This window comes from Leptinotarsa decemlineata, unplaced genomic scaffold (assembly GCF_025532065.1).
Source record: "Leptinotarsa decemlineata unplaced genomic scaffold, Ldec_3_MD MMD2_P_RNA_scaffold_9, whole genome shotgun sequence".
Lineage (NCBI taxonomy): Eukaryota > Metazoa > Arthropoda > Insecta > Coleoptera > Chrysomelidae > Leptinotarsa > Leptinotarsa decemlineata.
Genome location: NW_027412536.1, coordinates 8,238,525 through 8,382,703, shown reverse-complemented (window position 1 = coordinate 8,382,703; position 144,179 = coordinate 8,238,525). Strand labels below are relative to the sequence as shown.

The 144,179-nt window shown below is 36.0% G+C and overlaps 1 protein-coding gene across 1 annotated transcript; it reads right to left on the bottom strand.

Annotated features, from left to right (window-relative positions):
• Nucleotides 1–30,745: 30,745 nt before the first annotated feature.
• Nucleotides 30,746–93,148, bottom strand: LOC141480515 (uncharacterized). The gene is made up of 3 exons (XM_074170566.1): nt 92,353–93,148; nt 87,769–88,197; nt 30,746–31,150 (listed from the first exon to the last, which is right to left on the bottom strand). The coding sequence occupies exons 1-3, from the start codon at nt 92,592–92,594 to the stop codon at nt 30,955–30,957; spliced, it is 867 nt and encodes a 288-aa protein (XP_074026667.1). The 5' UTR covers nt 92,595–93,148; the 3' UTR covers nt 30,746–30,954.
• Between the last annotated feature and the right edge of the window lie 51,031 nt (nt 93,149–144,179).

Here is a 144,179-nt window from a genome sequence, read left to right as displayed (position 1 = left end):
GCCTCCTCTTTTCTGTTGTAGTTTTTTGTATGTATATGGATTTCTATAACAGCTATCAGCTTCGGTGTTCCAGGTTATCAAAGTTGCATGTGATGTTCGCGTCTCCAATCAGGCGGATGGCTTTTTTCTGGATGCAATTCAGCAACTTCAGGGTATGTTTAGAGGCAGAGCTCCATACATGAAAACAATACTCCAAAGATGGTCTGATCTGAGCTTTATGAAGCATCAAAAGTTGCTGAAGCATCAAAAGTTTGCTCAGCTGTTGCTGGATTCGCTTATGCAGAATATGGAGCAATTTATTCGAAGTTGTGATAGTCGATACATTGGAAAAATATTGATTGAGAAGTTTACAAAGTGGAAGAAAGTGACGCTGTTCCAACCTGTGGAAGAACTACTAAACAAAATGCAACAACAAAAGCGCACTTTGTGAATGTTACATTTTCTTAGTGAAAATCCTATTCCGCCAATAGTCATTTGAACTATGGATGATCTCATCGACATAAATCCAGATCGTAGGGATTTATACAAGTTGCTGCTAAAAGCAAATCAAGTGCAAACGAAGCAGATACGTGCCGAATTCAAACTAACCATAGACAGCATTACCAAAAAACTCGATCAAGCTGAGCTGGAAATTGATCGTTTGAGAAAAAAATGCTCAGAATTAGAAAAAAAAGTCAAATCTAATAACCCAGTTGTTTTTGTAATTGAAATCTACGTTGATGTAAATTTACTGGAAGCTGATAGTAACGAAGACCATATAAATAATATTTATTAGTTGGAAAAAGGTAAAAACGGACTAGTTAAAATTGATTTTTATTCATACACAAGATTTTATTCAAGATGTATTACAGAAATGAATTTTGCTATTCTTCTGAATCTGCATTAAGAAACTCAAATAATGGACGTTCGTCAACTTTTCTGTCAAAAATTTCTTGTATTTTTCAAAAAAAGAAAAATAATACTGAAGTATCATAAGCATACTCACAATATGAGAAGAAATGATGAACTGTTTTTTCCTCGAAGTGAAAAAACAATTGGCCAAAGAAACACAAATTATGTCGCGCCCAGATTATGGTCGTTGATACCAGAAGACCTTAAAAATATTTCAAGCTTTCATTATCATAAGAGTAAGCTTGAGTTATGGATAATGGAAAATGAACGTACCTTGTTTTATAATTTATTGAAATGAATCAAATCCGAAACTGATAATATACCGAATATGACCCAAACACATGATTGTGACAATATACCGGATATGACAAAATAGTTATACCTAGCAACTATAATGCCAAACACATTATTGTGACAAAGTTTATTTTTAGTAATTTGAATATCACGCACAAATCTGAGGGGACTGAGGGAATCACCCTGAAATACACCCCTTCTAAAAAGGACCCACCCTGTTTGGACTCTTGCTTGACCATATGTTATGGTGAAGTGAGTTCGCCAAAGTGGTATCAGTTGTTCAATGCATCTCACTATGTTATCGGGTACCGCAAGGCATCTGAGCAAATGCAAGATGAGCTCATGCGAAATTGTATCAAATGCCTTACGGTAATCGATCCAGGCCATAGAGAGGTTACGCTTATATTGTATCGAGTCCTGCGTTACACATCTATCGATGAGCAGGTTCTCTTTACATCCAGCGACTCCTCTCTTCGACCCTCTCTGCTCATATATCCGTTCGAACACTCGGTCAACTGCGGTGAGTATTCGTGTGTATAAGGCGCTTGTAAACAACTTATAACACGAATTCAAGCATGTTATCGGTCTGTAATTTTTAGGAATCGACAAATCTCCGATTTTAGGGATAAGAACGGTCCGCCCCTCGACAAACCAATCCGGAATCGGCTGCTCTCCATCCAGCCATGAGTTGAAAACTCTGGCCAGATGAAGGTGGGTACTTGGTAATTTTTTCCACCAAGCCCATCTATGCCTGGAGCAGCAAAGTTCTTGGAACCAACAAGGGCCCTTCGAACGTCATCCGGGGTTATCGGGTTGCGCAGTTCATTGAGCTCAGGCTGTCGGAGCTCTCTGTTGAAAGCCTTCCAGAAGGATTCCACCTGATCATCGGTCGGCGAATTATCCACAACACTCTTGGAATGAGCGAGAAGATTTTTCGCGGAACATAAGGTTTTCCGCGATACTTCCCGCTCGCCTCACTAGTGACTTCTTAGCAGCCACTAGTATTCGTATCCTATCAAGGCAGTGCTGTTTGGTGGTCAGCAGCACGCCTTGGCTTAAAGTGTGATGGATACGTCGTAGATTGACGGCGGCTATTCGCCGCACTGCGGGCGTGAAAGGCCTATTGACCGCCCTGTAATCCATCACACATTGGATACGAGACGCGTATTGTCTCGTCGACGTGATCTTAGCCTCCATCTTGTGTACACGCCGTTCAATCTTCCGAACCGCAAGGCCGGGATATCGTCCTTCCGATTTGGAAAGGGATTGGATGACGTTATACACGGCGGTGTTGATTTGCCAGATGTCAGCCTCTTCTGTTAGAACACTATGAACCTCCGCATCCAAACGAGCCAGTTCTTGTGGCTTCAGGGGCTTAATCCTGTGGAGCTTCCTACGTGTTCTGATTGTCGTCTCCATTGGTGGTATGATGCGAGTCTCCTCTCCAGCCGTGCCAACGGCTGGTAGAACTGTCACTTCTACCACTTCGTTAGCAGGCTGAGAAAGAGGTAAATAGCCCTGCCGCCGAAAATAAGATACATAATCCCTAAGGTATTGGGCAGAAAAGGCGGCATGCTCCGGATGTGTTTCACACCACAGAGCATGCAATCTCGCCATGTACTCTCTTCGCGCGGGCTCACTACTCTCGTAACAATGCATAAGGCTATCTCTTAGCTCATGCGTCCACTCAAACCGTCAGTTGTCATTGCCAGGGTTGACATCGGTAAGCAAATTATCGTTATGGGCCCCACCACCTTGCCTCTACCCCTCCGAGCGGGTTGATTGTGGGGGCCCCTTCCTTGATCACTGGGAACCAAGTGTTGGGTCCACCGGGTGGTTAGCCCTGTGGACCAATGGCCGGTACCGGAGGGAGAATAGAGTTCTCCTTCCCGGGTGCGCCTGGGCTGCCGGTCCGGTTTTGCACCAGTTGGTCGAGTAAGTGGTGTCGCCACTCACCACAGGCCATGGATGTTTAGTGGCAATCCCTGCCATTATTATTATTATTATCATCATGGATTTCTCATGGATTTCTTCGAGCATTAAGGAGGTTCGGAGCTAGAAGAGACCACTCACCTACTGCCTTCAATCGTAGATGGTGTACGCGTTATTTTAACCTAATCAAATAAACTTCATGGAGGTTTATATTCTTCAGAGAAAACTATTGACATTGACATTCCTGAAGACAATTTGTATTTTGTTGCCTCAAATTTAAAGGACGTTCCAACTCTCAGGTAGCTCTAAAAAGTGATATCAGTTTTGCAAAATCAATGCGATTCACTGCAAAATGCAGAGGAACTCTGTTTTCTTGAAATATTGAATTTCGTCATGCCTTCATCAATACTTTGAAATTCTATTGATGAACTGTGCTTCTCCTTCTAGAGTTAATAATGATTTTCAGTGTTACGATCTATTATATAGATACTTTCACGGGCGGTGCTGAAGTGACTTGACACATTTGATTCCACCAAGAGCGGTACTTTTCAGAAAGTCACTACTGACTGTGGCTGCGCATCGTTTTGAGGTTCAACTCAGTACACTTCGAACTTCACTGTTTAATAACTCTTTCATGTGGATAACTGCGTTTATATGGAATAAACTTCCTGAGAAGGTTTTTCCAAATGGATTTGATCTCCAGCGATTCAAATCCAATACGAATCACTACTGAGAGCTCCTTGAGGATTTTTCTGTAGTGCTTGTGTTTTGTCCTTGAAAAAAGTTTATACCATCTATGAATTTTTCAGAGTCTTCGACTCTATCCATGGGTACACGAAATGATGCAGTTTCTGAATTTGATACACCACTATTCTATCAATATGTACATTGTTGTGTAATTGGCCGCGGTGGTAGTGATCTCGCTGTGTCGCGTCCATCAATTATTCAAAACCGTTGTCTCAAAATACTGCTACAAAATTTGGGTGCTAGTGTGACATCAATATGACAGTTCAAAATCATTCTCTTTGCTTTGATGGCAGAATCATTCGGCAACAAAAATTTAGAGTATATCGTCATTGTGATTTTGGAGTGGAGTCTGATAATTCCATAGTCATCATCTTTGAATGACAATAGGAAAACTTTTTTCATCTTCATTTTTACTGAAAGTCTTTCCTTCGACTCATTTGACCACTGTTTTTCTGCTTTCTCAACATCAAATTATTACCACTGATCTGATTCATGATCATTCATGTTCTTGAAATTAGTGTTAAGTTGACAATCAGCAGGATTATGCTCCTCAAATACATGAAACTAGGATAAATTATTTTGAAAAAATACATACCTTTTCGAGTCTGTTCAATAAAAACATTTTTTAATCATAGTTTCTCTCAATTCCCGAAAGTTAACAATTTCTTCAGATTTGCCACCCTTTCCAAGAAGGAATATCCGAAATATATAACCTCGAACGAGCAACATTTATGTAGGTCTCTGAATTTATAAGTTTGACAATACCGGTAATTTCTATAATCTTCAGTATTGAATATTTATAGTTTGGCACCCCTGTTCATTTAATTACCTCCCTATCCAGCTCGCCTGAAAACTCTCCACGTTTTTAGATTTCAAATGAATGAGTTAGTTTTTATACTTCATGATGGAATAAAACCGAAACCGGTCGTGTAAACGAAATAACTAGTGAAAATTAGACAGAAGTGTTTTCATTCATACAATTACACACAATTTTTTGTAGAATTGTGTGGTGAGTTTTTTGGGAAATTCTCATTTACTGTTCATATTGAGGTCTCTGAGAGCTGGCAAAAATTGTAGCTTTGTGATCATCGTAGGTGACGCTTCCATCGAGTTCTGTGGGAAATTCTCAAATATATCTTTCAGCTAGTTCTTTGGGGAGTTCTTGTTGATTGATTTTTTTGCTGCTATAACTGAAACAAATTCTTTACAGTTCATTGTACCATATTTCATTGAATACATGTTTTCAAAAGCATCTTCGACTTTCAATCTGAGTGATAAAGGTTTCATAAGTGCTCATATTTCGATGAAATATGATGCGATGAACTGTTTGTTATGGTTATAGGATTCAGTGAGTTCAACATCTTATCGCTTACCTGTACCAGGTCGAAAATCCCACAGAAAATCCATTATGCAAATCGGTGAATTCGAAATGCCCAGAAGATACAATTCATGTTTATTCATTCAATGATAGCTTGGTACGGTACTTGAAAAGAAACGCGTTTTTTGTGAGATATATCAAAACTTCGTTACGTTACAAAATGATATGCAATGCATTCCAGTAAAAACAAGCCAGCTTGAATGATTTTTTTTCTATTGAGACTTGTAAAAAATGTGGCATGTGACATGTGACTTTTCAATAAGTTACAATTTTTACGTGGAAATCAATTTCTCCATCAGCCACATCTTCCCCATGATAACTCTCAAATCGATTGAAAGCTTTGAATTCTGTATCCTTTCCTATAACATTTTTGACATTACAACAATGATCATTGTCAGAAGGAAAGAAATTATTCCCAAGTTTTCATCCGAATACAAACTGAATACCTCCCTCTTGAAGTTGATGACTTGAACAACGCTGCTAGAAAGTTGAACAATGACTTAGAAACCATATCAAATGTTGCCGAACTGCATTCCCTTGTGCTCAATCCAAAAAAATCAGTAGCACTAGTATTTGGAAGCAATGCTCATGTAGCATCAGTTAAAAATAACTTGAAACTGTATCTGAATAATGAAGTAATTAGATTTGAAAGTAATGCAAAAAATCTTGGTTTATTTTAGATGAGTCTTTAAGATTTAGAGAACATATCAATCGAAATATTCAGAGAGCCTATAGTGCACTACGATTACTATATCCTCACAAAATGTACCTCGATGTACCTATAAAGAAAATGTTATGCGAGTCTCTAGTTTTAGCACAATTCAATTATTGTTTTCCGGTCTATGGACCTTGTCTTGACTACGATACCTGGTCCAGAGTACAACGTGTTCAAAACTCTTGTATTCGTTATATATATATGGAATTAGGAAGTATGAACATGTGTCCCACAAGCTTGCGGAACTGAACTGGTTTAACATGAAAGATAGGTTCAAATTTCATTCATTATGTTTATTTCATAAAATTATATTATACAGAAATCCGCCTTATTTATATCGTAAAATAACATTCAGGACAGACGTACACAACATAAATTTGAGAAACAAAAATGTAATCACATGTCCACAACACAAGACCGCAATTTTCCAGAGAAGTTTTTCGTATTCGATTTTTCATCTTTATAATTCTATTCCCGATTCGCTAAAACACCATAGTAATTTATATAAATTCAAAAAAGAGCTTAAAAGTTTCCTGCAAGATAACACATTCTGATGCAGTTCCGTTTCGTATACCCCTTTTTTTTTCTATAATCTGTGTTTCACAAGTAGTCATTTTTCGTTATCTCTCATACAACATTCTTTTTTCCACTTGGTTATTGGTGGTGAATATTCAGGTGACCCAACAAATGACAAATGTCAAATGCCAAAAAATTGTGAAATAAAAATTTAGGTGAATTTCACTAGTTCGGACTTCCATTGTCTACTATATAAAATGATTTGAAATCCCTGAAACAAGTAAAAAAGAATAATTAACAAAGAATAGTTGAAAATAACAATTATATTAAGCAACAATAAACCTGAAATGAAATGATAGTGAAATAGCCTACAAGTAGAAATATAATAATTGAATAAATAAAAATTAAAGGAATGAAAAAAGAAAATAATAAAAAAATAAAAAAGTGTAGAGATTCCAAGTCACGTTAGTTCACGACGTTTCGATTGTTGGTATCTACAATCGTCTTCGGGTGATGACTGGACTGATTCCTCCGAGAGATGACTGTTTTATAGGTCGTTGAAATACTTTCACTTTCTCTACTTTCCATTTTCCGCTTCACTGATTCCGTGAGAGATGACCGTTTTGGCGGGAGTTGGTCATTTTTTGTTTGATGATGGGTTTCCATATGTTTCGTATATCTACGCTGGCCTGGCTGAATACGTTGTTGGACAACATGTATGCGGCTTCCCTAAATTTTCTCCTGAACCAATGTTCCTCTCTGTGCAAGATCTCAGCTTGGGACCACTCGATGTTGTGTTGATGGGTCCAAACATGGTCTGCTATTCCTGCCAGGAATAGCAGACCATGTTTGGACCCTAAAAAGGGTACTTATCTTCAGAGATGAATCAAAATTGAACCACATATATGGAAACTATAATTTTTCAGAAAAATTCCCTAAGCGGTTCAGATCAGGATGAAACTGAAATGCCGGCATAAAGTTGAATATACTGACATCATATAAGTAATTGGAATAAACAACAAACACTGTCTTCTAGAAATGAGAGAAGGTGGTAAACAAGAAACCAACCTGAATGCTCAGTCTTCATTAAGCAAACAAACCAATGAAAATTCATCAGATAAATACAAATTACACAATGAAACTTGTGCAATACTCTCAACGTGAGTTGAGAGTATTGCACTCATGCATCATGAATACGCAGAAGTGGCGTAAGGCGTGGGCAGTGTGGGCCACCGCCCACGAGTATGGAGAATCCAGTAGTATACGCCATTATTTTTTTTTGTAAACAATTCATTAGAAAATTCTCAACTTGAAGATATTCCACTCCTCGAAGCATTTTTTAAAGTTTTCTTCACGAAATATTACATAATTAACAATTATATGTATTATTTTTTTCATATCTTTGATTTGTTGCGGTAGTATCCACTTTTTTTTATTATATTTTTTTCAAATTAAACATTTACTTAAGTGAAATACTGAAATAGGTAACATACATTTTTATTGGAACGAATGAGTTCACCACTTATAAGTTGATTCTACTTAAGGAAAGAAACGGCTACCTACATATTTTCTTAACATAGTTTTTTTTTCACCGAAGTATGTGCTGGTCCGGCCCTATCCTCCAAAGCCCCAATACATTCTTGAGGGTGCGCCAGCATTATTAACCAACGACCACTACTCACACCGTGGGGTAAGTGATCATTGGGTCCGAGAATCATGTGCCCTGAGGAAGCGCAGTGATCCGAGAATGACAGCCTTCTTCATCTGTCTGACTGAGATTTCTGCTTCAGTGCGGCAAGCCGGTATGATTTTAAGATTCAAGAGGGCATCATTCCACCAAGGACGCCAATAATCAGAACAACCACTTGACAGAGTGATCTGGATAGTGTCTGCAGAGTTCGAAAAAAAATCTCGATATTTCATCCGTTTTTCCCCCTCTTTTCTGACGATACTCGTCTCGCCAGGAGCTGAAAACTCGATGACAAATATCGTTTTGCTCTGGTGGTGGAGAAGGACTACATCATTATTATAATTTACAGGTTACGAATATAATATTGGTGCATTATTCAAAAATTATTAATAATGTCAGACTTAGACACTAAGAGAGATAGAGATAAAGGGAGAAAATTTTTGTTTCTTCAATGGAAGTGAAGTGAGTAAATAGCCATGACTTTGACTGGGGTTTATTAGGGAGATATGATGTTTAATTATTACTTTTTTGATTTTCAATTCTGTTGATTAATGTTCCATAAAAGTAAATAAGTAAATATAAGTATATAAGTGTTTCTTGATAGATGAAAAATGTTTAATTTTTTTTTTATTTTATGAATCCTTTTTTTTGCACCATCAGAGAGCCTCGCGAAATGAACCTTATCCATATTAAATTTAGGTCTTGCGCCGCCACTGTGAATATGGGCTGGTTCACGCTGACTTCTCACTGACTTGTACTGTACAGGCGATTTTAGTTCTAACAGGCACACATCCATTTTTATCTACGGCAAATTGGTGTTATCCAATTATTTTCCGAAGCGAGTTCGATAGGTAAATATATGAAAATACGTTGAATGTAAATGAATTGGAATGTAGAAATTTTATGTATTCGCTTAGTTGAAGTATTCATCAATGAAGTCAATTTCTTTTGAGTTAACACAAATATTCTTGACGCGAGAGGGCGCTGGGGGAGTGAGGTCACCTTCCGTGGTCTTTCGGTGCTTACATATAGTATCAGTTTTTTTATGAAAACAAACTCAGTTCATCATAATTATGTTACATGGAATCAAGAGATCTTCAAGTTTCAATACCAGCAATACTAGGACGGATCGTATTCAGCAATAATGTACCAAGCATAGCAACATAATCAGAGGTAACTTCTTGTGAGTCCTAACAAAAGAGGTTATTGATGTTGAAGATACGAACTTTCATTGTCTGGAAACGTGGAATTTGATTCGATTTGAAAGCTATCAGAAGAGATAATGAATGAATGAAATAAAAACTTATTGGATGAAATATTTAAAAAACTGAGACTACTGGTACTGAAATATTCATCTGCGTTAGTTGAAAAGGGAATGAACAAATAGTTAGATGTCAAAAATTCCAATGACATGTGAACAATAGAAATTGAAATGAAATAATGAAGATAAATGAGGGACAATGCAAAAAAATAATAAGAAAATTGGAAAAATACTTCTAACCAAGCCACATACTTCGAAACGTGTTGGTTGTTAGTATCCACAATCGCTTTCGGGTGATCGCTGGATATTTCATCTTCATAGTTTTTATTTTCACAAATTATTAATTAAGGTCCATCCTACTCATAAATTCATGACGATTTGAAGTTATAATAATTTATTTTCTTTACGAATTGACGTTATCATATATATTTTTATGTCGAACTCATCTTCAGTTTTTCTCAATCTCGTTCCATTTTTCTTTTACCAATTTCATCAGAATATTTCCAGTGATTAGATATTCAATTTATTCATTCTGCAGGTAATTTTTTTACTCATAGATAATGAAAGTATGGACCTTTAACAATTGACTAGAAGCATTTTATCATCCGCATTCTAACTCGAAAGTGACGAATGTTCAACATCTTTTCGAAGTAGCTTTCTCAATAAATGGCAAGATCAGAGTCAACGTGAGTGCGGCTGGGGAACCACAAAAGGCAGTATATATAATTTTCTGTACAAATGGGAAAGTTATGCAAAATTATAATATTATATAATAATGAGACTTCCAAAATACAAATCATGAAATTATAAAACGACAAAAATCAATTGGCGCTCCGGGGCGACTTCATTGATTCCATTGGCGTCCTCTCTTTCATAAAACAAAATGTAGGGTGTCTCCAGAGGCTTCAATAAATTCAACATCGCCAGAACACTTAGTGATATGACTATCGTCAAACCGAATAATGACTGCATGAAGATTATAATAGTGGTCTCCTAGATTGAAGTGTTCATCAATTTTGAACCTTCGTAAGAGTTTGGTACTTTCGTTAGAGAGTGAGTCATGTTTGAAGATCATTAGTGTTATTATTAGATAGACTGGTGCCTTAGCTATACTTGTTTTCTTATAACAGTCAGTTAGTTTGGCACATGTTTGGCAATACAGTCGATCATCACCTGTTAAAAGTTTCATTTTCAGATGACAATAAGCTCTGCACGGACTGATTATTAGTCATATTAGAACACGCTAGTTGAAGTTCCAGAAATGCACATACGTTTTTGTTACCTCTTGAACATTTACTACAAAGTAAAGAAGTGAGGATTTTTCCAGCAGAAGATTTACAAACACAAGTCGAGATAGACCGTATGGAATCATCCAAACCAGGAGTATTGATTCTGCTATTGTTTTGTTCACGAAGAGAATTCAACAGGAATCCCAAGAATTCGGAACAATTCTCTGGTTGATCTAATGAGTATCTACTGGACTTCAAGTACTCCGAGAAATCGGTTGGAGGAAAAGATGATACATTCTTACGAAACTGCAGCTGCATGAACAGGTATTTGAGTTTCGTGAGTGAGTGCAAAATTTGATTTTATGATATATATTTTTTTCCAACTCGTATTGTTTCGAAGTGAAATGTATCTTGCACATCAAGAGTTGGTTTAAATTTGTTATGCAAAATTATGATCAGCCATTTGGCATGCATGAGTTCATCATTTGGACATTTGTGACCGGAGCTTTGTGTATCATTTTCATAGAAAAAACATGTGGAAAACTTCCGAAGGAACGAGAAAAGCCAATATTTTCAAAACAACCTCTTTACAAAGATGTGTAGATTATGCATAGAATATAAACCCCTTCCAGTTTAAACCTGACTCAAATATCAAAACCAGAAAATGGGTTCAAGATTATTTGAACTAGGCAAATATACGCATCCATATATAAAGCACTTTTTACATATCAAATTGTCGTCCTGACCACTCGCCCTTCAGCACCCAATGGCAGCCGTGCCAATGGTCATTCTGGATTGATATCAATGAATTGATAATGAAGTAATATTTGATTATTTGCTCGATCACGGCGATCACCGAGTCCTCCCGATAGTAGTTCGCATTAGATCCCAATAGTTACTTCTCAGAGATATTTTCCAGAATGAAAAAAATCGAAAAATTCCTTGTATCTGAATTCTTCTCTATAAAATTTTTTCTCACCGATAATAATGTGCAGTCCCTTTATAATGATAACTTTATAATAATATTCAATCTATTGTCTTGTTTCCACCTTCCAGTGAATTGAAAATCATATTCTTCCTTTTCTGGTAGTTGAATCCAATCTAGAATTGATAATCCGATTGTACTGTGTTTGGTAGTTGATGTTTCTAGAGTATGAAATGTTTTTGAATTATGAGTAACTAGCGCCCGCTCCGGCTCCGCACGTGTACAATGCCGATACTGAATATAAATTCACCTAACAGAAATTCAAGGACATGAAGAAACAGTGATGAAAAACGAATTTGTTTTAATGACGCCTTTTTCTCCCGCGGCTTGCGCCCCAGTTGGAATATTTGAAAATACTGTCTTATTGCACAACTACAATTGCACACCTACAACATAAAACGAACCTACATACAAAATTTCAACTTCAGAAAATATAGCAGTACGGAGCAACAGTAATGAAAAAGTAATTTCCATATGTAAACGCTCCCCTTTTATCCCTAGTGGGGGCGCCCCAGTTGGAATTTACAAAAATTCTTTCTTATTGCATATCTAGAACATTTAACGAATCTATTAAGATTTCAGTTTCCGAAACTGTAGAGGTACGGAGAAACAGTGATGAAAAGGTAATTTTTTCATGAACGCGCCTTTTCCCTAGCGGTTGCCGCCCGTGTTGAGATATTAAAAATCATCTCTCAATGCACATCTACAACATAAAACGAACCTGAGTAAAAAATTTGAACTAACTTAAATATAACGGTACAGAGAAACAATGATGAAAAGGTAATTTTCAATAATAAACACCTCCCTTTCACCAGCGCCGCATTTGGAATATTTGAAAATCCACGGCTCTCCTCTCATTTTCCATAGGTCGGGAGCTCGAGATCGTCTACATGCAACGTGGATTGGACGACCTCGAGCACTGGTACCTCGAATAGAAGATCCGAGTGAACCCTGACAAGGCTCAGACGATAAGCAAGGGAAGAACGATATCTTCTCTGGCCAGGAAAGTGAGAATCTCTGAAAGGGAGATCGACTGACAAGCGCGGGTAAAGTACCTCGGTCCTCTATTAGATCGTAGGCTCACCTGGAACCCGCACATCACAACCGTGAAGGCAAAAATCGAGGGTCGGATCAAAATTCTGTACCCTCTGATCAACAGACGTTCTAAACTGAATCCTGGAAATAAGCTTACGATCTACAAGACGATGTTCAAGCCTGTCATAATGTATGCTTCAAGCGTCTGGGGACAAGCGGTTCCGTCTAACATCTCCATTCTGGAGAGAGTACAAAATAAGCTAATACGGATGATTGTGAATGATCCGTGGTTCGTGCGGAATGTTAGGTTAGGGAAGCTATAGATTATGCTGTAGACGACCCCTCCCGATATAGAAGGCCCCGACACTCTGTTGAAAGAGGCCCTCATGTCCCCTGTCAATGGATGAACAATTTCCTCATCCATTCCACTCCAACCCGGTAGGGGTACACCGTGAAGGGTGGTTCTGATGTCTGAGGACTTTCATACCGGCATCATCTCTTAGTCATGAACCTATTTTTCCTTCTGACAAGGGTAAGGGAGCTAGGCTCCAAACTGATTTAACTGAAGATGGCTGTCGGTAAGACCTGAGAAGCACCTATATACCAAATTTCAGTTACGTAGAACTTACCAGTACGGAGAAACAGAGATGAATGAATGAGTGAGTGTTGCGTGAGTGACTTTTGCATTTATATGTATAGATTATTATACATTTTTCAGGATGCTTGAATTCTTTAGCAAATAATACGTGTTACCGTTTTGTGAATCTTTCATTGTTGGCATATTACAGTAAACTGCATTTGTTACGAAAAATGAGTATTGAAAGTTTCTATGTTTTTTTTAATAATAATATGTTCATTCTCAACAAGTTTACACCCATATGTTTTTATACCACTAACGTTACTGCAGTTTGAAAATGTCTTTGTAGGACATTTATTGTATTTGTTGCTTTCCATGTGGATTTTCATCAGGTATCAGCCAATTCCATCCGATAATTGAATTCATTTTATGGTTATGTATAACTTTGCACTACTTCAGACAAGCCTAGAAAAGCTACTCTATAGCTATTCACGTATTACAAATTTTTCAACTTTCAAATTTTTATAACAATCTCACTGCAAAAATATTTCTCTTCAATACGTCAATTGAACTAACACATCTTCCTAAATATTCTAAAGAGAAAAGATTGCTTGTAATATAAATTGAGTCATAAACCATCTTAATGATATTACAAATATTTTCATTCATAGTATGGAACAACTTCAAAAAGTTATGTGTATTCCAAAGGAATAATTCAACTCTAGGTACCAGAAATGTGCCTAAAAAAGTCAATTATTTGGCATATGCGCCGGGAAAGTCATACTGTGAAAATTAAAAACGAAATTGCGGATTGGTTGGATATCATTGAAAAATCATAATACTTTGAAATGAAGGATTTCATATAAACGATGCAACTTTCTGCTGAACCTATTTTCTTTCCCACGTTCTCCACTTACCAATCGATAATATCACTGTTTCATTTTCAACAACCCAATGGAAAGTTCACTTTTGGTATAGGGTGTGGAAAAGAAAATAAAAGTATCACAAGAATACAAAATTCTAGCTGCAAGCTAACCATTCGATTTAAACATCAAATTCAGCACAAACTAATCCACCGATTCATTGAAATCCCATGTTCCGAATGAAGAGAACATAATATATTTCAAAAGTAATTTCGCCGACTCAGTTCGGTAACCACTCCAAAGCTTTTCTTTCATTATCGCCGACAAAGCCCTTAACTCAATATCGGAGATGGATGTGGGGCATTCTGTAAGCGTCATTTCCGTCAGGTGGAGGACTGGCACTCAATCGATAATTCCAAAATTGTCTCTTACATAAAGAACATTCAATTGAAGTTTTTAATAACTTGAATATAAGACTTATAGTCAAATTGAAGAACTACTCAAATAATGGGCGCTCGTTTATATTGGCAAGTAGTGACAGCCAATTTTGATTTTCAAATTATTTTTCCCAATAACATGAGAACTCTTTCTGAATAATTCACCTCTGGGAATAAAGTAAATTGAGTAAGCCAAAACCTATATGGAATTTTTAGAATCGCAAATTAATTATTTCACAATAATGTTTCAGCCATTTTGAATCGCAAGTCAGCCTTGAAAATTCTCCTAATCCAGAATATATTCTCAAACATGTAACCTGAACATTGAACACAGTTCAAATCGAAATATATAGTTTCTAAAGAGAATCAAGAATATCAATGTCGACTCGGAAAATGAAAACGACTCGAAACTATACGATATTTGAGATGTGGTGAAAAAATTTATATTTTTCTATTCATCTCTGATTTCATGTTGCCCTAATCTTCATATAGCATATAAAACTATAAGAAATATAAAACAGCATTTTATCAAAATCAATTCTCGGATCTGAGAAGAACTGTCGAAACTAAAATAAAAGTAGCATATAGTTAATTTACAAACTTAGCTGAAAATAATATTATATCTGACAGCTCGACTTTCTGGTCCTTTATACACAATAAAAAATGTCATTCGCGTATACCGGGTATAATTAAACTTGATAATGAGGTATTTGATAAGCCTGGGGATATTGTCAATGGATTCGTCAAGTACTTCAGAAGTGTATACTTGGTTTCGGACGAGAATATGCTTCGTGAAAATTATTAAACATTCCTGCCTTATTCAAAGTCGATATTATTACTGCTTCAACTCACCGCAGGCGTTTACAATGTTGCTAGTCTTGTGATAAAGGACTGTATCGACGTTCTCTACATACCTCTGATAGGAATATTCAACTTAATTTTATCAATTGTGCCTTCCCTGAGCAGTGGAAAACGGCTCGAATTTGTCCGATATTGAAAAAAGGCGGCTCTAGCGATATCACAAACTACAGGGCAATTTTAGTTTTGCGTAACTTTTCTAAACTCTTCCAAATATGTGTGAAAAATGTTATGTACTCTCATATTCAAAAAGTTATTTCTCCCACTAATCATGGTTTCGTACAACAAAGATTTCGTATGACAAATCTTGCATGTTTGAGTCAATATCTTTGTACGTACCTGGACAAGCAAAAACGAGCCGATGTTATTTATTTACAATTTCAAAAAGCCTTCGATGAAATAGACCATTATGTTCTTCTCAGCAAATTGACAAAATTGGAACTCTCTAACCAACTGCTTACTCTAATTGAATCATACCTTGTTAACAGAAAACAATTCGTCGAATATGAATCTTTCAAATCGGCCCAGTACTTAGTTAAATCTGGGGTACCACAAGGTTTCAATCTTGGACCTGTTTCATTTTTAATTTTTATAAATGACTTGGCAACCTCTTTGAATATTTCTAGCCTACAATTTGCAGACGACCTGAAACTATATTATAAAATCCACGACATTACTGACTGCCAACGTGTACAACATGAATTAGATATAATCAAACTTTGGTGTAATAATAATCGTCTACAACTGAACGTATCCAAATGTAAAATAATATAATTTACAACAGAAAATCGAACTTTAATGTACGATTATGAGATACATGAGATAAAAGATCTTTGTATAACATACGACAGTGAATTAACATTTACAATACATATAAGGAATATGACTGCTAATGCAAATAGGATTCTTGGATTCATTTACATAAATGGAAAAAACTTCAGAAGTATTGCCCCCTTAAAATTGATATATTTTACGTATGCCAGATCTAAGTTAGAATATGGTTCTGAGTTATGGAATCCAGTTTTCGACTTCCAAAAAACATCAATTGAGAGCGTGCAATAGATGTTCCTAATATGATCATGTCTAAAAGTTGATGGTCAATACTCCACGAGAGGCATCGATCATAACATTTTGTTGATATGATTTGATATGACATCTTTGGAAATTAGGAGAGTTATCCTTGTTATAAAATTCCTGCATAAATTACTAAACAACAATATTGACAGCATGGTTCTTTTACCCGAGATCAATTTCTTAGTAGCAAGAAGTGAAGGTCGACACAATCTGAAATTCTTTTGCGTAGCAAGAAGTGAAGGTCGACACAATCTGAAATTCTATTGCGAAGCATGACCCACAACGGTTATGCTACGATCACCATTGAATTTTATGTGCAGTAGCTTCAATAAAATCTGTGAACACTGCGATATTCATTTTGACTCTCTGAACGCCTTGGTATCTTGTATCCACAATCACTTTTAAACTTTTTGTGTTATACAGTGTCACCATTAAAGTGCGCACCATATGGGAAACTTTTTTTTCCAAAAGTTTCAATGAAGTGTAACTTCGGCACTTGTTTGTGCTTTAAATTTAACTTAAAATGATGCGGCCAACTGCGACCCACTGACGTTCAGTGTTTGTCAAATTCAACTTTTTTTTTTGAAAAAAATTGAAAAAGTGCATTTCTGGATCGAATTTAACAAAAAATTACTTGAAAAAGTTGTGTCTATGGCAATTTCATATTCATATGCCAAATTTTATGCAACTAGGATGAAGTTGACGTTATGCTTATTTTTGACAGATATCCCCTTTATTTTGAAAAACAAGTTCGGTTAATTGTCATCAATTCATGTATACATAACAAACTCATCATGGAGTTTAACTTTCCTGATGAATTTTCACTTATACGGACATTTTTAGAGAGAAATTAAAAATGTGCCATAAAAATTTTAACATGTCTGGTGCAAAGTTTCAATAACTTGGCTATTTTTTTAAACAAACGTCAGTACCTTCAATTTTGAAAAAGCAGACACTACTCAAAAACTGCAATAAGTATTAATAAAATTACTAGAGTTGAAATTACATTAAAATTTCAATATTCAGTATTTACAGATTATTTATAAACACTAACTAGGGCGGTAAGCATGCTCAATCACGTTGAATAAAATTTTTAGGTAGGTCTTGACAAACAAAATGCATGCTATGGTAGTGTCAAGTTGTTGATTCACTTGTACAATTTTTGACAGTTATTGTTGCAATAATGTTGTCTCTTCAGGAAAGAACAGAAATAGTTTTATTATGTGGTGAGAATACACCATACCGGCAAGTAGCTAACGTTTTTAATGAACGGCATCCAGGAAAAAATGTTCAACATACTACTCTGTCAAGGATAATGTCGAAATTCAGAGAAACAGGATCCGTAGCAAATCAATTTGAGAAAAAGCACACTTCAAGTAAATATGATGAGGGGGCCCAACTTAACATTTGTTCAAAAGTTATTGAACACGGGCAAACGAGCATAACCGATATTATAAAAAATACCGATTAAAAGAGAGAAAGTGTTACAAAAATTTTATTAAGGAATAAATTATGGCCTTACAAGCCAAAATTTATTAATATATTAAAAGAACGAGATTTTGATGTCCGTTTGGGGTTTTCATTCTGGTTTCAAGGAGAGAGAGAAGAAAATGTAAAGTTTCCGTATAACATTTTATGGACAGATGAGGCAACGTTCTCTTCAAATGGAACGGTAAGTTCTCAAAATTGCCGATGGTGGGCCCAAGAAAATCCCAATTTCACAGTTGAATGTGGTGTTCAGTATTCCTTTAAAACTAATGTATGGTGTGGGATACTTAACGACCAAATAATTGGGCCATTTTTCTTTAGGGAAAATTTATCATCTGTCGGTTATCTCAACCTTTCAAATAATGAGGTTAGTGAAGTTTTAGATTATATGCCCTCAAATATTAAACGACCTATGGTATCCGCTTGATGTTCAGAGGCAAAGTTATTGGACGTAAATGGGAACATTATTGGCCACCTAGATCACCTGACTTGACGCCTTTAGACTTTTTCTTGTGAGGTTGCCTGAAACAAAAAGTGTACCGAAGTAGATCATTCACTGACATACAACATCTGGAAAATATCATTCGCGAGTGCTGTGCAATTATAAATCCCCGATTTATTAAAAATGCAGTAACATATTATTATGTCAGTGAAAGGACCATAATTTGTATTGAACATGAAGGACGACATAATGAAATGTAGGCTATAAGTGTTTGACAACCTCATTTAGATCAATAAATAATTTTTTGTACCATTTGTATTCTCTATAATATTATTGTTGTTTAAAATTTATAATAATAATAATAGTTCTATCGAAATTATTTGCAATTTTTACAGTTGCCTCTGTTTTTCGAAATCAAAGGTTTGTTTAAGAAAATAGCCAAGTGATTGAAACTTTGCACCGGTCATGTTGAAATTTTCATAGCAAATTTTTTATTTCTTTCTAAAAATGTCCGTATAAGTAAAAATGTATCAGAAAAGTTGAACTCTATGATGAGTTTTTTATGTATACATGAATTGATGACAATTAACCGAACTTGTTTTTTAAAATAAAGGGGATATCTGTCAAAAATAAGCAAAACGTTAACTTCATTCTAGTTGCATAAAATTTGACATATGGATATAAAATTGCCGTAGACACAACTTTTTCAAGTAACTTTTTGTTAAATTCCATCTAGAAATGCACTTTTTCAATTTTTTTCAAAAAAAAAGTTGAATTTGACAAACACTGAACATCAGTGGGTCGCAGTTGGCCGCATCATTTTAAGTTGAATTCAAAGCACAAACAAGTGCCGAAGTTAAACTTCATTGAAACTTTTCGAAAAAAAAGTTTCACATATGGTACGCACTTTAATGGTGACACTGTATACTCAATTTTTCATTCCTCTTTTGAAATTCTACTTATAAGAATATTTTATATATACTTTGTTTCAGCATTTACTTTCATACATTTCTATATTCCATTATTTTTAATATTTATTTCATATATACTCTGTAATGATAGCATTTCCTGTTACTGGGAAATAAATCGCTTTTTTTCCATAAATAGTAAACCTAGTTGGTATTCTGATTTGAATCTTACAGACGGTAGACTTTCTCAAAAAAATTTTCTACAACCTAATTTTTGAACTATTTCAAATAAGGTGAAATAACAAGAATGGAGAGGTTTTTTTTGAATGATTTCATAGGTTGTCTCCTGATGAAATGATATTACTGCTCGGAATATTCGTCTCAAGTAAATCTTATTTTGAAATATTCCTGTTGTAAGTCATAGAAGAAGTATAGTATTCTACTTGCAAGAAATGTTTCCACTCGCTCAAATGGTATAAAACAAACTTCATTCCTAGGTTTAATGAACACATTTCTCGCTCATTGAAATATATTCCTGTGCTTATTGTTGAATCAGAGTTTGAATAAAATAAGTAAAGAAAAGTAAGTAAAACGGTAATGATAAAAAATGTTATAAATAATGTACTAGGAACTATAAAATGATTCGGAAGGTCCTAGATAGCAGTCACCACACCACTCTCCTCAGCAATCTATCGTATCGGCCAGATAAAAAAATAATAGAATCGTTGGGCGGAGCCTAACCTCAGTGAATATGTGAATACTACGCCCAACAATTTTATTATTTTTCCATCTTATCAATAGCGTAGATTGCTAAAAAGAGTGGTGTGATAACTGCTACCTAGGACCTGCCGAATTATTTTTTAGTTTTTAGAACATTACCAACATTTTTTTCCCAATAAAACCATTCAACATATTTTTTTCACTAATTTTATTTTCAAGCTTTCAGTTAATGATTCTTATTTATCCTAATGTCACATAGTTCTCGGCACGTTTTAACCTTTTACCACAACATGGGTAGTGTATCTCTGACAACTTATCATTTTTAGCCACGATACAAAATCTTGATTCAGGTGTGATAACCATGCATGTATCCCGATTCTGAGTTGACAAAGTTCTTTGTATAAATTATATTGTATTTGCATCTTTTTCATAGTGTACTACTATAGTACTAGTCCAGCCCTGTCATTTGATACCCATTTTGCAGTAGTTGTAAAATTATATGTTATCCGTCATTTTCTAGCTTCGGCCATGATCTAGGATTTACAATAATATGAAATTCATTAAATTGTTGTGTCATCAAAACTAAATGTATGTATCAAATATAAGATCAATCTGTATACAGGAAGGGGGTCAAACTTCAATTGGTTTTGACTCGAACAAACAAACAGGGCAAGCTAAATAAAACCGTTAAAAAAAAGTTTTTCTATCAACTGCACAATGAGAAAATGGTACTGATTTCAAATTCATAGGATTCATCATATATCCCAATTTTGATTGAAAATGATTTGATATAATGAGAAAACATTTGCAAATTCTGAAATAAAAAAAAATGGAATTGTTTGAGCACCTGATTGGGAAAAATATGGAATTCTGAGTTAGTAATTAACTGTTCGGGATACCTTCCATCGTACTGAATATTTGAAAACTGTAGTTTAACGCTGAGAAAAAATTATCATCTTGTAAGTTTTTTAAAAGTTTTGTTTTGTTCATTTTTCATTTTCAGAATTCATCTAAAAAAAAGACTGCTAAATGGATTCGAATTTGAATTTCACGTAGAAAATTCTTTACTGGTTATCATTTGTTTTCCTATTATTCACAATTGGAACAAGAAGAATATCAATTATTTTGTTTATTTCAATTTGAAACATCTGACTTTTTCAAATAGTTATCTGACTGCATAACTGTAGGTGACTTTATTTCTTCAATGGTATTAGTTCCATTATAACGATTTCAAAGGTACAAAAATTTCATAAGGGGGTAAATGATCTCAAACAAAATTGTTGAACATGGTTATTGATGGACAATATTTCAGTAGAGAGGAAATTCAAAGAAGCCCCATATTCAGCCAAGCCAGCGTAGAGATACGCAACATATAAAAATCCATAATCACGCGGAAAATGGCCAATGACCTATGAATAGTCATCTCTCGGAGAAATAGTCCAGTTATCACCCCAAGATGATTATGAATACTGACAATCGAAACCGCGTGAAGTAACTTGGCTTGAAATATTTTCAATTGTTAAATTTTTTGCTTGATTTTTATTTCATTGTTATTTTATTTCAGGGTATTTTTATTGATATAATTGTGTTTTCAGCTATACATTCCAATTTTCAATTTAATTTGTTTTTTTCAGGGATTTCAAAACATTTTATATCGTGTATTAGAAAACGGAAGTCTGAACTGATGAAATTTATACCCAAGAAGAGTTATTGCATTTTACTGAAATTTCAACGCAGCTTCTGACAACGGTTGTTGTCTATGATTTTCTGATAGAATTCACGTAAAATGGACTTCAGTAGGTTTAAGTTCATATCTGTTCGTTCTGAGTATGACGTTTGATTTGATACTTGAAAACTCAATACCAAAATGACTCTGCACATGCTTTGATGATTTCAACTCAAAACGAGCAGCTTCTGTGCCGCAATCAAGATGTTGAAATATCTGCCGCGAATAAGTTAACAGGCAGTGCTCAAGTACCCTAATAATCACACATGAGCACCTCCTAACTTCCACACAAGTTGTTTGTTGGGTTGTTAATGTCTACGCGGAGCAATTCCAGTCCGTGCAGTTGTGATGCATGAATGTGTTTAATTACGTCAGGCGGCGTGTTCTCTTGTGGTTGTCAAAAACGCTCTTTAAAGGGCTATTCATTTAACTGCTAATTTCTAGTATATAGCGCGGTATCCTCGTTTAACCAATGTTCATATGATGTGCGTCAGCTTTTAACTTCATGTTAGTTTTTAAAGGCCACATAACGAAACAATTATTGCTGTGTTTTACCCTTACATACGATCTTTTTTCATTTCAGTACATTCTCCTTCATCTATTTATATGTTAAGAGTGAGTTGAAAGTAACGACCATCTACATGAATTCCAATTTTAAAATGATAGAAATTCAACTGAAAAGTTTTAATGACGAAATTTTCCGTATTGTTCTATTATATCAGTGTATTCAAGTTTTGCCGCATCATTCCTACCCGTTCAATTTTTTCAACAATACTCGTTGTTCGATTTCAATAGTTATATCCTCGTATATTTTGTATAATACCAGACGCTATTTGGTTTTCTCAGATCCTAACGATTTATAAAATGAAAGGCTGACAACTAATGACATATCTTCTTGATGCAGAAGATAGTTGAGAATTCAGTCCTATTAAGGACATCCTCAAACCATTTTTAAACTTTCGAATTCTTGAATCACCTCACTTTTCTGATACTTTCAGATAAAAATTCAATCGTGGGTGGCTAGTTAATCCCTTGAAAGATGGTAGATATTTCATATCATATAGGCTCTCTAACTTTTCACCATATCTATAATTTTACTTTATAGCCTCTCGATATATCATGAATTCCCCTATTCAGCAGTTTTTTGAACAATTTAGACATCTCTGTACAATATTTTCCTCTTATCTCTTTTCTTAACCAGTCAGGCCTTGAAATGGAGAAAATGAAGTTTTTAGAAGTAAAGTAATGAGAGAACTCTTGAGAAATAATAGAGAACTCAAATGTTTTGTAGTATCACGAAAACGTTTGTAATTATTCCAAAAATATCAGAAAATAAATCTCGTATAAGAAACTGCACATAGTGATTTTTTATAAATATTGTCATAGTAGGGTATACCTTACTCGAAACTACTGGCACTATCAAGAACAGGTGTGAAACAATTTGTTTAATTTCTTCATCTCAATGGCAGAGCACAATTCGTGATAACTGTTATACCTAGGATGAAGAATTTCGAGATGAGTTATTGGTATTGCTGACCCTACAAATTATGTAGTTTCATTAACAAACGTTAATTTATTTCAATTTTCCTTTTTTTCTTTAAATTTTGATAAACTAATTCACCTGTTTGTGGCTAACTGTGATATGATTCAATCGTGAATGGTCGAGTCACATGAGTCAGGAGTTAATTGAAATTAGAAACTGTTCTGGACAATCAAACCTATTAAATTCGGAAAATTCATCAACATGTGTCAGCTTCTGTAATACCCATAGATATATCCTGATATTGAACTACTGTAGCGTTTTAACCAGTAATCTAAAACAATAATTTATTAAATCTTTTAAAGTCCAAAAAAATCTAATGATGATAATTACAACTTTCTAAAATATAAATTTCATTTCCAATACACATTTTACTCCATAGTAGCTTCCTGGAGCGGTCCAAATGAGGAAGCTACATGTAGTAAAACACGTTTTGGAAACAAAGTCTATGCTCATTTATAATAATTATTATGAGTAGTGTTATTGATTTTCACCTAATATTAGGTTAATGTATTGAAAAATCCTAATGAGTTTTTCATATTTCCAATAATTTGGGAAATCTATCAAGTTATGATGATGAAATTTAAAAAATGCAGAAAATTATATAATATCAAAAAATCTTGCATAACTTCTCCCAAAAAACTTGTTACTTTTAACAATGAGTGTTCTACAAAGCATTTTTTATATATTTCAAGGAAATATTTTGAGAGAAATATAAGTACCTCTGCAGTTGTTTAACAGGTGCCCAGGACAGAACAGGATTTTTGACAACCATGGTTTCACTCGGTAGGACGGTAGCATGGTGGATTGACGTGAGTAGTTTGTTTCAGTCACTCATTCAACCACTGTGAGAACCGATGGTTCAAACCGCAAGGCCGAATAATCGATTTTCACTTCCTATCTTCCAATCCGTGTTAGGAGTCACACGTTGAAAGGTAAAACCTCGTTAAACGTTAGGTCGCACAAGTTTCAACTTTTGTGAGTTGTCGTTCGTAGGGGGGTGACAGCTGATTATTGAAAAAACAGGTTTTAACAGATTTTCTTCACCTTCTCAAATGGAACCCCACTTGTCACATGGGAAAACAAGCAATCATATCATGTTCATGATATTGATGTGTAGCTGTTGAAAACATGCCCAAATTTTGCAATGTTGTCAATGTTGGAATGCAATAATTTTTGGAACACTTCGTGGGTGTGGTAGACTTGATGTAGCAGAATATCGATTTAATTTTTCGATTTTATTGATTACACTATAAAGTAAAGATTCGTCAGGTATAAAATATCACCATAATATTATTAGACAAACTCAAAAATTGTAAATAATGAATGAAAATTCCTAACCTTGGTATATTTTCATTTCCTTGATTTGCACTGTATGAATATCAATTGAGCAGATCAAATTATCAAAATAACAACACTTCCAAAATACAAATTATGAAATTATAAAACAACAAAAAAAATTAATGGGCGCTCCGAGGCGACTTCATTGATTCCAGTGACGCATTTGCTTTTACAACTGCAGGTAAACCCGGAAAAACCTGCAACACCACATCATCTGAAGATTTTGATCAGCCAATATCCTGTCTCTCATAAAACAAAATGTAAAGTGTCACCAGTGGCTCCAATAAATTGAGTACATCGCCAGATTATAATAGTGATCATCTATTTCTAACCTTCGTAAGAGTTTGGTGCTTCCGTCAGAGATTGAATCATGTTTGAAAATCATCAGTGTTATTATTGGATTCAATGGTGCCACAATTATACTTGTTTTTTTATAACAGCCTGTTAGTTTAGCGCATGTTTGGCAATACAGTCGATCATCACCTGTCAAAAGTTCCATTTTCAGGTGATTTAACAATAAGCTTTTCACGGACTGGTTATCTCTTGAACATTTACTACAGTGAGAAGTGAGGACTTTCCAGCAAAAGATTTACAAACACAAGATGAGATAGACTGTACGGAATCATTCAATCCGGAGCGGTCAGGAGATATGATTCTGCTAGTGTTTTGCTCACGAAGAGTATTCAACAAGAACCCCAAGAATTCGGAACAATTCTCTAGTTGCCCTAACGAGTATCTAGTGGACTTCAAAGACTCCAGGAAATCGGTTGGAGGGAAAGATGATACATTCTTACGAAACTGCAGCTGCAGTTTCGTAAGAATAAGTAGGAAACATTCTTGTTTTCGTTCATCGTTAAAACCTCGTTCTTGAAATTCTTCGTCATGAACAACACTTGTAAAATGTTTCAAGTGTTTCCTAAATTATCTAATCCAATTTTTTTCTTCAGGACAACTCTTTACCGATTCGTAAGATGGAACATGTTTCACATAATCCGCATAAGAACTATTTCTCAAGCTGCAATCGATCCTTCCGAGTGATGAAGAGTTTCGTAGAGGGATCGATTCGGCTCTTGCTTCAAAAAGTTCTTTCACTTAAAGGAAACCAGAACCACGAGAACTGCAACTCATAATGGTGCAAAATATTCATCGTGACTACTTGTAGTATGAGTGAGTGTTTTTTTATATAATTGTATGTTTTTGTTTAGGAAGTATATTTTCTTTCGTATTTCAATATTTTCATGTATGTATTTTTTTTGAGAAGGCTTTTACTTCCAATTCGTGTCTGGAAGTTACTTCTTTGCAGGATCTATACATCTATTCAAATTGTTTATTTTGGTATCGATTGCTTTCTCCAGTTCTGCGAAAGATTTTAATTTTCTTTTTGCATAAAGATGGAGAAGTAGAAGCAAAAACCTTTCTTTTCCAAAAAAGTATTCTCTGCTGAAAATATACCCCTTTCAATTTTAAGAAGGCTCCTATGGCTGGGAATAAATCAAATTAGCGAATGAATATCATTATGTACTATGCTGATTGTAATAACCAGTAAAGACTACGTATCCTAGTTTTTTTTTTCAAGAGTAGAAAAATTCATTTTACTTCAGAAATTCAAAAGATGAGCTCGCGCCTCGTGAGATTTAATGACGTCAGAGAAACATAACATAAGTGTTTCTAGGTAACTTGGGTCTGCTGAATCCAAAAATGCCACCAGATTTGCTCCATCAGATCGTTTTCAGAAAATACAACAACAAATCACATATCTAACATATAGGGTAATTTAACGCAGCACTACCTACATATATGTAGTGCTGCTACCCATCAAATAAATGAAACACGAATAAAAAGTAAGATATTCAATGTACAACAATATACTTACAAAAATCATTACACATATCTGCCAAAAAACTTAGCTTTTCATGTAACCTAACCAGCATCGAAGTACAAATCTGTTATTCGGCGTCACCTAAAAACTTTCTTTTATATAATTTTCTTGCAAAAGATTTAAAAGGACGGTCCCTTTGAAGACTCCAGCAGTAATCCGCCATCATGTGAGCGTCCCATCTCTCCTGATACCTTTCTTCCATCGTTTTGATATCTTGGTGGAAGCGTTCCCTTTGTTTCTCACTAAGGTCACCAAAATTTTCTAGGAAACGGTCTTAGTGGCTGTGGAGGTAATTAATTTTAATACTCATATGACAACTGTGTTTGTTGAAATTGTTGAGCATTTCTTCCACTAAATTCCGTTAATTTTCCGATTTATTGTTTCCAAGAAAATTTTTCACAACTTTCACAAAAGAGCACCCTGCATTTCAGTCATTGATTCTGTGAAATGCGAATTTTTTATAAGTTGTCATATCTGAGGCCCATCAAATATTCTGGCTTTCAACTTTTCTTTACTAAGTGCAGGGAATTTGCCGGAAAAGTTTTCAAAACAAAGACGTTTCTGGTCTAGGGCCTTTACAAATTGTTTCATCAGCCCTAGTTCAATATGTAACGGAGGTAATATTATTTTCTCTTGGTCGACTAATGCTTCGTTAACTACGTTAGTTTCTCCTTGAACTAAAGCATCTCTAGAACTCCACTTTCCTCTACTCCGGTGTTGGTCCTTAGCCCTGCTATTTCAAAGACTCAGAAAACAAGGATATTTTGTATAGTCACCTTGTTGTTCCAGGAGAAAGTTCACCATCTTAAAACCTACGCCCACTGATGTTGGTCATACTTGATGTTTTTAGCATCAGTGATATTGTTTCATATTCTTCTTTCAGTTTTGTAGAATGCCCAATTGGTATACTTCTTTTGTTACCATTATGTAGAAGGACACACTTCAAACCTCGTTTGGAACTGTCGATAAAAAGACGCCAGTGATCTGGTGTATACTTCGATACACCCATCTTTTCTAACATTCCTTTAATATTGTAACAAAAAACCATATCATCTTGCTGAGAAAAAAAAGATATTTTTCTCCATTCGGATAGTATGTAATTTTGGTGTCTGGGTGAAGAAGTTTCTTTTTCTTTAGTCTGGAGGCAAGCAACTCGAAAGAATCCCTTTGAAGGTTCAAATCTCTAATAAAATCGCTTAGCTCTTCCTAAATAAAGAGCTCAGGACGTCTTGAATCCCTTCAAAATCACTGTAGTCTTTCTCAAATCTATTAGTCTGTAGTTCGTCAGATGATGTTTTGACATTATCCTCAGGTAACGTAGGTAGGCTGCTAAATATTGAAATGGGTATCTGCTCAAGCTGATGTGGAATTGGAATCCTACAGGATAATCTGTAGGATTACCTAGACGAGCTGGGCAGCGCCGAAACTGGATTAGTCAGAACGATCTAGAAAGGTGGCAATTAGACAACTGTACATGTGTTATAATCGCTATTTTAATTTGTGAGTTAATTTAGAAAAAATCAGTGTACAGATCAATCTAATAATTGAGTCATCGTTCGGTAGCAGTCTGGAGGTGGCGACCTAACTGCGTATTACAGTCACTCTCGTATACGGTAGGAATTACGTCGAAGGCACACAATTTGATTGTTTTTTCGATAAGTTAGTAGTAGGATGCGAAGAACTATAAATTTCAATCAAAGTAATACGTATAATTGATATAGTATATCGTCTCGTTCCATTGGTTTATTTTTTTTGTTTCTGCTTTTTTCGTGTCATTTTACTATTGTTGAATGAAGTAGTATCAGTTTGAAAGCCGCATTTTATTCCAGTAACTAGGATAGTAACCTTTCAGAAAGTATTATTGAGTTTATCCTCAGCTGCAACTAAAGACCTCCTCTTCGTGCAGGAGGCCTAATTTAAGCTTCTTCTGGAATTTCCTTGACATCCAAAATTTTATGTGAAGAAATCCACCTCTAGTTATAGGAGCCAAATTGAAATATCAAAATAATACGCTAAAGCCTATGTTTCAAATGATGACGTAAGGTGAGATTGTAAGCTATTTTGTGTGTTGTTGGTGGGGAGAACACATTCCGATGTATAGAAGCAGAAATCTTGGAAGTTTCCAACCTCTATAATATAACATAGTATAGTCTCTAAAAAATTATCGAAATTTACATTGTTCATTTTGAAAATTACTTCGGTTATATTGGAGAAATACTATCTGTAATGAATTATTCGCATTCGCAATGTACTTTTCATCAAGAATTGAATATTCATTTGATATATGTTTGAACTCATAACGTTTCATATCATGGAAAAAGAATTCAACTGGATGATATATACTCCAGTCAAGCGGCATTGGAAGCTATTGGCTCCTACCGAGCACTATCTCGGTAGCAAACTGCTTAAAACGACTCTCCTCGATAGGAAAACTTAACAGATTGTCTCTGGTCTGGATTCTTGGACATACTGGCTTGGAAGGCAATGAAGCTGCTGACTCTCTTGCAAAAAAGGGTGCTGCAACCAGCTTCATCGGACCAGAACCTGTCATTGGCATCGCTTTGGGCTTTGCCAAACAAACACTCAACACCTGGAAGACAAGAAGATTTATGGACTTCTGGCAGAATCTTTCAGGATTGGCTCACTCTAAGGCGTTTATTCACCCTTCGAAGCTTGATACCAAATAGTTGTTGAACTACAGTAGAGATGAACTAGATGTCTAGCAGGCCTTCTTACAGGTCCCTGTCATTTGAATCATCATATGCAGAGACTCGGACTGTCGGAAGACAGTGTGTGTCGCCTCTGTCTGTAAAATAATGAAACAGCAGAGCATATACTTTGTGCCTGTCTCGCTGGGGACCGAATCAGGCAGATCCGTACTCTCATCATCTGACCTGAAAGATCACTCACCATACAAACTATTCGGCTTCGTTAAGAAGCTGGGTTGCGGTGGAGAGTCGACCTACTTTAGACCTACCTACCTACCTAGATACATACTCCCGGCGTGGTGACAGAAATGTAAATTTTTGCCATGCGTTGATCGAAAGTACAATTTCGCTTGTATTTGTGGGCGACCTTTCTTCTGTTCGTTCTTGTATAGAGACGAGCAGTTGAATGTTTGACGTATGTATTAAGATATTTCTGGGTGTTTGTGTGGAATGAGTGAAGAAAATGTGTACAATAAATTGTGTAATTACAATAGTGAGTTGACAAAGGTCGATTCAATTCATCGACTAATATTATTATTAAGTGTAGACTGTTTTTCTAATATACGTCACGATACGAATTATCTTATCTGTATCGTATAATCGGTATATAACATCTAGTTGATTTTTGAATAATTAGAGAAGGAATTGTTGAATTCCGTTGTGATGATATTTGAATAAGGATATTCATATAGTTTCAAAATATTTGGGAAACAATTCCAAGTATATATAGTTGTAGGCAGTGTGCAAGGTATAGAAAGTATATATTTGTGTATATACGTCTTTGAAATATGATATTCCGGTTGCTCCGTAAATTGAAATTGTAGTTGTGATCATTTTCTATCTTCTGGCGAAATGAATTTCTCTCTCTCCGCACTAGAATTTTCAATGTTTTTTTGAATGTGCTTATCCAGAGGACCCTTATTTATCATCTACCAACAAGGTGATACAATAAAATGCGAAGGCTCTTCTGAATTCCTCATCATTTCTCTGACTTTATTCGTTTGGATTTGGACATTTCGAAAGAAGCTGCATCGCCGCATGGTTTTGCTCATTTGAACATCTCACAATCTGTTGATTTTCGGTTATTGCATCATATCATGTATGAAAAATAACTAGTTCAGTTTGAATGACATGGATTGTCATTCAATGATATGCACTGTCATTCAAACTGATCGTGTATGCAAAAGTTCAGCTCAATCTATTGAGAATAACTAGTACACCAAAATACAGTTGCATCCTCAACATATACATATATCATTTCTACTATTTTTGTCGTATGTAAAAGAAATTTTAGGAAATTAATGAATTATAATTTTGTTCAATACCCTGCTAACATTTCAAAAGTGATTGATGCACAATGTAATAATCGTAATATGAATATTACTGGAGTTTTATCCCGTTATTTTCAACACATCGACACGTGTTTCAATCACCAAGTGATTATCTTCGAGAGCAAGTTCAATCTTCCTGTGAAAGAAGATCACTTTATATTTGAAACACGTGTCGAGGTGTTGAAAATAACTGTTTGGTGTTGGGACGGAACTCCAGTAATATTCATTACTACACCAAAGGTTTCAAACAATGCATCACAAGTATTCGTAATATATTTTATCCTGCTTTCAATGTTCATTTGAGCTCTTCAGGATGTATAACGAAAACCGATTTTAGCTCACGAAACTCTCTTGTAGATTCCAGATAACCTCGCAAATTCTCACATGCATTAACAAACCGCTATACTGACCTGCAAACAAGTGGTGTAGGATGTTGGGCTGTAAACAACGTGATCGCAGGGACACTGGCATTCCCCCAAATGGCCGCCCGATGTCATTTCGAACACGAGCTCTGGATCGTCTATTTCGGCGTCCATACCATCACCGGCTGGCCGACGTTTCAGATGTCCAGGCATAACGGTGGATCTATAAAAGATTACACAGTGTCAGGTGGAATTGCTTTTACACAAACAAGCTGGTCATGAGGGAGAATTGTACTAAGCCAATCGGGTGGCAACCATAACTACTGGGGGCAGGCGGTGACTATGGGTGATCAAAGTCATGATTGTTCAAATATATTGAACAATAGAAATGTGTTAATTGAAATAGCATTTTTCAGTTCAACAATAAGTAATGATATTGCTTTTCAGTTTCATTTAAGACAATGTTCAGATTGCTCAGTTTTTTTCAGTCAGTGGGGCCTGGCAATATAAATTCAAAAATGATTTTCTGTTATCCTTTGTATATATTATTTATATCAACTATGTGATGAATGAGTGTTTGAATCATTGTTATTTCCCAAGAGATGGTTTTATACTGAAATTAGCAAAACCGCAAGGACTTGGCCACATAAGACTATCAACCCTGTTGAAGGTACTGAAAAACATTTTAGAATTTTAACAATATAATATCTGCTTAGATTCAGACCAGACTACAGTTGTTTATCGGCATCATTTGCTCTTTATCTCACGTTTTCGAATTTTCAACAATTGCTTGTTCACTCTTTGAATCCCATTTATCTAGTGGATTTCAACAGGTTAAATTTGAGAATAATATTTTGGGTTCCATAGTAACGAGTCGAGGTGTTGCCCAAGAAAGTCTTCTGAGACCATTAATATTCACTAACTGTAAATACTATTTCCAAGTGAATTATGCACAAGTGTACTTGCTGTATTGGCCTGATGAAAGTAGCTAAAAATTGTGAAAATCTTGAAGTGACTTAGGATAAGCTGCAAATTCGAATTTCTGTCACCGAAAATGTGTATATTTCATTGAAAGGTATCTTCAACCGAAAACATTTCCACAATTATAATCAAGTAATAGAGATGTGTGATAGCCTCTCAGATTCCAATCATTGAAGTTCGTTCTTTGAAACCCAATCTATATATCCTTATGTGACTCATCCAGTAATATCGGATGTCCACCAGTGAGAATGACAGTGTTTTATGTAAGTGAAATTTCACCTCTTTCATTTACTATTTTCTGTAGCAATCCCGTGACTGATATCTGATTCAATTCCATAATGTATGTTTGAAATACGAACTGAATAGAGAAAAGTGTGTAGCAATCTGTAGCAATCCCGTGACTGATATCTGATTCAATTCCATAATGTATGTTTGAAATACGAACTGAATAGAGAAAAGTGTTTATAGTTTATTGTGTGTTGTTTCGGAAGTATTTTTTATCATCTAATTCAATGTTTATAGGAGAGTTGTTGTTTAGAGAGGGCTTTTTCTTCCAGTTTGTGTCGGAAAGTTCCTGCTTTGCATGATCTACATATTTTCGTATATAAATCTAAAGAAATGAACTTTAAATGTTCAAGATCGTCTCGGATATACCTACACAGTAGATTGAATGGACTGACGCCTATCAGAAAACAACTACTCCACTGGCTAATACCACGAACGGCGTTGGAGTATATCCGACAGGCGTCAGTGCAGAAATCTTCACAGAAAATTTCCTCCATATGCAATTGGCAATACAACTGAAAGAGTCGACCTTCAATTTTGGAAAGGGAGTGACACGGGAGTGCTATTTTTGATGCACGCTTCAACTTAAAACGAGGAATGAAACACTCTGAAAGACTTTAGGTCGATGATGGTTACTATCTTGCACTGACGAGTGGCTAAGGAGCCCGAAACCGGTCTGCAAGTGTGCCCGTTCCAAATGCAAAAAACGTGTTCATTTATGACAATTACAACAAATCCCTGAAATTATCAGTGTTTTTCCACTATATTATGCATGTTATATACATAAAAACCTTTCATTTGAATCACTCTATGTATTAAAAACCCGCATCAAAATCCTTTGCTTATAGTTTTGAAAATCTAAACATACAGACAGCGGGAAACGACTTTGTTTAATTATATGTGAAGATCGTGCAATACAATCAATAAACAATCTTACAAAAATTGTACTACAGATAAAGTCTGTCAAATAAAACTCATTTTTTTAAAATGGTCATACCAACTGAAACTTCAAATTTCTCAACATATCTCTACCGAATGTACTGAAATCAACAAACATACTGAATTCTAACATTCCAGAATGGAATCAGTACATGCTGAAATGTATGTACTGAATACGTACTCATACATACTGACTGAAATGTTATCACTCAGCATATCCATGATTAGTACGTCGTAAGATATATGCAATCAATATTACAAAAATGGCAACGATATTTTTTCGGAAATCAAAAATAATATTAATTTAAATCTGGATAGTTGTACATCCAGAAACTCTTATAACTTTATAAATCCCAAATTTTACTTTTCTTGTTATATATATTGCCTATCTGGAAATGTGATGACTTCTATCGAAACAGCTATTCAACTATTCACCAGATTATAGTAAAAAAAATACTTATCCTTTTTCATATAATTATCCAGAAACTTTCCTCAAATTTAATTTTGACAATACTCACGTTCTCGTCATGAAAATTATAATCATGAAAAAGTTTTGTTCAAAAGTGAACTCAACCCCATAATTGAAAATAGGCATTGATGTGAATCCATTACGCTAATGCAACAAATTTTCTTTAGGGGATATGAATCACATCCTATTCACATGTATCAGCTTCGAACTGTACCGGATGGTAATAGTCATCTGGTTATTTATACTATTTAATATTGTAACGAATTAATGAATTAACTGTCTTAAACAAATTTATTTTAACAATACTTCACTATCACAACTAATTTATTTACACCACTCAGTAACTAACGCTTAATTTATCTTCACCGTTTGTTAACCGCTCGAATCGCTTTCTTGGTACAGACTACTCTTCGGGACGAATAGCGACGTTTTTGTATCGTCAACGAACGTTCCGGATCCCTCTGCGGATTTCGGGACCCATCCGGAGTTTTCGCGGTATGCGTCATGCGTTGGCTGACTAGGAACCAGTCAGGGCCGGCTTCAGATTCATTACATTGCCCCCTCCTTAAAGACGTTTCGCCCCGAAATGTCATCCTTGGCGTGTGTCGATACCTGCAGAACTCTCCATATTTGCACTGTGAAGTTCGATGGAAGTAACACTCCACAGTCTTTATGCTCGGTCGTGGAAGATGGATACCACACACCAAAATTTGGATGCTGCTGGATCTGAAGATCGTTTCCAACATGCTTCTCACAATTCTCTAGTCCAGCCTGTCGAGCCCAGAGGCTAATTTCGGGATCGCCAACTCCACGAGATTCTGGTCGAGCATCGTCTCCTTCAGTCTAGTAAGACTCCTCCAGACATCTTCATAGGACGGTTTGTCTCGAGAATGCTTTTTGGTCACCAAGTAGAAGATGTTTCTCTGACCCTTCTTCAACTGTAGCACTCCTCCGACTTCTGGATTCTGTTCTCGTAATGTTTGAAGTCTCGTGGCTCTTCTCGAGTTACCCCATGTACGACCTTCTGTTCGTTCGAGTATAAGGACATGAATTGCTGGAACGTCATTTCATCCTCTGGTGGTCTGAGGGCGCGAAATTGGTCGTGATTTCCAGCATAAGGAGCCAGTCTATTGAAATGGACGACCCTAGGCTTTCCTCGAGGTGGCTTATGGATTCGGTAGGCAAGGTCATTAATCTTTTTCATGATTTTGTACGGACCTTCCCACGAGTTCCGCAACTTCGGTGATAAACCACGGCGGCGCTTAGGATTGTACAGCCAAACTAGGTCGCTGATTTCGAATCCTCCAGCATTCGCCTTGATGTCATAGGCCTCCTTCATCTTATCGCTGGCACTCCGGATGTTCAGACGGACTCGTTCATGAATGTCGTCCATTCTCCGCCGAAGCTTGCTGACATAGTCTTCCCCCGCAGTGTCTTGTTCTGGAGGCATCCCAAATTTTAGGTCGCAAGGAAGCCGCAGCTCTCGTCCCATTATAATATCGGCAGGGGTTTGGCCGGTTGACTCGTGCACTGCCGAACGATAAGCCAGCAGGAACAGGTGAAGGTATTGGTCCCAGTCTCTTTGATGGTCAGAGACTACCTTGGACAAGTGGCGGTTTATAGTCCTATTCATTCGTTCCACCATTCCATCGGACTGTGGATGTGAGGCTGTGAGTAGTTGTTTACAGCTGATTCTCGGCCTCCCCCCATTTTACAGCTGATTCTCGGCCTCCCCCCAGTTTACAGCTGATTCTCGGCCTCCCTCCACCACTATGACGTCACGTGGGGTGGATGACCTAGACCGACTCATGTGACCCTGAGAAATATGTCTGGTGCATGCCACCTTGAAAAATATGTATGGTGCATATGACTTTGAAAAATATGTCTGGTGCATAGGTGGTATGTGTACATCACAGATTACAGCCGGTTCTGGGCCTCCCCCCACCACTATGACGTATTAATTGCTTTTTTTTGTTGTTATTTAGTAACATCAAGGCGATGTGACCTTAAAGGGTCTGGTGCATGGATCGTTCAGAATTTTTTTCATATGAGATTTTGTGTGTGTGTGTGTGTGTGTGTGACATAGTGACGTAATTACATTTGATTGGTGTGTGTGTGAGAATGCACGGTACAGGGTTTCATCATGTGCTTGTCTATGTACAAACATACGTCTGCATACTTCGAAGATCCTTCAAGTAATAAATGTTCCATCGATGTGAGCCCGCCAAGTTAGTAGTGGTGTGACGTCACAGCATCAACCGTTCAACGGTAAGAGAGCGAGATGTTCACTCCACGACGTGCGGCTGAGTAATGCGTATTCATCGGTGTGCCCTCACCGGTGTGCAGTGAAAGCTGTGACGTAACGCATCGCTCTAGCCTCGCTATCGATGGTGACACGCAGATGACCGAGGACTGTGCTAACGTCTGCCCTCTCCGAGAGCGCAACGATCACTGCCTGTTGTTGGTATCGACATTCAGTTGGGAGGTGGGCTTGGCTGTGACGTCAGGCATCTCTAGTGGGTAGCGAAGTAGGGTGAACTGAAGAGAGTTAAATAACGTGCATTTGTATAGATAATATTGTAGAATCTCGTGAAGTAATAATCTGAAACTTATCAACTTGAGCTGTGCCAAGGTATGGTTAGGGCGAATTGGATACATATAACAATTGACAGAAATTCTCTCTATTATAGCAAAATTTGATCTCACATTTTCGCTTTGAAACCTCATTGAACTATTGAGGCCCGCGTCGGACTGCAAAGTTAAAGGTTATGAAATAATTGGAGATAAGTAATGAGAAGAGTTCATTGCATGTATTCAAATGATTCAACATGAAACAAACCAATGAAGCACAAGTGATAAGAAATGAGAGTTCAGAGAGTGGATTCTTGTTGCTTGTAACTATCCAATGGAATTTAAGATCTGAATCTTGTGCAATGTTATATTTATGATGACGAATGAAAGAACAGTTATTATTTAGGTCTATTTTATGTTTCTTCGATTGACGACTTGTTTATTTTGTGGAAATTCATGTTCACTGAGGATACACTACAAAAACACACTTTTGTCTATTTTCCACTATATTACATTTAAATGTAACCAGTTAGTTTTGAAAATGGTATAATAGCCGAAACCGGTCAACAATAAAGAAATATAGTGGAAAATTGACAAAAGTATGTTTTTGTAGTGTATCCTCTATTTTATGTACGGAAAACACTGAAGAGAGTGAAATTGAATTACAGAATATATATTCGGAAGAGAAATAAATATAGTAGGATTTGGAAAAATCTTGAGGTTTGGTTAGAATTTAAAAATTGTCGAAAGAGACAACTGCTTTGATGAGCCGATTTTCTATAGTTTGTGCCTGTATTTCTTGGTCCCGTATGACAAAAACTTGTCGATTTTGATATTGCACGTAGCTTCTGCATTCCGTTTCGACCTTCACAGCATATGACATCAGCGTAACTATAACTGAAAAGTAGGATGTGCCATCACTTTGATCGAAAATAAATTCATTCACCTGTCATTGCCAGATTTACCCGGCAAGTTTGATTTGACTTTGAAATAAATGCAAGGTTATTATCTGCCCCAAAACAGATGCGTAGACTCAAAACATAACATTTTACAGGAGAACAGACTGACATTTCCCACGCATATGCATGTCTAACATGAACTAGGTACCGCATACTTGATGATGATTCAAAATGCTACACTATATTTTTTCTTGAAATATGATTACATTACAATTTGAACCAACATAGTGGATAATATTGACGTAACTTCAACTGAAACGTGGGTACCGCCTCACTTTGGTCTCTTTTTTTCCACACATTGGCAAATCTGATGGTGAAGTTTGGTTTAACCTTGAAACTAAATACTAGGATTTTCTCGAGGGTCGAGTTTTCATGTATGCCGATGACATAGCATTGTGACGTCCACAGATCTGAATGAAATTGAAAATGAAACGAAACTAGTAATCAATGAATTCGAATGTTGGTGTAGAAACAATCATTTAATAAATAATGGAAATAAAACAACATTTATCCAGTTCTCAAGTAAGTATCAGCGCCCTTTCCAAATAAATCTAAGTTTCGAAACTGAATTGTCTTTCAATAATCACATCGAATACTTGTGCACTTCTCTGAAAAACGTATTTTGCCTTCCTAACAATGAAATTAAATTTTTTGAGACATAATCTCTTGGATATATACTATGGTCTAGTGTATTCTAAGCTTAATATAAATATTACCATTTGGGGACACTCATAAGAAATAAATAGAATCTTTATAAGGCAAAAACGCTTCATTAGAATAATTTTTGATCTCAAATACAGAGAATCTTGTAAGAAAACATTCCAAGACACAAATTTTTTTCACATTACCATGCATTTATCGTTACAAAATATTAAGCTACGTTCATGTACATTCCCATTTGCTAACAAGAAATGAGGAAATTCACTGTCATTAAACGAGACGGAGAAACGATTTCCATCAGGAAAAAATTAACCATAAGGAAAGAAATTTTCTCATATTCAAGAAAAAAGTCAAAGACTTTTTGGTAACAAGTTGTTTTTACTTCCTGATAGAGTATGAAAATAATATTTTTGTGTAACATGTGCTGTTATTGATATAAGTGCTATAAGATAAAATATCTTTTGTAAAATGTGACGTGTCATATATACATTCATGTATCAAAAATGATGACTAAAATTTGACTTTGACTTCTCCGTCAATGTCATGCTAGACGGAGATTTGTAGACATGTAGTGTCGACACTTGACATTTTACAGAAGAACAGACTGATATTTCTCACACATATGCATGCCTACATGAACTTCCGCATGCTTAAAAATGATGTATTAATTTAAAATGTCACACTACGTTTTTCTTTTCGAAACATGATTGATTACAAATCTGAAGCCATACAGTAAATGATTATGATATGATTTCCACTGAAAAGCAGGTTTGTTCTCACTTTGGTCTGTTTTTCCCCCACCATGTCAAGATCTGACAGAGCAGTTTAATTCACTGTCTTTAAACGAGACGGAGACACGATTTCCATCAGGAAAAAATAAACCATAATGAAAGAAATGTTCTCATATTCAAGAAAAAAGTCAAAGACTTTTTAGTGACAAGTTGTTTTTACTTCCTGATAGAGTATGAAAATAATATTTTTGTGTAATATGTGCTGTTATTGATATAAGTGCTATAAGATAAAATATCTTTTGTAAAATGTGACGTGTCATATATACATTCATGTATCAAAAATGATGACTAAAATTTGACTTTGACTTCTCCGTCAATGTCATGCTAGACGGAGATTTGTAGACATGTAGTGTCAACACTTGACATTTTACAGGAGAACAGACTGATATTTCTCACATATATGCATGCCCTACATGAACTTCCGCATACTTAAAAATGATGTAATAATTTAAAATGTCATACTACGTTTTTCTTTTCGAAACATGACTGATTACAAATCTGAAGCCATACAGTAGATGATTTTGATATGATTTCCACTGAAAAACAGGTTTATTCTCACTTTGGTCTGTTTCTTCCCCACCATGTCAAGATCTTTCAGAGCAGTTTGGTTTGAGCTTGAAACTGAACGCCCAGGTTATGCTAGACGGAGATTTGCGGAGTTTCTAAAAGAGATGCGTAGGGGCATGCCATTTTGCAATAGAATAGATTGATATTTCTCACACATGCATATGCTCGCCTAACAAGAACTTTCACGTATTGCAGTACAATCTAATCATTTGAAATTCAACACTATATTGCAGTATCTGACGGTGGAGTGTGGTTTGACTGTGAAAATGAATACAAAATTCATTCTTAACGAAAATCATGCTAAACAGGGTTTGGAAGTTCTTCAAAACAATGTATACAGTCACAACACACCATTTTGCAGCGAAAAAGACATATTTTTCCCACCTGAATATATTCTCGACATGAACTTTTACATGTCGCATTACACATGTTTCAATTTGAAATGTATTACTATCTTCTTCTTAAAACCCAATATTATCCAAGATTCAAGCCAATATACCATATGACGTAGGCGTGTATTCAACTGAAAAGGAGGTATTTCCACACTTCAACCTGACAACTGATTCCTCCCCTCCACCATTTCATGATCTGACCTTGAAGTTGAGTTTGATCATCAACTTGACTACGTGGTCATTTTCTGTCGATGTCCTGCTATACTGGTTTGTGAGTCCCCAAATATTACATAATGCACACATTTTTCGTACATACACACGCATGCTTCACACCATGCATGCTTATGTTTATGTTGTAGTATATTTCTCGAGAGAATTTATATGGTTGAAGCTGCGATGATTCTGCAACCGTGTTAGGAATCACACGTTAAAAGGTAAGACCTCGTTATTCCTTAGCTCGCAACTTCTCAACTTCTGAGAGTTGTCGTTCGTATGGGGGCGACAGCTGATTAACGGAAAAACAGACTTTAAACAGAAACAGAACATTTACTTGCAACGTGTCGCTATCGAATTGGGTACTGTAATAGCGTGATCAACATTTTTGTCAACATTTTTACTGTTGTTCCTGTGAATATAGTGTTTCAGACTAACATATCATCATAGAAATTCAGTTTTCTGATATACTATGATTGAGACATGTGTCTCAATAGCAGATTTTATTCATATTCATATTTGGTCACATTACTTCTAACGCAAAGTTTTCCCCGCTAGGTAGTGCTGTTTCTAATTTACTGTTCGAGGAATATTTTCTGGCTCTCCATTTCGGTCAATCAGTTATTGTTGAACCTGCTTCTGCAATTTTGAAAAATGTTTGCTGATTTGATGAAATATATCGCATCTATCTTGAGCCTCATAATAGATGAATACAAGGAGAAAACGGTGAAGGATAGACTTGAAGAGTGTTATAAGGCTTCTAAACGAATAAAAAAAGATCTGAAAAATACTACTACTATGGGTGGGAAACAAAATCTACTAGCATTCTTAATCAGATGAATTTTTAGATGAAGAAAGGAGCAGGCCTGATTAGCCGGAAAGAGACATCCTCTAATCGAGTACATCGGCTCTTAATTCGCGTACTAAAGTGATTAGTAATCCCAAGCATAAGAACCCTACCTCATTTTTGATCGACTATAAGACCCTTTTTGTGAGTATAATTCAAAATGCATTGGAAAATGATGCATTTTTAAAGGTTAATATGGTGGAGAATTTGAGGTTGTCAAAGGCGATCGAATCGATTCAAGACATGTATTACGATGAAAGATGTAAGGATTCAATAAATGTCTATGATGTTACCTCACCAACCAGAAAACACTTTGTTTGAATAAAAGATCTATCTAGTTTGGTGAGTAATCAACTCGACAACCATAATATAAACAAATATTTTTGCCATAGGTGTTTTCACTGTTTTTCCACGCAAGCAATGTTAGATAAACACCTTGAAGACTGCTCGAAGACACATTTTGTTATAGAAAATATTGCATTGGATCTCAATGGAAGTGTCGCCGTTAGGCTGATAACAAAGGAAAAGTATATCTCCTTCATTAAAAATATTTCTGGTAGCAAGAGCCACTTCAGATTTTTTAACTCATTCAGATTCATGAGTTTTTCGCTGGATACGTTAGTATCATATCTATCAGATTTCCAAATCTCATATCACAGTTCTCCAACCGCTCGAATGATGAAGAGTAGATTTTGACAAAAAAGGGTGTGATGCGGTATGACTATATCGATTCTTTCAAAAAATTCAATGAAGATTGTTTACTCCCTATCGAAACCTTTTTCAACATATTGGAGGAAAAACCGTGTCCTAGGAGATCTTACTTACGTGCCAAGCTGATATGGGCTACTTTTAATATAAACACATCGGGAAAATATACGAATCTGTATTTGAAAACGGATGTTATGCTTCTGGCTATGTCTTCGAGCAGTTCCGCTCAAGTTGTCATAAAACTTACGGTTTGGATCCTGCCCATTATTTCATTCTGCCTGGCTATACATGGAATGCTATGTTATTCAAAACGAAACAGCAACTTGAACTTCTCACCGATGTAGATCAGTTGATGTTTTTCGAAAAGGGAACAAGAGGTGGACTGAGTCAAGTTTGCTCCAAGCGAAGAGTCACAGCTAATAACAAATACATGGGTGATATCTTATGATAAAGCCAAAGCTGACTCATTCCTAATGTATTTCGATGTTAATAATCAATATGGTTGAGCAATGTCTCAATATCTACCATACGGCTGGTTTGAGTAGATGGACACCAACATTGATATCACAACTGTACCTGATGATGCCTCGGAAGGTTATATACTAGAAGTTGATATGGAGTATCCAAACAACCTTCACGATATGCATAAGGATTTACCGTTTTGCCCCGATCATGTGGATCCTAAGACAAAAAAATCTCGAATCGAAAGTACATCGGATGTGAAACAATTTAAATTGATGGCTACTCTACAGTCGAAGAAATAGTATGTGAATCATTACAGAAATCTCAAGCAGGCCTTAGAAAATGGTCTCATTTTGAACAAGATTCATCGTGTTCTAAAGTTCAAGCAGTCCACATGGTTGAAGCCCCACAAAGGCTTGAACACACGTTTGCGAACTACTGCCTTGAATGATATTGAAAAGAACCTATTCAAACCAATGCCGTATTTGATATGTACTGCTATCTTCAAAACTCAATTTATTTCCCATATATATAAATATTTGTTTCAGGGAAAACTATGGAAAATCTGAGAAAGCACTCTGATGTTCGCCTTGTAACGAGTTGGGATGGGCGATATGGTGCCGAAGCCAGAATCTCCAATCCTCGGTTCAAGAGTTTGACTGTCTTCGATGAAAACTTGACTGCCATTGAATTGGGAAAATCCAAAATATTCTTCAACAAACCTATATATGTTGGAATGGTAATACTGGATTTGGCAAAGTTGACCACATATAATTTCCATTATGAATACATGGCTCCTAGGTATAGAGAAATTTTTTGCGCAGTTTATACTGACACGGACAGTTTGATTTATGAAATTATAAATTATGATCCATATGAGATGATAAAAAAATGATTGTCATCAGTATTTCGATACTAGCGATTATCAATCAGATATCATTTATAATATTCCCCGAGAGAATAAGAAAGTGATTGGATTGATGAAGGATGAGAACAACAGAAAGCTTATGCTCGACTTTATTGGACTCAGTTCTAAATTATACTCAACTAAAACTGCAACGTCAGAAGATCAAATCACTGATCTGAAAAAGAGATTGAAGCAGGAGAATTATGAAAATGATGAAATGAAACAAATTGTGGCCAATTTCGGAGTATCCAAGAAAGCGAAGGGCGTTAAACATAATGTTGTCAAAAAAAATCGCTTTCGAAGATTACGTGGCCTGTTTGGAAAATTATACCGAAAAAGCAATCACAAAAAAAAATTAATAAAATCCTATAAGCCTAGGGTGTATTCAACAGAACAAACGAAGATTGCTCTGAATCCTAACGATGATAAACGCTATCTAATTCCTGAAACCTACCATACTCTTCCATGGGAACATTACTCAATTCAAAATCTATGAATATTGATTAATAACAATATCAACTACAAATTATTCTCGTCTCACATGAACGGTTCTATGTACGAGTGAAAATCACATATCACATTGAAAGTTTTTGTTAACATATTATCTTGTTGCTGATATACAGGTGTATTTTTGTGAGTCAAAGCAGAACTACTGGAAAAATGAACCCTAATGTCATTTATTTCGAATTGAACTACACACCTATTTTCTTTCGAGAGAGGTTTATATAGGGCTATTGGCATAAAAATTCAGTTTTGACCAAATTGCAGTATATTTCATAGCAAAGCACTTCATTAATTATGAATCTCGATATTATAGAAAATGCCAAGTCGAACAAACATGTTATTATCAGCATATACCCTTTTCAATATTAGTCCTTATTGAGATTAAAATCTTTCATAATTACCAATCAACCACATCTATCCTTCCACTATTCTAGACAAATATCTGCAATTTCATCAAAAGTCAAATATGGAGCTACATAATCGAAAATTGGTATGATGGATATTGCGATCATACTGTTGGAATGGAACAATCACATTACAATTGTAGCGAATCAATTGTTTTGCTAATCGTCTGTAGTTTTGATCTAAATACATAACATCGATATCTTTATGGCTACACATTGAAAACATTTTCTCAAATTTGTACCAATATATTTCAAATACGCACTTGGTGTTATGAGAGTTTACTTGATTTTGAGATTTACTGGTGTGTAATTTTTCTGCGTATCAGTAGAATGGCTTCAGTTTTATAGGGAGACCAGATCAAGTTTATTTTTTTCGACCATTCTTAGCTGGAAATAAAGCCCAAACATAACGCATTTATGATTCAATACCGGACAGCCCTGTTTCGACCCGCCATAGCTCTCATCAGTGGTGTTACGCTGAATCACAAATTAATTGCTAGAATCAACTGTAATTGAAGAACAAGCTATAGTAAAGAAGCGGGTTTACATCTCTGCCCATGGCGGGGGTGGAGTTTGCAGACCGGTTTCGAGTCTATAATGAACGTAAAGTCGAGTGGCCAAACTGCCCGAAATCAACCGGTTTCGGGCAGTTTGGCCACTTCGATTCGATCGCCTTTGACAACCTCAAATTCTCCACCATATTAACCTTTAAAAATGCATCATTTTCCAATGCATTTTGAATTATACTCACAAAAAGGGTCTTATAGTCGATCAAAAATGAGGTAGGGTTCTTATGCTTGGGATTACTAATCACTTTAGTACGCGAATTAAAAGCCGATGTACTCGATTAGAGGATGTCTCTTTCCGGCTAATCAGGCCTGCTCCTTTCTTCATCTAAAAATTCATCTGATTAAGAATGCTAGTAGATTTTGTTTCCCACCCATAGTAGTAGTATTTTTCAGATCTTTTTTTATTCGTTTAGAAGCCTTATAACACTCTTCAAGTCTATCCTTCACCGTTTTCTCCTTGTATTCATCTATTATGAGGCTCAAGATAGATGCGATATATTTCATCAAATCAGCAAACATTTTTCAAAATTGCAGAAGCAGGTTCAACAATAACTGATTGACCGAAATGGAGAGCCAGAAAATATTCCTCGAACAGTAAATTAGAAACAGCACTACCTAGCGGGGAAAACTTTGCGTTAGAAGTAATGTGACCAAATATGAATATGAATAAAATCTGCTATTGAGACACATGTCTCAATCATAGTATATCAGAAAACTGAATTTCTATGATGATATGTTAGTCTGAAACACTATATTCACAGGAACAACAGTAAAAATGTTGACAAAAATGTTGATCACGCTATTACAGTACCCAATTCGATAGCGACACGTTGCAAGTAAATGTTCTGTTTCTGTTTAAAGTCTGTTTTTCCGTTAATCAGCTGTCGCCCCCATACGAACGACAACTCTCAGAAGTTGAGAAGTTGCGAGCTAAGGAATAACGAGGTCTTACCTTTTAACGTGTGATTCCTAACACGGTTGCAGAATCATCGCAGCTTCAACCATATAAATTCTCTCGAGAAATATACTACAACATAAACATAAGCATGCATGGTGTGAAGCATGCGTGTGTATGTACGAAAAATGTGTGCATTATGTAATATTTGGGGACTCACAAACCAGTATAGCAGGACATCGACAGAAAATGACCACGTAGTCAAGTTGATGATCAAACTCAACTTCAAGGTCAGATCATGAAATGGTGGAGGGGAGGAATCAGTTGTCAGGTTGAAGTGTGGAAATACCTCCTTTTCAGTTGAATACACGCCTACGTCATATGGTATATTGGCTTGAATCTTGGATAATATTGGGTTTTAAGAAGAAGATAGTAATACATTTCAAATTGAAACATGTGTAATGCGACATGTAAAAGTTCATGTCGAGAATATATTCAGGTGGGAAAAATATGTCTTTTTCGCTGCAAAATGGTGTGTTGTGACTGTATACATTGTTTTGAAGAACTTCCAAATCCTGTTTAGCATGATTTTCGTTAAGAATGAACTTTGTATTCATTTTCACAGTCAAACCACACTCCACCGTCAGATACTGCAATATAGTGTTGAATTTCAAATGATTAGATTGTACTGCAATACGTGAAAGTTCTTGTTAGGCGAGCATATGCATGTGTGAGAAATATCAATCTATTCTATTGCAAAATGGCATGCCCCTACGCATCTCTTTTAGAAACTCCGCAAATCTCCGTCTAGCATAACCTGGGCGTTCAGTTTCAAGCTCAAACCAAACTGCTCTGAAAGATCTTGACATGGTGGGGAAGAAACAGACCAAAGTGAGAATAAACCTGTTTTTCAGTGGAAATCATATCAAAATCATCTACTGTATGGCTTCAGATTTGTAATCAGTCATGTTTCGAAAAGAAAAACGTAGTATGACATTTTAAATTATTACATCATTTTTAAGTATGCGGAAGTTCATGTAGGGCATGCATATATGTGAGAAATATCAGTCTGTTCTCCTGTAAAATGTCAAGTGTTGACACTACATGTCTACAAATCTCCGTCTAGCATGACATTGACGGAGAAGTCAAAGTCAAATTTTAGTCATCATTTTTGATACATGAATGTATATATGACACGTCACATTTTACAAAAGATATTTTATCTTATAGCACTTATATCAATAACAGCACATATTACACAAAAATATTATTTTCATACTCTATCAGGAAGTAAAAACAACTTGTCACTAAAAAGTCTTTGACTTTTTTCTTGAATATGAGAACATTTCTTTCATTATGGTTTATTTTTTCCTGATGGAAATCGTGTCTCCGTCTCGTTTAAAGACAGTGAATTAAACTGCTCTGTCAGATCTTGACATGGTGGGGGAAAAACAGACCAAAGTGAGAACAAACCTGCTTTTCAGTGGAAATCATATCATAATCATTTACTGTATGGCTTCAGATTTGTAATCAATCATGTTTCGAAAAGAAAAACGTAGTGTGACATTTTAAATTAATACATCATTTTTAAGCATGCGGAAGTTCATGTAGGCATGCATATGTGTGAGAAATATCAGTCTGTTCTTCTGTAAAATGTCAAGTGTCGACACTACATGTCTACAAATCTCCGTCTAGCATGACATTGACGGAGAAGTCAAAGTCAAATTTTAGTCATCATTTTTGATACATGAATGTATATATGACACGTCACATTTTACAAAAGATATTTTATCTTATAGCACTTATATCAATAACAGCACATGTTACACAAAAATATTATTTTCATACTCTATCAGGAAGTAAAAACAACTTGTTACCAAAAAGTCTTTGACTTTTTTCTTGAATATGAGAAAATTTCTTTCATTATGGTTAATTTTTTCCTGATGGAAATCGTTTCTCCGTCTCGTTTAATGACAGTGAATTTCCTCATTTCTTGTTAGCAAATGGGAATGTACATGAACGTAGCTTAATATTTTGTAACGATAAATGCATGGTAATGTGAAAAAAATTTGTGTCTTGGAATGTTTTCTTACAAGATTCTCTGTATTTGAGATCAAAAATTATTCTAATGAAGCGTTTTTGCCTTATAAAGATTCTATTTATTTCTTATGAGTGTCCCCAAATGGTAATATTTATATTAAGCTTAGAATACACTAGACCATAGTATATATCCAAGAGATTATGTCTCAAAAAATTTAATTTCATTGTTAGGAAGGCAAAATACGTTTTTCAGAGAAGTGCACAAGTATTCGATGTGATTATTGAAAGACAATTCAGTTTCGAAACTTAGATTTATTTGGAAAGGGCGCTGATACTTACTTGAGAACTGGATAAATGTTGTTTTATTTCCATTATTTATTAAATGATTGTTTCTACACCAACATTCGAATTCATTGATTACTAGTTTCGTTTCATTTTCAATTTCATTCAGATCTGTGGACGTCACAATGTTATGTCATCGGCATACATGAAAACTCGACCCTCGAGAAAATCCTAGTATTTAGTTTCAAGGTTAAACCAAACTTCACCATCAGATTTGCCAATGTGTGGAAAAAAAGAGACCAAAGTGAGGCGGTACCCACGTTTCAGTTGAAGTTACGTCAATATTATCCACTATGTTGGTTCAAATTGTAATGTAATCATATTTCAAGAAAAAATATAGTGTAGCATTTTGAATCATCATCAAGTATGCGGTACCTAGTTCATGTTAGACATGCATATGCGTGGGAAATGTCAGTCTGTTCTCCTGTAAAATGTTATGTTTTGAGTCTACGCATCTGTTTTGGGGCAGATAATAACCTTGCATTTATTTCAAAGTCAAATCAAACTTGCCGGGTAAATCTGGCAATGACAGGTGAATGAATTTATTTTCGATCAAAGTGATGGCACATCCTACTTTTCAGTTATAGTTACGCTGATGTCATATGCTGTGAAGGTCGAAACGGAATGCAGAAGCTACGTGCAATATCAAAATCGACAAGTTTTTGTCATACGGGACCAAGAAATACAGGCACAAACTATAGAAAATCGGCTCATCAAAGCAGTTGTCTCTTTCGACAATTTTTAAATTCTAACCAAACCTCAAGATTTTTCCAAATCCTACTATATTTATTTCTCTTCCGAATATGTATTCTGTAATTCAATTTCACTCTCTTCAGTGTTTTCCGTACATAAAATAGAGGATACACTACAAAAACATACTTTTGTCAATTTTCCACTATATTTCTTTATTGTTGACCGGTTTCGGCTATTATACCATTTTCAAAACTAACTGGTTACATTTAAATGTAATATAGTGGAAAATAGACAAAAGTGTGTTTTTGTAGTGTATCCTCAGTGAACATGAATTTCCACAAAATAAACAAGTCGTCAATCGAAGAAACATAAAATAGACCTAAATAATAACTGTTCTTTCATTCGTCATCATAAATATAACATTGCACAAGATTCAGATCTTAAATTCCATTGGATAGTTACAAGCAACAAGAATCCACTCTCTGAACTCTCATTTCTTATCACTTGTGCTTCATTGGTTTGTTTCATGTTGAATCATTTGAATACATGCAATGAACTCTTCTCATTACTTATCTCCAATTATTTCATAACCTTTAACTTTGCAGTCCGACGCGGGCCTCAATAGTTCAATGAGGTTTCAAAGCGAAAATGTGAGATCAAATTTTGCTATAATAGAGAGAATTTCTGTCAATTGTTATATGTATCCAATTCGCCCTAACCATACCTTGGCACAGCTCAAGTTGATAATTTTCAGATTATTACTTCACGAGATTCTACAATATTATCTATACAAATGCACGTTATTTAACTCTCTTCAGTTCACCCTACTTCGCTACCCACTAGAGATGCCTGACGTCACAGCCAAGCCCACCTCCCAACTGAATGTCGATACCAACAACAGGCAGTGATCGTTGCGCTCTCGGAGAGGGCAGACGTTAGCACAGTCCTCGGTCGTCTGCGTGTCACCATCGATAGCGAGGCTAGAGCGATGCGTTACGTCACAGCTTTCACTGCACACCGGTGAGGGCACACCGATGAATACGCATTACTCAGCCGCACGTCGTGGAGTGAACATCTCGCTCTCTTACCGTTGAACGGTTGATGCTGTGACGTCACACCACTACTAACTTGGCGGGCTCACATCGATGGAACATTTATTACTTGAAGGATCTTCGAAGTATGCAGACGTATGTTTGTACATAGACAAGCACATGATGAAACCCTGTACCGTGCATTCTCACACACACACCAATCAAATGTAATTACGTCACTATGTCACACACACACACACACACACACAAAATCTCATATGAAAAAAATTCTGAACGATCCATGCACCAGACCCTTCAAGGTCACATCGCCTTGATGTTACTAAATAACAACAAAAAAAGCAATTAATACGTCATAGTGGTGGGGGGAGGCCCAGAACCGGCTGTAATCTGTGATGTACACATACCACCTATGCACCAGACATATTTTTCAAAGTCATATGCACCATACATATTTTTCAAGGTGGCATGCACCAGACATATTTCTCAGGGTCACATGAGTCGGTCTAGGTCATCCACCCCACGTGACGTCATAGTGGTGGAGGAAGGCCGAGAATCAGCTGTAAACTGGGGGGAGGCCGAGAATCAGCTGTAAAATGGGGGGAGGCCGAGAATCAGCTGTAAACAACTACTGCTGTGGTTCTGGTCTTTCGAATGTCCAACAGCATCTGCGTTTTTATGGCTAGTCCCAGCTCGATGTTCTATTTCGAAGTCAAATTCTTGTAATCTCTCAATCCAGCGCGCTACTTGGCCCTCGGGATTTTTGAACTGCAGAAGCCATTTGAGAGCTGCATGGTCCGTTCTCAACAGAACTCGTCTTCCATACACGTATTTGTAGAAATGCTCTACACCTTTGACTACGGCCAACAGCTCTCGCCTGGTGACACAGTAATTACGCTCTGGTTTACTGAGCGTTTTGCTGAAGTAGCCAATAACTTTCTCCTGTCCATCCTGGATTTGAGAAAGGACTGCTCCAAGTCCCAAGTTGCTGGCGTCCGTATCCAAAATGAACTTTCCGTCAGGTAAGGGATAGCTCAAAACGGGAGCGTTGATCAAAGCTCTTTTCAGCTTCTTGAATGAGTCTTGGCATTCGTCAGACCACTGGAACTGGATCTGCCTTTCTGTGAGGCGAGTCAATGGTTTGGCGATGTTGGCAAACCCCAGCACATATCGGCGGTAGTAGGTGCATAAACCAAGGAAGCTCCGAAGCTGATGTATATCTTTTGGAATGGGCCAGTCCTTAACTGCTTTGATCTTTTGTTCGTCTACCGCCACTCCTTCCCCAGAGACAACGTGGCCAAGGAAACGGACTTCTTTCTGGAACAGATGGCATTTCTTGGGACTCAGTTTTAATCCAGAACTCCTCAGACGCATGAACACCTCCTCCAGATTTTTCAAATGATCGTCGAACGATTTTCCGACCACGATTATATCGTCGAGATACACTAGACACGTCTTCCATGAGAGACCTTTGAGAACCGTCTCCATCAATCTCTCGAAGGTCGCTGGAGCATTACAAAGTCCGAATGGCATAACCGTGAACTGCCACAATTCTGAGCCGATGGTGAAAGCTGTCTTTTCTCGATCTTCTGGGGCCAATTCAACTTGCCAATATCCACTCTTCAAATCCAAGGTCGAGAAAATTGTGGAGCCGGCTAGCGTGTCTAGGGTGTCGTCGATTCTTGGAAGAGGGTAGCTGTCTTTCTTCGTCACGTGATTTAGTTGGCGATAATCCACGCAGAACCTTGTCGAGCCGTCCTTCTTCTTCACTAACACGACTGGGGAAGACCAGGGGCTGTCAGAAGGTTCGATGACTCCTTCTTTTCCCATATCGCTGACTATCTTGTCTGCCTCTTCTCTCTTAGCAAAAGGGAGTCTTCTAGCCGATTGCCGTATTGGTCGGGCATTCCCAGTGTCGATTCTATGCTGAACCACATTCGTTCTGCCGCCTTTTCCTTCTCCAATATCGAAGATTTCCTGGTACCTCTTAACTAACTTCCTCAATTTAGATCGGTGAGTTGATGGTATGTCTTTGGAGAAAATGTCAATTAACTTCTCCAACTCTTTAGGCAAGTTGTTGGCTTGGCTAACTGAACTGCGTACACTCCGTATGACAGAGGAAATGGACGAACAGTGCCCCAGCATTGTTCCCTTCTTCAAGGTCACGGGAAAGTAGTTGACATTCATGAACCTGACCGGCACAACTTCATCAACACGCAACAGGGTCTTCCCCAGTGCGATTCCTCGTCCAATTTTCTCGTCATGTATCTTGGGCTCGAACATTACCACATTCCCGCTGCTCGCACCACCGTCCAAGCGAGCTTCTAGTATGGTTTCAGCCCTCTCAGGTACGCACACGTCTTCGGCCAACAGGACTCTAATCATCTCTTCGCTTCTTCCATGAAGCACCAGCTCTTCTCCGCCGACACGTAAGACGCCGTCTTGAAAATTCAGCTCGAACCCTCTGGAATTCATTATGTCCATTCCAATGATCGCATCGTCCTCGATGTACGCCACCAATGTATGATGTTTCAATTTTGTGCTGCCCAACACCAATTCAATTGGTATTTCTCCAAGTACATTGGCTGGCTCCCCTGTTGCAGTGCGTAACGGTTCAATTCTTGCCGGTGTTTTGGCAAAGGTTGGCCCAAGAATGGTTCTCGTCGCACCTGTATCTAGCAGCATGGTGCAAGGCTCGTTGTTGATGAGGCCGTCTACGAAAACACCTTTGTCTTGTCGTTGGAGAACGGCAACATATGCGTTTTTTACGGGGGCTTGCTGGGTACAGGTCGACGATTGCCCCTTTTCATCGACCCCCTCTAGTTTTCCTGATTTGGTGTCGATTCTTTGAAAGCTGGACATTTGCTACGCACATGTCCAATTTTCCCACAGTTCCAGCATCTTATATTTTTCCTCTCAGGCAAAACTTCTTTCATTACTTTTCTGATGGTGGCCTCAATATCTGCAGGCACTTGTCCATCCTCCTGGATAGCTCGAACTTTGCTCTGGCTCTTGCAGGATTGTTTTGCAGCCTCAAACTCCAGAGCGCTTGTCAGTGCATCCACGAGATGTTTGGGATGAGCTAGCGTTAAGGCCTGTCTCGTTTCTTGGTCGCAAAGTCCATCCAAGAATGCTTGAACTGCTAACCGCTCCATTACATTTTCGGGTGTAGCAGGATACGCCAGACGGACCAATCGAGCTATGTCGGCTTCAAACTCCTGTAGGGATTCTCCTGATTTCTGGAAGCGGTTCTTGAGCTGTGAACGGTAAACGTGCTCTAGGTGGGCCTGTCCATACCGCAGTTCAAGATGCTTTACAAGTTGGTCATAGTCTTCCTGTTCCTGGGCCGTGAGGGTTTGCAGGATATTCGTTGCTTCTCCACGCAACGCCAATGTTAATGCTACCGCCTTTTCTCCTGCATTCCATTCATTTGCTCTGGCCGCAGCTTCAAATTGTCGGCGGTAATTTGCCCAAGGAGTTTTTCCGTCGAACTGGGGCGGCTTCATGGAGAGCTTTCCTGGTTCAGAACTGAGTTTGACATCTTTCAGTTCCGGAATTGAGTTTTCAGTAACCGTTTCTGTGGGGTGGGCAGAATTAACAATTTTGTTTTGCAACCTGCTAATTATTTTCTTTATCTCGCTGATATCTGCCTGAACTCCGCCTTTGATTTCTTCTACTTCTGTGTTCATTTCCTTCCTGATTTTATCTATCTCTGTCTCAATGGTTCCTATTCTTTCTTCGAGTAGGCTCGCCACACTACAAAGCTCTTTCTTCAAGCCTTCTGCATTCTCAAGAAGTTCTTCCTTCAAGCTATTCGAATTCTCTAGAAATTTATCTTACAAACTTTTAGAATTTTCCAGAAGCTTCTCCTCCAGGCACTTCAAATTTTGTTGAAATTCATCTTTTAAACTCATCGAATTTTCCAGAAGCTTCTCCTCCAGGCACTTCGAATTTTCCAGAAGCTTCTCCTCCAGACTTATCGAATTTTGTTGAAGTCCATCGAGTTTGCTCATTATTGAACTCCAATCACCCCCAGAAACTTCGAATAAATATGTTTCGGGATCTTCTGATTCAATCAAGTTGTCCCATAGTCTCTTCTGGAGTACTGATTTTTTTCCGGAAGAATCTAGTTCCCTCTCCTCCAATTCTTGCTTCAATTCGGCGACTTTCAAGTCTACTAGGCGCACTTTTCTTGAACACATTTTATCTCTTACTGTCTATTTTACTCAAAACTGAATATGTCCACTTATTTAATGGAGTCCGAATGGAGAAAGATCTATCAGTTTATATTTCCGTCGTCCGGTACTGTCCGCTTCGCGAAACACAATGAATCACCAGTCTATCTGCGCGAAAGTGCGAAAGTTTTATAGTCAATTTCACCGTAATACAAAAATTGTCCACCAAGCGCTCACAAATTTATTTGGAAAATCCACTTCTGATCACCAATTGTAACGAATTAAAGAATTAACTGTCTTAAACAAATTTATTTTAACAATACTTCACTATCACAACTAATTTATTTACACCACTCAGTAACTAACGCTTAATTTATCTTCACCGTTTGTTAACCGCTCGAATCGCTTTCTTGGTACAGACTACTCTTCGGGACGAATAGCGACGTTTTTATATCGTCAACGAACGTTCCGGATCCCTCTGCGGATTTCGGGACCCATCCGGAGTTTTCGCGGTATGCGTCATGCGTTGGCTGACTGGGAACCGGTCAGGGCCGGCTTCAGATTCATTACAATATATACCTGCAAAATTATGCATCATGGTCTTTTGACGTCAATTTTAAACTTTCCTGTTCAACTTGACAACGGCGATAACACACTGTTTTACTATATAATTTTCTCTGAGAAGAGAGCAAAACAGTACGTGTATAGGATTTCTACAATTTAGCCAGCTTTCAGCAATTTAATTGAAAGTATTGAGTATTGAGTATTGAAAGTGGTCTTGAAATCAAACTAGTCTCGTTTGGATGCCATCTAGAGTCGAATACAAAAATATTGTAATTTCTTTTCAATACACGTCATTGTAGATTAACTCATTTGCACTTACACGGAATACAATATAACAGTTCGATAAAACAACAAATGAGGTTTCCCTGTTTATTTCAATAGTTGAAAAATAGCATTCCATATCGACCATAAATTTGATTCCGCCATGATGTTTTGTGAATTTGCCTGGATTTACATGAATTCGCCTGAATTTGCTTCGTAGAAGTTTAGAATTGAAAAAAAACTGTTGCAAGCATCCTGAGGACTCAATTACTAGTAGAAATTAACTCATACATACATAAATACATTAATTTGCGTAATTTACATCTATATTAACATTTATATGGTACCTTCAGAATTAATATACTTTCTGCTTGGTGATTATTAAAGTTTCTGATAAGATTACTACTACGTATTCTTCATATGAAGCCAGGCTCTACACACAGAATTGGTATTTTATTCAGAACCCCGGCATCGGGTCCCACCGATTCTAAGTATGGGATCCTCGCAAACGTAAATAGACGTATCTTCATTTATATCACACTTCTTTCTCCATGATAATCACTATGTCCGAATAAAAGAAGAAGAATTCTTGAAAATACTATGTCTAAATAACCGTAAAATGAATAATATATACAAAATAAGCAATTAATATGGAATAGCTATCAAAGTTTTTGTTATGAGTACTTCGGCAGACTGCTTCGAGGAATCCTAGATATATGAAACTAGGAAAGAAAAATTAATAATTGGTATGTTACAATCTACAAGTTGAATGCGACAAAAAGAAATATCTTTGTGTTCAGATTGCCTCAAAAACAGGGGTAAAAATGAAATATTACAGCATTATAGACCTGGATTGTACTTTTTCGACCCTAAAGGGCAAAGTCATATAACTCAGCAGGCTGTTGTTGAATTTCATCTGGGGAAGAGTCATCCGTCTGATGCTAATTCATTTCATTCTTTTCTTTGTCGAATCATATTATTTGTTTCATTTCAGTAGACTATATATTTGACCACTCGCGTGTTCGAGCCTAATCGACCATTTTCAGATGTCTTTTAGACACTGCTGCTCAATGTGAACTATGAATACTGGCGCTACAATTCTGGGAGATAAAATTTTTTTTGCTTTTCATTACTTCGGACTTCCATTGTCTAATCTAATATATAAAAATGGATGTTTGTTGATTGATTGGTTGGTAGGTTGGTTGGTTGGTAAGTGATAAACTCCTACATCGCTCAACCGATCGCAATGAAACTTGACATGTATAAGAAATTTTTCATAGAGAAGGTTTTAAGGCTATCAATTTTTCTGTAACTCGCCACTAGATGGCGCTGTAGAACAATTTTTTTCAAAGCACTGTTCTATGACGCTACGCACACCTAAGTTCGGTAATTCTGATTCTGTCAAAACATTTAAACAGCTATATAGAACAACGGCAAATTTTCTATTTGGACGAAACTTGGTATGACATTCACGACACAGTTACGAAAGCGTGGACTCCATTCCAAGTTACTTCACGACGTTTCGATTGTTAGTAACCACAATCGTCTTCAGGTGATAACTGGACTTATTTTTCCGAGATCTGAATATTTATAGGTCATTCAACTGCTTTCACCTATCCCCCCTTCCCTCTCTCCGCTTCATTGGTTTTAGCGGAAGATGATGTTTGGCGGGAGTTGGTCGTGTTCCGATTAATCAGAGGTTTCCATATGTTACGTATCTCTACGCTAGCTTGACTAAATGCGTTGTTGGACAACAAGTCAGATCTCGGAGGAATAAGTCCAGTTATCACCCGAAGACGATTGTTGATACTAACAATCGAAATGTCGTGAAGAAACTTGGTTTAGAATCTTTTAATTTTCATTTCTCGTTAATTGTTTTTAATTTTCACCTCGTGTTAATATTTCAATTTTCATTCTATTTTCTGGTTGTTGCTTGTAATTTAAGTTTTTTGCTTGATGAAATTGTTATTTTTCAGCTAATCTTTTTTATTTTCTACCGATTCTTTCAGGAATTTCAAACCAATTTATATCATATTAGATAATGGAAGTCCAAACTAATGAAATTCACCACGAAACATTGTCAACCACCTACAAACAACAATTTCTGTATCAGATTTTCTGTTCATTAAGGATTGTTTTAATTCGAATATCTATGACAGTTCTGGAGTTACTTGTGAAAACGAATATTTTTTTTAACTGAATTGTTCATAACTATTTTTTAACGCAACTTGTCTCAAATCGTGAATTACTCTGTCTGGAATTATTCAGCTGCATGCTGAATTTCATCTGAGAAAGTGTCATACACCGAATGTAAAGTGATTCCATTAATTTTTGTGTTAAATCATATTATTTATTTCACATTCATTGAATTTCAATAATCTAAATGTTTCAATTATTATGTTCCAATTACTTCTACCATATCTGATTCATATTCCTTCTGTTCACTACTTGACATATTCATTGACTGAATAGATCAATTTGGAATATTTTCAAAAATGCGAAAGGGAGTTTAATAAATCTATTGATTTCATTGAACTACTTGGATCATCAATGAAAAAATTACAATTGAATACAAATACTACCAAAATATTTATATACATAAAAATGATTGATCTTGTCCTTAAGTTTCCACGATTACTGGTATATTGAACAGTATAATGTATGTTGTATATCCTCGATTACGCAACACCCATGTATTTCAAAAGCAAACACGAGAGGCACACAAAAGAAAATTTACCGAGGAAAATATATTTAGAATTTCCTTTCAATACCGCTCAGATAATGGAACATGCAAATCAATTCGCGGTAGATACGCGATTTCCAAAAGATGTTTTTAAAATGAGACATAAATTTTCAGCATCATTACCATGGAAGAGAGCAAGCCATGTGTTGTAGTTCCACCACGGTTTTTATATACAGCGTTTTTATTCTGTCTTGTTGGGATATTGAAATGCATTTTATTCGGTTTGAAAGCAATTTTCTCGGATCAAGCGCTCATCAGAATGTCGAACGAGGTGATTTGAACTGTACGTATTGGTCTGGTATGAACTTCGACTCCGAATTATTCTCTTTCACTTTGAAATCGAGTTTCACTGGCAGAGATAACAAGGGATTTTCTCTCTTCTGTGTGTCGCTACGGAATTCCATTCACAACCTCATATTTTCCCTATCTCATTTATATTCGATTTGCTGAAGTGAAACATAAAAATTTACTTTGTTGAAGTGGTTTGTGATAACTTTGGGAAATGGCTTGAAAAATAATTTTAGAATATATTCATATATCATCATCGAAAGTGTTGAAAAGTGTTAACCTGTCAACTTCATTTATAGGTCAAAATACGATTATTACGTGGTTGACATTTTAAATTTCTCATGATTTTGTGTCAATAATTCCTGCTACCTTCCTTTACTTCAAATTCATCCTGAAATAACAGTTCATGTTGTTTAGGTTGTAGTGCAACACGTGACTGTTCACTCTACATGCTACGAAGCCTGTCAACAGCCAAACATGGGATATGAGGGTAGGGCTCTTTCGGAATCGGTATATGAATTACACTTAGGAGAGGAGGAAAACCTAGGTTAGAAAAAGGCGAAGACAAGAGCCAGCAAAGCTCCAATGCTATTACAGGCATGCAAGGGAAACACAACAATAATAATTCACACTGACGTTTGCTCCTACCAAAACCGTAGTGTTGTGTTGACAAACCCATTATTGAATTTGGTTGTTCTAGAAGGTATCACAATTGAGCAAAAATATGTAAAAGTGGCATACATTCAAGTAGAGGTTAATAGTATGCACTTCACGATTGAAAAATATTTTAAAAGCGCAAAGATACCCAAAACTATATGTGGTGACTCATGGACTATACTTAAAAAATTGTGACGTTATGGTTCACAAAAGTATCCGTCTAGTATGTATTCTATGGTAACAAACATTCGCTTTTAGAAAAAAGCTGGTGGCGATATATTCTACAAAAAACGATTAAGTAATGCTTGGTCCCTATTACTTCAAAGAATTACGAACGCGGTTAATACACGAAGGAAGGAATTGCAGCGCCTACATGAAGATGGGCTTTCCAACAAATCATCAAAATACGAAGATCCATAACATATTAAACGCACTTTACTAAAAGATCATCGGTTATTTCATGACAACCAACTGTTGAAATAAACGATCATTTCAACACTTCGCATGTACCCGTAATTTTTATACTTGAAGTTCTGATACTCCTATATTTCTATATAAAAACAATCATTTTGTAAATGTGACTTTGCATTCAATAAAACTGCTAAAAATTTGATTTCAATGAAAAGCTGTCAACTCTTTGGAATGGGGAGCTATCACACTTTTTTTTGGTAGCGCTAACCTGCTCATAATTATTAGTGTAAAAACGAGTTATTTTGTAAGCGAATGACTAAGTAAATGACTTGAATTTATAAGGATTTGTTGAAATCTCAAAACCATTGGTATTTCAAAAATCCAAGAAATTTCGATTGATTGAGATTGATATGTATGAGGGGTATATGTTGAGATGAATTCCAAAAAAGGAAACGATAATATAGTATCTTTACTCATTTCTATCAGTTGAACAGGTCTGGTGCATTGAATCGCTTCAAAACGCTATAGATACAGCTCAGTCCTTTAGTATTCTGGAGCGTTCGTTGACGATATAAAAAGGCCGCTTTCCATCCCGAGCAGCAGTCAGTCAGTAAGTGAGTCTGTATCTAGAAAGCGAATCGAGCGGTTAACAAGCACTGAAGATAAATTAGCGTTGGTTGCTAAGTGGTGTACATAAATTAGTTGTGATAGTGAAGTATTAAAAGATTTCAAATCAATTCAATTTTCAAAAATTATTGCATTACCGAGTCAATGGAGAACTGTTGAAAACAATTAATGAATAGATTGCTTTTCAGTACCAGAAGAGATACATTGGAAAGATCACCAATATAACACAAAATGCTGAATTTCAATATGTATATCTATACTAATATTATAAAAGTGAAAGTTTGTGAGGATGAATGAATGTATGTATATATGTATGTTTGTGGCTCTTTCACTCCTAAAACACTGAACGGATTTAGATAAAACTTTAGATAAATACAGCTTATAAATCAGAATAACGTATAGGCTACAATTTACAACAGTTTTGTGTTATTTTTGTCATAATATAACGATAAGTATTAAGTAAGTCAAAAAAAAATCTTGCTCTCTGAAAGCTTGGCGTGTGCTGCCTATACCGTTGGAGTTACATGGAGATAACATACTGTAAGATTGTTTATCTTGAATAGTTCTAAATAAAAGTCCGTAATATAATGTATCTACCTCTTACGGTAGTTACTATATGCAAAATATATTGGACACTTTTTCACAATGCTTATTTTAGAATATCTGTCAAATTCTTTTGAAAATTTATGAAATTTTCGTTTTTAGTATTTAATAAAGATGAACTTTGTCTTTTACACTGAATAAATTGGACGAATCATTCGAAAGTTATCAGGATAAAATTAACTTGACGCAATGTAGTAAGCCATCACGCGTCGCGACTATTGTAAGACGACATAGGACGATGTGAGGGGGTGAAGGAGCGGTCTTAGCAATTACGCGCCATCTCCGAGAACGCGTAGCAAACGCGGGCAGACGCGAGTTAAGTAACTTTGAAGTCGAAAACCGTTTTTAAAAACAATTTATTTTATTCAAAATTACAATATAAAATTTCTAGAGAACTTCTCACATCGAGATCTGCAAAAAGAATGAGTAAAAAGTTACGATGATAATCGTTTCTGGATCCGGGGTGGGAATCTGCAAGCACTGCATTTCCTTGAATAGTCTGCAAAATCTCTTCACATAACTCCTCCCTCCTCAGGAGAAAACAATACGGATAAAGGGTTGTTTTCTTTAGGGTCCTTCTGTCGGTTGGTATTGTGATGGCCATTTTTATTTTTCATCCAAAACCAAAGTATGGCGAATCCGGTAAGGAGTAGAACGCATATAGTTACACCGGGTATATTCCAAATTGCTGGGTGTATTAATTGGTTATGGTATGGCGTTTGGAGTAGCTTGGCTTCTGTTTGAAGTTCTCTTATGGATTGGAAATTGGTTGACTTCAGTATCAATGGCTTATTTTCGTGTTGGTCACTATTAGATTTGGAAGCCATATTCCATCTCAGTTTGGGAAGAATAAGTGGGTTTCCCAAAATAGTTTCTTCTTCGTTTTTATAGGTGAAGTTTTTCACAACAACACTGCAGCCTCCTGGAATTTTCAGAAGAGTATTTGTTTCGATTCTGTGTACACTTCTTTTCTCGCAATCCGCTTGGGCTATAACGGATTCACTGGATGTCAGGATTAGGAGAAATCGGTCATTGATTTCTTCTATTATGGGGTGATTCAGAATGGCTTCATTCGTCGGGCAATTGGGTTTTTTGTCCTTCATCAGAGCAATAATACAGGTGTCGATTATAGTTTCGTCATGATGTTGGCACACGAACACACCATCTATTTGAGGGCATGGTTTATCTTCAAACTGGTGATATTCGGTACCGTGTATGAGAAAAGGTTTATAGGGGGTGATGATTGTATTTTGGTATGGTAAACTAATAAGATCATAGGTTCGGAAATCGTCTTCTAGGCAAACTGGTATATGTATTGCAAAAATAATTTTGTATTTCTCAATTTTTACTTGAGTTCCTGCCAGCTGGTAATAAAGGTATGCATTTTGAGTTTTGAGGATCTTTTTATGACCATAGATATTGGCCATGTGTTCGATAGCACTTACTAAATCGTTAAGTGGAATTACTGAAGGATGGAGATAACCTAAGTTGGCAAACATGATTGCATTTTCTAAATTGTCAAGAAATGTTATCAAACTTTGGCAAATTTCTATTATTTGGCTAAAGGCCCCCAAGAATGCAAAATAAGAATATAGATTATCAGTTCGGTTATTGAGCTCTTCTCTCAGTTGGTTGAGTTCATCTCTCAATAAGATTTGATTATCGTGAAGTTCGGTTATGGTTTCATTGTAGTTTTTGATCAGGAGAAGTCTGTAGTTTAATTTGATGATTGAGAGAATTTTGATTTTCAAATAGTGTTTCAATTTGTGAATCGTATTTAATTTCGTCATCATGATCTAACGTTCCAAAAAGCCATTTACTGGTTATGCCTAGACCATTAATTAGTCCGCGTTTTTTGCGATTACTTGAAATTATAATACTCAATTTAGTTTTTGTAGTGGTTAGGAAATATTTAGCTTGATTAAACGAATCATTCAGAATGATCTGGTCCTTTTCCAATTCAGTTTTATTATTGATCGATATTATTAGTCTCTCGTGTAAAAATTCAATATTTCTGTGTTGCATTTCTAAGAGAGGGGTTTCAATATAATGTAAAAATGTATGTTTTGTTTGAATGATTCCTGATTTTCCGAGTTCTAATGGTAAGAGTGGAGTGTCGAGTTGTTGGATTTCAATTTCTTGGCTGGTTATTACCTGGGTCATCATGAGAAGTCGAAGGGATACTATTAGGATCGGTGTGGTCCGTTCTGTCATCCTGTAAAGAACGTCGAGAGTGAATAGGTGGTTTTCTTATTTTTGATTTATGAATTATTGCTCCTGTTGTTGTTTTAATTTTGAGTCCTAGGTCTTTCGAAACTCGTTTTTTAATGTGTCTAGGTTTGGCTTTGTTACGAGCAGCTTCGCGATTTTGCACAAATACATCTTGATTTTCTGTGAACTCTACAGGGTCTTCGCGAGTCTCGTTTCTTTTATTGATGACACGTTCTTTATTATTTTGACAACGTTTCTGGATGTTCTCGTAAAGGGTAACCAACCTACTTTTTCTGTCATTTATGAAGTTATTGATTATGTGTTCGTCCGTTAAGTCAAAAGGGTCTAGTGCTTTTGTATTACCCAAGACTACATCGTAAGGGGAGTATTTTGTCACGGAATGGATTGACGAATTGTACCCTATAATCGCTAGTTGGACTAGTTGTTTTATGGGTGTGTTGGGATGTTGTAGTTTCAGGACGCGGGTATTTTCAAGAAGAGATAGGTGAAATCTTTCAACGGGGCTATTACTGTTTGAATTGCGTGGGGTAGTAACATGAAGTTGAATTTTGTGAAGTTTGCAAAATTCCATAAAGAGTTCTGATTTGAATTCGGTTCCACTATCACAAGTAATGGAACATGGTACGCCAAAATGAGTGATGAAAAGGTATAGTTCTTCTATTACGTTCACGGTGTTGACGCTATTTAAGATGTATGCTTGTCCGTACTTAGAGAAGGAATCGAAGATTGTTAGACAGTTCGTCTGTAGAATCTGAAATACATTAATATGTATCATTTCGAAGGGTTTAGTGGGTGTGAGAGTGATGGAGTATTTTATTTTCGGATGGTGTCTATCATATTTGGCTTGTTGGCAGATATCACAAGCATTTATATACCGGATGATATCCGTTTTCATATTCGGCCAATAATATTTATTTCTTAATGCTTGGAATGTTTCGTTTATGCCGCGGTGACAAGATTTACTCTCATGGTGGTATTTCAAATTTCTTTTTATCTCATCTGAGTTTGTTAGGTCTTTGACGAATTTCTTTGAATGGAATAAAATGTTCGATTGATTCTTTGACATAAATACAGAATAATTTTTTCGGGTCAATATAATTTTTGAAGGTGTCAATAATTTTTTTCTCGAGGTTTTTGGTGGAGTTTAATGTCAATCAAGATTTTGAAATGAAAGGTTTGCTTTTTATCATATAGAAAGCTTCAGAATCGATCTTTCTTATTATTATTTGGTTATTATATGAATTTGTGACACTTTCAGTATACGGTATTTCAAGAACAGGATTCTCTGCATTTGAATGGACCGTTTCGTCAGTGGTAACCTCCTGCTCAACGGGGTTTTCGGGGATCTCTTGTATTTCTTCGTTGTTGGGTCTCTCGTCTAAGGGTTGACTATTAGTATTGTTCTCGATTGGTGGTGGAATTTCATTCGGGTCTATTCCTAATAAAGCATCCCGTATATAATTTTCAATTTCTTCATCGATGTCACCTGGATTGCAAATAATGGATTCGTTCTCAATAGCATTTATTTCAACACGTGAAAGAGCATCAGCATTTGTATTTTGTTTGCCACTTTTATAATGGATGTCATAATCGTACTCTTCCAACTTGAGCCTCCAGCGAATAAGTTTTGAATTGGGATCTTTAAGACTAAACAACCATTTGAGTGGTTTATGGTCGCTTATAATATTGAATTTCCTTCCAAATAGGTATAGGCGGAAGTATTTGGCAGCCCAAACAATAGCTAAAAGTTCCTTTTCAATTGTGCTGTAATTTATCTCAGATGGGTTGAGTGTTCTTGAGGCGTAAGCTATTGGTAGGACGTTTCCGATTTTTCCTTGGCTTTAGACTGCTCCAATTGCGAAGTTTGATGCGTCGGTCGTAAGATTAAATGGTTTGAAAAAATCTGGGTACTGAAGTATTGGGTCATTAGTCAAGATATTTTTGCAAAGTTCGAAGGTTTCCAAAAATGCAGGATTGTGTTCGATTTTTTCACCTTTTTTCAAACATTTTGTGAATGGTTAAGTGATTTTGGCAAAGTGTTTGATAAATCTCCTGTAGTAGCCTAAAAGTCCGAGAAAGGATTTAATTTCTTTTGCAGTTTTTGGCAAGGGGAATTTTTTTATGGCTTCGGATTCGGTTTTATTCCATTTGGAGTGATTACATGTCCAAGGAATTCCACATCCTTGCAGAGAAATTCAGATTTATCGAGCTGAATCTTCAGTTTGGTTTCTCTGAGACGTTGGAACACTAGTTTGAGGTTTGCGATATGTTCTTCGAGGCTGGAACTGAAAATAATAATGTCGTCCATGTAAACTAAGCAGACTTTTCCTTGAAGATTTCTTAGGACGTCATCCATCACACGTTGAAATGTAGATGGGGCGTTCCTCAAACCAAAAGGCATACGCAGATACTCGTAGTGACCTTGCTCAACGCTGAAAGCAGTTTTCGAAACTGAGTTGGGGTCCATTTCAATCTGGTGGAAGCCAGATGCCAAATCTAGTGTGGAAAAATATTGGCAACGTCCAAGTTTGTCCAGAATGTCATTAATGTTAGGTAAGGGATACCGGTCTTCAATAGTTTTTTCATTCACTTTCCTGTAGTCTACCACAATTCGCCACTTTTGTTTACCACTTGCGTCTGTCTTCTTCGGGACTACCCAAATTGGACTACTCCATGGGCTCTGACTGGGTCGTATTATTCCGTCTTCCAGCATTCTTGAAATTGGCTTCTGCACCTCTTCTTCATGAAAAAAGGGGTACCGATATGATTTCGAATGGACCGGGACTTCGTCCGTTGTTTTAATTTCATGTTTGACTTGATTTGTAAAGGAAAGTTTCTCATTGCTTTTATGAAAAATATCAGTGTATTCTTTACATAGCCTAATAATTGCTTGTTTTTCTTCTGAATTCAAGTGATCGACCCTAATTAGATGTTCTATATTTTGTTTTAAAGTGATTTTTGAATTTTCAGGCCAAAAATTTTCAGCGTGAAAAAATTCAAATTTTTCTTTGAGACACCCTGTTAAAGGAATTACTTCAAGAGTGTCAAGTTTCATCTCGGGTATAATGACATCGCCCTCATAGAAATTAACAGGAATTTTAATAGCCGCGATTTCATGTGAATCCACTGAGATTGTGAAATGTTGTCTATTCAACTTATAAAAAATTGGAATGCATAGATTTTCATTAACAAGTAGGTTTCTTTTTAAAATCAATAGAAAATTTTAAATTTCGAATATCGTTAAGGCCAAGTAACCCATCAAATTGATTATGAAATTGAAATAATATGAAATTTATTTTATCGGAAGATTTAAATTCAGGAAAGGCCGGTATTTCGGCTCTAAATAAGGATTCTTTCTCACCGATAGCTGTTTTGATTTTCGTTGGATTTTTAGTATATAAATTCTGGAAAATATTTTTCTGCAATGGCTGGATTTAATATGGAGTTCATACTACCGGTGTCTATTAGTAATTTGATAGGCGGATTTTTAATTTCAATGAACGGTAGGTCGGTTGAGTGGGCATCCGAGAAAATCTCGTTTATACAGGGGGATCGGTTTGAGAGGCTGACCAAAAATTTTCATCCAGGTTCGGTTGAGAGGGTTCAGTATCTTTTTCTTCGATATTATCGTAGTGTGTTGGATATTCGTAATCATAGCCTTCGGTATTACCGAAGTATATATTTTCGTTTTGGGCAATTTGATTAGTTTCGTCAAAATAGTCATCATTTTCGGGTGAGGTTTCTTTACTGTCAATTTGGTAAAGTTCTTCAGATTGGAAATTTTGAGGACCCGTGGGTCTAAATTGATTAAATTTTGGAATGTTGGAAGTTTTATATGTATTCCTTGAAGTTGTTGACATTGGTTCTGGCTTATAATTCGGAACGTGTCCGGTGGGCTTAAATACATTTCTAGGGGGACCGAATACTTGTCTATTTGTCGGATACTTTGTGACAGTGGGTCTAGGTTGGATCGGTATGGGTTTACTAGGAAATCTGTTTGGATTATTTTGAAAATTCTGAAAACTAGGTGGAATTTGGTGGTTAGGGACTGTCTGCGTGTATCGCTGTATTGGGGGGTTTGATTGATTCGATTGGAATGTTCGAGAATATTGCTGTGTATTGGAAATGGGGTTTTGCAAATAGGTTGTTTGCTGTTTAGGACGATCTGGGGTATTTTTCGGTAAATTGTTTTGGTTACTGAGTTGTCTAAAATTATTTTGTGCATAGAAAAAGTTTTCTTCTTCTATCATATAACTAATAGCAGTTTCAATACTGTCCGGATTTTTAAATCTAACTGTTTGTTGTAAAGGTGCCGGGAGATTTCTTATAAGAGTTCTCAATGACATAACTTGATATTGTCGCCTATAAATAATTTTTGTTGCTTCATCCATTTCTTGAATGCTATAAGAATTTATTCTTTGAATCAAATGACTACGAAGAACTTGTAGTCTTTTTGCAAAATCTAAAGGTTGTTCGTTTTTGAAAGGTCTGGCTACAAGAAGGTCTTGTTCTAGACACTCCAAACTTCTCTTATCTCCAAAACATTGAATGAGCGTTATTTAACTACTTCCTACTAAGAGATTGGCTCTACCAATTAATTTTGATTGAATGACCTTCAGTAAATATTGCTTGAAAATAGGATCTGTTGAATTTGAATAAGTAGAATTTAGAAAATCACAATTTGAAATGAACTGACTTAATCCGTTTTGATTGCCATCGTATGGCGTAATCATATCTACATATAATCTAAGCATACTAACGTTAATTTGTTCTTGGTTTCCGTTAGGCATTGTTTCTTCTAAAACCACAGTAGTATTAAAGTTATTTATTAAATTTTCAATTTCTGAATCAAGATTCATCAAAATTTTACTTTATTATTCAATGTAATATCCTATTCAGGATTGGATTTGAGAATCGAGAAAGAATACTTATATATGTTTGCCTAAATCTAATGTTTTCCTATTCAGGGAAATGGGTAAAAAGGAACTCGGTACTTACTTGTACTTCAGAGCTGCTTTTTTGATGTGATTCTTCTGCTTCCTCGTGTGAACTCCAGAGGTCGGTAGTAAACGCCAAAGAGTTGAAACTCACGTTCAATTTCCGGAATCGGACCCGATGCCGTGAACTTCGCGAAAACGAACTGCGAAATAATCCTACAGCGACTGCGCCAGTTAAGTAACTTTGAAGTCGAAAACCGTTTTGAAAAACAATTCATTTTATTCAAAATTACAATATAAAATTTCTAGAGAACTTCTCACATCGAGATCTGCAAAAAGAATGAGTAAAAAGTTACGATGAAAATCGTTTCTGGATCCGGGGTGGGAATCTGCAAGCACTGCATTTCCTTGGATAGTCGGCAAAATCTCTTCACATAACTCGCGTGAGGGTAGACGTCGTTGACGGTTGTGTTCATTTTACGAAATTTCTTTATAGGTAATATAATTCAATTATCGAAGCTATTCATTACTTAGTGCAGTTGGCATATTTTTTTCAGTTACTGTATTTTTGAAGAGAAAATATAAATTATTACCTATTGCATGCGGCTTCGCCCGCGTAGAATTATTTGTCACATTAAGTTTCGTGACAAAGCATATTTACAATATCTTTTTATCAACCCAAGACTCAAAGTTTCCAATTTCTAAACTGATGAAATTCAATAAAATCTTTGATGCTCATTCACGCTTTACAAAGAACCTAACTGCATATTTTAATATTATATGTTCAGTAGCTTCGACTGTACGTTAATATAAGATTGTCAGTCAACCCACTTATATAATTTAGCATTCCCAAAAAAAAATTGAAAGGATCAGAATGAATTACATTAGTGATCCTACTAATCCTTACCTTACTGATATTATAAATGCGTGAAGTTTGTGAGGATGGATAAATATAATGTATGTATTTACGTTTATTATTTTTTCACGGCTAAACAGCGCGTATAACAGCAGGGAATAGGTAGTATTGTATAGCCGAAGCTACTGAATCTAGAATCTTCAAATATGTAGGCAGGTTCTTTGTATAGCGTAAATGAGCATCAAGAAAGGAAATCAGGAATTTCCACCTCCAAGGGGTAAAAATGAGGGTGTGAAGATTGAATTGAATATCGTCAGTTTGAAGTTGAAAACCTGAAGTTTTAAGTTGATAATAAAAATATTGTAACTTTTTGTTTGAAATGATCTATCACGAAACTCAATGTGAAAAACCAAATTCTACGCCGACGAAGCCGTAGGCCACAGCTAGTCCTAAATATTAATATGTCAAAGAATTGATACTAGAATTAATGAATGTTCAAAATCAACTTATGTAAAAATTTTCCATTGGAATATAAACACTTCCAGTGAACTCCATTTCACATAGAAAACACTACTCAAAATTAGAATGTGTATGAAATATGTTGCAGAAAATGGAAAAAGGTATATATTGGTCAGGCTTCAAGACATTTGGAAGACAGATTTACATAACATGAATGTGACTGTGAAAGAAATATTTTATCTTGCGGTCTGTCAGAACATGTCGATAAATTATATCATATCATAACGAAAAACATATTTTAACAGATAACAAAATCCTACAGATTTTTCCCCAACAGATATAATGAATTATGGAAGTACCATTATTCTCACAAAGGAACACTTATCGAAGTATGCGCTGGTCAGGCCCTATCGTCCGAAGCCCCGATATATTCGAGAGGGCGCGCCAGCATTATCAACCTTCAACCACTCTCCACACCATGGGGTAAGTGATCATTGGGTCATTGCCCTGAGCAAGCGCAGTGAGCCAAGAATGACAGCCTTCTGCATCTGTCCGGCTAAGATTTCTGCCTTAATGTGGCAGGCCGGTATGGTTTTAAGATTCGAGAGTAGGAGGATGGGCATCATTCCACCAAGGACTTCAATAATCAAAACAACCATCTTGATAGAGTGGTCTGGATAGAGTCTGTAAAATTCGAAGAGAAAGTCTCGATATTTTATCCATTTTTCCTCCTTTTTTCAGACGATATTCGTCTCGCCAGGAGCTGCAAACTCCACACAAATATCGTCGTACTCTGGTGTTTGAGAAGGACTACATTAGACTAATTAGCGTATGTGAGCCTGAGGGTGGGGAACGAATAGCTCCAATAAATACGGCACTTCTCGTTCCCCACAACGGATTCAATATCCCCCAAAGAGTAGGGAAACACCGGTGTCTCGTCAATACCGTAAGAGTACCTTAGATGGTAATATAGCAACTTTTAGGGCCGCGTTATGTCGATGGATATAGGCCAGACCGCATATGCTGGACATGCTCATAGCAAGTGCATTAGAGTCTCGGGCGCCTCACGGCATGCCTTGCACCTGGTGTCAGAAACCTCTATAGCCATCACGCGACTGCGGTAGACTAAGGTGTCGAAAACACCATCCTGGCAAGCCATAATGAACCCCTCAATTTCTGACTTCAGTCCACTCGACCTAAGGAAAGCGAAAGTCAGGCGCTTTGGTAAGCCAAGGTCTCCAAAGTTATTGAATAAGACCCCATGCATTGGCTCATCCTTGTGTTTCCGCAGAAGTGAGGTGATCTCTGCGGCTTTTATATGAGGTTTTTCCTCAACGGGTTTCAACTCGGTGACAGAGTGGTCACCTCGTTCAGTGTTGAAAACTGAACCGAGCTGCTCGGGCAGCTGCCCTAAAGAGAAATGCTCCAATTCCTGCTCTTTCATGATCACGGACCATGCAAAAAAAAGGATCCGAACTCCTCATGATTTTACAGGCTATATCCAGTACCATTCTGTCATGTAGGCATTCAAAACTCAAAAGTCCAGGGTCTCCCTGTTGTCGGGGAAAGTACAACCGTGGAACGGACGATTTGGGATAAAAATTCCTATAGAGATGCATGATTTTTTGGGTCTTCACGTCGAGTTGATAAAGCTCCTTCCGAATCCACTTCACTACTCCAAACGAGTAGAGTAAGATTGGAACGGCAAACATATTTGTTGCAGCAATTTTATTGTTCCCCGACAGTTCCGATGATCAGATCTGTTGAAGTTTGTGCTGATACTTGCCGTGGAGAGAGTTCTTCACCGCTGTTACCTTTTGTGAGTGGCCTTGTTTGACCACGAGGTAAGTATACGTTTCTCCGCCATCCAAATGGTGTAGGATGCTTCCATCTACAAGCTGCACATCCTCTCCGTAGTCCACGCATCGTCCTCATTTGAGATGGACCATTACACATTTGTCTATCCCGAATTTCATACCGGTAGCATGCGTGTACTCTTCTACCACCCTCAAGGACTGATGGAGATCCTTCTCTCCAGAGGCATGAAGGTTGATATTATCCATATAAAACAAATGGGTGACCTTAAGTCTCCGGTTTCCAGGGGTGGCACAGTTATACCCTCGAGTATTTCTGAGCGCAACGGATATTGACGCTTATATTATATCGAGTCCTGCATTACACATCTATCGATGAGCTGGTTCTCTTCACATCCATTCGGCCCTCTCTGCTCATATATCCGTTCGAACACTCGGTCAACTGCGGTGAGTATTCGTGTGTATAAGTTGCTTGTGAACAACTTATAAGACGAATTAGAGCATGTCATCGCTCTGTAATTCTTAGGAATCGACATATCTCTGCTTTTGGGAATGAGAACCGTCCGCCCCTCGACAAACCAATCCGGAAAAGGCTGCTCTCCGTCCAGCTATGAATTAAAAACTCTGGCCAGATGGCGGTGGGTGCTTGTTAGTGTTTTCCACCAATAGGTGTTCAGCCCATCTGGGCCTAGAGCAGCAAAGTTCTTTGAACTCACAAGGGCTCTTCGAACGTCATCCGGGGTTATCGGGTTGCGCCATTCATTGAGCTCAGGCTGTCGAAGCTCTGTTGAATGCTTCGCTAGGGTTGGAGTGTATAAGTTGAGTGGCTGCGGGTGTTCATAGATAGCCTTCCAGAAGGATTTCACCTGATCAGTGGTCGGCGGATTATCCACAATACGTCGAGGCTCTTAAAATAAGCGAGAATGTTTCTCGCGGAACCTAGGTTTTTCCGCGATACTTCTCGCCCGCCTCACCAGTGACTTCTCAGCAGCCACTAGCATTCGTATCCTATCAAGGCAGTGCTGTTTGGCGGTCAGCAGCACGCTTCGATTTGAAGTGTGATGGATACGTCGTAGTTTGGCGGCTATTCGTCGCACTGCGGGCGTGAAAGACCTGTTGGCTGCCCTGTAATCCATCACACATTGGATACGAGACGCGTGTTGTCTCGCCGACGTGATCTTAACCTCCATCTCGTGTACACGCCGTTCAATCTTCCGATTCGCATGGTCGAGATTTCGTCCTTCCGATTCGAAAAGCGATTGGACGACGCTATATATGGCGGTGCTGATTTTCCAGAAGTCAGCCTCTTCTGTTGCTTCAGGGGCCTAATTCTGTGGAGCGCCCTGCGTGTTCTGATTGACTCCATTGGTGGCATGATGCGAGTCTCCTCTCCAGCCGTGCCAACGCGTGGTAGAACTGTCACTTCTACCACTTCGTTAGCAGGCTGACAAGGAGCTATATAGCCCTGCTGCCGGAGATAAAATACGTAATCCCAAAGATTTTGGGCGGAAAAGGCGGCATGCTCCGCCTTTTATTTTTTTTACAAGTATTATTATTTTTATTATCAAATATCACATTTTAAAACTAATATAAAAAAATTGGTAGTTATGCTGATTGGCCCAGTATTATATGAGACTTCGTTTTGTTGATTTCTGTCATATCATGTATCGTTTTTTCTTCATTTTGCTAATTCCAAAATCGATCTCATGTTGAGTAAATTGGGGATATCTTGCTTGTTAGATATCATCCTTCCTGTAAGAACATTATGAAATCCCTGCATCAAGTCATGTCAGTTGTTGTGTCTTCAGAAGCTTGATCTTGTGTATCTCCCTGTATTCCAGTTGATTCAGTTGACCAAGTCAATTTATGATCATATAGGACAAACGTAAACTTTCATAATTTTGTGAGGTATTACTGAGTATTACTGTTCATTACTCATTGGATTCATTTATGAGTTACGGTTAAACAACCGTTACTTCAATGAGTTCATAAAATCTCTGAGAACTATAGAACACTGATGAGAAATAATATTCACTGCCAACAAATCTTTTCCATTTAATGATGAAAGGAATCTCATTGAGAGGTCGGGGCGGAATTTGCATATTGCTTATATTTAAAAGTTTGTTAGACGGCTAAGTAGAGAGTTGAAAGAAAAAAAGTCTTCGAGGAAAAAGCGGCCCTCTTTTATAGTCTCTTGAAGTGGGAACGGAAGCGCGTGATAACTGGAACATGGCGAATGCAGTTCATCGCAAGTCATCTCTATGATGGTGCCTTTTTCTCATTTTGTGAAGAGCATGAGATTAACAATGGTGTGAATGGTTCATTAAGGATGTCACATTAAACACGATTTCATCGAGTTTCATTGAAGAGAGGAATGAGTGATACTTCAGTATTCTCAAATTCAGATATGTTATTTGAATATATGTTTGAAATATATTTTTTCCGTTAACCAGCTATCGCACTCCTACCGACAACCCTAAGGAGTCGAAACTTGTGCGAACTAAGGACTAACGAGGTCTTACCCTTTAACGTGGATTCCCAATACGGGTTGGACGATAGCAAGTGAAAATCGAATGATCAGCCTGCGGCTTAAACCATCGACTCACACATCCGACTCACACATAAATCCATGTGATCCATCGAAAAAGTACAAGGTAACCCAACATGGGAAAGAGCTTATGACAAAAATTCAAAAACAAGTCTGATCCGTTCATAAGGGAGAAAGTTCTGACATTGCAAACTGACCAATAAAATCGTCCAAGCGAAGTGTCATCTCCCAATTATTTACGAATAGGAAGGGAATAGGGTGATAATTATTTAAAATAACTTCCTATCGAGAGCTGTTTTGCTTTCAAAAATGGGTACAATCTGAATGATATAATATAAATAAATATAGTTTGAAAAAATTAAAAAACACGCTTTTGAAGAACATCGAACTAAAAAGTTTGAAAATTTTTTTTTTGAATAAGCTCAAAACTTGTATTTTTTGTTCGTTATTGTTTTGAGCTTATTTAAAAAAAAATAACTTTTCACTTCGATATTCGTTAAAAGCGTGTTTTTTAGTTTTTTGATCTATATTTATTTTAAATTTTTTAGTTCCGTATGCTATAAAAGTGTGTCTTTTAGCTTTTTCAAACTATATTTATTTTATCTGTTCAAAATGCGATTATAAATAGTAATTTTCTGTTCAATTTATATATATATATATATATATATATATATATATATATATATATATATATATATATATATATATATATATATATATATATATCTGAATGTTATCGATACAGCTTCTCGAATAGTATCTTAATGAAACTAGTTTCAGAAAGAATTTATCAGTTTTCATCTTCTTAAGTCGTTAGAATAAACATGTAAATTCAATTTGTGAGTTTCTTTCAAATGGAATCATTCCAAAAGGTCCTTTTAAGTATATGAATTAACATATTTCTGGCGCACTTCAGAGTAGGATTCATTCCAAAGTTTTATCAACCAAAATCGCTTCATTTCAGTACTTATTTACAGTTCATTGACAAGAAACAAAAGATGTGGTTTGGAAAAAACTTTGAGAGTACCTGGAGCCGATTACAAGTATCACCGTATTTCCGAAACCCCAACGGAGAACCACATCGGCGAAACCAGATTAGGATAGGAAGTTCAAGAATGAAGGATTGTATCGCTTATATACCACTAACAGTAAAATAAAGACAAAGAAACATAGAAACCAAAGATGAAATGAAAATACATCTACGGATAATACAGTTGAAAATTTGCTTTCTTTCATTTCACATTTTCAATTTACATAATTTCGTTGTTGTATATTTTGCAATATATTCCATATGTTCAAACAATTTCAATTTGATTTGATTTGATTTTGAAGTAAAATGATTTCAAAATTTTCGACATTTCAAAATGGGATGAAAATAAAATGAACTTCTAATGAGTGAGACTAGTGATACTCAATGAAAACAATGAATGACAAAAATCTCATGTCAATTTGCAGTTACTATATTTTACAATATATTTTTCAGATCTCTCTGGCAAATACAGGGAATGTGTGGAAATTTCGCAGTGGAAAAATTATGAATACAGAATAATGAAGCTGTTTACATTGCAGAGTATTTTTGATGTAAATCCCAGTTCAATTTTATTATCAGCTATCATTGCTTATCACCTGATCAGAACTCCATATTCCTTGAAATTAACGGCAGGAAAACTAAAAAAATCATTTAATGTAGGTAATTGTTAGTATGGACAGTCAACAGTACGGAAGAGTTGAAAATATTCATGAATGAATCAAAATATCTTATGTTATTCTGTAGTATTTCACGATTTTCTTATGGATTTTCTGAACGTAGAACGATGACAGAGTGTATCTCACATACCTTTTGTGATGCAAACAAGAGTGCAGTTGCAAATGATTTGCAGTTTTGACGTGAATAAAAGCCAAAGAGAACTGTAAATCTTTCGAAGGTAAACATGTAGAAATAATACTACAATTTAATGAAGGTAATAATTGGTATCAAATTCAGCAGATTTATTGTCAAGAGAATGCAACAGTTAGATTTTGTTGCAATCACAATGATTAGAGGGTCAAATGAAATTGTATGTCCTGATTATGTCAAAGTGAATGAAGAAGCAAAGGAAAATATAAGTTCTATTTCACTTTGTAATAGTGATCGACTGAGAATTTTCAATATTTTTCAAATTATTCAAAATAGTATATATACTATACAGTGCATTTGTTTAATGTCCCATCGCCTTTCATTTTTTGAACAGGTCAACTGAAAATATTGAAATTTGGGATGATGGAATTAATGCATGAATAATTCATTCTGAAGTGAAATTGATAGATGGCGCCATCTGGGAAAAAAATGAAATGGATAGGGGGGTCTTATGACAAATTTTTTTGAAGCTCCTGACAAATGCTCCACAACCCTAGAATATAATGTCAATATCTTCAACTACTACAAAATGGCGAAACTTTGAATAATTGCCTGAATACATTGACATTTAACTACATAATATGAGGTAATAAGCTTGAGGTCAGTTCAGAAGATGATCGAAATGGTTGCATTGAAATTCTTGACATATGAACAGCCTATCCCATATTTCACGCCAAACATTTTCGAATATAGTAACGTCAATATTCATGAAAATATTCAATATTGAAGCAGGTTCAGTTTTGTACACATTTTGCTTCAAATAGCTTCATAAAAAAAGTCCATAGGCTGGCCATTCTGTAGGATCTCGACAGCCAATCCAACGACAGGGAAAAATAGTATCTGAATGGTTTCTTACTTGTCTGGAGTAATGTGGTGGTGCTCCATCTTGTTCGAATACAATATCCGTATCGTATTCATTAGGATTCGCGCCGGCGATTTCAGTGATGAGAGGTTCGACAGTAGTTTCCAGCATATTCAAATACAGGGTGTTCCTTAAACACAAGCTAATATTCAAGGAGGTAATTCTTAGACCCATTTTAAGAGAAAAACGTCCTATGGACGTATGTCCTAAACGCCTCAACTTTGGAGATACAGGGTGGCAAAGTTTTCAAAAATAATTAGTTTTTTAATAATAACTGAGATAATTTCGTAGACATCTTTGGCATATTTGGTACATATGTTCCATGCTTAAGGCGCATTTTCTGATGTACACAAATTTGTATTTTTTCAAACAGTGGCATCCCTACGGGTTTCGCATTGAATATTTTTGGGGAAAAAGTACTACGCCAATGCTTTCTTTCCAAAATAAAATCATTTTTAAAATCCTCATTTATTTTTGAGAAAATTTGATCTCCTGGTATTTCTTTGTCCGACGCATGATTTTCACTCAAAAAAATAAAAATCGACAGAAAGCAAATTAAGAAATTAGATCAATTCTAAAATGAATGAGAATCTGAAAATTGCTTCATAACGCATTACCAATTCCCTAATAATATTTGAAAACATAATCTGCAAAAAAATAAATTTTTCACAAAAACGAGTTTTATTTTATTTCGTGACAGTAAGTCTAAACGAATAGCACAAATTTGTTAATTAGTAATAATACCAAAACTGATTATAAAAATTGTGTGGCCACCTGCACTTAGTATGCATGCTTCCGCCCTTCTACGCATGGAATTACGCACCCGTTCAAATATTCCCGGCGTATTTCGTATAGTTTCACACGAGGCAACTATTCGCTCTCTTAAATCTTCTAAAGTATTAACGGGAGTTTTATACACAAGAGTTTTAACATGACCCCATAAAAAATCTAAACTGTTGAGATCGGGGGATCTTGCTGGCCATTGCTGAGGTCGTCCGTGACCTATCCAACGATTAGGATAAACTGTATTTAAATGGTTTCGGACAATTACACTGGAATGAGCAGAGGCGCCATCGTGCATGTACCATATTCGATTCCTTAACGCAAGTGGCACATCTTCCAATAACCCAGGTAAGTCTTCTTCGAGAAAGTGTAAATAAGAACGACCATCAAGGCGTCGTGGTAGAAAAAATAGGCCTATTAGATGATCACCTATAATTCCTGCCCATACATTAACCGAAAATTGGTGTTGGAAATGGGTTTCGGTTATTGCATGGGGATTTTCTTCAGCCCACACATGATTGTTATGGAAATTTTGAATGGCATTCCGAGAAAAATTTGCTTCGTCTGTGAACAAAATTTGAGTCTCAAACTGCGGATTTAGTGCAATACTTTGTAGATAGGTTGTAGGTTCGGCTATCTGGTAAGGCACGATTAGGATATCTTTCCTGATGAATGCGCCTAGCTTCTGTTGCTATACCATCGGCAAGGCCATATACGTAATGCATTTGCGCCATTTCCGCATTCGTATAATTTACCATATTTACTGATATTCAGAAAAAGAGCGGACTACCAAAATAACTTCAATAACACTTCAAAATCAATCAAAACGCGCTGTGACAGTTTTTAACACCAACACCTTACTTTAAACCAACATCAATATTAGCTACTGACGTTTGTACATACAGAGAATTCGTTTTTTATTGCTATGGTGGGTAAGCTGTTTTTTCTGCTTTTAATCTTTAAAAGAAATCACATATCGACAAACTCCATATTTCCAAGAGGTGCAGTAAATAAATTCTGCTACACGTCATTTATTCCAGGATAACTATATTTATGTTTTCAAAAATTATTAAGCGATGCTGCGTTATGACGTAATTTTAATTGAGAACAGTGCATCTGACAACAAACAAATACCTTTTAGATCCTCAATTATTTTGCAACAAATCTGATCTCTTAGTTTGCTTTCAGTTGATGAACGATACCGCATCAGATTTTTAAGGAATTTATCCTTAAGTAAAGCGATTTTTAATTTTTTGAGCGAAAACCATGCGTCGGACAAAGAAAACCCAGCAGATCAAATGTGCTCAAAAATGTATGGAGATTCTAAAAATAATTTTTTAATCAAGATAAAGCAGTGGCGTAGTATTTTTTTTCGCCAAAAATATACATTTCAAAACTCGTACGTACGCCACTGGCAGAGAAAATTAAGAAAATTGTACATCAGAAAATGCGCCTTGAGGCATGGAACATATGTACCAAATATGCCAGAGATGTCTACAAAATTATCTCAGTTATTACTAAAAAACTGATTATTTTTGAAAATTGTGTATCTCAAAAGTTAAGGCGTTTAGGACATACGTCCATAGTACGTTTTTTCCTTGAAATGGGTCTAAGAATTACCTCCTTGAATATCAGCATGTGTTTAAGGAACACCCTGTATAGTTCCCCTGTCAAATTTTGATCAATAAATAGAGGTCTGAAATATGGCTTCCCAATATTCCTGCGCAAATGTTAAATTTTTCTGTATATTGGGTATGTGTTTCCCGGAATACGTGAGGGTTGGTGTCACTCCAATAATGGCAATTTAGTCTTTGAACATAACCGTTTAGAAAAAAATGTACATTCGTCACACAAAACAAAACAAATATTGTGAAGATAGGTAGGATGCCTTGCAATGGTTTCCGTCATGATTTCGCAGAATTGTGATTGTCGATCAGGGTCATCTTCAGTTGGTGTACCAACTGCATGGATGATACCTATTCCTCTTCAAAAGTCATCACACAGTAGAAGGAGACAGCTCACAAACATTCGCGACGGAATAAGTAGACTGTTCAGGATTTACTACCATCTCACCAATTATTTGTACTTGCTGTTCTTCCGGAATGGACGGATGACCTGGGGACTTTTTGTTATGTACAATACCGGTAGTTGTGAGTTTCCTCAAATATTTTCTACAGATAGGAAAATTCAGAAAACGTTCAATGAAAATCCTTTCGATCTCGTGAAATATATACGTCGCACCGTAAATGAAAATCGCTTAAATTTTTTTTTCCAATGGACGAGAATTAACCATTTTAGAGATTGTTGACGTGGTACCTTCCTGATAGTAAAACCGAAAACTGAATGAGAATTTAGTTTTCTGGACAATGATGTTCATTGTCGTACTGACATTTTTTGTCGTTTTTATAAACAAAAAATAACTTATCGGGCTGTTGGAATTGCCATATGGAAGATAAAAAGAAATATCTCTAGAAATATCGATATTAATGTGTTTGTCTTCAGGAATTTATTGAATGTTTCGCCATTTTGTGGTAGGTGAGGGAATTGACATCATATTCTAGGGTTGTGATGAATTTGTCAGGAGCTTCAAAATGATGTGTCACAAGACCCCCTTTCCATTTTTTCCCGGATGGCGCCCAGTCGCCATCTTGATAGTTTCATCTGTCAATTCCACTTCAAAATAAAGTATTCATACATTTATTTAATTATCCCGAATTTCAATTTTTTTAGTCGACCCCCTGCAAAAAATAAAAATCGGGGAAGACATTATTGAAGAAATGCACTGTATAGCTTGTCGAAATGATATTTCATCATCAGACTTACCTGATTGTTACATGAGGCAATATTGTAAAATTTATTCAAGACAGTTGAGACGCAGATACTTAGCAAAGGTATCCAGGGTTTAAATAAGGAAAATGCTGTATCTAATTTAGCCAAGCTAGCGTAGAGATACATCATATATGGAAACCTCTAATCAAACGGAAAACGACCAACTTCCGCCAAACGGCCATCTCCTGCTAAAACCAATGAAGCGGATAGAGGGACGAGGGGATAGGTGAAAGCACTCGAATGACCTATAAATAGTCAGATCTTGGAGAAATAAGTTCAGTTATTACCCGAAGACGATTGTGGATGCTAACAATCGAAACGTCGTGACGTAACTTGGTTTGGAATCTTTTAATTGTCATTTCTTGTTAATAATATTTTTGATTTTCAGCTTGTATTAATATTTCAATTTCTTTATTTTTTGGTTGTTGCGTGTATGTTATTTCTTTGTAATTTCAGTTTTTTGTTCAATATAATTGATATTTTTTCGGTTAATTTTTTTAAATTTTTTACAGATTCTTTCAGGGATTTCAAATCAATTTATATTATATTAGACAATGGAAGACCGAACTGATGAAATACACCACGAAACATTGTCAACCACCTTCAAACAAATGATCAGAAGTCAGTTGGGCAAACGTTGCTGTGTATGTAAAAAAGGTGAACTTTACCTTTGTTGAACGTCACCGTTGAGCAAATGCTGCTCTGTAAGTAGGGAAGGTAAACTTCACTTTCGGTGATCGTCACCATTGAGCAATTGAGCAAACATTGCTTTGTGAGTAGAAAACGTGAACGTAACGTTTGGTGAACGTTACCATTGAACACATGTTGCTCTGGTCCAGTGTATCATTTTCTGATATATTCTTTTTTCTCAGGTCAATATAAGGTCTAGGATGGACCTTCTGCAGGATGGCCGAATGTAGATGACTATTGTTCAGATGACGAATAACCCTGGATCGGTTAAATAATAGTAGTGAGATTTATGCACCATAGAAGTGGACACGTATTATTGTCAATGAATGTTTGTTTGTGAAGTAAAAATGAATATTGTGTTCTGGGATCAAGTGATTGCGTTATCTGATATATTATGTTGCAATAATTTGAAAAAAGATCAGTTTGCAAATTCAAATTTAGAATGTCAGATTTAAAATCATATATTATTTCATCAGTCATCCGCTGTAGGTATATTTCTAAGAAATACGTCAACGAAGTGTAACTATAGTATTTATCACTTTCAAAGTTCCTCTACGACAAAATTCAGTATTGCTAGAAGTTTCACGAACAGGCACAAACGGTAGATATATTGATGAATTAACTCATCACTTGATTAAGCATTATTTATCATTCAATATTTTTCGATTATTCAAAGGCCTATAAGGTATTTATATATGTTGAATTTAGAGCGAGTCATATAAAAACTCGCTTTTCCAGCAAATTATACGACTCCGGCACTTCGTCAAATAACAATTTGGTAGTTGTTTTGTACTGATATCCTTCCTTTCAAAAGGGTTTATCCAATGGAAAATCACCAATTATCAACTTATCCGAAACAGAGAATATACCACAGAATATTATTCTGTGGTATATTCACTATTCGTGTTTTCTGACAATCAGTCCTCTTAGGGGTATTATCTGATATTTCCTACTCTCGCGTTTAAATTGGATTAAGTTCGATTCGATTTTCCCTCAAAGTGAGCTTCGGCATTTAAAGCCCGAAAACATTACGTTACAATGGCATTATATATATATATATAATACGAAGCTTTTGAATTCTATTGTTTAGTTTGGTTAGCTCGGCTGAAACATCACAGAAATTACGGCTTATTCAATTAATTTGAATTATTGAATTTTCATTGGAAATCTTTCCATATATATTTTGAGAAATGCTACTAGGAATTATTATGAGTACGTTGGGTTATCCGAGTCATCAACCGTTGTTATCTTGAATTGAGAATATAATATGAATTAATTTGGAAAGATTATATTTTTGGGAGTGAAAAATTTTTTGGGAAAGAAAGTTCTTGGCTTTCTACTACTCCATTTTGATACAGAAAAATATGGGAGTCTTCCAAAGAAAGGAAGGAAGTGATCAATTTTGAAAGGAGCAACTTCATACATAGATGTGTAGATCATGCAAAGAAGTAACTTTCAGACACAAATTGGAAGAAAAAAACATTCCTGAAACAATTACTTTCATATAAACATTGAATTTCACGAAAGAAAAAATATTTCGAAACAAATACTTTTATATGACCACTGAATTATACAGTTATATACAATTATATATATTATATCATTATACAATTATACTAATCAGTTTGTATTCCAAACATTCATTATAGAATTAAATCAGATATCTTATTTAATTCTATAACGGATGTTTCGAATACAAACTGAGTGTATATTGTGTAGAAATCCTGTGAATGATATCTGACATAATTCTATAACGAATGTTTAGAATACAAACTGAGTGGAGAAAAGTGTTTTCTGTATAATTCAGTCTTCATATAAAAGTATTTGTTTCGAAAGAATTTTTTCTTTTGTGTAATTCAATGGTATATGAAGGTAGATTTTCTTTTCCAATTTGTATCTGAAAGTTACTTCTTTGCCTGATCTACACATCTATGTATAAAGTTACTTCTTTCAAAATTGATTACTTCTTTTTTTTCTTTGGAGGATTTCCACATTTTTCTGTATCAAGTTGGAGTAGTAGAAAGTCAAAATCCTTTTATTCCATAATATACATAATAATAAAATTTTCCTTCCGAGTCTTTGGCCTTAAGGTAACAAAAATCTGCCTGGCCATGAAAACTGGATTTTTCAGCTGATAGCAGCGAAGAGTAGCACAGCTCTTCATATTTTGAATGTGGGTTAAACTTAGAGCTTTGGGAACCATAGTTAAAAAATATTTCGAACATCTGAAGACAATGAGGAACATCTTTCACCCCAAATTTCAAAATTCATCATTTTTTTATTCCACATGTAGGATAATTTTGTGAAAAAATACAATGATATTCACCTATTCACACAAGAGATGCATTGTTGAATAGAATAACATTACATTGTAAAGCCATACGAAACGACCCTGGAATGCTATTTCAAGTACAGAGAGGGTGTCTTCGCAGACTAAGAAAATGTATAGAGAGAGAAGGTGGTCATATCGAGCAGTTTCTGTAGCGGATTTTTCATTTCTGTTTGCTCTTGAGGCTCTTGAGTTTCGTTAGTTAAACGTGTTTGCATTATAAAAATTCGTTATGAATATTTTACCTATCATTTCCATTTTCCTTAAAAACTAATATTTTCGAATAATTGTAGACATCTCAGGATAAATGTTGTTGGATTAACGTTATCATTATTATTTCTGCTTTGATAATTATTCATTTCAAACAATGGTGGACGAGCGGGTTTGATGTCGTCGAGTGAAACTACATTTTTATCAAGACTCGTTGCTCCGATCGACTTTCCACACGAGTACTTTTATTCATAAAATTGTCCAAGTAACCTTAATTTGTTGAAAAGTATTGAAAAATATCTGTCATTTCAAAGTTTTGGGGTGTGGACCATCGGAGGTAGTCCGTTCCTGACTTTGTAGCAAAACAACTGACTCCTGCATGAAAGCTCATCGAAGGAATTCATTTGTTTAGTCAATTAACAAAATTTGGATGATTTTGAATATTCACTTGAAAAGTTATCAAAGAAAAACATTTTTCATTTTGTAACTTCGAGGGCCCGTTACTTGGTAACGAAGGATTTTAGGAAAAAAAGTTATATGAAGTACTGGTGATATTTTGACCCCATCTATACATTCCCGAGAGGAAAAGAGAAAGTCCAGGGACACCCTGTATACTAGGAGAAGGGCTGTCTGTAATTAATGAGTGCTCGAATCCAACTTTTGTCACTAGTAATAGGCAAGAGGTATTAGATTTAACCTCAGCTCACATTCTTTGAGCAATAAGATACACCATTGGTCTGAACTGAACCTTCTTGTTCAGACCATAGATATATTCTTTTCAATATTGAAATAGGTCTGAGACCAGTAGTTGAAAATCGTGACTCAAAATCTACTGACTGGAGGGGGTATAAAACTCCCTTCAATCGTACTTTGAGGACGGATTCAGTACTATTCACAGTTGTAATGATATGGATACAGTAGCGACGCAATTTCGCGAAGCAATGATCTCATCCTATCATGAGAACTGTCTACTGAGGGTCAAAAGAGATAACCGCAACTCTTCGTGGTGGAACAAAAGCCTTGAAAGTAAAAAAAGGAGTTCGACGACTATTCAATCGAGCTGAAGAGTCAAGTAACTGGGAGCTTTATAAAATCACTCTAACGACATACAACAAGAAAATTAGAAAGGCAAAACGGGAGTCTTGGAGAAATTTCTGTAAGCGCAAGAATCCACAAGATTCTCCCTAAAAAGCCGACTGTTGAAATTGGGTCGTTTAAACGACCCGATGGAACAATTACGACCTCTAGTAAAAAACCGTTAGAGCTTTTGATAAAAAACCACTTTTCTGGAAATGTGACTCTTGATAACAACAGACCGCCCATCTTCGAGGGCGCTAAACGCCCAAAAAAGAACGACTGGAACATCGCAAAAAAGGTTATCACAGCATCGGCAGTTGAATAGGCTATCAAGTCTTTTCAACCCTTCAAATCTCCCGGAGAGGATGGTATATTTCCAGCTCTTCTTCAAAACGGACTGGAAATGATTTCACCTATTCTTACAAAATTGTATAGAGCTAGTCTGGCGTGGAACTATATACCACCCAGTTAGTTGGCAGCAAGGGTGGTATATATATACCTACGACCAATCAGCCTTACATCCTTCCTGCTGAAAGGACTTGGGAGGATACTGGACGGACATATCAGGAGGGTAGCATTATATGCATCCCCACTGAATAACCACCGGTATGCTTATCAAACCGGCAAATCGACAGATTCAGCATTAAACAACCTCGTTGAGAAAATCTCCAATCCCTTGACAACAAGGAGATTGCGGTTGCTGTATTTCTTGATATTGAAGGAGCATTTGACAATGCACTATCTGAATCTATAGGATTGTCTCTGGCTAGAAAAGGTATAGAATCGACCATAACTGGCTGGATCTATGCCATGCTAGTGAACAGAACTGCAACTACGACTATTCAAGGCGAGGCTGTCAGGTTCAGGGTCACCAGGGGCTGTCCTCAAGATGGGGTACTATCTTCCCTTCTGTGGTCGCTCCTGGTGGATAATCTGCTTGATGCCTTTGACAGAAGGGACGTTGATCTGCAAGCTTATGCAGATGACCTTGTCATCCTGGCAAGGTCCACACGTCGGGAAGGGTAGCTTGTAATATCCTCCAAAGCGCGTTGGACGTTGTTCAGAGTTGGTGCCTGAGGGAGCAGATGTCTGTCAACCCCAGCAAAACTGTGTTGATCCCCTTCACCAAGAGAAGGAAATTGGACGATCTGACGACACTTTCCCTCAATGGTATGGTCATTCCATTTGGAACGAAGATGAAATATCTTGGCATCGTCCTTGATAAAAGACTCACCTGGAACGCTCACTTGGAAAAAGTTTTACACAAAGCCAGACTGTCTCTATGGACATGTCGAAGGATTTGTGGTAAAACTTGGGGTTTAGGTCCCAAACAGATCCATTGGATTCATGAGATGATTGTCAGACCAATGATAACTTATGGTGCAATTGCTTGGTGGCCGGAGGCTTTACAGAAAACGACCCAAGCAAAGCTCTCTGGCTTACAGAGACAGCCTTGTCTGGCTATCAGTGGTACCATCAGTACCACACCATCAGCGGCCATGGAGATACTTCTAGATCTTCCTCCTCTCCACATTTTTCTGGAAAGAGAGGCTAGATGGACTGCATACAGACTTGTGCACATTGCCAATTGAACAAATCAATTCAATGCAGAGTGCAACAGACTGTTGGTTGACATTGGAAGTCACAGCATTCTGGAAATGACCTCTGACTTCATGCCTCCATCTGTCAACTACGAACTGCCTTATAAAGTACTATTCCCGAGTAGAGAGGACTGGACCCTGCGGGAGAAGGAAATATTGAGAGCAGATATTTGTTGGTTCACAGATGGATCAAAACACCTTTCGGTTCTGGTGCAGGTGTTTTCAGTCCCAGATCCAGGACAGAGTTATCTACGTGCCTGGGAACTTATGCGACTATATTTCAAGCGGAAATTTACGCTATTGAATTGTGTGCGGAGATATTGGATGAATCCAACCTCTCACAAGTCAATAAAAATATTCTCGGACAGTCTTGGCTCCTACCGAGCAACATCTAAATTGGTAGCAAACTGCCAAAAAAGACTCTTCTCGATAGGAAGACTGAACATATTGTCTCTGGTCTGGATTCCTGGACATTCTGGCCTGGAGGGCAATGAAGCTGCTAATTCTCTTGCAAAGAAGGGTGCTGCAAGCGGCTTAATTTTACCAGAAGCTGTCATTGGCAGTATTGTTATTCTCCTTCCGTTGTTGATCGAGCACGATTATTTGGAACCATCAATACGAACACAATTTTCAGGTTTTTTTTCATTGATGATGATGTTAATATAGTTCATTCATTTTTTTTTCTGAAAACGTATCGAAAGTGAAAGATAAGCTTGCAGAAATGGAATTATTGGTAACTTCTTCCGATCATCCTTCAAGTAGTGGTCTACTTGCTAAACTGCAAAAAAAGTTGGGGAATATCTCAAATAGACTGCAACATAGCAATGAAGAATCATCGGAAAGGCTTGCGAAACCCTTCACTCTTGCTGAGGACGTACTAGCAGTGAAAGATAAGCTTGCGGATATGGAACTAATGATGACTTCATTCAATGATTTTTCGAGTGATGATCCATTTGCTAACTTACAAACGAAGTTTGGGCTCATCTCCAATAGAGTTCCAGCCTGAGGTGCTAGCTTCACAGTGAAGCAGATAATTTGAAGAAGTGATTGATACACCGGCTCATCACAGCTTTCTTGGCCAAAATGTTGGAACTCCAACACCAACTGCTCGAAGTATAGCAGGTTGAGTGCATTTTTGGAAAGGGCCAAAGAATTGTGGATAACTCGACATGTTCCCAAAGAAACGTTGCTCACTTCTAATATCATTGTTAGAGTTTATCAATTTCACGTTGCTTATCGTAGGGAGGTTAATACATGGTACGAGTTCGTAACAATGTTGCAGAAGGAGTATTCGTCTCCGAATTATGATGAGGAATTGTTCGAGAAAATAGGCAGACGTACTGAATGAATCGATTGATCCCTACTTGCGGTAATAGCAGGTTATTTTAAAAAGCTTACTTGACCCGTTTCTGAAGTTACCAAACTGGAAATTATCATGAGGAAAAATACTATCTACTTTAAGACTGAGTAAGCTCCAGTTGAAATGAAATCGGTTACTCAATTGAGGGAACTAGGTAGGCAGCTTGTAGTTCGTAAGGAATGTATAGAAAATTCCATTGTACTTTCACGAAAGAACCTTTCTCTTCAACCTAATTTTGCCCATGTTAAAGCTGGAAGGAATGAGATAGCCTTTTCGTCTTGTAACGGTGAAGACAGGCTTAAACTGCTCGAAGCAGGTAAACGCCTACCGGCACTCCTAAGTGATCGAAGTAGGAGTACTGTCTCTGAAAACTGGTTTCATCTTATACTACGTTTAAAATCACACTTCTGGTGATGAACTTTCATACTTGAGTGTAGAAATCTCAGGTTAATCTTCTTTCATATTACTGGATTCTGGAGACTCGCGAACTGTTCGGGGAGCCAGAGGGATTGTGCTCATACAGGAGTTAGGTATTCCGGTTGACCAAAGTAGGTCGTCTATACGCACTATCGCTATTGATAACCGTTGTCTGTCGTTAGCAGAAAAAGTGGACAAAAAATACTAGAACAGAACTAAAAACTGCTAATGGAATGTATAGACCTAGAGAGAAGCTTATATGAAGTTTCCATTAAAAATTATGAAAAATTTTGGAAAAAATAAAAATTAGCAATGAGATTATGAATATATTTGAAAATATATAGTAACGAAGGATATTGAAAGTCTTGATCCAAAAATCAAGTGATAATTGTATCGGAAATAACACTTTTAAAAAGGCAAACCATAGGCACGTGTTTCAGGTTTTTGGTTGTGTAATATTGAACTCATATGTGATATAAAGTCGTAATTTAATGAATGTATCGAGTGCTTCATTTTATAATGTAATCCAGACTGATCCGGAGAGGCGATAAAGACAGTGTATCAGTTTAAAATGTCGGATGTCCGCTTTTGGGGATGGCTATTTCATACACTATACGAATGATATCTGATTCAATTTCATAACGAATGTTTGGAGTACACACTGAATAGAAAAAAGTGTGCTTTGTATAATTCAATCTTCATATAAAAGTAGTTGTTTCGATAGTACTTTTTCTTCCGTAATATTCAATGTTTATATGAAAGTGATCATTTAGAGACGCTCTTTTCTTCTAGTAACTTTTTTCCATGCTCTACACAGCTTTGTCGATAGTTTATTTTGAAATTCATTGCTTTCCTTCTTTCTTCGAAAGATTTTCACATTTTCTGTTAAAAGATGGAGAGGTAGCCAAAACCTTCATTCCTCCTTTCAATTCAATTCATTTTAATTGAAATGAGACAATCAGCTTGGTGGAGACAGAAACTGAATAACACAAGGCTGACTTAACAGATATATTGAACAAAAACACAAAAAATGAGAAAAAGGAAAAGACCAGTGATGAGTATCGGAGTCATAGATGCAATTATCAAAGACATGATTCACATAGATATAAAATAAAAATGAAGGTGTCAATGAAGTATGATTAACTCCATTGTACCTACAGTTATTCAACAGCTCATTCTGAGATTCAAACATAGAAGTGATTGAATATTCTTAGAATACTTCCATGACTTTTAACACAGAGTGTGACAAAAATTCCTCAATAAATAGCTGAACTCCAAGTTACCCAAGTGGGATCTCTCTGACTTATTACAATTTTCCACAAACAGGACAAACAATTGTATCAAATGAACATTCATAATCTCACCTAGTCCCAGCAGTCCTGGCGCTTTGTCCCCTCCGGAACTCGTGGTCCTTACACTTAAATCCCGCCACTTCACAATTCTCGCCAATGTGTCCCTCGTAAAAGGGTCCCCTGTGTATATTTATTATCTCCGGACTCTGGATTCTCCGCAAGGTAGCGTCTTTGTCCATTTCCCTCAGTATTCTGCGATTCTGCTCGCACACATAGCTGTGCTTCAGCCTGTACTTCCCACTCTTTCGGTCCAGGCTGACCTGACTCAAATTAGTGTTTTCCAGTTTCGGTAACGAGGCGAACGACCGATTTAACACCAACGTTTGCTCACTGCACTGGTCCACGAATCGCGTTTTCGGGGGGTAGATCGGAGCTATACAATTACACAATTCAATCTCGTTGGGTTGCTGGTACCGGTTGGCGTTCCTTTCGGGACTGAATCTGGAAGGAAATGTTTATAAGAGATAATGTTGGTTAATTGAAGCGGGTGTGAATGAGTTCCGGTTACCGGAAAATGGACACTTCCTGTTTGGGGATATCGTGTTGGAAATCTCCGGGTGAAGGGTTAACAAAATTATGACTTGCTTTCATTTCAGCGAATTAGGTGGCTGAGGAATAAATTATATCAGTTTCGAGATGTCTTAACATTCCTATCAACACAGTATCTCTACTTCCAAAGTTTTATAATTTAGGAATGGAAATCTATAATGACTCCATTGGCTGCCATGCGATAATATCAAGAAGATCCACAAGGTGAAAGACTCTACTGTTCCTTCTGAGAGGTTGAATTCAAAAACAGTTATATACTGCTACCAAAGGTAAAAACATTATGTGCTTCATAAGGCTGAATGTTAAAATCCACCGTGGTCATAATAACATATTCGATGATTGAAATATCCTTCTTGGAGAAAACAGAAAAAATTATTGAAATTACACTGTTATTTTCGTACATAATCAACGTTCGCAATATTTATGATTTTTTCTCAGACATTTATGAAATTGAACTATAGTAGTGGTTTTGTATTGCATTAGAACTCACAAAAGCTGACACTTCCAATCGATTCGTTACCTGCCTGAATCGACATTTTTTTTTCAAACAAATAAAATCAAAATTCCAGACCGAATGAAAAAAATATTATTTTGAATAATTATCGAAAATCAGAGATTTTCGGATCCAATTATTACTCATGTGGTCATAAGGTGTGTGGTCAACGGTTGATGACGGTGTCGAGACCACCTAAATGTATAGAAGCATTGTAGAAGACAGGGCTTGGAGAGTCCAGTATTCAGAAAATTATATTAATCATAGAATGTTGTTTTGCCTCAAACCATAAGATACAAACTCGAATTCTAGGAGTTCATGAATCCATACTAAGAAATACTATAATCCAATCCAATTATAAACCACCACGAAAAATACATACAAATCGATACAATCTACTTCATAATCAACTTGACCTTATCCAACTTGATAGGCTCTAAATTATAAATGTTGGCAAAATCATAAGATGACTATGAATTTGTTAACAAAATTTCACTTCACTATAAAATCATCGCGATTTTTAGACAACATGTTTTTGTATGTGAGACAAAAAATTATCAAAACACCTTTTTTACATCCAACCAACCTATTTCAGAAAATGCAGAGAAAATGTGGCTTCACCGACGAAGCTTATACCTCGATCATATCTTATCAAAACCATCGAAATACAAAATGGAAAACCAATGAGACTGAGATGAGTCAGTCAGAAAAATATTGTATCCAATCAATATATTACTATTTCTGAGGTAATATAAGTATGAAGAGTTCTATATTATAAAATTCTGCTCCTTTCAAAATATATGAATAATATTTTCAAGTACAAGATGTGTTATGAATGACACGTTGAAAGGTAAGACCTCGTTAATCCTTAGCTAGCACAAGTTTCGAGTACAAGTACAAAATGTGTTATGAATGACACGTTGAAAGGTAAGACCTCGTTAATCCTTAGCTAGCACAAGTTTCGACTTCTGAGGGTTGTCGTTCGTAAGGGTGCGACAGCTGGTTAACGAAAAAACAGATATTTTTTCAAACAGATGTTATAATAATAATAATAATATTATTATTATTATTGCTATTATCCGTTGCGCTCAGAAATACTCGAGGGTATAACTGTGGCACCCCCGGAAACCGGAGGTACAAGGTCACCCATCTGTTTTATATGGATGATCTTAAACTTTATGCCTCTGGAGAGAAGGATCTCCATCAGTCCTTGAGGGTGGTGGAAGAGTACACGCATGCTATCGGTATGAAATTCGGAATAGACAAATGTGCAATGGTTCATCTCAAAAGTGGACGATGCGGGTACTACAGAGAGGATGTGCAGCTCGTAGATGGAAGCATCCTACATCATCTGGATGCCAGAGAGACGTATACTTACCTCGGGGTGGAACAACGCCACTCACAAGAGGTAACTGCAGTGAAAAACTCTCTCCGCGGCAAGTATCAGCACAAACTTCGATAGATCTGGTCATCGGAACTGTCGGGGAAGAACAAAGTAGCTGCAACAAATATGCTTGCCGTTCCAATCTTACTCTACTCGTTTGGAGTAGTGAAGTGGACTCGGGAGGAGCTGTATCAACTCGACGTAAGGACCCGAAAAATGATGCATCTCTGTAGGAGTTTGCATCCCAAATCGTCCGTTCCACGGTTGTACTTCCCCCGACAACAGGGAGGCCGTGGACTTTTGAGTTTGGAGTGTCTACATGACAGAATGGTACTGGATACAGCCTGTAAAGTCGTCAGGAGTTCGGATCCCCTTCTCTGCATGGTCCGTGACCATGAGAGAGCAGGAATTGGAGCATTTCTCCTTAGGGCAGCTGCTCGAGCAGCTGATGAACTCGGTATAGTTTTCGACTCTGAACGAGGTGACTACAACTCTGTCACCGAGTTGGAACCCGTTCAGCAAAAAGCTCAGATAAAAGCCGCACCTTACTTCTGCGGAGACACAGGGATAAGCCGATGCATGGGGTCTTCTTCATTAACATTGAAGACCTTGGCTTATCAAAGCGCCTGACGTTCGCTTTTCTCAGGTCGAGTGGGCTGAAGTCGGAAACTGAGGGGTTCATCATGGCTTGCCAGGATGGTGTCTTCAACACCTTAGTCTACCGCAGTCGCGTGATGGGTATAGAGGTTCCTGACACAAGGTGCAGGGCCTGCCGCTAGGTGCTCGAGACCCTAATGCACTTGCTATCAGCATGTCCAGCATATGCGGTCTCGGCCTATATACATCGACATAACGCGGCCCTAAGAGTGCTATATTACCATCTACGGCACTCTTACGGTATTGACGAGACACCGGTGTTGCCCTACGCTCCGGGGGATATTGAATCCGTTGTAGGGAACGAGAAGTGCTGAATTTATTGGAACTATTCGTTCCCCACTCTCAGGCTCATACAAGCTAATAAGCCTGATGTAGTCCTTCTCGACCACCAGACCAAAACGATATTTGTCGTGGAGTTTTCAGCTCCTGGCGAGACGAATATCGTCAGAAAAGAGGAGGAAAAACGGATAAAATATCGAGATTTTTTTTTCGAACTCCGCAGACTCTATCCAGATCACTCTGTCAAGATGGTTGTTCTGATTATTGGAGTCCTTGGTGGAATGATGTCTTCTCTACTCTCGAATCTCAAAATCATACCGGCTTGCCGCACTAAGGCAGAAATCTCAGCCGCACAGATGCAGAAGGCTGTCATTCTTGGCTCACTGCGTTTGCTCAGGGCACATGATTCTCGGACCCAATGATCACTTACCCCACGGTGTGGGGAGTGGTCATTGGTTGATAATGCTGGCGCGCCCTCCCGAATGTATCGGGGCTTCGGGGGATAGGGCCTGACCAGCGCACACTACGGGGAAAAAATAAAATAAATGTGTTTATTACCAATTTATAAAAAATAAATCAGATTTTCTTTATGCAGTTAGGGCAAGATTCAGTTTGTATGTGATAATGAGTATTGTACAATATGAAATATAATTCAACAGTTGAACATCTGCTCTTCCATCTAACCTAAAAAAGAAGAAACAAAGACAGCAAATAGAATGATATATCAATGAATTAATGAAAGCGATAGAGAGAAAATGAAAAATTGTTGAAGATAGTTGAAGTTGATTAGTTGGAGATAGGGAAGATATTTCAATCCGAATAATGTATCATTGTCGAGAATAATAATAGTCAAAAAGAACTCGCTTGAATTTATGTGGTGATGAGTAACTGAAATCGTGAGGTAAGTGATTGAAATGGTTAACAATGCAATAAGAAAACGATCGTTTGAAAAACTCACTATGATGGCGAGGTATAGTAAGAGCATTTCTATGTCTCATGTTAATGTACATCAGTTCTGTATTTTATTTATTGATACAAATATGGTGGAGAGTTTTCCTTCAGTAGTTCAACATAAAACATGGTAGAATGCATTTCTACGATTTTTAATTTGTAACCATTTAATCATTTCGACGTGACTGATATGCTCAAATTTACGAATACCAAAAATAAGTCGTAGGCATGAATTTTGCAAAGTTTTGTATTCTATTTATATCATCTTATACCTAATGATTACCTTTGTATATCGCTGAGTGTCCCCTTAACCTTATGATTACTCTTTAGGAGCAATTCAGAACTCTTGTTGATATTAGGAAAATGTCCTTCTGGTGAAATAATCCTATCCATGTTTTGATTTCCTTCATCACTAGGAGAAGTGGATATAACAGTCAATCCTAGATTTTGATAATCTCTATATTCGTTATCGTTTGGAGTAGCTTGGGTGAACTTCGATGTCTTCGTAACTTTCTGCGACTTCATTTCTGTAACAAGATGATATATGCTTTTGTATCTAACTAAGTCATAATATCAGACATAAGACTGGAATTACGTCAATTCTAAAATTTGTGCATCCAAGTTATTGAAATGCGAATAATAAATAATGTGACATGCGACGACTATAAATGCCTGATGGAATGCGAGAGTACCGATCTTTTAACCAATCAGAGTTATTTCGCATGAAACTACAGTAAAACGAACCCAAACAGATGGATCATGATTGTGAATGAAATATACCTCTGTAGTGGCAGATTATAATAAATTTATGGGGGGGAGACATCGAGCGGATCAAATGAGAGGAACATATGGGACGATTCGAAGATCGAGAAAATGGTGGCACCATTCATTTAGGGGATTCCTAGATTATAGCGTTCATCAATTCCGAAATTATATATATTATACTTTTTGAAAAACGAGGTACATTTCAGTTCAGAAGATCCATTGCTCTTGGAATCATGTCACGTTAATCAAAAGAAAAAAGAATTCCTGCATCACAAATACATAAACGTCGAAAATATAATTATAGTGTTTCTGATGATATTCGCCAAAAATGAAAGAAGATGCAAGATGGGCAGCAGTAAATGCATTCAGTCCAGACTTCATAGTAAATGTTCCAACTACACAAAAAATATTGTTTCCTCGAATACCGTGAAATATTATTTCTGACGGTGACTTTTTGCCCAAATTTTTGAAAAAAATTAATAGTAGAAATTTTCAAAAAATTCGAATAGCTTGATACATAATTATTGAATGTAAAAATACAGTGCTTTTCTTTAATGTCCCATCCCCTTTTATTTTTTGAACGGGTCAACCCAAAAAATTGGAATTTGGGATAATGAAATTAATGCACGAATACTTTATTTTGAAGTGAAATTGACAGATGAAACTTTCAAGATGGCGACTGGGCGCCTTCTGGGGAAAAAAATTAAATAGAAAGGGGGGTCTTGTGACAAATTATTTTGAAGCTCCTGACGAATACTTCACATCCCTAGAATATAAAGTCAATATCTTCACCTACTACAAAATGGCGAAACATGTGATAATTACCTGAAAACAAACACATTTATATCGATATTTTAGAAATATTCCTGTTTATCTGCCATATGGCAATTCCAACAATCCGATAAGGTTAAGTTATTTTTTGTTTATAAAAACGCCAAAAAATGTCAGTACGACAAAAAAATCATTGTTCAGTTAGAATATTCTCATTTAATTTTCGGTTTTACTAGTAGAAAGGTATGTACCATGTCAACAATCTCTTAAATGGTCAATAATTATCTTCCATTGGAAGAAAAAATCGAGGCGATTTTCAATGAACGTTTTCCAAATCGTCCTGTTTGTAGAAAATATTTGAGGGAACTTCTATCCAAATTCATAACTACCGGTAGTGTACATAACGAAGAGCATTCAGGTCATCCGTCCATTCCGGAAGGACAGCAAGTGCAAATAACTGGTGAGATAGTAGTATATCCTGAACAGTCTACTTATTCCGTCGCGAATGTTTGAGGTGTCTCCTTCTACTGTGTGGAGACTTTTCAAGAGGATAGGTATCATCCATACAAAATTAAAATGGTATACCAGAACTGAAGATGTCCCTGATCGAAGAATAGAATTATACGAAATCATAACGGAAACCTTAGCAAGGCATCCTACCTATCTCCACAATATTTGTTTTAGTGATGAATGTACTTTTTTTTTCGAACGGTACTGTTCACAGACAAAATTGCCACTATTGGAGTGACGTCAACCTTCACGTTTTCCATGAAACACATACCCAATACCCAGAAAAAATTAACGTTTGGGCAGGAATATTGGAAAACCATATTCTAGGACCTCTATTTATTGATCAAAATTCAACACCGGAACTGTATTTGAATATGCTGAAAACTACTGTTGACCCTCTCATCACTGAAATCTTCGAAGCGATTCCTTATAAATTCGATATGGATATTGTATTCCAACCAGATGGAGCACCACCACATCACTCCAAACAGGTAAGAAACTATTTGGATACCACTTTTCCCGGGCGTTGGATTGGCCGTCAAGGTCCTACAGAATGGCCAGCCCGCTCGCCAGATTTGACACCTTTTGACTTTTTTATGAAGCGATTTGAAGCAAAAAGTGTTCGAAACTGAACCTGCTTCAATACCTGCTTCTGAACTGAACTCAAGCTTATTACCTCATATTATGTTGTTAAATGTCATTTAAAGTTGCGCCATTTTGTAGTAGTTGAAGATTTCGACTTTATATTTCAGGGTTGTGAAAAATTTGTCAGAAGCTTCGAAAAAATATGTCACCAGACCCCCCCTTCCATTTCAATTTTTTTCCCTGATATCGCCCAGTCGCCATCTTGAAAGTTTTAACTGTCAATTTCACTTCAAAATGAAGTATTCATGCATTAATTTCATTATGCCAAATTTCAATTTTTTGAGTTCACCCGTTCAAAAAATAAAAAAGGGGACATTAAAGAAATGCTCTGTTTAAAAAAGTATTTATTTTTATTTAATTTTCAATGTTTGGGCCCTAAGGGGTTGATGGAATGAAACAAATTGCTTTTAACAAAGGTTATAAGGTGGATATCATCGACTCAATTTCAAGAACAAATATTCCACAACAAATATTTCAGAACAAATATCAGGCCAAACTCTGCTTCCATCTTCAGAAATGAACAAAAAAGTTCTAATGCTCTGTATGGAAAAGTATTTAATTTTTGTTTAATTTTCAATGTTTGGACCCTAAACGGTTGATGTAATGAAACAAATTGCTTTCAACAATGGTTATATGGTAGTTATCATCGACTTAATTTTAAGAACAAATATTTCAGAACGAATATTCCAGAACAAATATCAGTGTGCATAAATCGACTCGTGAATCAGAACGTTAAACAGGATGTTCCATCTCAGACGAGCCACCCCGTATATTCCTTATCCCATAGTGAGTGGAAGAATTTTCCGAAATACATCGAATGCTTTTGTTTAGGGAACATCTTTTGACGTATATTTTAATCTTAAACGAGCAACCCCCTAATAGGGGGCTCTTCAATCCCTCAAACTTGAAGAAGGGAGAGGGGTTGAGTGATACTTTATTTGAAAGGTCTTGAGAGCCTTTTCAAAACGGTGTATGACAAACGTAAATTTGATGAACCGTTTTCGCCGAAAATCAATTTTGCAGCTCAAATGAGCCACCTTGAATTATTTGGTTATTTTTACATGTACAAGCTCATTTTTATTAGGCTTTTTTTACAAACTCAAACAAATTACATTCTTGAAATATTCAATTGTGTTATAATCATGCTTACAATGAAAAAAAATCAAATCTGCGTGTTTAAATCCAATGTTCAAATTGTCCTCCATGGCTCATTCGAACTGCAAAATAGATTTTTGGCGAAAACGGTTGATTAAATTTACGTTTTTCATACTCCGTTGTTGAGAGGCTTCCAAGACCTTTCAAATGCAGTATCATTCAACCCCTCTCCCTTATTTAAGTTTGAGGGTTTGAAGAGCCCCCTATTAGGGGGTTGCTTGTTCAAGCCTAAAATATACGTCAAAAGATGTCCCCCAAACAAAATCATTCGACTTGTTTCGGGAAATTTTTCCACTCACTATGGGATAAGGAATATACGGAGTGGCTCGTCTGAGATGGAACGCCCTGTATATGCTGAACAGAGAAAACCCACCAAAAAATAAAAGAGGTTAGTTGTAGTTTCCTGAATGGAAATACCAATTCCACATTCGCAAAGTATCGTTTGGCAAAGGGGCATAAGTTCATTCACGATTATGGCATTTTATAGTTGAAAGAGAAAAGTTGAAAACAAAAGAATTCAGTAATTTCAAACAATTACTGAATGTTCAAATAGAGTTGAATGGTTTTTTCTAATTGTATAGTGAAACAGAGGTTGCAGTTATGTGAATTGTTAAGTGAAATTCTCAAAATAAGGTGTCATTCGAATACGTCTCAGATTCGTCCACATTCTTTCATAATATTCATTCGTTGTCAATTGAATTTTTCTAACACTGCTAATACAACTGATTGATTTTGGGATGATGGCAATATTGGTACGTTTTTTTTTCAATAACATTCAAGCAAACGTTCAATTGAGTATTTCCACAGTCCAGAAACATTCATTCATTCTTTTTAACTTTCTACGGAATCATTATGCCGAAACACCGTTCCATAAGGAACCCGTTCTCCAAATGGAACATTTTGCAAAGTATATAGTTTGAGGTATATTAAGATCGACCTCGATTGGTAGCTATAGGTTGTTTTGTAATTTAGCAAATTTGTAATTTAGTCCGTTTGGGTTGGGTAACTAAAATAATCCCCATGAAAGTTTTTATAGAATAAAAATGAATCCTGATCTTCCTTCGATGTTTCAAACTATCAAATGGTCGAAATGGATAGACTCTAACAATCTCTGATTATGATCTCAAATTTCTTCATATCATTCAATACAATGTATATAGATTATTGGGTAAAAGGGGTTTTGGATTTTTAATTTCCCATCTCCGTACAAAAACTGTGAACTGAATGCCCCGTTTTGGAATTCAAATTTTTTATTATTAGTTCCATATCACAGAAATATCACTGTGAAATCCATCAATCCTATCGAGAATTTTCACCATTCACATTCTGTAGAAAATATGAATTATAATGGAGAACTTCGAACAGTAGGAACTTCCATTTCACCCTGAATTTTGAAAAACAATGAATTGGCAATCCAACGAAAGTCATTTTCTTTTGAGAAAAATCAGTTTTTCATCGAACTTTTTTGGGTATTTTCTACCTTTCACAATCTGAAAAATATGAAAAAAAATATAATGGAGAAAGGGCAAACTTTTTAGTTTACCCCGATAAGTTACTGAGGAAAAGTATTTTTCACAAAAAAAAGTTCTATTTATCAGTAGCTTGTCGTATTTAATAATTTCACCTTTCAAAAAAATTGCTAAGAAATAATACAATACTTATCTTTACGTTTCCGATGCCAAAATCTGCCTCCATCTTCAGAAATGGACAAAAAAATTCTAAGATAATTGCAGTTATTCCTTTTGATTATTTATTTCCCAACTTCTTTGACAGCTATCAAAGGAGTTTTGAAATATGAAATTATGTCATTGTTGTTGATTGACAACTGAAACATTCGATGTAATACACGGTGCTCTCTGATATCAGTCTGTTGCCATTTCGCCACTATCTTAATTTTTCTTCAAGATGGGTAGCCAAGTACGGTCTATTTCTAAGGAGCTGCTTGAAATACTACAACTCTCTCCAGATATGAGAATATACGCTGATTCTTTTAACTTACGTCTCCTGGAGTGAGGCTCATTGGTAATCATTCTTGTCTTGCTCCATTCCACTCGATGTTCACCGTCTGATTTAAAAATGTGTTCTGACAATTTAGATCCTGTCAATTGTCAATTTTTTATGTAATCTCGATGTTCATTCTCACGCACTTTTAATGGTCTCGAGGTTTCACCTATATAACTTTTCGGTGTAAACTAAAAAGTTTGCCCTTTCCACACTTATATAAAGTTCTCCATAATTTTTTTTTTATATTTTTCAGATAATGGAAGGTAAAAAATACCCAAAAAAGGTCGATGAAAAAATGAATTAGCGTAGTAAGTTACTATACCATTACGAAAGTTCATAAGCATCCTACTTTCTTATTATTTGATTCTTTTAGTAAATTCAGAAGGTAATTTCTCAGTGAATATTGCAATGGAACAATACTTCAAAAAGAAATTCATGAAGCCAATCAATGAGTATCTCTCTGAGAATCTTTTCAAGCACTGAAAACGTGAAATGACGTTCAGTTGGTGGCACATTACAGTCCTGCACGGCATCGTTTCCTGGTGGTTTGATAAGGGAAGATTGCCTTGGTAACGGACTCCCCTCGACGAGAGACTTCCAGCATGAAGTAGGAATTTCGTGTATTATAATATTCGGGGCCACTGTTTATGCGCTAAGGGGGTTGTTTTCATTACAAAACCATGAAGAATAAACTTTGTCAAATGATCATTTAACTGATCACAAGTTTGATAGAATATTTTGAAAACAAGAATCAGTAGACATAGTTCTGTGGTCATCAAAAATATCACAGACTTTTTATCAGTCGCGTCAACATAAAATAATTCCATCCAATAATTCATTCATTCGTTTATTTTCTATTACAAAATTCCATGATAATTCGGCAATTTGGGCTTTGATAATCAGTTATTCACCTCTGAACCGCATTTTCACTACGAATGAAGTATCTTTTTGTATTTACCAAAAATAAACTTTCAGTTAGGTAAAATGATAATATTCAAAATATAACAAAGTAATTTTTTTGCTCCCCAATCAAAACAAGTGAATACATTTCAATACCAACGTTTCACTCGCACACACAGCGAGGAGAAACCAGCAAATCAGGAATAGCAGACCATGTTTGGACCCATCAACACAACATCGAGTGATCCCAAGCTGAGATCTTGCACAGAGAGGAACATTGGTTTAGGAGAAAATTTAAGGAAGCCGCATACATGTTGTCCAACAACGTATTCAGCCAGGCCAGCGTATAAATACGAAACATATGGAAACCCATCATCAAACGAAAAATGGCCAACTCCCGCCAAAACGGTCATCTCTCACGGAATCAGTGAAGCGGAAAATAGAAAGCAGAGAAAGTGAAAGTATTTCAACGACCTATAAAATAGTCATCTCTCGGAGGAATCAGTCCAGTCATCACCCGAAGACGATTGTAGATACCAACAATCGAAACGTCGTGAACTAACGTGACTTGGAATCTCTACACTTTTTTATTTTTATTATTTTCTTTTTTCATTCCTTTAATTTTTATTTATTCAATTATTATATTTTTACTTGTAGGTTATTTCACTTTCATTTCAGGTTTATTGTTGCTTAATATAATTGTTATTTTCAGCTATTCTTTTTTAATTATTCTTTTTTACTTGTTTCAGGGATTTCAAATCATTTTATATAATAGACAATGGAAGTCCGAACTAGTGAAATTCATCACGAAACATTGTCAATCACCTTCAAACAAATAGTTTTCAGTATGTTATTCACTACAAAAAATGCTACTGTAATAGCAGAACATGTCGAAATATTTCTGAAAATGAAGTGTGTGAAGATCAAATCGTTTCTGGTGTAGTTTCTGAAATTATTATGGATCTTCATGAAGTAAAGGCCGGGTTAATCAAAAAACTCTAACGTGTTCTTCAAACTTTACTCGATGCTAAACAAGTATTCCTACATAAACATTTATTAGTTTACAGCCGAAAAACCAATTTTCTAATCTTATCAACTATTTCGATTATTTTCCACACTATCTGTTAATTTGAATGGGATTTTTGACACATCCTTTCAATACTCCACTTCATGTTTTTATTCGAGACACAGTTATTGATGCCTGAATTGTTCTGACAGTTTTTTTCCTCTCTTAGATTCTGGAGTTGAATTTTCCTTGGAACGACAACAGCTAACCATATTGAAACAGCACTCAGAAAGAAGCAAACTACTTGATTCAGACTAATTGACCCCCATCACAATAAGTGTGATCAGGTGCAAATATGGGCAAAAATAGTTTGCAAAAAAAAGAACAAATTGACGGAGTAATAATAGTAGCTAGCCACACATTCTTGTTTTGTTAAAAAATCTTCACAATAAGGTGTTTACAATAATACTAACACTGCCTTATGATGTACTGTTTGGAACCTTTGATGTAGTAATAAATCTTACTCTAGAGTTTTTCCCCAACACCAAATCGTTATTTTTAACACCTCGATACATGTGTGTGATCATCTTCAAAGAGGAAGATTAACAATAGAAACTAACGCGAAGCTAACGCTATTCATGCTATATAGATATCCCATACAGGTAAACCATCCGGGTGTACCACCCATACAGGTATACCAACCTAAATTAATTTTACAATTTTTCCTTATCTATTATTTTACAATATATGTTCAACTGTTATAGCTGTATATAAAACAATTTTCAGCTATATAAAAATTAATTTCACAATATTGCCTATCTAAATTTATTTTTGTAATGTGTCCTTGTGTAAACCCAACAATATTATTTTAACAAGCTATATAGTATGCTTTTTGGTATAGGTCCGTCATCGTTATTCATAATATTATTGTGTTTACTCTACACTCTCATAGGCATCTAGTTGCCTGTTGTTGTTAACTTGTCTAACTAATCTTAATGAACTGAAGTCTATGGAATGGTTTTGTTGCAAAATATGATGGGCGACTGCTGATTTTTCAGGTCTTCCATATTTTAAGTGTGCTATGTGTTCCTTATATCTTACTTCAATAGATCTTTTCGTCTGTCCATAATATTTTGCATCCTAGTCCTTACATTCAATGTCGTAAATTCCAGACTTTTCCGAATTCACGACTTTGTCTTTTGGACCGTTGTTCAACAACGGTTTGAAATTTGGCATCTTTGCTAGTGTTGAAAGTGCGATTCAATATATGCCCGATTCCTCGAAGGGAAGTTCGAGAAAAGGTCAGGTATCAAATCTCCAAGAACAAGATAACAGATGAATGGAAGCATTCAATAAACAACAATAAGAAGCAGAGACAAGGACGTTTTTTATTTGGAAGCCGACAAAGGTAACAAAGTAGCAATTCTGGTTAAATCGGACTACTACGAAAGGGCCAATACTCTCATTACTAACGGACCGTATGCGAAATTGTCCAGGAACCCGTTACCAAAGATGATTGCCGAAGTAAAAGACGTCCTCAAGAAATGCGACATACTTCCCCCTCAACAGAAACAGAAGTTACAAGTTTCCAACCCAACGGTTTCGAAACTATATTGCCTCCCAAAAATCCACAAATCGGGAAAATCAATGCGTCCCATCGTGTCAGCTATTGGAGCTCCTACCTACCAAATAGCAAAGTGGCTCACTAAGGAATTTGATATCTTGTCTATTACGGAACCAAGTTTCAGTATAAAAAACTCTTTATAGTTCATACAACATACAAAAAACGTGGTTCTGCAAGAAGGTGAGATTTTGGTTTCTTTTGATGTAAGTTCCTTATTTCCTAGCGTCCCAATTCCACAGCTCTGCAATACCTCAGGGAATTACTAGAGGAAAATAATTACTCTTACTAATTTGTGTATGAAACAAAATCGGTTTCAGGTAGAAGGTGGCTTTTATGAACAACAGGAAGAAACGGCCATGGGAAACCCCTTGTCCCCCTACCTGGCGGACCTGTTCATGAGCAGATTCGAAATGGAAACCAAAGAAAAGTCGAAGTATTTTTCTTGGATTTGGCTAAGGTATGTGGATGCTATTTTCGCAATATTCGATACCAAAGAATCGAATATTGAGGACTTTGTTTCCATTTTAAATAATAGATGTCCATCAATAAAATTCACGTATGAGTTAGAAAATAAGGGACAACTACCATTTCTTGACGTTTTGGTAATGAGGAGCCAATATGGAGGATCAGAATACGATATATTTAGAAAAGAAACAAGTACGTACAGGTATATTCCTGACAGTTCACATCACTGTGGACAGCACAAACGTGCTGGGTTGAATTTTTTAGTGCATCGCCTTTTGACTTTCCCTCTTTTCGACTTTTCCTCTTTTTGACTTTTCCTCTTTTTGACTTTCCCTCTTTTTGACTTTCCCTCTAACACACATAGGTTCACAAAAGAAAGGCGTACAATACAGGAAAAAACAGCCACTAACGGTTTCTCGAGGGGTATTGTAGATGACATAATAAGGAAGAAGAAGTTTAGGTTGAGAATGAACGAAATCTCGACTTTCAGAAAGGACAAAAACCAAGATAAATACATCTCAGTTCCATAACACCAATATACGAGGAAATTCGGAAAGATTTTCGAGGAACTAGGTATGAAGGTGGTTTTTAAAACAAGTCATACACTACAGAGCCTTTTGGAAAGTCCAAAAAAAGAAGTCGAGAATTCGGAAAAGTCTGTAATTCAAGAAATTGAATGTGAGGACTGCGATGCAAAATATTATGCACAGACAAAAAGATCTATTAAAGTAAGATATAAGGAACACATAGCACACTTAAGATATGGAAGACCTGAAAAATCAGCAGTCGCCCATCATATTTTGCAACAAAACCATTCCATAGACTTCATTCACGTATAGTCAGTGGGCATACTTGACGACTGGCTATAAATCAAATCATCTAAGAGAACAATTCGTTCAAGCCAGTCTCAACACCCTACACAGTAGGTTAATGGACTGACACCTATCAGAAAACAACTACTCCCCTGGCTAATACCACGAAGGGCGTTGGATTATATCCGACAGGTGTCAGTGCAGGATTCTTCACAGAAGGTATTCCTGCATATGCTGTTGGCGATATAACTGCCGCAATAGATTTTCAATTATTGGAACACACTTGCAGACCGGTTTCGGGCTGTTTGGCCACTCGTCAGTGCAAGGTAGTGTAAATCGAATTCCGTCAGAGTATCATTCCTCGAACTGAGCTGAAGACTACAACAAACAACAGGTTTGTCGTCGCCCCATCTTCCATAGACCATAGACTTCAGTTCATTAAGATAAATTAGACAAGTTAACAACAACAGGCAACTATTTGTTTGAAGGTGATTGACAATGTTTCGTGATGAATTTCACTAGTTCGGACTTCCTTTTTTAATCATTCTTTTTTACTTGTTTCAGGGATTTCAAATCATTTTATATAATAGACAATGGAAGTCCGAACTAGTGAAATTCATCACGAAACATTGTCAATCACCTTCAAACAAACGTTGAATACCCGGTACGGACCCGGAACCAGCGACTTATTCCGAGGATATGAGAAGACTATGGTCAAGCTTACAAAGGAAGAAACTCACCTCAGTTTTCTGTGCAGAGCCAGAGACAATAACATCATCCCCAAAGGTTTTCTACTGAAATCGCCAATCCCAGGAGAGAGAGCTAAACGCATATTGGAACGCGCCAGCCGAGCACTGATAAGGACTCAAATCAATTATCACCGTTGGAAGAGGTCAACTTTGCTGCAGGATGCCACAGAACGATTCGAAGAAATGAGAAGAGAGACATTGGAAGATGATCATGGACCAATCTTTGCCAAGATTGAAAGGACGTGCTTGAAGATCCGCCAAGACATGGAGAATATCCACAACAGAAAGTGGGGGAAGTTAGTGAGGAAACAATGCCCAAATACAGTTCGAAAACAGGACAACTATGAAGCCACCAACGTCATCAACATGGGTTCCCGCCCGCTCACGGAAATAGAGGAATCCTTGTTGAGGAAAGGCCTGAATTTTGCCATTACGCCAACATCTGTGCCCACTTTGGAGATAATTACTGCAGTGGAATCCACCTGTTCCCTCATTGACCAGACCGAGGCAGAAGAGTTCAGATGGAAAATTAGAGAACAGTTGGATCGAGAACCAGTTCCAACATCTAACATCAGCAAGGAAGAACGTAGAGCTCTGAACGGCCTACGTAGAGACAACACCATTAAGATCCTACCTGCAGATAAAGGAAACGCTACTGTGGTAATGGATACCGTTCTCTACGAACAGAAGATCGAAGAGGTTCTGCAGAAGGGACGATACACAAAGATCGTACGGGACCCAACTGCATCAATCGAAAGAAAGTTGTACCAGATTTTGAAAAAACACCAAGTCTATTTTTCGGACAAGGAAAGATCATGCCTAACACCGCACCACAGTAAGCCCCCTCACTTGTATGGTCTACCCAAAATCCACAAGAAGGACGTTCCGCTTAGACCGATCACTAGCTCCAGAGATTCGGCTACTCAAAACTTGTCTAGATTTTTACTTCCCTTAATACAACCATTACAAGGGAAAACATCGTCTTTTGTGAAGAATTCAAGACATTTTGTCGAACTACTAGGGTCAATTGAAGTCACACAGGAAGATCAACTAATTAGTTTCGACGTGGAAAGCCTTTACACCAACGTTCCGGTCGAAGAAGCACTCCAAATCATACAGAGAAAGCTATCCGAAGACGGGAACCTGAAAGAGAGAACGAATCTACCTATAGAAGTAATTATGGAATTACTAGGATGCTGTGTACGAAACTGTTATTTCCAACTGAAGGACGAATTCTTTACACAAGATGAGGGACTGCCAATGGGATCGCCACTTTCACCAGTCATAACCAACATATATATGGAGTGGTTTGAAACTCGGGCCATTGAAGAAGCCCACAAGAAACCTCGAGTCTGGTTGAGATATGTTGACGACACCTTCATAATATGGAACCATGGGAATACTGAACTAGACGCCTTTCTGTAACACATCAACAGCGTGAGACCTTCCATCACTTTCACAATGGAGAAGGAAATCCACAATGAATTGCCATTCTTAGACGTTTTGGTGAAGAGGACCGACACTAAGTGGGAAACATCTGTATACCGAAAACCCACTCATACGGGACAGTATCTGAACCACGAATCCAACCACCATCAATCGACAAAAAGAGGAATCATCAAGACTCTATTAGACCGTGCTTTTGGGCTCTGTAATACAAAGGAAGGTCTCGAGAAGGAACTAGACATCATCAAAAATGATCTTCAGCGGAATGGATACTCCAAAGCGATGGTAGAAAAGACTTTGGCTAAAAGACAGCAGGAGCCTCGCAAGGAAGAGAAGCCGTCACAACCAGTGCTTACACTTCCCTACATCAGAGGATTATCGGAGAGGATAAGAAGAATTGGTTCCAAGTACAACATTAGAACCTGTTTCAGATCCGGTAACACTATCCGTAGCAGCCTCACGAAAACCAGGCCCCCAAACGCGGACTGCGATTCCAAGAATTGCATTTACCGGATACCCTGTGAGTGCGGAAAATCCTATATTGGTGAAACTAAGAGGCCATTGAATATTCGCATTGCCGAGCACAAGAAGCACACACAGCGAGGAGAAACCAGCAAATCAGGAATAGCAGACCATGTTTGGACCCATCAACACAACATCGAGTGGTCCCAAGCTGAGATCTTGCACAGAGAGGAACATTGGTTCAGGAGAAAATTCAAGGAAGCCGCATACATGTTGTCCAACAACGTATTCAGCCAGGCCAGCGTAGATATACGAAACATATGGAAACCCATCATCAAACGAAAAATGACCAACTCCCGCCAAATCGGTCATCTCTCACGTAATCAGTGAAGCGGAAAATGGAAAGTAGAGAAAGTGAAAGTATTTCAACGACCTATAAAATAGTCATCTCTCGGAGGAATCAGTCCAGTCATCACCCGAAGACGATTGTAGATACCAACAATCGAAACGTCGTGAACTAACGTGACTTGGAATCTCTACACTTTTTTATTTTTTATTATTTTCTTTTTTGCATCCCTTTAATTTTTATTTTTTTTTTATTTATTCAATTATTATATTTTTACTTGTAGGTTATTTCACTATCATTTCATTTCAGGTTTATTGTTGCTTAATATAATTGTTATTTTCAACTATCCTTTTTTAATCATTCTTTTTTACTTGTTTCAGGGATTTCAAATAATTTTATATAATAGACAATGGAAGTCCGAACTAGTGAAATTCAACAGGCAACTAGATGCCTATGAGAGTGTAGAAATAAGTAAATACAATAATATTATGAATAACGATGACGGACCTATACCAAAAAGCATACTATATAGCTTGTTAAAATAATATTGTTGGGTTTACTGATTACTACGTAAGGTCACATAACAAAAATTAATTTTTATACATACATATAGCTGAAAATTGGAAAAATTGTAAAATCAATTTAGGTTGGTATACCTGTATGGGTGGTACACCTAGATGGTTTACCTGTATGGGATATCTATATAGCATAAATAGCGTTAGCTTCTCGTTAGTTTCTAGTTTTAATCTTCCTCTTTGAAGATGATCACTTGGTGATCGAAAAACGTGTCGAGGTGTTGAAAATAACGATTTGGTGTTGGGAAAAAACTCTAGTAAGATTCACTAATACTGCCAATAGAGAAAATTCAAAATAACAGTATACTCTCTATATGAAAACTGAACAGAGATGTTCTCCTGAAGAATTGTTCTCAAGTGTTTAGGTTAGGAACATTCTGAGTGATATTGATAATTCCTACTTCAAATGTTTATAAAATAGATAATAATTTTCAATATCAACTAAAAGTTATTGATGATAGATATGAAATGGAGTTTTCCTGATTGACATTTTTTCCAGAGTCCATATTTTTTTACTGTTTTGCAAAACACTAAACCCGTCTTTCCTGGAATTTTCAATAATGACATTAATATAATATGACGATAACTTTATTCATACCCCATTCATTTACGATATTGCAAAAATAGTATACGAAAAACGTAATGAAAAGTTATTCTGAGTGAGTTCAGAGAATATACACATACACATATATGGATATAATATCCGTTCATATACTCATGTAGTAAATGCTTGCCTATTTCAGATAAAGATAGAGAGGTAAAAGAATGGTTGACTATTTTGAAAGTACTACTGAATGATACCAAAAATTCACTCGAAGATATACAGAGAAACCGGAAATTACATACATTTTTCGTTCACAAAGATAAAGAAGATCGAATTATTTCAATGAGCTTTCAGAATATATTCATAGTTTTTTTAGCAGAGTGTTACTCATTTTAGACCAACTCCAACTTTCAAATACAAAACTCGTGGCAGGGTTCTGTTGATATAATATCAACAGAACCCTGCCAATAATTCAGTCATGTTATTCATTCAAAAAACACTGTCTAGATAAAATTCATGTGACGATTTGAAAATTTCTCAGAAACTCTTGAAACTGATTGAATCATACGAGCAATCGAAGCCTTTAGTGATTATTGTATATACGTTACTTAAAAAGGGACAGGAATCAGCTGTGGTAGGTACATGAAGAAATATATTTTTTCCATCCGTACGATTATTAGAGCCTCAATAAGAAATTAACAATCTATTTGATGATTTCCAAATATTCGAATAGAAGAGAACATTGTTTTCATATCATATGTATATTAGTCGATCGCAAAATTGCTATAAAAATACTAGCCTCTATATGACAGCACCCTGTATAACGATTCATTGAGACTATTCTGAGAGCTAATTAAATGTTCGTGCTTCAGCCTTTGCCAAGCAAAGATTGAACACGTGGATGGCAAGAGGATTTATGAACTTTTGGCAGAATCTTCGAAGCTTGATACCAAACATTTGTTGGAACACAATAGGGATGAACTACGATATCTAACAGGCCTTCTTACAGGTCACTGTCATTTGAATCATCATATGCAGAGGCTCGGACTGTCGGAAGATAGAGTGTGTCACCTTTATTTGGAAAATGATGAAATAACAGAGCACATACTTTGTACCTGTCTCGCTGGGGACCGAATCAGGTTTTTAGAGTTCAACAGAGCCGTATATATTCTTATCATCTGACCTGAATACCACTCACCATACAAACTAATCGGCATCGTTAAGAAGCTGGGTTTATTTGGTAGAGTATGACTAGGTGTGAGCCTATTCATACTGATCTTGAGAATCTTCAGGACCATTACCTTTTTCGTCTCCAGTATTATTTTCAATCTGCATTGGTTCTTCATCTACGATTTCATCTGAATCATTAACTTCCTCGTAGGTTTTTCCTTCTATATTGAAGCAATTTTCAGAACCTTCACAATCTGAGCATGAATTTGTGCATTTTGAACCATGTTTTCGACAGCCATATCTTAAAATGTTACATCCAGTTTCACAGGTGCAGCAAATAGTTTCGAACAATACTTCCGGAATCAATTTCTTTTCTATAAATTTGTGCATGATGTCACGTTGATGTTGCTTCCAGCCCCAATCTATTGCATCAGCTTCAAACCAAGTTTGAAGCTGATGATATGCCCTGTATTAATGTTGTTCTACTGCTCCCTCCGTAGATTGGAGGTTTGCCAAAATGAAAGATGATTTAATTTTTGCCAATTGATATTTTTGAAATCTCAATTGTTTCAGTGTTATTTTTTCATATTTATATAATCACAAAGAGATTTGATTAACTGTAATCCTTTTCTATTGTATCTTCTTCACGTGCATCGTTCTTATAAAAGACATTGGCAAAATTTGACAAATTTTCATCATCTAATAATGAATTTACGATACTTTCCTTTTCCGGCAAATCCAGATGTTGTATCGCAACCGAAAAAACAATGCAGAAATACAAAAATATGTTTGAAGGATTCATGTTTGAAACTATTAGACGTGAAAAATAGATCATTGACATACCAGAACCTGGTTTGCGAAAATGAATGTCATGATTATTCAAATTTTATTGATTTAAAAGAACCAACAGATCAATATCTTGACCCACAACAATGACAGTTTTATTAGTATCTCTAGAAATTTCTATCGAGGTCTTAACTATGTCAGCATCAGTCTTCTTGTTCACAGAAAAAACCCTTGTGACTGTAATCTTTTCATTTAAGTTTTTATCATCTTTTCCTTATTTTTTCTGCACTAAGGTATATGAATTATTTTGAAATAGTAATGAATATGCATCTACAAATAATATTATTAACAGAAGATTCTACAACCTTCTCGAAATATTGTAGATGTCTTATTAAACATTAACTTTATCAACTCATTTGTTTGGTGTCTCTACTAGTATATGTCGATTTGCAATTGTTTCGTTCACCAATGTTATATGAAATCTTACGTTTTTTGAGTAATTGTAGTGTGAATTTTAATAATTAGCTCAAAATTGTACATAATGATTATGAAAAAATTTTGAATTTGAGTTCTTTCGATTTTTTTTGCAGTTTCTGAGAACATTTACTACAGTAATGTATATTTTTTCACACCATTAGAAAGTGAAGATTTCAACGAACAAAGCACACTGAGTTATTGAAGAAAGCTGATATTTTGACGCGAAAATTTTCGATTGAAAATCATGGTGCTTTTTAGATATTGAGTCAAAATGAGGTGAAAAAATAAATATTGTTAATCAAATAAATTACACTGTATTTAGGACATAGAAAGGTAAATTTTCAAGAAATTTCAAAAAAAAATCTTGAAAAAGATAAAAATAAATTGGTTATTTGAATTTTCACATAAAAAAGTTGTGAATCTTTTTATTACTTACAACTTTGCCATTTGACTTTTTTCTATAGGAATTGTAGTTTTGCCGGAAATCGAAATTAACCATTTTTACCCTTAAAAACTCACTACCTCACACTTCCCGAACTCAGATCGCCCGTAATTTATTTTTCCTTTCATTTTCATCATTCGACTATTTCCATTTTTGAAGGCATCAGCCCTGGTCTATGTGGATTATTTCAACTTTGAACCATTTCATCTTCCATGATTACTTCAATTTAAATTATTATCTTTCATTTTTGAATGAAATATGCATAGTTGAACACATCAATCACAATTCGTTCATTTTTTGACAAATATTTGAAAAAATTGATTTTTTTTTAATATCAAATAGGTGGTGGCATCAATAATTCTGCATTGGCCTATACCAAATACCAAATTTTTCATTGTGACGAAAGAGTGAAGAGCACAGTTACTTTCCATTTTTTTTTTTAGAAAAAAGTCTTCATTATAGCAGAAATACTACTGTTATCTAACATTTGAAAAAACTAACTTTGATGTCCCTGCTTGTTGAATTTCTAGAAAATACAAAAAATTGAATAGGTTTCATGTTCTTGTCAATGATTTCCAAGAATATACGCAGTGTTATTTGAATATCTTGGCTCAGGTCCACTTTTAGTTGAACAAAAAAAATTTAGTTTTTTTATTGTCGGAAGTGTGAAGAAACTAGGGCTCCATTTCAAGTATTGAAATTTTCAATGATGACGATGATCACCATTTTCCCATCTGAGGTATTTCAGTCAGAAATATTATTCTGCGAAGATCCTAGAGACTATTTCAGAGCAGTTCATCAAGCTTCGAAATAACAATTCAGAAAAAGTTTTGCAACCCTGAAACATCTCAATAATAATACATTTCCATTATCCCATATTGGAAAAGTTTTGACAGAACCACCAAGCTACGTTGAAAAACTCCTCTAGTGGGCCAACCCCTTATGATCCACAATCCTGATATAAATTTTTAATGTGATCTGAGGGATGACATTCGGAATACGATGAAATATGAATCGAATAATATGACAATCATAATAAATCTTTCAAATAAATCAGAACTCGGCAAAAAAGTTTGTAATTTCGCAAACATAATGATGATAAATGTACTGAAATACGATTCAACAGGAACATAGAAATAGGGAGAATGAAGGGAGGCTGGAACAGCTATGAATGTTTATCACGGAGAAACGCAACAACGGATATTTGAGAGATATATTTCGCATAATTAATCACCGAACAAATCAACTTATTGTAATGAGAAATGATTATGCAAACTGAGGTTTTTTTTTAACTTAGCGGACAATCAGACAAAACTTTCGATGTTGTAGAAGTTTTGTTTTCCAGAAGGTATTTGAAAAAAGCTATATCTTGATACGACAAAGAGGTGCCGCCTTTTGTAGAAATAAATAAATGCCTTCCCTCGTCTTGTTTCAACTAGTCGAGAGAAAACTCATTTCTCGTCTTGAAAATATTATCATTTCTCTCGACGAGAAAAGACATTCTTTTGTATCATCTTGCCTTGTTCTGTATCGTTTTCTCTTTTGAGAAAGCGTAACCTGTTTTCAGAGATATAATTCTCTACAAAAGAAAATCGCGTGACTATTTTCTTATACATAGTTATGCGCATAGTCAAAAGCCCAAATCAATTCAGTCAAATATGGGACATTGTAGGTTTGCATTTGATGAGTAGAATATGAAAACTGGTGTGAAATGAATCTATTGAAAACACTCTTTCCTCACGAGAGTAAAAAACCTGTGTTTTGACGCGCGTTTCGCATTATCAGGAGGTGATTAAGACTACTTTCAACGGCTATGTTGATGCTCCTCACCTGTTTTCTACCTGTGATTATGAAAGACTGCGAAGAGAGAACTTATTCGGAAAAACTTAATTGTGAGATTTTCAGTAAACAGTTTTACGAAAACGCAACATGTGTTTCGCTATACATTAGCTTTTTGAGGCATGTCTTTACTCTAAAAGTGTTCAGAGTTCTTTAAATAGCTTATGGATTCCATCCAGTATCGATTCATTCCATCATATATGGACAGAAAATTGTTAGGAATGGGACTTTTGTCACTGTACATAGAACGCATTTCTCATATATTCGATTTCTCAACTTTCGAATGCATTCAAAAAGATGTTTTCATGTACTGGTTTCATGAATCTCGAGCATTCCTCACCTATTCTGTGGCATGTTGAGTAATACTGGACTTCACTGGTCTATATGAAACCGAATATTTCAAACACGTTACTTGCAGCGAACTATATACTCCGCTTAGTTTGACCATCATACATTTTATCGCATAATTTTCATCGATTCCGATAAAAAAATGTCAAACATAGCGGACCAGAATAATTCGCTATGAAGTAAATATTCCACATATTCGGTTCCATATATCGTTAGAAATAGTTTCGATTATGTATTGATGATGCTAACTAGGTAAGAAAAATGTGTTTTTAATGAGTAGTTATGGATACTATTGAAAATCTGAAATTAACGAGTTAACATTTGAAACATCTATTTTGAGGTTCTGCCTCAACTTTTCGAAGATTTAAGTGATTGTAGGTTTTCTCACAGCCCCTTAACATTCTTGAGAAATGATCTCTCATAGCTCTGTACTGACTATGAGAGATGTAATTTGACCTGACAGACCAGAACATCCAGAAGACTACAAGGTAGCCAGTGAAGTCCCATGACTTATGTTTGTTACCAGACAGAGGTTTGAAGGTCATCTTTTGGAATGCTTGAAAATCAATAGATTGAAGAATTCAAAACATGTACTGAATGACCAAGGTTTCTTTCCTAGTGTTCAGACTTGTGAATAGTTTATAGTCAAACTGAATCAAACTGAAGTTAGTAAAAATTGATATTAGTCAAATTGTTAATTTTCATGAATCAGTAGAAAGAATTCAGTTCCAACTGAAAAACATCATTGCGGATCATATAAGGTGTTTTCTATTGATGACGGGTTGATGGTGTAAGAGTATGCTATTTTTAATTTCAAATGAGAAAGAAAATTCATCCTTTATCAATTTTGTTTCTCGTGTTCAAGGACTGATAAGATAATTAAGTTTTGAACTGGATGCGATTGATCAGCTAGGTTAGAATAGGTTAGGTCCAAAGTGAGTGAGTCTATTCTACCCTACTCCGCAACCCGCAAGGGATTATTGTGGCTCACACCTATTCACAATCGACTAAATAAACCCAGCTTCTTAACGAAGCCGATTACTTTGGTGAGTGGTCTTTCAGGTCTGATGGTAAGAGTACGGCTCTGCCGAACTCAAACCTGCTGTTATATCATTTTCCAAAGGCGACACACACTGACTTTCGACAGTCCAAGTCTCTGCTTATGATGATTGAAATGACAGTGACCTGTAACATTGATCAGCTATCGTAAAAATTGAATAGCAACTTTTATGTACTTTGTTTTCATACTGAAACTAGTGTGAAAATGTTTATCATCACATTGAAATAAATATCAAGCTTCAGATCTAGTTAGTATTTGACTAGATAGAAATGCCGAATTCATCAATCCTTTACGAAATAACCTACTCAAACATATATAAATATATATATCAAACTAACTCATCAGCATTTCAGATTAACATACCTCATTTAAACTTTCGAAAACAACTTCTGCATAAAACATATCTCGGTTCTGGATTTCTATTCGGGGATAACTCTGAAATTGTTCACAGAATAAAAACACTGAACACATCTGAAGTATGAGTCGCTTCCCGCTTCTGTTGATAAATATTTTACATTAGTAAACATGTAAATAACTTTTAAGAACTTCCGTCTACCACTTGTTCACAGTTGATAGAGATGTACTGAAATTTAGAGCCATTTAAAGTTTGTTGGACTTGACTTATGATTATCACTGTGGACTTTGCATAGAAAAATAGAGTATTAAGAGAAATGATAGGTAGAGATATACTGGATGAGTAAAAACAATTTTCAATACGTATAACAAACGACCCCGGTTCTTCTGTGCTTGAAGTAGTATTGAAAACTATTTTCAATGATTACTAGATGAAAAAACAACAGGATATAGAAAAAAAAATGTGAGGCACTAGTTTATCAGAAAATTGAATTCAAAATAGTTGTTTGTTCAAATGTGACATCTGGTTATTTCATTTTTTTTATGTGTATCAAAGGAAAAGTAGCTGTTTCCAATCGATGTATTTTTCACAAGTGAATATTCATGGGTCCCGAAAACGAAGAAGGATTATAAACGTCACCTATATGAAGAAAATTAAGTTCAGAAATTCAAATTGTGGAAAAAATACGACAAGTTAATGACTCGTTGTACTTTCCAGTCGTTCATGATATGCAGTTCCTTTTCGGGGTGAACTTTTCAGCTGAGCTTTCAGCAGATCCTGTTTCGATTTACTTTTGTTAATTTTTTAGTGAACAAAGAAAAATATTTTAAGTGATGAATTATTTTTATTCATGTTACCGTTCCATATTCCCATGTGGCAAATGTGGAATACTGTCTCTATCTTTTGCTCCATTACGAGAGCTCTCATCAATTGTTTGTGGTATGACTAATAGTTGAATTACCTGCCAGAGCTCATTACTTCACGAATTAGCAAATTATTACCAGCAATAATGTACCTGAACCGAAATAAATACAAATGTATACGTCCGAAAAAAATCTGGAAGAGGAAAGTCTCCTAATATGGGGAATTTTTTTTCAAAACACCATAATGAAAAAACGGAGGTAGTTTTAAGCATTATTTCCATATTTCATGTTTCGTTGGATATACTATCAAGCATTTAATAAGAAGAAACGTTTTCTTAAAAAAAGCAGATGAAAATATGCAGAATACCCCATATTAGGGGCATATGATATTCTACACTATGGGATACACTATGGTCGCAATATGGGGTACCCAATTTAATATGTGAAATTTAAAAATAAGTAAAATAATTTTTTTTTGAGAAATATTTATTTATGGAAATGCAAAAAGTATATCTAATGAAAAGTATCGCCTCTTATGAACATAAAAAAATTTCATCTAGAAAGAAAATACAACAAATTATTTAAAAATGCAAAAGTCACAAATATACGGATTTCTTTTACAATCAACACATTCAACATGAGCCCATTTGAAGCAGCTTTGACACATTACCCATTCTTCGCCTCTGACATCTTCGGAGTTTGGATTTTCGCAAAAAAAACAAATGACATCTTCTTCAAAGTTTTCTACCTGCTGATCATCTAAATCTTGATACTCGGGTTCAGGTGACGAATCTGAAGAAGAACTCCAGGATACCAACTTTTTTCTTTTTCTTTTGGGTTTGTTCAACGCTCAAATTTCAAGGTAAATTTATTCTTTCTATGCTGGCCTCTAATTCTTCTATGTATGGAGTGCTAGTTATAACGGCAGCTTTTTCACATTTTGTACCCTTTTTTTTGATAATAACTTTTGGAACAGTTGGTACAGGCATCAAGTTTGCAGGGGTAATCTGTTTCTCAGGGGTAACCTGTCTCTCAGCGGTTTGCTGTCTTGGAGGGGTAACTTGTCTTTCAGGGATTTTTTTCTTTTGACTCGTTTTTATCCAATTGTTCTTCCTCTACTGTGTCTTCCTCTACTTTTTCTCCATCCATTGTTTCTGTTTCTACTCTTTCTTCATTAACATCTCCTTGTATTTCTGCAACAAAATCATATTCTTTGAATGCGTTTCTATCAGGAGGAAACATTCCAGTTCTTCTATACCCGTTAATAGCTGTATTCATGGTGGCCACTCTGCATATAGTTAACATGGTTTTCTCGCGCCACAATCATGACTTCCAAATTTTTTGTATGAGAGTAATGACCATCCAGGATTAACACCACTGGTTCGTCAACGCTGGGCTTAGTTAATAAAATTATATTAAAAAAACGACGAAGTCATTGTATAAATATATCTTGTTGGATCCAATCAGATATGTGACACGCATATGTGACCTGGGTGGGGTGCCATTCATAAGCTTCATTTGCATATTTTTACGTGGAAAACTTAAAAGGGGCAGTATATATTGGCCTGTTGCACTGAAACACATAACTGTGGTCAACAAAGATCCGCGCTCGGCTGATGTAATTGCACCAATTTGTATTTTTCGTTTTCTTCCCACAACTTTAATATGCTTGTGTTGGACTATGGTTAGGCCAGTTTCATCACAGGTGAAGATCCTGACTGGATTTTGAATAATTTTTGTACAAATGCTGCAATATTTTCTTTGACAAATTATTCAATGCACGCATATGATATTCCTTGGGGCGTTCTCAATGACAATTCTTTGTGCCTTGCAATAAATCCAGAAAACCATTTCTTCCCAGCACTTTCTATTGCTATGCTAACTGGATTTTTTATATTATTAGCCTTGCATAAGCTGTATGCCAATCTGCACACGTCTTTTCGAGTAATTCCAAAAAAAAATATTACCATTTCTAAGCAGTGATTTGAGAGCATTGACCTCATTTCTTTTGGAAAGACAATCTTTTGTCCTAACGAAAAATTCACAATATCTTCAGGCGCTCCCATCAATTTACGTACCTTTCCAATATCGTTTGAGGTATACCGCGGGGCTGCGCACTCTTCTTGTAGCCTATTTCACCTTGCTGAACAGCTAAAATTGCTGAATTCATTGGTTCCTTGTTCCAAACTTTTCGTTTTTCAGGCATCTGAAAGAAAATGTTTTTATAGGAAAATCGTTTTATACGGAAAAGTACACAGCCCCTAATATGGGGTACCCCATATTACGAGCAAATTAGATTTTTGAAAGGGAAATGTTTGTGAAAGAACTGTGATGTTTTCTTAAAAAACCAAAACCATTTTCATAAGCTTCGCCAAATTCTGTATTGAAAGATATTATTAAGTTTTCAAAAACTTACCTTTAAGTTTCCTTAAATATCTAAAACGCAACAGTCACCTGAATTTTTTATTCATACACAAAATTACCATGAATTAAATCGTCGAAACGCAACACGAGTTTGCTCCAAAACGTAAATGGGCGCTTTCTAGGAAGTCGGTGGTTAGTTTTTAATGTTCACAATGGGTGTCGGAACAAGTACTTGCTTGAAATTGAACTACCCCATATTAGGCACTACCTTCATATCAGGCGACTTTCCTCTAACAGTTTTTCAATGTGTCGCAACATTGAGACTATTTTCAAGTCAACTGTTGAATTAGGTAATACTATAAGATCGTCCAGGAATGAAAGAGAGCCTTTATGATTCGCTAGCGTTCATAGTATTTTATATTCCTTTGGTTCAGCTGGCATCACAAATACCAAACGTAATATGATGGGAAGAAACGTAATTGCTACGTATTGCAACCGAAGATATCACCAATATCAGAGCATGTCCTAAATGAAACAAAATATTTAATTGATAAATATAGTTTGAAAAACTAAATAACACGTTTTTAAAAAACATCGAACTGAAAAGTTGAAAATCTTCCCTTTTTGAATAAGTTCAAAACAATAACGAACGAAAAATACTAGTATTATTGTGAAAAAAGCGACAGGCGCTTGATATTCAAGAAATATGGCACAAAGCGCCCACGCTTTTTTCACAATAATACTAGTATTTTTCGTTCGTTATTATTTTGAGCTCATTTACAAAAATATTTCCAACTTTTTAGTTCGATTTTCTGTAAAAGCGTGTTTTTCAGTTTTTCAAACTATATTTATTTTTACTTTTTTTAGTTTCCTATGCTATGAAAGCGTGTTTTTTAGTCTTCTTAAACTGTATTTATTTTATCTAAACTATGAAGTCAATCAGCCGTATCTTGTTTAGGAAAATGACCATTGATATTTTCCGATTTCGGAAAGGGAGCCTGAAAATCAACTACCGAGCCTAAGGCAGCAGGCGTGCAAAGGATGGTTACAAATAAGGCAGGAGGCGCGCGTGTTAATGAAAAAATAGTTTTTTCAAATGAAGAAATACATGTAAAGTGAGTTCGAATTATATCAAGGAGGTTACATACAGCGCCATCTGCCACGAATAGATCAAGCAATAATGTCGATAATTCTGTCAAATACACATCCCGAGCTTGAGAGTTACAAACAAACAAGCATACGTACATACATACAGGTGAAGCTAATATGAAGCGTGTAAAACGAGGACTGTTGTTTAGTCCAACACAACATATCACCATACACGACTTCGTAGGAAAGCTATCGAGATGTATGAGTTTTCCAACAATATGGGCAGAAAATCGCAGAACACGGTGTTCAGTACTCAAGAAAACCAGAAATTGACTAGAATACAACCTCAATCGACTTCATAATGGCAGCCACATATTCAGTGATACGAATCAATCAAAAGTAACTATCACAATTGCAGACAAATAGTGAGTGTACAACATTTCCCTCGTATTAGAATGAATATGAATCAACATGAAGTTCACTAGTCAGTTGTTGCCGTGACAACGAGGTTTTCTTTCGTCCTCTAACTAAATCAACGTGTATATCACTGAAGATGTCTGCTGCACTAGTAAAGGCATTTATATAGTTGCTATCAAAGCCAGAAATCATATTGTGGTACTGATTAGCCACTAGTCTTGTAGTAATCGACTTCACATCTGTATTCAACTCTGGTGTACCACTTGACTCAAGGTGGTGTTTATATGAATATTATTGAGAATATAGATCGAAAAAAATCAACGTCATCGGTGCCATCAATATTCATCCAGATTCATAGTCATATCAGATATCATATAAGAGAATTCTTGACCTGTCAGCCTTTAGATTTGTCTTCTATCTACTTTATATTTATTTCTTCTTCATCTGTTTTGTATCCATCAGAAATTGAATCTACAAGGCATTTTTCATTGTGAGCAGTAATGCAATACAGGATATTCCGACTTATGGCACGTTCAGTTGTAAATCAAGTCAGATTTATATTTTAGTGGCTCTGCATGATCACCTAAAGAAGGGATCAAGAATATAATTGTGTGGGTCCATTCATAAGAATATTATTGTGCCGCTTCCTTTAAAAATATTCAGAATATCAATAACATGGTGAGTTATGAACATTTCCACACACCAACCGCCAATGCAATTCTTTAAAGATGACAAAAAAACTTTAATGTCCGCGATTTCATCTGAACACCTGGAAATACTTCGTTTCCATTGATTTTAACTACTAATGAAAATATCAAGTAGGTAAGGGCATGAATAATATTAGACTTTTGTAAAATGATGTTTGTTTTCATCTTTCTCTTCATGAGGAAGAAATTGTGAAAATAAGAGAATAGGAAATACACCTGTCCAACTAGAAAGCTACCGTTGTAGTGAAATGCGTATTGAAATTGATTTCAATATCGTTAAAATTTGTAATCATCATCATCATCATAAAAAGTGTTATTTATTTCTACCAAATAACGGGTCAGTGAATTCAAAATTGAAAAAATACGGTGACGACGGGTGCTTTGCGTGTCACCCGAGCGCCTTAGAAAATCATTTTTGGAGAAATCTTGCACCCTGTAATATACCCCTACCAAATATGAACCTCTATTACAGGGTCTTTCACGACGAGCGTTTCGTTAGAAATATATGGAGAACCATACAAAATAAAAAGTTGAAATTTTGTGGTAGTGGGTTTTACAAAATTGCTTTTTCTAATAAAATATTTTCAACTTCTGGTCTCTTTCCATTAAACCGGAAATTGAGGGCAACTTCCTAACTTCAAATAGAATATCCTGAATTTTATGACATTTTTGAATTTCTCAGCACATTTTAGGCCCACTTTGTATAACAATGCCTATATTCAAATCAGTTTTCGAGATATTAATTTTTTTCTGAAAAATTTGACAGTTACAGCACCACTCCGAAAAAAGCATAACTCATGGACAGTAACAGTTGAAAATATGAAATTTCACAGAATCACACCTTAAGCATCTAGTCATGAACATGTCCATCAAATTTTCGAAAATAATTTACAGGGTGGTCGAAATTTCCACCTGAAACATAACATCGCGAAAACTGATGAAACACGATTTTTTCAAATGGAAACCATGCACAAGTTGGCCCACTTGTTTCAGAAGCACTACCAAATATGAATGCGCTCACTGGATGTGATTACAACCCAGCTTTTTACAGACATGGCTAAAAAGGCCATTAGAAATTTTTATGGGATCTGAAACTTATCAAATAGCATTTGCAAACTTGGAATGTGAAGCTTATGATTTTGAAGACTTATCCCTCACCATGGAAACTTTCATCTGCCATTTGTACTAATTGAGGAAACTAGCTCATGTCAACAGTGCTAGGATGGAAATATTCAATAAAACATTCAGAGTAACTGATACGTCTCACTCCTTCTCATTTAATGTACGTAATTACCACGCTTGTAATTGGCCACCTTGCCGATCAGAGCAAGCAGGTGGCGAACAGAATACATCACATGCTTATGGAGGAATGCGCACAATCGTATTGTTATGGAGATATCACCAACAAACTGCGTATGTAAAAATTTTGATGGAAATTTAGATCCCACTTGGCTCGTTAGAAACCAACTTCCTGAAGCATACGAAGATTTAGTCATAATACCTGACATTTTTTAAGAAACTTCAGGTACGTTTCCTTTTTAATACCCTTATATCATAAAATAAATGACCTATTGTGAATTTCCATAACCATTCTTGCTTATAGAAACACGAGATGACGAGGAAATTGAAAAAGTGGAAATCAACTTTGAAAACGAATCCAGTGATGATGAAGATTACATGATTTTTCTTTAATAATATTTGTTATATACTTTGATATAAATGATAATTTCTATATATGTATGCATGTACATTTTTCTTATTCTATCCAGTAATAAACAGAAGGAACAAAAAAATTATTTCATTCGAAAACTTTCAAATTGTCAGAGTTCCAATATCCCTCCATATAATTGTCAAATTATCATTTAGGGCGACTCAGACATCAGGTTGAACCCACAGTAGAAAGATCTAACGCACTCGGTTATTTTAAATTGGCATTTTTAACATTTTGAAAAATCAGGCATGGGGGTAGGTCACGTCCAAATCATCAGTAATTCAAATCCAACACTGTTTTGAGTTCCCTGAACGTTCCCTTTCATTGTCTGACACGCTCGAATAACTTTTTTTTACCGCTTTCTGCAGCCAACCCCCTATTTGATCGTCAGATTAATATCTATCTATTATCATAAAAACAAAGCAAGTATACAATAATATAATATCTGAAGCGCTCGAATATTTCCATGTAACTGTTTTTACATTTTTCAAATTTTCTTCACACTTTTCCCCCACTTGAATAGAAAACTCAATATAACTTTTTTTCGTTTTAGAATCCAATCTTCACAATCCAATAGGTCCCCATGACGTTTTAGTAACTGCAAATTTAGCATTCAGGCCTCCCCTGCTATAATTGATTCGCTGAATTGATATTCACGAAAACTGTATGTCACTTCTTACTTCAGAAATTACCTTCTCTCCGATTCTAGAATTACTTGCAATTCACGCTATGAAAAGCCGAGTGCATTGCTTCAGGAAATCTATACTGCGAGACTCTGTTGATAGAAATTGTTATGAAATTCAATTTTATTCTGATGGAAGGAAATAACGACAAACATTCGTTTTGTTTTTGTAGAAATAAGTTTCCATCGTGCTAAGAACTTTTCCAGTTTACCTGAATGTGGATGCTGTGATGGTTCCGAAAGTTTCGTTTGGCGCCGTTACCACCCATTGTCTATATTTATGAGGAAAGGGGTTTTTGTTTTCCAGGAAATTTTTCTTTATGTTGTTCTTTGGAGTTTACTGAGAGTCTATGAGAAAACTTCGTTCGAGAGAAACGCACTAGGCGATCTTTTAGTCGTGCGCTCGTTATGGCCTCTAGTAGTTTTATCAGCCTAAATGACTATAAAATATTTATTTTTGATTGAAATATTCAAAACATGATTCTCAACAAAACTTATTATTTGGTATAACGATTCTTTTGTGAAAACTGGCTTTCAGCCCACTAATTATTTTGAACGAACTTCTGTTTCAGTTCTCGTTTCCGGCTTTCCCTTCATGGAAGTATTTCCAGCAATATGTTCCGGGCCACCCTTTATATTTTTCATGGACCGTTTTCTCGAACTGGTTCAGTACCAAAAATGTTGGTACCTCCACGGCTAGTTTAGGACCTTCATATGGAGTTTATGATCCTCCTGAAAATTTCACATCTTACATTTCCTCATCTGTTAAATCGATAAGGAGTATTTTCAGCATTGCGGCGTTGCCACTTCAATCAAAAAGTCCTAGCAACTTTATTTTTTTTTGAAGGAGCATTTGACAATGCACTACCTAAATCTATAGGTTTGTCTCTGACTAGAAACGGTATAGAATCGACCATAACTGGCTGGATCTATGCCATGCTAGTGAACAGAACTGCAACTACGACTCTTCAAGGCAAGGCTATCAGGTTCAGAGTCACCAGGGGCTGCCCTCAAGGTGGGGTACTATCTCTCCTTCTGTGGTCGCTCCTGGTGGATAGTCTGCTTGATGCCCTCGACAGAAGAAAAGTTGATCTGCAAGCTTAAGCAGATGACCTTGACATGTTGGCAAGGTCCACGTCGTGAAGGGTAGCTTGTAATATCCTCCAAAGCGCGTTGGACGTTGTTCACAGTTGGTGCCTGAGGGAGCAGATATCTGTCAACCCCAGCAAAACTATGTTAATCCCCTTCACCAAGAGAAGGAAATTGGACGATCTAACGCCACTTTCGCTCAGTGGTGTGTTCATTCCATTTAGAACGGAGGTAAAATATCTTGGCATTGTCCTTGATGAAACACTCACCTGGAACGCTTACTTGGAAAAGTTTTACACAAAGCCAGATTGTCTCTATGGACATGTCGAAGGATTTGTGGTAAAACTTGGGGTTTAGGTCCCAAACAAACCCATTGGATTTAGGTCATGATTGTCAGACCAATGATCACGTATGGTGCAAATGCTGGGTGGCCGAAGGCTTTACAGAAAACCGCCCAAGCGAAGCTCTCTGGCTTACAGAGACAGGCTTGTCTGGCCATCAATGGTGCCATCAGTACCACACCGTCAGCGGCTATGAAAATCCTTCTAAATCTACCTCCTCTCCACATTTTTTTGAAAAGAGAGGCTAAATGGACTGCATACAGACTTGTGCACATTGCCAGTTGCACAAATCAATTCAATGCAGAGTGCAACAGACTGTTGGTTGACATTGAAAGTCACAGCATTCTGGAAATGACCTCTGACTTTATGCCTCCAACACTCAACTGCGAACTGCCTTATAAAGTACTATTCTTGGGTATAGAGGACTGGATCCTGCGGGAGAAAGAAATATTAAGAGCAAATAGTTGTTGGTTCACAGATGGATCAGATGCAGGTGTTTTCAGTCGCAGACCTAGGACAGAATTATCTACCTGCCTAGGAATTTATGCGACTGTATTTCAAGCGGGAATTTACGCTATTGAATTGTGTGCGGAGAGATTGGATACATCCAACCTCACTCACAAGTCAATAAACACATTCTCGGACAGTCAAGCGGCGTTGGAAGCTCTTGGCTCCCACAGAGCAACGTCTAAATTGGTAGCAAACTGCCAAAAAAGACTCTTCCCGATAGGAAGACTAAACAGATTGTCTCTGGTCTGGATTCCTGGCCATTCTGGCCTGGAAGGCAATGAAGCTGTTGACTCTCTTGCAAAGGAGGGTGCTGCAAGAGGCTTCATTGGACCAGAACCTGTCATTGGCATCGCTTTGGGCTTTGCCAAACAAACCTAACAACTAGATGGCAAGAAGAGTTATGGACTCACTTCTGGCAGAATTTTCCAGGATTGGCTCACTCCAAGGCGTTTATTCACCCTTCGAAACTTGATTCCAAACAGTTGTTGGACTACAGTAGGGATGAACTACGATGTCGAACAGGCCTTCTTACAGGTCACTGTCATTTGAATCATCACATGCAGAGATTTGGACTGTCGGAAGACAGTGTGTGTCGCCTCTGCCTGAAAAATGATGAACCTGCAGAGCATATACGAATCACGTTCTTTGAGTTCGGCAGATCCGTACTCTCACCATCTGACCTGAAAGACCACTCACTATATAAACTAATTGGCTTTGTTAAGAAGATGAATTTATTTAGTCGAGTGTGAAAAGGTGTGAGCCACAATAAACCCTTATGGGTTGCGGTGGAGGATCAAATTGACCCACTCACTTTAGACCTACCTACTTACCTACCCTCAATTCAAACTCAAAGTTGAGTAAGTACTCAACATGATGAAAAAGGCTTCAAAATGATATATCATGTCTCTATACCTGAATCATAAAGTTTTTTTAATGAAGTCACTTACTCTAAAAACATAATTTTTTCAAAAATTTGGTTTAAGGTTACAGTGAATTCATCAAGCTTATAATAGTTTAGTTACTTTTTTGAGTAATTTACAAATAGTTATCGATGGTATTTCAAAACATCTTCCAAAATGAATGCAAATATCGAATATTCAAACAAAGTTATTATGAAATTATTTATTACATACATATAAACAAAGTGATCAAAGCATTGTCAGAACATTTTAAAATGTTGAGAATGTAATGGACAACATTTTCAGCATTTATTGTGAATATTATGTGATATTTTGTTTACAATTTTGTTACTTTTAATCATTCTAATTTTCTGTACTTTCACATATTATAGCCCAGCAAAATTTACTTTTCTTCTAGAAATGCCTGATTTTTGATTCAGTTGTTCCCTGGAAACTTTGAGCCATAGTTACGGAAATCAATTTGTAACCTCACAAACTTCCTCTTGTTCATTGGTGTTAATTCAGGGTAAAATCGATTGAATTTTCTGCAAGTTCTGATAATGATTTGATCACTTTGTTCATGTTGTGGGATTGGCCGCGGTGGTAGTGCGCCCGACTCACGACCGTGGGTTCGATTCCCGCCTCGACCAGATATTTTTCTTGAAAGAATTTATCTTGTTGAAGCTGGGATGATTCTGCAACCGTGTTAGGAATCACACGTTAAAAGGTAAGACCTCGTTAGTCCTTAGCTCGCACAAGTTCTCAACTTTTGAGAGTAGTCGTTCATATGGGCGCGACAGCTGATTAACAGAAAAACAGATTTTAAACAGATGTGTAACAGATAATTTCATAGGAACCATTAGATAAAAACGTAAATAATATGTGGCAGTATTTTCTAGTCTGAATCATATATATAAAAATGCATGTCTGTTGGTTGGTTAGTGATAAACTTCTACATCGCTCAACCGATCGTGATGAAACATGACATGTATGAGTAATTTTTCATAGAGAAGGTTTTTAGGCGCCACTAGATGGCGATGGACAATTTTTTGAAAGCACTGTTCTATAACGCTGCACACGCTTAAGTTCGTTGATTCTGATTCTGTCAAAACATTGGAACACCAGGGATACAGCAACATAGTACTAGTACTATATAAAATCATCCAGTTGTAACAAAACTCTATCAAAATGTGATATTCCAAACTCATAGTGGACAAGCATAAATCTTACCTGGAATTTTTTGAAACACCCAGTGTGGTAACAACAAGAAGACGGATTTCAGATATTTCTGGAAATTCCAGGAATTCACATTGCAAAGGTTTCTTATTTTCATCTGTGTTTGATGTTTTTTTTTTGTTGAAGAAGTGCGCTGAGTTATTCTCACCGTGGTACCCTGTACGTATTAATTGAAATAATAATGATATATTAATAATTATTCAACTTCATTGATGATACAATAATAAACAATACAAAGATGAATGAGAAAAAGTTACGGGAGATTCTGGTACTCATTGGCCAAGTCTAGATTAGAGCTACCCGAACGCTATCAACAAGCATCACTCCATAATTGATGCGAATATACAGAAATTGAAGAAACAATTACGGATGATGGTACCACGACAAGAGAAAAATCAATGGAAATGTCAATTGGTGATTATCCCCTAAAGAGTTGATAAATCGGATTGATCTGTTGCTTATTTATTATTGATTTGTCCAATGAGCAAAAATTGACATTACTGACAATCATAGACATAATTTTCGTAATTGTATTTAAGTTTCCTGATACTGAATCTCTTCAACTGCTCAGGCAATGAATTGTGGAGTTTCACAGCACAGCTGTTCTAATATTCATTGGGTGAATATTTTCTTGCAGAATCAGTTTTTGTATTGAGAGGGGAGAGTGGGGCAAAGTAATTAGTTTATAAATGAACGAAACAATCCAAATGATGAATCATACGGTTTTTCTTATTGAGCCAGCGGGAGTTTTTAAAGGCTTAAAAAATGGAATCATACAGCTACTGGACTGAGTCATGGACGCTGGGAGGAATCATATCTGGGAATCTGGGTAAAGTTTGGGTCAGTGAATGACAATTAAAATATTGGGAAAAAAGAAATAAACACTTTTGTTTGCAATTTTACGTAGTACGGATTGAGGGGTGAACAATGAATAGTTATCAAAATGCCATTCGAGTTCTTGTAGATATACATATAAAAAGCAGGGAGGAGCTTCTCAGCGGCCATGACTCAGTCCGACAGCTGTAATTACGAATTCCATAAATTAGATGGCAACAAACATTTTGATTTCTTTGTGTATGATTTTTTCATCTGAATCATAAAAATATCACAGAAGTTGAAGTAGATCATCACAAATCATTTTTCAGAGAATGACTCAAAATAGAGGCTTCTTTCACTAAAATTTTGATATGATCAGTGAATCGAGGGTCGGTGTCAAGTATCACCCCTGAGCTATATTGACAGGTGTTAAGCTAGTAAGACCTAGTTCTAAGTGGAATTTGCAAATTTACGATTCTTCTGCGATCCAAAATGCATTATCATTGTTTCATTAAGATCATCTTCCAAATCATGTTCACTTGATAGATAATTGATCAAATCAGTGTTGAAGAGAAGTTGTTCCTCAGCATACTCATCAATTTTAAAACGAATATACGTATGTCATCACCATAAGTCTGTATTTCACAATTGTCGATGGACGAGATAATATCAGTAGTATAGATGATGAACAATGAAGGTTTCAAAATGAAACCCTGTAGTACTCCAGAAAAAATATTAAGATATATGGAATGGTACCCATCATCAAAAACTTTTTGAAATCTACCCACTTGATGAAACCAGATGAAAAATAAAGCAGCACTATCAAAACCAAAATATTTAAGTTTCATGGTTTCGACTGCTGTTGCCTAAAATCACTTCGCGATGATGATAACGGATTATAGTATTGAAATATTCATCAATGTGTGAATGAATAACTCTTTTAAAAATTTTACTAATGGTCGAGAATATACTGATTATTCTGAGCACTGAATAACTGGTATGATCATTATTTTTGAAAATTAGTTTTCCAACGGCAATTTTCCACAAGTCTGGAAAATATGGATGTTCAAAACAATAGTTGATGATATGTGTAATGCAATTATCTTTAAACGGGGTACAAAGTTTCAATATTCTGATTGAAATATTATCCAACCCTGAAGCTCGATTTTTGATACCTTTCAAGATTTCATGCACAGCTTCTTCGGTAGCCAATCGATACTACAAGTTATATCGCTTGATTAAAAAATTATCTCCATGGAATTGAATTTTTCTATTACATTCAATTATTAAAAACATTATGTACGAATTGAGCAAAATAGTTGTTCATTTCATCGGAATTCTAGAGGCGATTGGGCAATAAATATTGTTTATTTGAGTGAACATCGAGGTTAGAAAGAGCATTCCAGGTGTTGCGTGGTATTTTTCCAGGACAGACAGATTTCAGATATGTTTTTTTTTCAACAGATTTCAGATATGTTTTTTTTTTCAACTATTGACAAGGTGAAATTTTTCAATTCCGCATGCCTCACACGATGATTGATAAATTTAGTTTAATCAAATTTTTGAAAGGCTCCATCACTTTCATTCATAAGAAGTGTGAAATTTTGAGTGAGCCAAGGAGCTGGAGGTTTTGTGATTCTAACTCCATCAATAGGGGCATGTCTGTTAAAAGTAGAGATTTAAAGTAGATTAAAACTGTAAAACTTCCTATAAATATTATTTTCACCTATAGTTCCAATAACTGATATAAGTCTGATTGAAAATTAGGCAAAAATAAATTATCGAAACAATGGTATGTTACAAATTTGGGCTCAGTTTTAAATTTTTTCGTGGATTATTCAACATAAACTAGTCTGTGATCTGAAATCCCTTGGGATAATATAGTACCAGGACTCAAAAATGTTTTCTGAATTGGAATATTCGAAATAGTTGAGTAGGATTTGGTACTTTAGAAAGTTCAACGATGTAATCACCCATGCAAATCACATACTCGTAATCAGAAGCAGGACAAACAGTTGAAAGATATCATTAAAGTCATTAATCAAATTCAAAAAGTTAGTATTTGAAGGCCTTGGAGCCAGACTCCTATATCCAGTTTTCACTTTAATGAAAATAAATTTTATGAATTCAAAATCGAAAGGTATTTTGTTGTATTTCAAATCGTTTCTGAGATAAATTTCGCCACCTTCACCTTTCCCTTTTTTATTCTTACGTATGAACTTGTAACCACAAATTTATATCAAGTGAGAATCAAGTTGATCGGACAGCCACGTTGCTGAGACCATAACAATGCCAAATTTGTTCTCATGTATAAGATCAGTGTAGTTGTTGAAATAGAACATAACAGAAAAAGCTGAATTTCAGATGCAGGAAAAAACAGATTGTTTAATAATTATCTATATCTATGATGAGAGTATCGGAAATATTGAAAAACAGTAAATTCGATTTTATAAATAAATCTGTGTGAGGGGGAAAATAGATAAAAGAGATAGCTATTGTACAAGATTCTTGAAATATGAAATGATAAATTGAAAGTAAGTCACAGGAAGAGAAAGAGAAACGAAAAAACCATTCAGTTATATTTCCTCAAAATACAAAAGAAATCAATGGTTGAATTGCAGTGGGCTGACGAAAAAGAAAAATCATGTTGCAATTTGGCAATAAAGAATCTCCTAATGATAATAATATAATAATATCATTTACTGATGAAAAGAGAGAGAATGTATACAGCAAATACAATTTTTTTTGCATAAATGATACCTAGTACACTTGTACACTTGTAGTACACTTGTTTCGAAATCATGATTCTATAAGGAGTTTATCAAGATCGGATTATGGATACTAATAATCAAAACGTCGTGAAGAAACTTGGTTTGGAATCTTTTCAATTTTCATTTCCTTTTCACTTGTTCAATTTTCAATTTTTTGCTCAATTTCATTTTATTGTATTCATTACCCAATTATTCCAGTCATTTAAGGTTTTATCTGCGGAAAAATTCCTACTGAGCTGAATTTTCGTATACACCTTCATTATGGCGTTTTAATGAAGATGAGAAAAATCGACATTGATATCGTGCCGTCTAAAAAAGTTAGGGTCAAAAGGTCACAAAAATTAGTTTTTCGGGAATATCTCGCGACCTATGGCTCGTAGGTCAATAAAGGTTATTATAAAAATTATTCTTCATACGATTATCTACAAAAAATGTTCAATGCATTTTTCTGTAAAGTCAACCGTTTTCTTACTAGAGCGCTGAGAAAGCGACTACATTATAATGATGCACTCGTTTCCGCACCACCTTTGAGGTAGAATGCAAGGCGCGTTTTTTTACATGGTTTTTCCCGTAGGCATAATCCATGAGCTGTAATAAAGGGATTTTTTTTAATTTTATTCTCAATAATTTTTTATTTGAACATTGAATAATAGGGAAAAAATGTTTGTATATATTTTCTTTTATAATCATTCGTCGTCGATATCCTCAATTTCAACTTCATCAAAAGTTGCAGACGAAACATCGAGTGAACATATTGCTGTATTTGAATCAACATATTCATCATTTTCTTCACTAGTGGACTCTGCGTTTAGGCATGACTGACCAAGACAATGTCCAAAAGCTTTAGAACATCTCAATCCAATTTTTTTACAGCCACATTTGTCGCCGCAACCTTTTGTACAATTACAAAAGATTGTGTTAAGTAGATCATCGGAATCAATTTCTTTTCCTAGCCAGGTTTGTATTTGATAATAGACTCGATAAATATACTGTTGAGCTGCTGGAGAAGTTGGTGGTAATAATTGAAATTTCACAGCTGTGATTTGTCTTGTTAGTTTAGCAAAGCTGCAGTATCTGTAATTGTCAATTGAATTTTCTGATTTTGGACACCGAACATTGCTAGTAGAAAATGTACTCCAGCATGTACTCCATGTTTTCTCAAACATCTTGAAGACTTTAATTTTTCCTTTCCCAAAAAGTGTTGAAGTTGTGTCACATCCAGTGAGAGCATGTAGAAACAGAATATTTTTCTTGCAGTGTGGATACTTGTTGAGGCTCTCAGTCTAGTATATTTTTGTTCCAACATTGTTTTCACCTGGTTTCTTAAAAATAATGGATGAAGGTTGATCAAGTATTTGTGTGCGTACTATGAGAAGGTCTATGTCTTCGCCAATGTCTTCAATTATAATTGAAGTATTATTTATTGATTTTTTAATGGCTGTTTCAACTACTAAGACGTCAGCATCATCACGTGATTGTCTTGTAGAAATACCAACTTTTTCGAAATTCTCAATGAGCATTTCCAATAATTTTTTATTGTTAAATCGATTAGATAAAAATTTTTCTTGACTGATAGAAACTTCCATTGATCCTTTGAATTGCACTTCACAAGATGTAGAAACGGCTGCGGTTCATCTCGGTTGTTCCATCGCTTTGATATTTTTACCGGTATCGGAGTAACCATCAAAAATGACAACAGTATTTTGACCAAAATTGTTTGATAAATAATTAATATTAATATATTTGTTAATGATAATATCGAATGTATCATTTTTTTGCCATAGAACACGATGCATAAGAAATCCACCATCAATTATGTATGTTGCATTATCACAAATTGATTGATAATTAATTGGCTCCAATTATTGATATATTTTTGATTTTCGAGTTTTTCTCTTGCCCTCATTATCAAATAGTGCTGTTGGATATGGACTCAATTCATATTTTAAATATTCACAAAGATTTTCCTCAATTTTTTCATTTAAACTAATTCGTTGAAATAGCAATAACGGATCGATGGGTACCTGAGAGTTATGGACCATGATAGAAGTGTTTACTGATGATAATGATGCAATTTTGTTAAATGTTCCACCTATAATTTTTTTAATTGACTGCAGACCAATTTCTTTGGTCTGGATTTGATTATTGCACACAATTCCTTTTGATATAGAAACTACTTCATTGCAGGTTGAGGAAGTATTATGTGAAGTAAACCACTCTACAATTTTTTCAATGTCATTATTATCTCTTTCAATGCGCCTTATATGTATACGGTATACAATACCCTATGTGAGTGCATTTTACTCGCTTTCTCAGCGCTCTAGTCCGAAAACGGTTGACTTTACAGAAAAATACAAGTTTCATTTTTTTTATATAATCGTATGAGGAATAATTTTTATTTTTATTGACCAAGATATTCCCGAAAAATTGATTTTCGTGACCTTTTGACCCTTATAACTTTTTTAGCCGGCACGATATCAATATTTATTTTTCACATCTTCATTAAAATGCCATAATGAAGGTGTATACCAAAATTCAGCTCAGTAGGATTTTTTCTGCAGATTGAGGTTTAAAAAACCTAAAATGACTGAATCAAATACATTTGTTATTTTCAGCAATTCGTTTTCATTATTAATTTTATTTGTTCTTTCAGAGATTTCAAATCATATATCTATTACATTGAACAATAGAAGTCCGAACTAGTAAAATTCATCATGAAACATTGTCAACCACTTTCAAACAAACACGAAATAAGAAGTTATGAAGAGAGAGGGTGGGGTAATTTCTGCGCCATTTGGTGAATGTACAAATGAGAAATAATGAAATCAATGGGGTCTTCGAAAAAACAAAAAAAAAAACTGAAAGAAAGACCTAGAGAAGGAAAAGACAAAAAGTAAAAAAATGAAAAACTGCGAAGGAAAAAATGTACAGAAGAGCATGACTGAGAGCATCAAGAAAAACGATTATTCACACAAATATTTGATTCATATGAGATGTTTACATTCAGTTTCATATTTCAACTTTTGAAATCGAGTCTTGACTGGCAATGTATTCGTGATGTCATTAAGTATTCGGTATTTACCGAAAATCTCTTTAACCTAAATTATAATTGGATTCATTTCATATTTGAAGCCTCCGAAGAATTTTGATGCCATGTATGATTACCTTTCAAGTCGTGGAAAAGTATCAGGAAAATGAAATATTTTCAAATGACAGAAACATTTTTGAAATCTTGTAGATCATTTATCAACAGCAATAGTTTTATATTTGGGAAAGAAATCAACGTTGTTTTTTCATAATTTTCGAAAGTTACGAGTTATCAAGAATTGTTATGTTTCAACTGATATCTCAGTCACATGAACAGATTATATAATGCCAAAAAACACCTCTTCAAATTTTCGAGAATTAGGTTTATAAAAAAAATTGTGTTTGTACTTTCAAGGATATTATTGTCATTATAATTATCATTATCTTCGTTTGGATGAAACCAGATTATTGTCATTATTATTATCGTTATCTTCATTTGGATGAAACCAGATTTGAAAAATATTGCAGTTTATTTGCCTCCAATCACTCTAACAAACACCCGTCAAATATTGCCAACAGATGACGTCAAAGCTTTTGTGTACGATTCGTGGAGCTTTCGCGCTGAAAGATTCATTTCCAGATATATAATCGACTTTTTTTCTACCAACGCCTGTCCGTTATTTTCAATCAGACATGTTCATCATATCACATTTGGAAACGTCAAAATTAATTGATGATGTGATGTCTGCTCATGCTTACTTTTGATAGATGATCAATGCAACACAAGCCTTTGCCCAGGATATTTGAGAAAACATTAATCATCATTATCCCTATTTCGAAGAATGAAGGGATGTACTAGAGAAAAATATTAAAAAACTTTATTCAACTCAGTTCAGCTCATTTTGTTAACAGTGTGAGAAGTTATTTTGTTCATGTTCAGAAAAGAGGAAATGCAAAAAATTTAAAACTGTTGTAGAGGTTATTGTAGCTTTTGTATCATTTTGGTGATTTCTTCTTTTTTAATAATTGAAAGAAGCGACAATAATGTAACCGGTGCTTTGAGAATTCACCTACTCGAAAATGCATTCATTTACTCTCCATTACAGAACTGAAGGTAGATTTCAAAATACATAGTTTCTAAACGTTTCTTCACTGATAAACAACTTTGATCCACTGTTTGGAACTTTTGGCGTAGTAATAAATATTACTGGAGTCTTTTTCCAGCATCAAACTGTTATTTTACACCTCAGGTGTTGAGAAAATACTCCAGTAATATTCTTTACTGATAAACGAAACAAAAGTTTTAAGTAGAAATTATCATTACTGCTCGGATGATTTACGACACCACACTGTGGTAAACGCAAATTTGAATATTGGACAAAATATGGTTGTGATTCGTCTAGTGAAAAGTATTTCTCCTGTAACAAATTCTTTCACGGGAAAATTCTGATCAATCTGTCATCCTCACGATTTCATATAAATACCTTATGGTGCATTGAAGCCTCACAATTTAGTAGGCTATCATATCATGCTTTTTAAGGATTCCGCCTACAGAACTTCTGGAAATGCCTGAATCGATTTCCGTAGTGATTATAAATTATATATGTTTGTGGGTGTGTGAAGTACCTATATTGAAATATTTATGAGATCCTATATAGCACACCAGCTACGGGAATGTACGTATTGCATCTGTTTTAGTTCTTTACGTCTGTGGACCAATGAGGAACGTTTTGAGTACGTACAGTTCTGGACGTATAGGATACGTCAAAGAATAAATGTTCATTTTAGTGAGCAGTAGATTAGTCGAGCAATATAAGTGTGTTCAATACAGTACATACTGGATGTGTCTCAGTAGGTGAATTTTAGTACGATTATACAGGGCGTTTCAAATTCGATCCTCACCATGGGGAATTTCAAATTGCGTTCCAGTGTTTAGGTTTTTTGTACGTTCCAGAGTTTTGGCATTTGTTAGTGCATCGCTGACAAGTTATTGGTAATTAGACAGAAGTTTTTTTATTCATTTCATTAAAGTGCACACAATATATAAACACAGACTCAATGAAATCGCCCCAAAGCGCCAATTAATTCAGATTGTTGTTTTCTAATTTCACAAATGAAGGTTTTTTTACCAAAAAATTGTAAGCAATATATGTATGAATCTTCAAAAGAATGAAATTTTCACATTACATATTGAACAAGCCTGAGTTGGTTAAATTTCATTACCACAAATAATGATGTGAGTATTTGACGATAGTTCTTATGGACACAGAAGAAATTTCGCGTGTGAAGCATTTACCGCTTTACAATATTCTTGGTTTGGGCAAAATATTGAATATTCGCTCATGTTACTCGCCTTGTCTCTGATTCAAAAAACGCTGATTCTCAGTGTGAATTATGCTAATTATTTGAAGTGTTAGTCAACTATGAAAATCAGGTGAAATATTTGCTATGCTTCATTACGATAAAAAGTATAAATAAATTGTAATTCAAATGATATGAATAGAAGTGCTGCTGATGGAAGAACATCATTTATCTGTGGAGTAACAAAATTAGCAGAAACACAAATCATATATTGTCGTTACTATTCTACACACACAAATAAAACCATTGCCTTTCCTCCGACAGCCAGGTGGCAATCAAGGCGCTCAGGTCATTTCAAGTCTTTTCAATACTGATGGGAAGCTGTATGAGCGCAGTCAAGGAGCTAAGTACCCAAAATAGGGTCACTCTAGCTTGGATACCCGGACATAAGGGTGACAAGGGCAATGAGGAGGCCGATGTTCTAGCCTGTGAGGGCGCATCCAAGGCTATGATCGGCCCAGAATCCTTCTACGGGGTAGCGAAAGCATGTATGAAAAGGGAAAAGCATGTATGAAAAGACAAAAATAAATGGATGGAAGCCAAATCGCCAGATTGGTGGAATAAGCTCCCAGGAATGAGGCAGGCGAAGGTGTTCATAAAGAAACCATCGCCGAGATTCACGGAGGACTTGGTAAACCACAACCGTCAGGTTGTAAGGGTAGAGATGGCTCTGACAGAAGAAACCCAGTACAGGTTCTGTCAAGAAGAGGAAGAAACCGCACTGCATGTGCTCTGCGAATGCAAATCGATAGACAGGCAAGATGGGAGATGAAAAACCAGAGGCTGCCCGCTATATGAAGAGCTTAGTATCAAGGCTATTGAGTGTCATCAAAGAGATCAAGCTTGACGATGAGCTCTAACAACCAAGGGGTATCACAATAGATCTGGAAAGGTCGCAGTGAGTCAGGCCATTCAATCCAATCTTCCATTCTACTTTTGTATCGATTCTTGAGTAACCCAACTTTCTCTTCATTAATTCAAAAAATACGTATTTTTTAACATATTCCGTTTTTATTTTTCTAATAGATCAGGTATTTTCATGGAATAGTTTGTTAGACCTATGATATGAGTATTCAAAGCTCAATGTCAACGCGATTTTGATACTTGAATGAAATACCACTGGTAGATTTTATTTATACGACCGGTTTCGGGTTTGACCCCATTAACAAGTATAAAACTTAAATCTAAAACTTTGAAATATCGGTTTTATGAGAGACAGGTAGTTAGGCAAATCAGGATGCCAACTTAAAATTCCAACCTGAAAATTCTCGGGGTTGTTAAACTCATAAATTCAAAGAGGAGACCTACATAAATCAAGTTGCTCGTTCAGGGGTATATATTTCTGGTTTTTAATTGATTTGTTAATTTCCATGGCCTCCAACAAATTCATTTTTTTCCACATCACAAATGTGTAGGATTTTGAAGTTATCTTAATTTATCTTGAGGTTTGACTCTTGAAGATAACCGTACATTGCAGATTTTTTGTCCAAACAGACGTGTTCACGCAGTCTGTTCTATATATACCTGATTTTTTCATAGTTTCCCGTTTGGGTTTTACATTTAACAGGTAGAACCCTGTGTGGCGAATGCTCTGCAGTATATAGGTACAGGTCAAACCGGTAGGAATTTTGACATAAGACTGCGTGAACACATCAAAATCTGCAATGTACGAACATCTTCAGGAATCCAAACACAAGATAAATGAAGATAACCTCAAAATCCTACACATTTTCAATGAAGGAAGAAAATGAATTTGTTGGAGGCCATGGAAATTAACAAATCAATTAAAAACCAGGAACATATGCCCCTAAACGAGCAGCTCGACTTATGTAGGTCTCCTCTCTTGAATTTATGAGATTAACAACCCCGAGAATTTTCAGGGTGCAATTTTAAGTTGGCATCCTGATTCGCCCCACTACCTGTTTTTCAAATACCTGCCCTTGCAGCATACCTGAAAATTCTAATAGAACCGATATTTTAAAATTTCAGATTTCAGTTTCATACTTGATAATAGGGCAAACCCGAAACCAGTCGTATAAATAGAATCTGTCAGTGGTATTTGCACAAAAGTGTTTTTATTCATTTCATTTTAGTGATCATTAATTACCATTAAGTAAACAAGTCAATAATCAAATATATACATATTAATTTTGATACATTGCATTTTTGTATAAAACGATAGTTTCTATATATCTGCTACAGTTTTGATGGGTATGGATGTGAGAAAACTACCATTTTGTACACAAGGATTGACGAACTGATATCGAAAATTCAGCTTGTTTGTTCTTCAATATTTTTATCAAATTGAAGTAATCAAATGAAACAAAAATGCATTGTTTGTTTAATACATGATGATGAAATTAAATGAAAAAATTATTTTTTCTTTTTTCTTTCTAATGGCTATCGAACATTTTTGATGAAACTTGACTAATGACTAAATATTACTTCACGCAGTGAAGTGTTTCTTTAAAAATATTCAAAATTTCAGTAATTCTGAAAAGTAATATATTCAAGTAACACTACAATGTGAGATTTTCATTGGATAGTTTACAATACCGTCACACATGTTTCGCTTCAGAGAAGTGTCAAGTCATTAAACGATAATTTATAGTTTTTCAAAGTGCAGCGAGACTTTGATTTTTCTCACAGATCTGAAGCAAAGTAATTTCTTTCAATTTATTCAAACAAAACGTTGGATTACCCATCAGATGCACTTGAATATTCAATCAATCCCATATATTATTCTGAAACAACCATGAAAAGTCGGTGTGTTTTTTCATTATCGCTGTTTTTACTTTGAGATCGTTATATTCCTTTTCCATCACGAGTCATTTCAGTGTTTGAATAGCTTTCGAACATCTCACTTAATACGACTAACTTGAATCTCGATTAATCATTTAGCTTGATTGAGAAAGCTAATGAAAACCATTGAGTTCGAAAAGTTGTGTCAGGAGCAAATGAGATATTTGAAAAATGAATTGTCCAAAAGAACCTAAGAGTTGAATTCGAAAATTGAGAGCAAGACTAATGATATTTTGCATTTGCAACATCAAACCACGTGAATTCAGCGAAGACTGAGGAAAAGCAAGGTAGTCATTTTTGGAATTTGAATGGAAATAGACTCTTTCCCAGAAAACACTTTCGAAGCTGAACAAGGTCCTTGATGGGAACTTCACAGAAGCTAATACTAATAATATGTATACAGCGTGACTCACGGTCGATGGTAGGTTAGACGTGTCTGGAAAACGCAAAACATGATTTTTCTGAAAATTTCACCTCTCACATTTCATTATCTGTTCTATCGATCTAAAATATTTTCAGCATTGCAGCGTTGCCACTCCAAAATCATCAAAATATCAACTTTTCATGAATTGAGAGTACTGATGTACTTAATTTCAATTAAAGCTATGTTTTGGACCATATTCAGCACAATTTATTTTTTATCTCGAAAACAAATAGAGATAGGTATAGGACATTATCAACAAAAAAGTATCAAAATACCAGAGCGATTCCAAAAATGTATTAATATATGGGGTGTTCAATTAAAAAAAATAAAGTTGCTAGGACTTTTTAATGGAAGTGGCAACGCCGCAATGCTGAAAATATTTTAGATCGATAGAACAGGTGAGGAAATGTTAGAGGTGAAATTTTCAGGAAAATCATGCTTTGCGTTTTCCAGAAACGTCTAACCTACCATTGACCGCGAGTCACGCTGTATTATGTAGCTGGAAAATCTGAGAGAAATCCAGTTATATTGAAATTCATTACTCAGCTGAAAAAAACTCTCATCGTTTTCAATATCCATAAATTGAAAGGAACTCGAATCATCATTACCAATGATCTGTGTCAGGAGGATAGAGACTAATTTAAGATTTTGAAGGATCTTATTAAACGCACACTTGAGCAAAATCTACATACAACTCGTCTATAGAAGGTCAGATATATTTGGCTCAACAACTGAATGACAGCGTATTATCAGGAATCTTAGAGACAGCATACGGCGGTACCTCCTCAGGAACAAAAGGCGACGTTAACCAAAAACAGAGAAAAGGCAATTTCAATTCGCAACTGTTTACCAATCGTGGAAAAGTAGCCACACGGAGCAGAACTAGAAACAACTGAAGTGCAGATCTGCTTAGATTTAAATTTGCTTCATTGCTCTGAATTCAACAGTGATATATTTCGTTTTGTCTATTCATTATTTGGAAAAACATTTTTTTTCATAACTTTTTTTGCTGTGAAATTTTGCTATTGTTTATAAATTCTGCATTGTTATTATATTTTCTTCTATCTTACTTTTTTTTCTCTCTATGCATAAAAATTCTCAAATGGCAATACTTGTTATAAACTACCATATTCTCAAATATCTGGAAGACTTCAACATCTCGAGAGATCATCAATATGGACTTTCGTTAATGAAAATCAATAGGCGATCATCTGTCGTATGTCTACCATATTTGAAATAACGCAATCAAGAAATCAAGAGCTGTTGTGCTTGATATTTCTAAAGCCTTTGACCGTGTGTGGCATGAGGATTTGCTAGGCAAACTTCGATGATATGGCTTGTCGGATCATTTCTGTGTATGTCTCTTCAGCTTCCTGATAGGACGTTTTCTGCAAGTGACCATCGATCTTGAATACTTTCACTATCAACGCTGGTGTTCCCCAGGGATCCATATTGTCTTCAACCTTCTTTTTCTTGTATATCAACGACTAAGTGGAAAAAACAAAAATTCAATATATTGCTTTACTGATGATAGCACACTTGTCTCCCCATTAGATTCCAGGACATCGGCTACGGAGGCAGATCTTTACCGGCAGCAGTAGCTTGCGTATCTTAGTGAGGATCTAGAAATGATTCCGAATTGAAGTGAAAGTAACCAGGTTCAATTCAATGTCACAAAAACACAGGCATCGGTTTTCTCCAAGAAGATGAATGTCTCCGAACTGGATATAATAATGTCAGGTCAGACAATTCCATTTGTTGAGGGTTGAAGTGGATACCAATATGCCTTGGTACAATCATGTCCTGGAATTGCAAATGCTGCTCCTCACAAGCTCGGAACACTGTTTCGAACTAGAAAACTGTGTACACACCTCAGCAACTTCTGATGGTTTATGAAGCTCAGATCAGACCTTCTTTGGAGTATTGTTCTCATGTATGGAGCTCTGACCCCAAACATACCTTGGAGTTGCTGGTTTCCATCCAGAAAAAAGCCATCCTCCTGATTGGAGACGCGATTAACACGTTGAAAATTTGTCTCTCTTCTATAGATACTTCCACGGGAAGTGTTCAAGTGACTTGGCGTATCCGATTCCACTAATAGCGGTGCATATCAGAAATATGCGATGGTTTGTGGCTGCTCATCGTTTTGAGGTTCAACTCAGTACACCTGAACTTTACTGTTCAAGAAATCGTTCATCTGAAGAACTGCGTTTATGTGGAATAAACTTCTTAAAAACGTTTTTCCAAATGGATTCAATCTCCAGAAAATCAAATCCAATGTAAATCGCCACTTTCGCACAGGCACCGCTCTGAGAGCGGCACAAAAATTTTCCTGTAGTACTTGTGTTTTGTCCTGGAAAAAACCTCCCATTGGTACCTCATTCAAATACAATAAATGTTCACATTTATGATAATACCCATGACATAATCGGTCTTTCTGAGACATGGTTACATCCAGGCATATCTTGTGCTGAAATTTCGATTTTAGAATATAAACTACTGAGAAATGATCGGCTGGTCAGAAGAGGTAGGGGGACTGCTCAATATGTAAGAGATGAATTCAATAGCACGGTTATTCTGAAGGAAACTCTGGAGTATTTACAATGTCTTGAAGTAAAATTAGAAGAAGTATGGTCTAGGAGTATATCGATCACCTAACTCAGATAATGCGAGTTTCCTGAATGAGTTCGAGAATACTCTTATTGCTATAATTTCAGATTATGACAAAATAATATATACTGCCGATTTTCATATGAATTTTTCAGATTCAAATTCTAAGCTATCGAATGACTTACGAGCAATAACAGACACGGGTAATTCGATACATATACTTGATTTGCTGTTTACTAATTTTGAAAATGTGAGTTCTGACGTGACCAATGCTGATATAGCTGATCATTTTATTATTTCTTGCTCGTTTCAATGACATATCTAAACAATTGTTAAAGGGATCTTAAAAATCTTTCTTGGGATACTAGTGACTATATTGAATCAATTGATGATAAAATAAACTTTATCTATAATAATATTTTATTATTGGCTGATATGCATGCACCACAGAAAACCTCGTATTTCAGCGAAAAGAAACAAATTACACTCTATGGGTTACTAATAATATCATATTGATGCAAAGGATGCCTGAAAAACCTTTCAGAAGGTATAAAATGAGTCGACAGCCTGCTCATCTTGATCATTACAGACAGCTGAGAAATTTCACTTCTTCCTTCATCAGAACAGAAAAATAGCCATATTTAAAGCACACGCTTCAATATTCTGATAGCAAACAACAATGGCAGATATTCAGGAAATTGGGTGTTATGAAAAGTAAACATAATGAATCACCTGATAATCTTAGAGATGTCAATATTCTGAATGAATATTTTAATAATGCACTGAGTAATGACTTACCACCTCAAACTGATACAATAAATTAATATTCAAATTCTATTAAAGACAACATTAGCACCTTCCTGCATTTTTCCCAAGTAACTGAGGATCAGGTTTCTACAATAATTCGTGATATAGAATCTAAGTCTTTTGGACTGATAATATAAATATCAACACGACTCGGCTCTGTTGTCCATATATAATTATATACATCACTCATGCTTATGTACTGCCATTAGCAAAAATCAGTAACCCAACGGAACATAATCACTTACGAAGTATAAGCGTACTGCCAATCACATCGAAAGTACTGAAAAAAATCTTGAACTGCAAATGAAAACACGCATCGAAGATAATAATATACTTCCTCTATGTCAGAGTGGATTCAAGTCTGGCTACAGTTGTTTATCAGCACTGTGTGCTATTTCTGATGATATATTAAGGTCACTTGATAACAATGAAATCTGTGCTCTACTAGTCAATTATTCCAAGGAATCTGATACCTTGAGACATGAGACTCTTCTCTCTATCTTACACTTCATTGGATTTTTAGTAGGTGCTTGTTCAATTATTCAGTCATTTCTATCTGATAGGTCGCAACAGGTAAAATTAGTTGATTATATCTCGGATCCTTTGGACATATGTCAGGGCGTTCCACAGGGAAGTATTCTGGGACCATTACTATACACTATTTGAACTAGCAACTTCTCTCTAAATCTGACAAACTATAAATACCATTTTAATGCAAATGACACACAGCTATCTTTTTTTTAATGTTGTGATCTAGCGGGAACAGCGGACTACACCAATTCTGATCTAAATCAATCATTAATCCTCACAAATAGTCAATCTTTGAAAATTAACACAATTGAATCTGTCGCACTGTTATTTGACAATGACCAGGAGGTGAACTCGGCAAAGAATAAAATGACAATGATGATAGGAAGAGATGAGAATGAAGTTGCTAATTATTATAAGAATCTTGGACAGATTACAATAAGTTAGGAGTCAAACATTATCACCCAAAAATTAAAACATGCAAATACGTCATTGAAACTTATTTACAATCAAAGATACTTTTTGAAGTATACATTGAAAATCCAGTTGTGTGATAGTTTGATTCTCTCTCATTTCGATCATTGTGACGTAGTTTATGAACCATGTATTGATACTTATGATATAAGAGGAGTATGAAAGGTTCAAAATTCTTGTTTGGGAATGATATATGGAATGCGTATTTCACATCAATTAAAGGATGCTCGATGGCTCAGTATGTTCAAACATCGAAAGCATCATATGGTATGTTTTTCAACAGAATTTTTAAAAATAAAATCCCTCAATATTCATATGAAAAGGATGGATTTAGGACTGATGTGCAATCATTTGAACTTGCGACGAAGGAACATGCTAACTATACCCAAGAATGAAAAAAGAAGTATTCAAACTATCTTCTTCATATAATATAGCGACCTTGGGCGATGTCCTGGATGTACTATTCGTTATCGTATGATGCGTTGAAATCTAGGTATAAACGATTCTTATTTAGTCAACAATAGTTTATTGCCTGTACCATTTGATTGTGATTATGAAATTCTACTTATCAACCATACGTGGAGAACATAATATTTCATTACAGTTCGAAAATGTATATCTAGTTTATTTTCCTTTCCGTGTGTAGGTATTTATTGGCTTCTCAAGGGGACTGTGGAAAAATTGTCTGCAGATTCTAACGGTTCTTCTTTTGTATTATTTTATATATTTATAAATAATGAATGTATTATTATTATATTATTATTATTATTACTTAGAAATGACTTTCAGTAGAGATCTGAATATGAAAGTTTATGCGAGGAAGGTAGCGGGTTAAGTAGATAAAGCCCAAGTGGTCCAGTCTGTACCCCAGTCTGTACCGTTGCTGCCGTTGCCCATGTTCGGGATTTCAGCCGGTTAAAGTCCGATACTACCACATATTTTTTCACAAATGTTTTTGATTATGAGAATGCTTGAGGAAGCTATTACTTCAGGAATAGTATCAATAACTAGATATTGACAAACCAGGAGAAAAATCTTCAGTTTCATTTGTCAGTCATGTTTGACAACATTCTGTGATAATAATGACAATGATATCAATAACTTTTTCAATGCTTAGTCGACCAAAATTCCAGGATCAAATGCATGTTTTGCCTATAAACTATCCTTTCATACGAATCTGCACCCTGAGACACATACGGAATACGTTCTGTACATTTCTGGTGCAATACGTAATTTTCGTACGTCCTCAGTTTATCCTTAGGACATAGGTACTTGCTTTATGTGGAATCATTTAATAAATTTCATTTTTAATAAATATGTTGTAACGATTCTCATCTTCAGAATTATTTTTGAGTAACCTCAATTATCTGCTATCTGGCTTCCAATCTTAGTACACCATATTATATTTTCTTCATGGGCTCCTACTAGTTTGGTCAATTTTCTCATGTGAATGAAATAAACTCAAGCTATTCCCTTCAGCATGATTTTTTTCTAAGACAAATTACAAGCACTACAAAAAACTCCTGTGTTCATCACACATAAACGCAGTTCTCCAAATGAAAGATGCGCAGCCACAGTACGACGCGTATTTCTGATATGTACCGCTCTTAGTGGAACCAAGTGTACCAAGTCACTAGAACACCACCCGTGAAAGTATCTATAGAAGAAAGACAAATCTTCAGTCTTTCTTCGATGCTGAATGTCAAGGTTGTAAGTGATGTTCGTATCTCTAATCAGGCTGGTGGCTCTTTTCTAGATGGAATTGAGCAGCTTCAGAGTGTGCTTAGGTATTCATCGCCAATTTCTCAATGAACTCTCACGTGTAAACAGTTTAGAACAATTGAAAGAAAAATTCACGGTTTCCTCTCACAAAACTATTGTTATTACTGTCATATTTTTTCTATAAATTTTGAAAAACCAGTACAAACACTTGGAGCATCGTAGAATTTCATCAAGTATTAGGTATTGTGTTATACAAAATTTTGAATTGTTTCATTGATGCACCCTCGTTACCAGAACAAATCAACTTCAACGTATCTCAAGCTACTACACGTAGACAGATCACTTTATATACCCCTTTTACTAGATCCAACCTTGGAAAAGTGTTTTCCATAAATTTGATGTGTGGAGGAGTCAGGTTGGTTACCGATTGCTAAAACCTGACAGTTCCACCTACTCGTCAATACACATAAATTTGTCATTTACAAAAAGCCAAACTATATTTATGTCGAGGACACGAAACCGTCACACACTTTCATTATTCGAAAACACAACCTACTTTCCTCGTAGTTTTATTTACAACGCTGTCAAACAATATAAAGCTCTT

What these genes read in the sequence shown, in the direction of transcription:
- LOC141480515 (XM_074170566.1), bottom strand. Translation starts at nt 92,594, where the DNA reads ATGAAGTCGCAGAAAGTTACGAAGACATCGAAGTTCACCCAAGCTACT. An exon ending in ACACTCAGCGATATACAAAG is followed by an intron (nt 88,198 to 92,352) that starts GTAATCATTAGG and finishes ATTTCCTTCCAG; the next exon opens with ATTCAGTCCCGAAAGGAACG. An exon ending in GCCAGGACTGCTGGGACTAG is followed by an intron (nt 31,151 to 87,768) that starts GTGAGATTATGA and finishes AATCTTTTATAG; the next exon opens with ATCCACCGTTATGCCTGGAC.